General features: G+C 38.5%; 1 protein-coding gene across 2 annotated transcripts; it reads right to left on the bottom strand.

The window, feature by feature from the left end:
- Positions 1-34,092: 34,092 nt before the first annotated feature.
- Positions 34,093-126,752, bottom strand: LOC126297804 (beta-1,3-galactosyltransferase 1-like). 2 transcript variants are annotated; one of them, XM_049989009.1, is made up of 5 exons: positions 126,473-126,752; positions 106,528-106,720; positions 79,553-79,815; positions 66,244-66,515; positions 34,093-46,546 (listed from the first exon to the last, which is right to left on the bottom strand). In XM_049989009.1, the coding sequence occupies exons 1-5, from the start codon at positions 126,473-126,475 to the stop codon at positions 46,135-46,137; spliced, it is 1,143 nt and encodes a 380-aa protein (XP_049844966.1). In that variant the 5' UTR covers positions 126,476-126,752; the 3' UTR covers positions 34,093-46,134. The 2 variants fall into 2 exon arrangements, with proteins under 2 accessions (XP_049844966.1, XP_049844965.1); XM_049989008.1 differs by lacking the exon at positions 126,473-126,752 and adding an exon at positions 126,171-126,374.
- Between the last annotated feature and the right edge of the window lie 17,427 nt (positions 126,753-144,179).

Raw genomic sequence — 144,179 nt, 5'->3', positions numbered from 1 at the left:
TGCTGTTCTAGACTGTGACATGTGGATATTATTTGTGTTTCTTGTGTTGTGACTGTGTATATGCTTACTTTGTTGAAAATGTCCAGTTTGGTTTAAAAGATACTCATTTGCGAACAGGATCCACTCATATATGTAAAGGCTTGGTAGGCTCATTATTTTCATCTGGATGAAACATAGTCTACGTGTTTCCAGTTTTCTTAGGTTGCAGAAAGCCCTGATTGCTCTTTTCTGTATCCTAAAGATCTTTATGCTGGTGGCTGAATTTCCCCATCTTTGTTCTGTTAATTTGTACAGATATTCTATAGAATGCTGTATCACCAGCATGTGTGTCAGCTTACTCTTCTCACCTAACTAGTGTTTGTCATAAATCAGTCTCATTCAGTATTACTTATTTTTCCAATTTAAATTGTTTGGCTGCTGACCTGAAACAGTGAAATATTTGCAAATTATTCATAGTAATCTTCTTATGTAAAATGTAATTTACAATATATTCCCTTGGTAATTATATTGGGAAGTGAATGGCCCAGTTGAAAATGTTATGTTTTCCATTACCCTCACAGTTACTGCTTATGAAACTACGTTAAATCTGAGTACTGTAATCTGTTTATGACATGTTACTTTAATTGTATTGAAATACAGTGCCTGAAGAATGTCAAGGCCAGCAGAAAATCCAGTAATACAGATTGAATGTAAAGAGTTGGGAAATTTTGTTCCAGCCCATTTCTAACAAACATAAAAATTGTAAACATTTGGAAAGCAGATCATATGCCAGTTAAAATAATAAAAATTTTAATTTTTGAAGCTATGTAGTAATCACATTACACTAATTTTGTGCATGATTACTTATAAATATATAAAATATAATGCTATGGGTATGTACCACTATTATGAGTGTATTTGTGGAGTCACAGTGTTAACTTCTGTATTGTATTCACATTGTAAAAGTTAGTGATGAGGTTCATAACATAGTAGGAGTGTCAGCCCTCATTTGCTACATTGCCACTCAAAAAAATCAACAGCCAAGATGGCTTCCATATTTTTTTAGTAGATGGTATAATGTAGATAATATTTCATGACTTGTTATAGAACAGATTTTTCATTAAATTGTGATTACATCCTGTGATTAATGTGCAGTTACCATGGCATTACTATTGCATAATATCCTTTGTACCTAGGGATGTAACACTTATATGCTCCCACTTTGTATGAGGGGCAGACTATTTTCTGGAGCAGTCTGTCCATGGAGAGTTGTGAGAGAGAGACCTTCATTGTTTTTATCAGCATAATGCTTGTAGCTTGGTCTTTTGTAACATGCTATTGAATTTGTTCATCTCTGGTATTTGTGTTTGTATAAGTAATATTGTTGGTTATGGAGTAAGAAATTATACCATTTGCATCTTTCAGTTCTGTACAGAATCATTAATAACAGCAATTTATAAACATGAACTATCTTGCTGCTGTGACATTTATGACCAACCACGCACAAAAAGCCTGTATTATGGGCGGTATTATCTCACACTTTCCTTTCACTTGTGTTTGTGCTAAACTGACTTCAGGATTGATTATTCTGTGGTAAATGTAAGATGTGTGAAATCCAGTTATAGGTACAAACTTGTGATTATAATTTTGAAGTCAAACAAATGAATTTTTGTGAGAAAAGCTATGAATCTCAACCAGTTTAACATCAAAACAATATTTATAAATGGTCTACTCAGAGATATATACACAGGTCAACCTGAATGTTTTGAAGATAATACTAGACAGTTATGTTGCCTGAATAAAGGTCTTTATGTTCTGAAATGGGCATGACGTAGTTGGAACAAATTTTTTGTAGGTGTCATGGTGGAAGCTTGATTTGAAAACAGTGATGCCAGTATGTGTCTCTTCCACAATAAGAGTAACAAGAACTATTAATATGTTGCAGTCTGTGTTGATGATTGTTTAGTTGTGGGCAGCAACAGAGCAGGTATGATGAGTTCATGAAAATGTTGAAGCAGACTTTTGTACAAGTAGAGGGTCGCTCACAAAATCTTTCAGTCATGAAGATACAGCAAAAATAAGATGGATTAACACCAGTGAACCACGAGGACTATACAAAGCAAATTCTGGAAAGTTTTGGAATGACTGATGATGTACCTCCACTCATGAAAGTTGTGATTTGTGAGTGCACATGTTCATACAGTTCACAGGCCTGCTTATAAAGGCCATCTGGATTGGACCACTGGCGTGGTCAAGTGAGCTATCAAAGAAACAATATTATTTAAGTGATCACAAATGAGTGCTCTGGATATTCTGTAACCTGTATTACTGTTGTCCAGTCAATGTGTTCAGTGCTACGTCCAACCATGTTGAAACCTGAACTGTGAGCAGAGGTGTGCAATACTGCTACATACTTTTTGAATCACATTAAGTCATCTATTGAAAAGAAACCTCCTCTTGAACTGCGGAATTTAAGACCATTAGGCACCTTGAATCAACATACAATCTTTGTATTGTAATGTTCATGTGAACATGAATTTTTCTTAAAAATTTGATGACAAGAATGTGCTTGTATGTCTGGTTGGGCATGTGACTGACAGAGACAGTTCTAGGGTCTGGTTGCATTTAGAGCAAGGTTGTAGTAAGATACAGTGTAAAATTCAAGGCTGAAGTTGAACAGAACCTACACACCAGTGTTACTGAATTTTAAGTTGCTTGTCATGAAACCGTTTGACAGTGTTAACTGAATCAGAATGTCAATGAGAAAAGAGAATTGTGAAATGTCAGTCACAACAAGAGGAAAATAGTTTTTGATATGCAAGTAAAGACTAAGAAGATTTTGATATGATGTCAAGTGTTAAGTGAGTAACGTAGCAAAAAGAGTTAATTAAGATGGGACACTACTGGAGATTGTGTGTATATGGGAGGAACTAGCATCATAAGGGACAAGGATTCAAGCTCTTAAACACAAGCATTGCAGTCTAGTGATAAAAATCAGTGACTGGAGGCCATTCATGAAGAACTAAAGTCCCTTAAAGTGGAAAAATACTTGATTACTCTTTGAGCATCCAAGTGGTGCACAGATTTTACAAATTTGATGGGTCTTACACAAGAAAATTTCAGAAAATTGGGAAGTTTACTTTAAGGGTCAGTTTGTGGGCATAGTATGTGTACAGAGGCAGTGGACTGGCTATGATACAACACTCAGCAATGTTACATGTACTGATACTATTTGAAACCTGCTCATAGTTTCTGTTGCGGAAGAAACGATGTGCAACCAGTTTGACATTAAAACAGTATTTCTAATTGGTCTACTCATGGAACATGAGTAGACCAATTACATTGAACAACCTGAAAGTTTTCAAGCCGATTGTGGACATGCATGTTTCTTGAGTAAAAGTCTTTATGCTCTCATGTGTGCATGATATGGTTGGAACAGATGTGTCTTAGGCTTCATGATGAAAGCTGGATTTGAAAACAGTGATGGTGCTCCATGTCTCTTCCATTATTACAGCAACAGTAATTATTTATGTCCTACAATCCGAGTTGATGAAGGTTTAGTTGTCAGCAGCAACATAGCAGATATTGAAGGGTTCATGAAAGTGTTGTAGCTAGCATTTTGTACAAGTAGATTGTCTCTCAACAAATTTTGGGGCATGAAGATAAAGCAAAAAGAAGATGGGTTAACATTGGTGAACCAAGATGACTATACAAAACAAAATTCTGGAAAGATTTGGGAAGACAGAATGTAATGAAGTTTCCACTTAAATTGGGCATGAAGAAAGTACTGTCGAAGAGAAGATCACAGCCAAAGTTCTGACAGCAAGACAGTGAATTTTCTAATGTATTTGACTATAGTCTCATATTTGAACATTGATTTTGCAGTAAACAAAGCAGCTAAAGCCCCAGTACACACTACATCTCAAGGGTTTAATCATATGAAATGAAATTTTAGATATATGAAGAATGCAGTGGATCATGGAATTATTGTCAAGAACAAAGAACATTTAAAGGTCTACAAGGAATATTTGTATCCTACTCTGACTGCCCTAAAGCCGATCAAGTGTGGTTTCCAGTGGGTTATTGTGTCTGCATTTCAAAAGATGTGAAATTCCCTTGACCATGACAGCCCTCAACCCAAGAAAATTTTTGTGAAAACACAAAGCAGTATAAAGGAGACATCAGCCTAAACTTTGAGGGTCTACCAAATGTTAAATCGTAGCAACCTTCAGTAGTCAACCATTCTCAGGCTTGTTAGAACATGATGTCATGCAGCAACCAAAGTAAACACAGTCTTCCAGAAGTAAAAATTCTCTCAAACAGTATATGGAATGCACCAATTTATGTCAACAATTTTTCATATAAGGCTGACAATACTTTGATTTGTACCAGATCAGCAGCCCGTACCAAGTGTTGAACCACAGACTTATGGAGAAGAAAGCAGCGGAGATCAGCTTCAAGAACACCCTAAATTGTTTGGATCACAGAGTGTATTTAAGCCCTACAAAATGAGGTGAAGTGTTAAATAAAACTGATGTCTGGGATGTTACTGACAAGCTAGCAAAAATCAGAGTAAATGACTGTACAGAAATACTGTGAAATAAAGACAAAAGTGATGGTTCCTTACTGCAAGGAAAAGTGTGAATATTAGCACCAATAGTCCAGAACTGACTTCACATAAATATGTGTCCCCATATTACCTATCATTAATGAGTATTTATGACTGTAAGTCAGACCTGACTTGTATGTCTCATGGCTGAATATAAAAATAATATTTATATGGCTCTGAGCACTATGGGACTTAACATCTGAGGTCATCAGTCTCCTAGAACTTAGAACTACTTAAACCTAACTAACCTAAAGACATCACACACATCCATGCCCGAGGCAGGATTCGAACCTGCAACCGTAGTAGTCATGTGGTTCCAGACTGAAGTGCCGGCCGGCCTTATGAATAGTGACATTGTCAACAAAGCATTCATGGAACCACTGGACATAGCAGTCAAAACCTAACAAAGAATGTATCAAGTTGAGAAAGGTGAAAACATAGTAATAAAGAAAAAAAAAGAAATGATTAGTTCTGAATGTTGAAATCTGATGATATGTGTAAACTGAGGAAAGCCATTTAATGACATCATGCCCATGGACAGAGGAATAACTAATTGAATGCAACTCAAAAATCATTCAAATTGCTACCAAAGAGTTCAAATCTAAATTTGTGTGTAAACAGCTGGAGACAATGTACAGTCTAACTTAATCATGACTACATGGGACAAAGAAGATCATGGATCAGGTACCTACTATTTTTATGCTAAAAACACTGAGAGGTGGATGTAATCTGGGCATCAAGGTGAATTAATCAGATGAACGTAGTGTTAGACACTCAACCTTGACATATCTAGTGTAGTCAACAAGTTGAGTGACTACATTAACATAAACAATATATTTTTTCTATAGCAGCCAGTTATATTATGTTTATCTACAGTTGTGTGCCACTGAAGTGTATTTTATTGAGTCTGTTTAATAACACATAAGGGCTGACTGAGTAGTAGGAAAAATACTTCTGTGCATTGCAATAAATGTAGTGGTCTCGTTAAAATGCTCACGTGTAAAGGACCGAGTATTTGTGTGCAGTATCCCATAGTGTGAATTTTGTAAAAACAGGACTTGGAAGGCCCAATGGTACCGATCAACCACTGAGTCAACCTCAGCCAATACATGTCACTGGAAGTGGATATGGAAAGGCATGTCGTCAGCACTCTGCACTCCCAGCCATTGTCAGGTTTCAAGACCAGATCTACCAATTCTCATTCAAGTACCTCCTGAATTGGCCTCGCAAGGGCTGAATGCTGTCACTTGCCAACAGCACTTGGCACACCCGGGTGGTCACCCATCCAAGTGTTAACCAAGCCTGACTGCACTTTACTATGGTGATGTGACAGGAACCAGTGGCATTACTGCAGCAAGTTCACTGACAGTTTTGTAAATAGCTGTTATAATGAAGTGGTCCATGTTTGACAATGTGTTGGCTTTTGAGTAGATGACATGACAACCATGATAAATGTATTGACTTGTATTTTTGTTAAAGAAATGTAAAGTAATGCAAACAACAAAATTTATATATATACAGTAGTCATACAAAAATGACATGAAAATTTGGAAGTATGTAGTAATCTAAGTATCTTTCATATTAAGTACTTTTCTTACAGGCGTATTAAAGGGTGTCCCACTCAGACCTCCCTGATTTCAAGGACCCAGGAGAGAAAAAACACAGTAGATACAACAATGAAAAATGCACCACACTGTAGAGCATCTCAAAGAATTTATATTCCCACGTCAGAAGTGCCAAGTATCATCTCCAAAGTGCAGCATGGTTGCATGAAGTGAAAATGGCAACTCCACAGCAGTGCACACAAGCAGTATTATGGTTTGCAGAAACAAAATCACCTATTACTGTGCAAGGAAATTATTGTCGTGTGTATGTATGTGATCCACCTGATGTGAAAACATTTAAGTAATGGCATAGGAAGTTTCTGGCAACAGGAAGTGTTCTGAAACATTCTGGTGGTGCACATTATGGAGTTTAAGGAGAGACAGTGCAGGACATCAGACTAACATTTCTCAGAAGCCCACATAATTCAATTCGTCAAGCATCTATGCAACTCGGTGTACCTCGATCAATGTTGCATTGTGTAGGGCACTAGTGTCTTCGAATGTGTGCTTAAAAGTGCAAATTATGCAACTTCTGATGCCGAATAACAAACCACATCGACAACAATTTGCTGTGGATATGCTGCAGCATATTGATATGGAAACATGTTTATTCTCATATGTGGCAACTTTTCATCTATCAGGAAGGGTTAACAGGCTTAATGTTTGGGTTTGGGATTTGCAAAATCTGCACATTGTCATTGAATATGTTCGTGATTGCCCCAAACTAAACATCTCGTGCATGCTAATGCACAACAGGATTGTTGGACCATTCTTCTTTGTGGAACAAACAGTGAACGGGTCAGTGTATCTGGACATGTAGGAGCAGTTTGTGTACCCTCAGATACAAGACTTCCAACACAGCATCATTTTTCAACAAGATGGAGCTCCGCCGCATTGGTCAATGGCTGTTCGCAAGTTCCTGGATAGGAAATTCCCAATCGTCGAATCAGATACAAAGGACCCATTGCCTGGCCCCCATGTTCACCTGACATTATGCCGCTTGATTTCTTCGTGTGGGGATTCCTGAAGGACCGCATGTATACAACCAAAGTGGATGATATTCCTACATTGTGACATCATATCACTAATGCGATTGCAACAATAACAGACGAAATGTTACAAAGAACTTGGCAAGAAATTGAATATAGACTCGATATTCTTTGTGCTACAAATGGTTCACATGTAGAGGTGTATTGATGATAAATAAATAAATTCTTTGAGATGCTCTACAATGTGGTGCATTTTTTGTTGTCATATCTATTGTGTTTTTTTTCCCTGGGTCTTTGAATTTGGGGAGATTTGAGTGTGACACCCTGTATCATGATAATTTATTGTGAATATGGAAGTTTTTTAGTTAGTACATAATTTTTTCTAGAATTTTGTGTGTGTGTGTGTGTGTGTGTGTGTGTGTGTGTGTGTGTGTGTGTGTGTGTGTGTGTGCCTTTTTTTCAATAATTTATACAGGTATTCTATTTCTATAGAATGCTGCATAATTAGCATATGTGTTGGCTTACTCTTCTCAGCTAACTAGTGTAAGTCATACATTTGTTTCATTCAGTATTACTTATTTTTCCAGTTTAAATTGTTTGACCACTGCTCTGAAGCAGTAAAACATTTGCAAATTATTCATAGTAGGTGTTAGTTCAAACAAAATACCTTCTTGTTGTTACTAATTCAGACAAAATGCCTTCTTATTATGGAAAACATAATTTACAATATTTCCTCGGTAATTATATTGAGAAGAGAATGGTCCAGTTGAATAGCAAGGCTAGAGTAAAGTCCAGTTATAAGGATTGAATGTAAAGAGTTGGGAAATTTTGTTCCAGCCCATTTCCTAAACCACATTAAAATTGTAAAAATTTTGAAAGATCATACACCAGTTGAAATAATAAAAAATTTAATTTTCTCACTTCTTTTTGTAAAAATAATCACTTTACACTAATTTTTCAAATGATTGCCTATACATCTGTTAAATATTACACTATTGTCATGTATCACTATTATGAGCGTATCTGAGGAGAACTTCTGTATTGGAATTACATTGTAAAAATTACTGGTGAGTTTTGTAACATAGTAGGAGTGTCAGCCCTTATCTGGTACACTGTCACTCAAAAGAATTAGCAGTCAAAATGGATATTTATATTGTTTTTAGTAGATGGTATAATGTAGATAGTTATTTCATGACTAAATTGTTATAGAATAGCTATTTCATTAAACTGTGATTATATTGTATGTTTAATGTGCAATTACCATGGCATTACTGTTACACAATATCCATTCTACCTAAAGGTGTAACACTATATGGTCACACTTCGTATGATGGGCAGACCATTTTCTGGAGTAATCTATCCATGGGGAGCATTCGTGGCAGAAATACCTTCATTTTTTAATCAGCATAATTCTTGTAGCTTGGTCTTTTGTAATATGTCATTGACTCTATTCATCTGCAGTGTTTGTGTTTGTATAAATAATATTGTTGGTTATGGAGCAAAAAATTATACCATTTACATTTCTCAATTCTGTTCAGAGTCATTCTAATAACAGCAATTGATATACATGAACTACCTTGCTGCTGTGACATTTATGACCAACCGCGCACAAGAAGCCTGCATTGTTGTATATAAATATGTGAACCAGAATGTGAGAAGGGGCAGTATTATTTAACACTTTCCTTTCCCTTGTGTACATGCTAAACTGACCTCAGCATTGATTACTCTGTGGTAAATGTGAGATGTGTGCAGTCCAGTTACTGATTTTTCTCTTCTTTTTGTTTTTAATTTTACTTACTCATACACAGTCATAAATATGTGATTTATAATTTTGAAGTCAAATAAATGATTTTTTGTGATGATAGTTATGAAGCTACTTTGACTCATTTATTTAATCCTAAATTTCACAACTCAGTTTTTGTAGTTCCCTGCAACCTGGTAAGCAGCAGTAAAGTAGTTATATTTCCCGTGTTCTCTGAGAGACTTTTATGGATGACTTGAACAATCTTTAAGGTGTGTGTGTGTTTAAATAAAAAGGTGTTATGATTTATGTTGCTGTGGTCTTTATGCTGAAGACTGGTTGCATACTGCTGTCCATGCTATTCCTGGGGAAACTTCTTCATCTCCAAATAAGTGCTGCGTCCTACATCATTTTCAACCTGCTTAATCTTTTCATCTCTTGGTCTCCCTCAACAGTTTTTAGACCCAACACTTCCCTCCAGTACTAAATTTCTCATCCCTTGATGTCTCAGAATGTGTCCTAGAAACCAATATCCATCCAATCTTCAACATTTATCTGTACTACTTTATTTTGGATGCTTTTGTTGTCTCCTTGTCTCGGCTGTCCTTCCATAAAAGGCTTCATTCCAGACAAACACCTTCACAAAGACTTCCTCTGACATTAAGAGATTTCTCTTCTTCAGAAATGATTTTCTTGCCATTGCCAGTCTACATTTTATGAGGGCGTGCTGAAAAGTAATAACTCAGAATTTTGTATGTGAAAAATCTTTAAGCTTTTTAAATAAAACAAACTGTATAAACATTCCATAAATCTTTATGATTCATGTCTACATATTTATTTCTCAACATAGTGAACCCAGGGATAAACACATTTCTCTGAATAAGAGATCAGTTTGTTGATACTGTCACTGTGGGCTGTTTGATGTTGTTGATGTAGCCACAATCTCACCTCTGTACCACTTCATCACTATCAAAATGAAGTCCTCAAAGGTGTCCTTTAAGTTTTGGAAACATATGAATTTTGTATGGGGCCAAGTCAGGACTGTGTGGAGATGACAGTGAACCCAAGATGTTGGATTGTTGCAGTGCTTGTGTGTGGTCTGGCACTGTAATGCTGTAGGAGAGGATGCTCAATATGTGGACAAACTCTTTGTATTCATGAAACTTGATTATAACACATTGCTTCTCATGCACCAACATAGTTACATCACAAATTGCCATGTGACACATTAAAATTCCGAGCCCTCTAATGGCAGAGGATTGCTACTTGGGTGAAAAATGCAGGAAAGTTGACCAAGTAATATGCATTGCATGTAATACCTCAACCAATATTGAGAACTGAGTAAAAAATGGGTAGGCATTAATTTTAAGTACATCCTCATATATCCTCTCCACTTCAATCATCATCAGTTATTTTACAGCCCAAATAGCAAAACTGATCTACTACTTTTAGGGTCTCATTTCTCAATCTGAATCCCTCAGCATCAACTGATTTAATTTAACTACAACTGATTCCCTGGTTTTTCTTTTGTTGATGTTCAACTTATAACCCTGCAATCTTCAGAATTTCGAAGGTTGTATTACAGTCAGCAATGCCAAAAGCTTTCTTTAAGCCTACAACTGCTATGAACATAGGTTGTCTTTCTCTGACATATCTTCTAACAGAAGTCATAGACTCAGTATTGCTTCAAATGTTGCTACATTTCTCTGGAATCTAAACTGATATTTCTAAAGGGCTGCATCTACTGCTCTTTCCATTCTTCTATAAAGAAATCCTGGTAGTGTTTGCAACTATGACTTATTAAACTGATAGTTTGGTATCACTCACAACTATCAGCACCTGATTTCTTTGGAATTCTAATTACTACAGTCTTCTAGAAGTCTGAGGGTATTTCACCCGTCTTACATTTTGCACACCAGGTGGAACAGTTTGGCCATGGCTGGCAGTTCCAAGGATATCAGCAGTTCTGACAGAATGTCGTCTGCTCCAGGGGCCTTGTTTTGACTTAGGCCTTTCAGTGCTCCATCAAATTCTTCTCACAGCATCATATCTCCCATCTCATCTTCATCTATGTCCTCTTCCCTTTGTACAATATTGCCTTCAAGTTCATTACCCATTGCTAGACACTTTACATATTCCTTCCATCTTTCAGCTATCCCTTCTTTGTGTAGGACCGGTTTTTCTCTTGATATTCATACAGCTGCTCCTATTTTCTCCAAAAGCTTCTTTAATTTTCCTATAGGTGGTATTTGTCTTTCCCCTAGTGATATGCACTTCTAAATCCTTAAATTTGTCCTCTAGCCATTCCTGTTTAGTCATTTTGCACTTCCTGTCAATCTCATTTTTAAAACATTTGTATTCCCTTTTGCCAGTTTTACCTTCTGCATTTTTATATTTTCTCCATTCATCAATTAAATTCAGTATCTTCTGTGATATCCAATGATTTCTGGTAGCACTCGACTTTTTAGCAAGGTGATCCTCTATTGCATTCACTCTGTCATCTGTTAAAGCTACCTCTTCATCATCTGTATTTTTCCCCCTCCCTGTTGTAGTCAATCATTGGCTAAAGCTCCCTCTGAAACTGTCATGGTTCTTTCAACTTATGTATGTCCCATCTTCTTAATGCCGTAACATTTTGTAACTTCTTCAATTTTAATCTACAGTTCATAACCAGTAAACTGTGGTCAGATTCCATATCTGTCCCTGGAAATGTCTTACAGTTTAAAATCTCATTCTAGAATCTCTGTCTTACCATTATATAATCAATCTGAAACCTTCCAGTGTCTCCAGGTGTCTTCCACATATACAAACTTATACCATGACACTTAAACCAAGTGTTAGGGATGATTAAATTAGGGCAAAATTGTATGAGTTTCTCTTTCATTTCTTTTCCCAAGTCTGAACTGATCAACAATTATTTTTCTCTTCCTTTTCCTACTATCAAATTACAATAAAATTTTCGTCTCCCTAAACTATCTCAATAATTTCTTTTAAAATATCATATATTTCTTCAATATCTTCATCATCTGTGGAGCTAGCTGGCAAACGAACTTATAGTTCTGTGGTGGGTGTTGGCTTTGTGTTAATCTTGGCTATGATAATGTATTCTCTATGCTATTCATAGTAGCTTCCCCACTTTCCTATTTTCTTACTCACTGTTAGATGTACTCCTGCATTACCCCAAACTGATTTTTTATGTAGAACCCTGTCCTCTGCTGATCAGAAGATCTGTTCGTCCAGCCACCAAAGTTTGCTACTTTCCACTATATGTAACTTTAACATATCCATTTCCCTTTTTAAATTTTCAAACCTACTTGTCCAATTAACAGATCCAGCTTTTGATGCTCCAACCTGCAGAATGTCAGCATTATTTCTCCTGATAACATGCATTCTCCTGAGTAGTGCCCACCCAGAGTTCTGAATGGAGGCCTATTTTACCTCTGGAATACTTTACCTAAGAGGATGTCATCATCATTTAACCATACAGTAGAGCTGCATGCCCTCAGAAAACATTACAGCTGTAGCCCTTGCTTTCAGCTATTTGCGATACCACCATAGCAAAGCCATGTTGGCTGATGTTACAAGGCAAAATAAGTGAATCATCTGACTGTTGCCTCTGCAACTACTGAAAAGACTGTTGCCCTTCTTCAGGAGTGACACATTTGTCTGCCACCTCAACCGATACTTCTCCATTGTGGTTCCACCTATAGTACATCTATCTGTATTTTTAAGGCACACAAGCCACTCCACCACAGCAATGTCCACATATCCTGTGGGGCAGAGTGGGGGTGTTATTACAATATTTAATACAAAACCGGGTAAAGTGTGACTGAGTTTTAAATTATAACTTACAATTTTGAATCTAGATCATATTTTATTTTGTGAACTAATTATTCATTGTACAATGTGGCCCCACGTCACTGAAACAAATGATGAATTATGGTGAAAATCCTGAATGGAGTTACATGTTGGGCCACATGGTGTCTGATATGTATTAATATCATTCAAATGGATAAATGTGATTTTAGGAGAGAAATGGGAATTCCTGAAGAAAGTGTAGACAAACTGTAGTGACAGTATTATGTGAATATACACAATTTTTCTGGAAGTATTGTTAAGAAATTTCAAAGCTTGAGATTTAATTAAACTTTGCATTGATAGTAACTCAAACCAGTTTACAATGCTGTTGTCAAACAGTAATTTTTTGTTGCATTGTATAGGGTTATTGGGATTTAAGCTCACCTTGTTATGGTTATGTCACATGGTAAAGATAGCATGAGCATAAAGGTGTACCACTGATGAATTTGTATTTGTTCAGTGCAAGTATGAACAAACTCATGTGAACTCTTCTTAGGAGAGCCAATTGGTAGTTGTAGGGTTACACATTGGTGAGGATCGCATTGCTTCTGTCAGTAGATGGGATTGTACTAGACATGGCCTCCACACCAATATGAAAGAGAAGAGGTAACTGGCTGATTTAGTAGCAGAAATCCTAATGATGGGGTCATTGTCCCCAGTCACCAGGTACCAGATCAGCATCTTCCATATGGAGGAAGGACTAAAAGAAACCAAGTTTTAAGAGTGGTTAGAAGGCAAACAAACAATCAGTTTAAGAAAGCAATAAAAAGTGTATTTCTAGGATACTGCATCCATAGAAAGAGCAATTACTACGAAATTTTTGAAAATTACCACGAAGTTTATTCTCACCTAGTAATGTTTTGGTCACTGTAAATTGCCACCTGTAATTATTGCATCAGAATTTTCAAGGACTGAGGAGTAAAATTAATGAACTACTACTTTCTATTGATGAAGCAGAGTTGTCAAACCGAGTTGACATAATATGCCACTCTGAACATCATGTGACCACTGGTATAGATATGTTATGTAGCATAGGGTTTAGGTTAGAATCTCACTTCTGTGCCGCAGAAATGGAGAAAGGAAGCATTACCACATTCATTAGGAATTGTCTTGCATTTTAGTACATAGACATAAATAAATTTTGTTTGTAGCAGCAAATGGAGACATTTGGAATAGTAGCAGAATTTCATAAAAAAAAAAAGAGTTTATACTGGTTTATAAATCACCACGAAGCTCTATAGACCTATTTAACAGTAGAAAATGGAAAGAAATAGTGGTGACTGGTGCCATTAATAGAGGATTTTTAAGACATCTTGCAGAAATAATTTATTGTGGTTGGTAACAATATCATTTAACATATGAACTAGGATAGCTTACTGTTCCAAAATAACAACTATAGATAGAACCAATAAACAATGACATGCGCTCCATGATGATAAATATGTACAGGTGCAGAAGGGACTTGGTCAGGATGAGCATGGTGTGGGTGTAGATTATAATGAATGAAGAGGAAGTTTTTTCCTTATTTGGAGTCAAAATTGGCTAACCTAGGTTGGTTTGCGATGCCATGGCTGTCCATTATGAAGTTATTATTATGTCAGAATAAAGTTTGAAAAAAGAGGAGGAAAGAAGTCATGTCATTGCTAGACGGAAGCTAGAGTCAGAGAGAGCATCCACTGGTGCTCCAAGCTACCAATCAGACTGTCTATGTAACCTGCACAGATGTTAATACTAATGAAGATACAAAATATGAGTTTAGGAGTGTAGTCAGTAATGCAGAAATTGATTATTTTAGGAAACTCCTCAAAGACATGAACTGGAGGTATGTATACATAGCTTATGACATGAATGAAAAACAAAGCACATTTATTAATGACATTCCTGGGTAATTAAAAAAAAGTGTTCTCTCAAAAGTAACCCATATTAGACCAAATTATACTAAAACACCATGGATGACACAAGTAACAAAGATAAATTTGCAGGACAAAAATAAAAATGTATCTTAGAAACCACACTGATGTTGATATTATAGTGCATTATGGGATACACTGCAAAATACTGAAGACAGTAACATAGACATCACAGCTAAAGTTTTGAGTTGGCTTCCACCTCTGCCCACTAAATAACTGCTGGAGCTGTTATTGAATGCATGAAGTAATTGTCCTAATTTGGTGTCTGGAGCTGCACAATGAAACGTAAATTGCATATCATGATCTGGTAATCGCTCTATGCTGTGTAATTAGTTAAAACTCTTGCACTTCTTTTCCAAATGACAGCAGGTTCAGATCATGCAATCAGTGAAAGAAAAAGACATTGTGTAATGTGTAATAAAGTTACACCAATGACGAATCTGTGCCACATTGATATGTAGCATCTCTCTCACAAATGGCTGAAAAATGAAATTGATAATACATTGGTAGTTAGCATAAATATGTCAACTGGTATGGCAAGAAAGTATTCAGACACATTTTGATTGATATTTAGCTTCATATATTACATATACAGAGTAGGATGCTTACATGATGGAAGTGAGAAGGCAAAGGCGAACAGCCAGCATCTCCTAGCTGCCTAAAAAAAAATTGAAGGTACTGCTTTCATTTATTTTTACAGATAATGCAAATATTAACACATTGGCTCTTTGGTCACAATCTGTGCAAAGAATTTTACATAAAAAGTGATTTTTTAGAAAGGGGTATTACAAGTGTTATGGGAAAAACTTAGTCATATCAGATAACAAACTGAAGACACTATGAGATATAGTAAAGGTAGAGACTGGTAGCCCCAGAAATGAAGAATAACACGTAGCTTTTTGAGTAAACAATACTTTGGTAACAGATGTACGTAGTGTTACAAAACTTCGAAACATGCATTTCATAGGTGTTACTGAAAATGTGGGGCTATCAGTTTCTGTAGATGCTGCAATAGAACATCTCTGACCACCCTTTACAAATTATTGCAATAATATGTATACAGTCCTCACCACACCAGTACATCCACTACAAAATTTTTCAAATAATAATAAAAAAAAAAAAATGAGTGAGGGAGGTGGGGTAATGTGGCCGCCCTAAGGGAAACTGAATTTCCAACAAATTGTCATTACTGATACAAGCTTTCCATTTACACATTTTGAATTTATATGTTATAAGTTGTCACACAGCATATTTACTAGTAAGAAATATATGAGGATTAAGCCCTATAGCCATTTCCTGAAGCCTTGCATAGTGGCCACTTTTACCAACCTAATGGTGTTAAGTGGCCAGTGTGGACATATGTACTATAAAAGTGAACAGCAACCATCTTTCACCTAAAGTAACTCTTCTATCTTGACGTCTTTCTTTAAGTGCAATATCAAAAAACTTCTTGTTGTTGACCTTGTTAGAAGCTTCTCCTCTTCCCTTTATGTTAGGCTTCCTAAGACTAATTAGGGTGGTGCCTTTGCCAGATAACAAGCAGGTTAGCATACTGGACTCACATTTGGGAGGACGGCGATTCAAATCCATGGCCGGCCACCCTGATTTACCTTTTTTGTGATTTCCCTAAATTGCTTAAGACAAGTGTTGGGATATTTCATTGGAAAGGGCACGGCAGCTTTCCTTCTCCATCGGTCCCCAACCCAAGCTTGTGCCCCATCTTTAATGACCTCGATGTTGATGGGATGTTAAACACTAATCTCCTCCTCCTCTTCATCTGATATATCTGACTATTTGTTATAATAATGTAGCATTTTGTTCCACTCTGCCAATGGAAATGCTAAATTCCATACATTGTCCACTGTAAATCCATAAAATCACTTTTCCATTTCAAAAACATAATCAGTGATTTCTTGTTCTTTGTTGAACACAATCAATAAGCTTCCCATGATCTTGTTAACATCAACTGAATCTCTGTTTTTTACTAGAACTCTTCTTTCAGTGTATTGTGTTGAACATGGAATTACTTTGCTGCTGTAGCAGGGGGCAACTTATCATTCTTTACTGCCTCAGTCACACATTCCACCATAACTGGGTCCAATGTTTGTAGCCCGGATTTCTGGACTTATTGTCTAGACATCTTGATGCCTGAGTATCTGAAAGAATACCATGAAGCTGTAGCAAACCATTTTAAATTAATTTTTGTATACACACAAATATAACAGAACAAAGATGGTTTTAAATAACATTAATTAATTAATTAATTGAAACTAGTGACAAAGGGATAGAATAATGGATGACAGCTTTGTATATTAAAGGGCTTAGAGGTCATTGTGTGGTGTTATATGTGATGTATGAAAGTAAGTAACCTGTATTGGGGTAAACACATTAAAATGAAGTGTTGGGAACAGTGGCCACCTCAGCCACATTTCCTGACAAGTACAATGACAACGTTTCCTGATCAGATACCATCTCGGTATTATTGCTTCACAAATGAAACTATCAAACCAAAAGAAATAACAAGAAACTGAGCCAAAATATGTTGTTTAAACATCAATATTACTCTACGTTTAAGTGAGGTAACTAGACTACAGCAGCTGCCACAAAAATAGGCAACACACAGTCATAGATGTGTGACCTGGAATTAAAATACAACAGCTAAATAAGCATTTTAAAAATATGGGAAACTCAAAACAGAGTACTGCAGCAAATGGACTTAGGCACAACTATAGTGGTGTGCTAGTGCATATTGGGACAAATTCAATAAAAGGTAGAAATGAAGAAGAAAACGTCAATGAGACAATAAACTTGATTCACTCAGCAAGAAGTGTCTATGCAGGTTCCCAGCTCATAATCAGTGAAATAATAAAAAGATGATCTGTAAGTGATAAATATATCTGTAAAATAAACTGTGTTTTAAAAGAATAGCATGATAGGCCTGGAGCAGTGTTCATACGTCCAAATAAATTCATAAATGAAAACTGCGCAAATAGACTGGGGTCTCTAACATTAAGTAGGATGTTTGCAGATTAATAAAGAAACAAGAGAAACTAAAATGGCTAGCAGGAGGTGAAAAACTGATTATCCAAAAAAAAAAAAAAAAAAAAAAAAAGAGGTAGAGCAGAATATAGATCTAAAAATTGTTCTTTTAAACATCAAGGGTTGGATGACAAGGAAGTGGTAATGAATGACTTTTCATCATAGAATAAATTTGACCTTCTGTGTTTAAGTGAACATTGTGGTGTTCCTTTTTCTTACGTACATTAACGACCTCTCATCTGTTACATTGCCAGATGCTAAATTTGTTTTCTTTGCAGATGATACAAACATTATAGTAAGTAGCAAGTCAAGTGCAGATTTAGAAATAGCTGCTAATCAAATTTTTACTAACATTAATAAATGGTTTAAAGCTAATTCAGTATCATTAAACTTTGAAAAGACCCACTATCTGCAGTTCAGAACCTGTAATAGATTTCTTCCAGCAAGTGTATAACATATGAAGACATGCGTATTGAAGAGGTTGACAGTGTTAAATTTCTTTGATTAGAACTCAATAATAAATTTAGTTTGGAAGGACATACCACAGAATTGCTGAAGTGCCTAAACAAGTTTGTATTTGCAGTGAGAATGATATCAGGTGTAGGGGGGAAAAAAAACCTTGCATACCATCCCTACTTTAATTCTGCCACACAGAATTATATTCTGTGGTAACTCATCAAATGACCCAGAATCTTTTAGCATGAAAAAGCTTGTAATAAGAATCATTTGTGGTGTAAATTCAAGAACATCATGTAGAAACCTGTTCAAGGAAATTTGTTTTCTTACCACTGCTTCTCAGTACATTTATTTTTTAATGGAATTTGCTGCAAGTAATATATCTCTGTTTCCAACCAATAGCTCCATAAATAGTACCAATCTATAAATAAGAACAATCTACATAAAGACCTAAAATCACTTACCTTGGACCAAAAAGGGTCGAATATTGAGGAACACACATTTTCAATTGCCAGCAACCATTAAAAACTTGATTTCAGATGCATTACAGTTTAAACAGAATCTGAAAGAGTTTTTGATAGGCAACTCCATCTACTCTATAGATAAATATCTTAACAGGAACTGTTAGACCAGCTTAAGTAAAACTGTCTGTTAGATTTCAGTTTTGACAGCACTTTGACGCAACAGTCAAGATTAGGTATTTTGTGTATGATAAATATGTAAAAAGTGCATAACAATGTTTCATTCTGACAGTGTATTAATTCTGTAAATATTAACTGTTCCAGCTTACTGTAACCATCTATTTTGAGAATCTCCTGTCAAATGATCATGGTAGTAAGTATTGTTTTCAGCTGTTTTATGTTGTTCTTTCTGACATGTTGCACACTTACAAGAATCATCTCATCAAATGAATCTTGTCTAATCTATCTAATTGAGCCACTGAAGATCATCTTTTGGTTTGTAAGTTAGAAAATTATAGTTTATTAAAGAGTTTGCAACAGTGGTGGTTTAGCAATTTATGTTGGCAGATCAATAAATTGGTCAACTTGTATCTAGATATAGATTATTGGTGTAAAGAACTGAATTTTGAAGCTACTGTTATAATTATTAGTAGTATGAAACTAATAGTAGTATCATTGTACATGTCTTACAGTTGTATTATTAGTATAGTCATAGAAAAATTGCATATCCATATCAACTATGAGATTATAATAATTCTGATTTTGACACGTCAACTGATAAGTGTATTGTTAGTGATTTGAAAAACCTATTATGGCAATTCAATCTACATTGTGTTAACTATAAACACACTGGGGAACTAGCATCCTTAGACAATGTATCTGCAAATTTAAAAAGGGGCAAAGATTAATGTGAAGTAATAGTGTTCCCCTTTTCCAACCACAAATCAATGTCCTTAATATTTCTTAATAGGTTCAGGTCAATCAGTCTTAGTGTTGCCTTGACCAACTCAAAAATGGTGATCACTAGGCCAATGAGCAAGGGAAAAATTGACAAGTTCAGGAACTCTCTACTGAGTGAGATGGTGCAGTGGTTAGCACACTGGACTCGCATTCAAGAGGTTGATAGTTCAAACCCATATGTGGTCATCCTGATTGAGGTTCTCTGTGACATCCCTAAATCGTTTCAGGCAAATTCTGGGATGGTTCCTCTGGAAGGACCAGGGAATTTTGGAATCAATTAAACGTCATCATCAACGTTCACTTCTCACCTCCTTGCTGAACGAAAGTGGAAACGACTCTATCGAGACTATGAAGAAGGTGTGGAAAGCAATCAACATACATGATGTTGTTTACCAAGCAGCCGAAGCATGGGATAAAGTGGAGAGCACTACCATAATGAAGAGTTGGAGAAAATTGTGGCCATCCATTGATGCCGAGTTGGATCCAGTAGTGAGTGGCAGCGATGAGCCAGTCAGTTCGGGATTATCTATTACTTCGTACACTGACATGTTCCACAATCTTCAAGGACGATAAGAAATTGATTATGAAGATGTTACTAAGTGGCTGAATGAGGAAAACTGTGATATGTACCAAACATTAACAGGTGAAGAAATAATCAAAACCGTGCAAGGAAGTAATGATGAAAGTGATGAAGAAGAGGACACAGGACGGAGAGCATGAAGATTTCTCACACTGATGGATCTGAAGCTGCCAAGGTCTTCCTTAAGTATATTATGCAACAACAACCAGATACATGCTGTATCAATGTAATGCTTGTAAAGCAGTTGGGTGATAAAGCATGCCACCGTCGTGCATCATTATTGTGACAGTTAAAAATTAGAGAAATGTTTCATAGGGAGTGATACGATTGTATAATTATGTACAGTATCCATTCAAGGTCTAAGTTTTCTTTGAAAATTAATGTATTTTTGGGTTTAATCAAGTATATCCTTTATGTTTTAAAATTGTATCCTTTGGTTTAATAAAGTACAGTACACTATATCCCCTATGTTTTCAAAATAAAAAACAAAATGAATGAATAAAATAAATTTCAGACAGTCAATAATCTGGCACCCATATGTGCCAGGAATGGTCGGATTAATGAGAGTCTAGTGTATATGTATTAAATTGACGATTAATTGTGCCTCATTACTAAGTGCTTAGTGGATTTGTTTCAAAATGTGTTTGCTTTCTATAATTAGTCATTAATCCTTGTAAATTTAATTAGTAATTACATTACTGGTGGTTGGGTGGTCACTGTGTGAGCCCTCATATCAAATTTCATAAATTGAGGCTCAGTTGTGGTCAGTGTAGTTTCAGGCTCAGTATTATATCTCATGCTATGTTGTCTAAGAACATAACATCTGAAAAAAATATAGTGTTCCCTTGCAAAATCTAATCGCCAAGCTTCTTGTACAGTTATTACTCTTCACAATTGAGAGGGGGATCCAATTGGATGATCTGGGTAGGGAGCAAAATATCCAGAGTCAACTTTCCTCCTATTCATCCCACTATGAGCCATGCTGGAGGATACTTATAATTGTTTGTCATACGTCCTGATAATTTTATTGCAATTATTTGGGTGCAATTTGATTCAGTTCATTATGCTGTCACCAAATGTGCTCTCACAAAATATGCAGTACATATTTTACTGCAAATTGTAAGTTAGTGCTTTAGATTCTTCAATGATTTTAATTGATTTGTAACTGATACTAGATAAATCCACACCGTGAATTCACATTCATAAAATTAAATGATGCAAGGACATATTCAGACTGCAGAAAGCTCTGTAGCCAAAAAGCTAATTGTTAAGTTGAAAGTTGTTGATAACTGCAAATAAAAAAGTGTTGTCAAATGTGCAGTGTTTAGTATAGTGTTGTAGCTTGCTCAATTTGTTAGTAACTAGTTCGAAATGAATCCAGTTTGTTTCTTTAAGTTTGCAGTTTGAGTGAGATGAGGGACTGTGTCAAGTGTGCAGGTGGTTGTTTGTGAAAGAACGGCTCCAAAGGAATGATTTACTAAACTGAGTGGAAGAACCAAAGAGAGACTTCTAAAAAATAATTGTTCATCGTTTCCTTCAGGTCAGTCTCATTCCCACCTCAGTCTCATGGAATATTGATACCATGGGTCAATATTAGGCTGTGCCACCAAACAGCAGTATGTACCTGTAGCAACTGTAGCTTGTTGGAGAGCAATAAATAGTCTACATACATGCCACCTGTCTTGCTGCAGCCACTTTCACATCCAAAAGACTCCCACAGCCCTTGCCAATCCATCATACCCACAACCCCAAATGTGAAGAGTTGAACATCAAGCTGACAACTAGCAGAATGGCTCTTCCGCCCTTCCATAACTGCAAACATGACCTGCTACATTCTGGTGTCAGAACATGGATGCAGAATTCTTTGGAGATATTCAGTCCCTAAATTTAGTTTGGTGCTGCACCAATGAACGCTGTCTAAAACAAACACAATTAATAATGAAAATTACCTATACAGATTGTATAGTTCTAGCCACTGGCTGGTTCAGAAAACTATGCGCAAGTCCTGTTACACGGATAAAAGTGTACACTGATCATCTAGAACATTACTTCCACTGACATTCTAGCAATGTAAACCCATGTAGGCTATAGTAGCATCATATGGCGAGGAATGACTGCTAATCAGACACACTCACAGTGCATGTAGTATCAGTGAGTGTGCTGTCAGTGTGTAGAACAGGAAAGACTTGTGATCTATCTGAGTTTGACTGAGGGCAGATTGTGATGGCCTGGAGGTTCAGCATGAGCATTTTGGAAACTGTATAACTTGTTGAGTGTTCGAGGATCACTATGGTGAGTGTTTTCAATGCGTGGTGAAACCTAGTCCAGCCATTATGGGGTTAGGCGGTCACCCCTCATTACAGATATTGGACATTGTAGGCTGGGCAGACTGTTAAAACAGGACAGGTGGCAAACAGTGGTGGAACTAACATCAGACTTTAATGTTGGGCACAGTACAGGTGTGTCTGAACGTACACTCCTAACAATAGATCTCTGCAGCCGACAACCCATGCATGTGCCAATCAGTGTTAACAGCACAACATCAGCAACTATGACTGAAATGAGCAAGTGATTATCAGCAATGGACATTGCCAGAGTGGCAGAGCATTGCACCGTCTGACAATCCTGCCTTCATCATGCCGATGGTAAGGTGCGAATCTGTTGTCCTCCAGGTGAACAGCTCCTTGACAACTGTACTGCAAGAGAGAGACAAGCTAATGGCAGCCCAATTACGCTCTGGGGAACATTCACTTGGGCAACCATGGGTCCATTGGAGCTCATACAGGTCATCATGACAGCCAAGGAGTACCATATACAGGTTGCTGACTACATACACCCCTTCATAATGATCAGGTTTCTTGATAGCAGTGACATTTTTGACCAAGATAATGCACCATATCACAAGGCCATGAGTGTGATGGACTGATTCAAGGAACACAATGGCGAGTTCAAATTGCTGTTCTTGCCCCCAAACTCACCAGATCTGAACCTGATTGAACACATCTGGGGTGCGATTGAATGTAGCATCAGAGCTCATTGCCCCCTTCCCCAGAATTTACGGCAATTAAGTGACTTGTGTGTGCCGATGTGGTGCCAACTCCCTCCAGTGTTCTAAAAATGCCACGATGCACTGCTGCTGATATTTCTGCCGAAGGTGGACATACCGGCTATTGGGCAAGTGGTCATAATGTTCTGGATGATCAGTGTATCTGACTCTGTTATTACACTGGAGTGTAATGGTTACTTTTCTCCACACCATTCACACTTTGATTCAATGTTCACATTTTCTATGCTCTCCCACTAAGTCTCAAGGCAAAGCTAATCCTTAAACCACTTACAGTCCGCAACAGTCACTTGTTCATTTGCTAGAGGTGTTAAACAATCTCTTGCTTAGTTGGTTGGTTGGGGGAGGGGACCAAATAGTGGAGTCATCGGCCCCATAGGATTAGGGAATGATGGGAAGGAAATCGGCCATGATCTTTCTAAGGAATCATGATGGTCAGTCATAGGCTTGAACTGTCGTCCTCACGAATGTGAGTCCTGTGTGCTAAGCACTGCTTCACCTCACTGTGTTAAACCATCTCATAACCATAGGAGTATGAAGATCTGGGAGCCATCCTACAACATTATGAATCTATGTAACCACTCCTTTCCAACTGCTACTTTACTTAATCTTAGAAACATATCACTTACATTCTTTAACCTAGCTATCGCTCCTTGCAAAATTATCAACATATTTCCATTATACACTTTACAACATTAGACATTCCTTGAAAACAGAAATTCCACCTGGAAATTCCTTTAATATATTAACTAATCACATATTTTAACAAAAGAAAAACATCTCCTTTATGCTCCCATGCAAGCTTTTTGCATGGATTAGAATGCAATGATTAGACTCTCAGAATTCCTAAATGCGTTCAAACAAAACACATATGTGTGTGTGTGTGTGTGATCCCACTAGAGAAATTTAACCACAGGCACTTCCCAGCTACAATCTGTGTTCTTTAATAGTACTCAACAATACTCCATAATTCTTCATCACAACCTCCTAATACCTGATACATTCTCCTTTACACTGACTCTGACAGTTACCCTAGAAGGATTTTCTGCTATCTGCTCACTGTACCCAAGGGACATACAGCAGTGTAATGATGTTGTCACGCTAAGAAACACTTCACCTTAGTGGAATCTGAGCAACTTGCTAATCTCCTCTGAGCCAGTGTCACTTTATGAAATGACAAAAATCCTCAATTATATGATACTGTTGCAACACTAATCTATGTTTCACATTGTCAGCGCCGTATCATTGTTTACAACTATCACCTAGAGAACAGACTAGGCAGAGGTCATGCAGTGCAGGTATGGAAAACAAAAAGCTTCGCATACAATACAGGCACTGTTGATGCCAAACCACATATCTACTAAAGAAGACTCTTCGGGAATACTTAATCTCATCTACCATTTACAGAACCATCTATAACTCTGTCCAAGTCATCTTGTATCCTATTACAGTCACTCAATGATGACACCTTCCTGTACACCACAGCATCATCAGCAAACAGCCGCACATTGCTATCCACCCTATCCAAAAGATAATTTATGTAGATAGAAAACAACAGTGGACCTACCACACTTCCCTGGGGCACTCCAGATGATACCCTCACCTCCGATGAACACTCACCATCGAGGACAACGTACTGGGTTCTATTACTTAAGAAGTCTTCGAGCCACTCACATATTTGGCAACCAATCCCATATGCTCGTACCTTAGTTAGGAGTCTGCAGTGGGGCACAGAGTCAAATGCTTTCTGGAAGTCAAGGGATATGGCATCCGTCTGATAACCTTCATCCGTGTTTCGCAAGATATGTGAAAAAAGGGTGAGTTGTGTTTCGCAGGAGCGATATCCTACACAGAAAGAAAAAAAAGGGATTGGACACAAAACCAGGAAAAATGGAAACAAAGACCCAATGATCAGTAACAGTTAACATGTGCTGCTAATTACTTGCAGTGGCAATGTATGTAGCACCTTTGCCAATTCTTCTGACACCAGTTATTATGGTTCAGGATGGTGGACGAGGCAGCAAATATGAAGAACCAGTTCCTCAGCCATCATGGAAAGATAAGTACGGCGGTAACAGCAATGTATCTATTCACCAGAATATGTGCAACTGAAGTACACAGTGTTCCAGTGGTGTGCAATGATCCTGGGCAGTGGTGCTTATCCATCTCAGCGCACAGCAGCAGGAGACGCCAACAGAACAAGGAAGCAGGGCTGAAAATGTAGGCAGAATGAAGGAGAAGCATCAGCACCTCAGCAGATGTGCAGTTATGTCAGGCTTGCAGATTTCAGGCGCAGTGTCAGCAGCCATTTGGGTGGACTGTTCATACCATTAGACATGAATGTAATGCCTAATCAGCAGTCACATTAGGTTAGGGAGGCACCCAAGATCGTGATGTGAGTCAAAGACCCTTTGGAGGCACTCAGGAGTCAGTGAATTGCAGTCTGCAGTAGACCCTAGCTGGAAGGCACCAGCTTAGGCCCCAGCAGCATCAGGACTAGACATGGCAACAATAAATACTGTGTGACCAGTGCAGCCATTATTTATATGGCCAACACCCAAGCATTGTTATGATAAGGTGCAACTTCTCGTTACACATGGAGCCCAGGCAGCAAGCTGGCACACCTGTCTGGATATTGTTAAGTTCACTATGATGGCAATAGCTATGCCCTTGTGTTATTAATTCTCATTCTTTTTCAGGTGGTCTCTCATTTCACTATGCTTTGTTCAGTATTGGCCCTGAGCACTATGGGACTTAACATCTGAGGTCATCAGTCCCCCATAACTTAGAATTACTTAAACCTAACTAATCTAAAAGACATCACACACATCCATGCCTGAGGCAGGATTTGAACCTGCGACCGTAGTGGTCGTGCGGTTCCAGACTGAATTGCCTACACCATGAGCTTGTGACACCCAGAGTGATAGCCCAGAATTCAGTATGGAGTCCTCTGTTTGACCATGAGACAGGGCAGCCTTCCCAGAGTCATGACAGGAGCTGCCACTGGAGCAGAGAGGTGCCCACTCACTGGAGGGAGGTCACAACCACCTCCATAGTAACATCAGCTGCGCTGTCATCACAATCGCAGCTGGAGACATCACTGACAGCTGCATTCGAATGATGCCCTGCTTGGCACCACTCTTTGCACTCTCGGAAATGCTCAGCATCTATTGTTTCACATGGCAACTGGCACCTTCACCAAGATACCTTCACCAAGCTGTTCCTGATGTACTATAGCTAAGGGCTGGAATAAAGAAGTTAATTAAACAAATCTACTGTCGTCCTGTCATCTCATTTCATTTTCCATGGGTGACAACCCATGGGTCATCTAACACTGGTGTCAGATCATTGATGTTACCTTCTTAGTGCAATGTCTGTACCTACAGCCTACAGTATGGTGAGTCCAAACAATTCTGATTGTATTTTAGTCATGGAGGAGAGGTTTGATGGTTGTACATTTTGTAAAGTAGATTTTATTGTGAGTAGAAAACCAATGGATTTGTATAGTTTTAGAGATAATGGAAGTCATGACTGGTTAGTGCCTGTTAGATGCACAAAGTGGAACCTTGAGGGCCACTCATTGCCATGTACGGAATCAGATCTGGTAAAATGTTATACACGTAATCATCAGGCGCATATGGACAATCAGTGCCAGAATTCGAGATGGCTCATGGTTAGATGTGGTAATTAAGTTAAGGAATTTTGTTTTCTTGTGTTGTGAATGTTAATTATCAAAATGACTGTCGCCAAGGATAAAGCTTCGATGGAACTAGGGATGCAAGGTATGTCAGAGCCGGAAGCAGTACATGAATTGTTAGAAAAAGACAGCACAATTAACAGTAGGTAATGCAGAACTGTGTGGGTTGGTTGTGTTGTGATAATCACAATGGATTGTAGGTTTGTCAGTCATAAGTTTAACTGCTCCTCTTTCTGGTATGGCAACTGAGGATGTGCACACCTTTGTGGGAGACCTTAGAAATCTGGTCGAGATGGAAGGTTAGTCTGATAAAGAGTTATTGAGTGTTGCAAAATTGAGACTGACAGGGGAAGCTAAAATATATAATGTATACAAAACCTCTTAAGGAAGCCACAACATTTGAAGAATTTAAAGAAGGGTTGAGTACATGAAATGAAATAGTGTCAAACACTATAGGAAAAAATTGGTGAAAACTAAGAGAAATCCAGTAACCGTGGAACAATTTGTGGATAGGATAAGGAAAATTAATGGATGTACTTCTGAATTAAGACAGGATGCTGCAGTCAATGAAATTATTTTGCAAGAAGCTGAGCAGAGGTTGCTCAATAATTTTTTGTGAGGGTTGCATGCAGAAATGTTAAGACGTGTATGGACAGAAGGTCCAATGGCTTTGTGCACAGGAGTGTGGGTAGCTGTAGAGTGTGAGGAGATGGCTTTGTCAGCTGGAATGCAGGGTAAACAGATAGTGTTTACAACCAATATAAAATGTTTCAGGTGTGGATTAATGGAGCATGTAAGGAGGCAGTGTTTCCAAACTCAGGGGATGTGAATAAAGTAAGAAGAAGTAATAGTTTTAGAAGTAGAGGACTGAAGAAGAATAAGGTGTTAAAATGCCAACAGGAACCACAGTTCCACCTACAGTCATTCTAGTAAGATTGGATGCTACGAAATCGTATGCAGAGGTGGATTGTGCAACATGAGGAACAGTAGGAAAAAGGTGTTGGAGGTATTATTGGATACAGGGATGCATATGTCAGTCACCGGTAGTGATCTGATGAAATGTAAGCAATGGGGCTCACCACAGTACAGACTGCATGGAGTTGGGGATAAAGAAGTCACATCATTAGTATCAGTGGACACAGACTTTTCCTGGATATAGTTCAATTTCAACACTATTTAGAGAATATGCCACTCATGAGTGAGGGCTATAACATGATCCTAGGATAAGATTTCTTATATCAGCATTTGCCATAATCAATCTTCAGTAACACAGGGAGGAACTTGATAAAGCCATTGCCAGTGTAGCGATGTCATAGGGGTGTGTCTGTTGGGGAAGGCAAACCATTTAAACTGTGAATGTTTACACTAAGACTTGATCCGCACGATTGTGTACCTAAGGCTACAGGGAAATCACTTTGGGTCAGTGTTGAGTCTAGCTTGCCAGTAGGAATTTTGTGAGTGGTGGAACTATTAGAAGAGAATGAAGCATTAGATCAGACGGGCTGCTTAGCTAGAAGGGTACTGTATGTGTACAAGAAATAAAGAATAAAAGGAAGGTTCCTGTTTTATAGATAATGTTAGCGCAGAGGACATAGGATTAACAAAGGGGTTGTTAATCAATAATATGGATACACTGAAGGAAGAAGAATGACACACGAGGGGTGACAGCCACGGACAATCACTGAACAACACTGAAACTGCATTACGAGGAAAAGTGAAGCCTGAAGAGAGAATGGATGGAAAAATTATTTTTGGAAAGTAAGGATTTATTTTTTTCCAAATGGGTCATTACAAGCTGTGCATATTACACACCACCACATACCAATGGTAAATGAATCACCAGTCTACTGCAAACCACACAGAATACCTAGGTACTTACGACCTAGTTTGGAGGAATTTATTGATCAACAGCTGAAAGATCGAATAACTGAAGTAAGTAATAGTGCATGCAGGGAGGGGGGAGAGGGCAGGAATAAGAACCAAAAAATCCATGGATGGAACACGAAAATATAGGTTTTGTTGTGATTATATACATTTAAATGTGAAAACCATAACAGATGCCTACCCTTTGCCAAACATCACAGAAACCTTGGACTATTTAGGGTATTGCAAATATTTTTCAACAATGGATTTGATGAGTGGTTGTCAGAGAGAGGTTGAACTGCAGAATTGATATAAAACAGTGTTTTCTGCACCTTGAGGACACTAACAATTCAGAAGAATGTCATATAGATTAAAAAATGCACCTGCAATGTTTCAGAGATTGTTGGACAGAGTATTCAGAGCTTTAAAACCACAGCAGTGCTTACAGTATCTCAATGACATAATCGTCTATGAGAGTGGTAGGGAACAGCATATGCAGCGATTAAGAGAGATATTTCTGAGGTTAAAAGCAGCAAAGTTAACACTGAGTTCAGAAAAGTGTAATTTTGTGATTGAAGAGGTAACATACCAATATCATATCATAAGTAAAGATGCAGTTAAGATAGACCCAAGATTAATTATAACTGTTTGCAAACTTCCTGTAACAGAATCTATATAGGAGTTGCAATTGTTCTAGGAGTTATGAACTATTTCCGTCGGGTCATAAAAGGATTTGCAGATATTGCCAGATTGTTCACACAGTTGCTAAAATAAAGGTACTAAATTTGTGTGGTCATAAGAGTGCAGAATGCTTTTGAGGAGCTAAAAGTAGCTTTAACATTAAGTCTGATATTGGTATTCCTAGATTTTAATAGAGAATTAGTTTTATCATATGAGGCATCAAACCATGAGCTTCGCTGTGTTGTCCCAAGAGATAGAAGGCATAGAACATGCAGTAGCTTATGCACCAAGACAACTAAATTCTGCAGAAAGAAATTATTCCACAACAGATAAAGAGATTTTAAGTCTTATTTATAGAATCACATATTTCAAATGTTATCTGTATGGCAAAAGGTTTAGATTAATAACAGATCATGCAGCATTAAAATGGTTGTTTGGGGTTAAAGGATTCTTCTAGTAGATTGACACAATTGGCAGTAAGACTAAGTGAATTTGATTTTGAAGTCACTTATAAACCTGGAAAGAAGCACAGAAATACGGATGGCTTAAGTAGAAAATTAGCAGTATTACATTTTGGGGGTAATGAGAAAAAAGAATGGAAAACTGCACAGAGAGCGGATGATGACTGCAAGCAGTATTTTAAGCAGTTACAGTTTTGTATGCAGTGTGGGTTGCTATACAGAGAAACCAAGTTGGGATCATGGGTAGTGGTACCAGCGAAGCTAAGGAACAGAGTGCTACAAGATGCTCATGATTCCATATTAGTGGGTCATGAAGACTGCAGATCCACCAACAGAAGAGTAGCAGAAATTTACTGGTGGAGGAATAGTCAGTCAGATGTAAATCAGTATCTGCGGAATTGCATACAGTGCACACAGAGAGTGGATTTGTGTCAAACAAAAGTACCATTGCAGAGGCTACCAGGTACATTCAATAAAATACTTGCTGGGAGTAAGAATGTACTTACAATTATAGTTTATTTTTCAAGACACATAGAAATGGTCACCTTGCCAAACTAGCTGCCAGCAACAGTGGCACAGGCATTTGTGAATAATTGGACAATGGAATTCTGAATGCCTGAAAGAATAGTAACAGACCAGGAAACAAACTTCATGTCTCATCTCCTGTGCACGGTGCATATGATGATCAGGAAGATGCTTGAATACTATGTTGACTTACATCATGCCAACTGGGAAGTCTATTCAAAATACATCATGCCAACTGGGAAGTCTATTCAAAATACATTATCTCCATCTACAACTCCAAACAGCATACAATACGGGATTATCACCATACAAAGTAGTACATGGCTGTAAAATGAAGCAGGCTGTAAGAGGTCAGCTAGGGGTAAACTTGTTGGCTCCAGAGCAGTGTCTAGAGGGTCTAAGGAAAGTACAGAAGGAACTACTGCCAATTGGTTTGAGAGCAGGAGCACACGAACTTACCTTTTTATGTAAAGGTAGCCGAAGTATTGATGAGATAAGATGGAGAGAAAGCTTACATTTCCATTTCTATACCAGTAGCAGGGAAACAAGTATGTTACAAGTGGTACATAGTTCACGTGTATCCTGTCAAGTGCAGGATACTAAAGAAACTTGTACCAGTAAAAACACAGTCATTATTATTAATTGTAAAAGACAAGGGAAGATACGTAGAAATGGAGGAAACAAAGTTACAAAAATTACAGTCTTTCCGAATACGGTAATAAGAGAGTGCTGTGAGATTGCCAATGGCACAAAAGGAAGTAAAAGAACGTAATAAAGAAGTGATTGAACTGGAACTGTAGAGCAGTTGAGGTACAGCCCCAGATCTACGATATTTCTGAACTGGGGCAAAAACTTGATAGTGGCAACACCCCATCCCGCCTCCCCCACTTCCCCCTCTCGCTCGAGCATTTCAGATAGTATGTCAAAAATTCAAAAAAAGAAATCAATTTTTCAAAATATGTTCATTTGGTAGTGCACCTCTTTCTGAAGTGTTTGATATATAAAACAAATGTTCAAGGCATGTAAGGTACGTTGGTCTTAACTGTGCCAAAGTGCAGTGCCACACTTCTTCACACAGCATTCGTCTATCGCATGTCACTGCATTTCACTCTGTGGAACTAAAACTTGTATATTTTGTAATGGAAGCCATCAAACCTATATTCAGGGCAGTGGAAATAAAAATGTCCTGTGTTGCCTCTCCTGCTCCCAGTCAGCCAGTCTGACAGCCTGCCATCCCCCCACCCCCACAAAAAATAATTACAACAATTAATACTGGGTCGGATTATTTGTGATCAGAGGAATAGGAACTCTTCAGGAAATTTGCTGTTAGCTAATAACTTTCTCTTTTCTGTGACATAAATTAAATATAGTAAACATAAAACTAGTACAGACAAGCAAGACAGTGTGCTTTTCGTCAAAACTTAGGTTCCAACATTTTTTATCTCTAATCATGCTACAGCTTTACACGGCATGTTTTCCTTTCTGCGAAACAATCTGTTACCTCATCAAAAGTTTTGCTATATAAGAAATCAAAATGTCATTGTCTAATACTGAAAAGCTGTTAATACGAATAGTACCAAAGACTAGTGTGGTTTCTCAATCTGATTACATCTATTTTGTCACTGTCTCATAGATAGAATAAAACAGGCCATTCTAACATTGCAGCAATTGAAACACATGCCAAATAAGTGAGACTGTTTTGACACAAATGGTCAGTTTTATGTACCTCATTTATATAAATTACACAGCAGAATATAATTCATGAAGTACCAATAACAAATGCCTATTAGGCCTGCTTCAAGCAAAAAGTTTTATGTTAGGAAACAGTTTCACATTTCATTCATACACTCCAGTTTCTCAAGCATGAGATCAAAAAGTAGTAGTACAAAATTTTTATATACATTTAAAATCGTCATAATCTTTCCGTGTAATTTGTCTGATGTCCACATTTCTTCTCCTTCCTCAGTCTAACAATCTTGTCATCATAAATTCTGTAACTGTTCCTGCCATTGTCAAAAATTATTCTCTGGTTCAATACACTAACCCTGCCAGAATCATCAGTTCAGTTATCCTGTATTTATTCACTGGTTAGGCATTATTATGTGTTTGTACAACACATTTTCCAAACTATTCCGAGAACAGAACTTAACTGGCTGTTAACTACAGACTGTACAACTTGCCCTTGGCAGTGTAGCCTTCCGGCAAAAATTTTCTGTTAATTTTCTTTGATACAGTGAGAAGACAATATGTAATCTTCCTTATCTGTCATTGCTGTTACTTATTTATTTTCACTCTGGTAGTCTGGATCTATAGATTTTGCTTGTAATTATAACAACACTGATCATTCACGCCTCCAATCAACCACATAAACAAACAGCAATTGGCATTTACCCATTCGGATTTATTCAGCTCAGCTTGTATAGCCACGTCCTCTTTTGTCTGTGGGAAAGTTTTTTATTTCTAGATACAGCAGGGATTTCCCTGGCAGACACATCACGTACAGTACGCACACATTCAAAAATCAACTTATGATTTGTTCAGAAATCAAGTTATAATGTGTTCAAAAATATATGAAAGCAAATTGGGATGATTTTTAAGATTGTATGAATATTCGATAGACCAATGTGCACTGGATGGTAGGCGCTTTGTGAAACAAGGTTTTTTCTTCAAGAATATGAATTTGCCCCCCCCCCCCCCCCCCCCCCGCCGCCCAAACAAAAAGTTGCTGATGATACCCCAGTTTGTCCCCCCTCCCCCCCCCCCCCCCTCGTCCCCTAGTTATGGGCCTAACTGGTTGCACTCCACCTCTGACAAGATGGAAGTAGTGGCTAGTTGTTTCAAGCAGGGACAGCTTAAGTCAGCAAAGAGGTTTGAATTACATGGGAGTGGTTTGTTACTAAACAGAACAGTGTGCAAGATAATGGGGTCTGATTTCCATCTGCCTACCATGATTAGCCAGAGGATATTCAAGGTACACTTGTGAAATGGTTTAATGGGAAAGTCCCCACTTCATCGCTAGCTTGGAGACGCTGTGTCCCATCTCTCATGCACTGACTGTAACACCATGTTCAAACACACTTAAATCTTGATAACCTGCCATTGTAGCAGTAGTAACCAATCTAACAACTGCACCAGACACTTGTCTTAAATAGGCATTGCTGACCACAGTGCCACAATCTGCCTGTGTACATAGCTCTGTATTTGAATACGCATGCCTTTATCTGTTTCTTTGGCACTTCAGTGTATAATGTTGGCTAACAGCATTGGTGAATTCTCGCATTTGATTATTTATGTTGCTTCCAAATGTTGGTCAGCTGGTCAGTCATTACAGTTATTTTCAACTTACAATATAGCAATCATTTATTCAATTCAAACACAACACAACACATTAAAATGACATCTTGACTTAGCTACTAACAATGAAGTCTCCACTGATAAGACACACTTGTTCCTTAAAATGAAATAACTGCAATGAGACACCAAGTCTCACAAGGTTCCTTTTCATTTATTGCTGGAAGTAGCAAAATAATGTGGTATGTCAGTGAGCAAATATTAAAATGCAGATTTAATTCTTCATAAACAGTCTTTATTTGGAAAGTATTCAAAATATGTATATCACATTATAGATTTTATTTCAGTTTCAAAATATCCATGAAAACAACACATTGTTTACAGTCTATTCTTGTGGAGTTTGAGAATCTTTTAATATGCAAAACATATAAAACTCCCTACAAAAATAAATATTAATACAAAAAATTAGGCAGCTGTACTAAGAACATAGCAACTCTGTGGAAAACATATAGCAGTAATTGCTTGTCACCATGGGCTTGCAATATAAGATTTCCACTTTTCTCAACATTAAGGTTACATGTAATACACAGAAGAAATAATAAAATGAGACTTGGAGTCAGAAGGCAATTAACAATTTATGACAGAGATGAGCTATGTAGAAACACAATGATAAGAACCATTAAAAATTTGACAAACATTTTAATAAAGCAATATTACAGCACAGTAGAGTGAATGAAAGGACAAACTTGTTGCATAGTTGTGCAACATTTTTCTCATCACACTACTCTCCAGAATCCTGATGTTAACAATAAATTATCCTGATGTTAACAATAATTACAATTTTATTGAGGGTAGCCAGTAATATGTTTTGCAATCCTTTCACTTTTACAATATACTCTTAACATAGTCAAAAATACAACTGGATAGACATGTAAAATGTTTGGGAACATTGCCTTAGCTTGGAGAGAATAACTAGACTCTCTTATTAAATACAAAACTGATCCAAATGTCAGTGCAACAAATTTCAAAGAATCCATCTAGCAGAAACTTCTGCAATCTTCTACGAAAGCGCTTAAGCACTGCCTGTGGCACAGAAGCCATTGTCTTTCTATATGATCAATCTCTATGAACTGTGAGTAACAAATACATCAAATGAAGTATAAGTAACACCCAAAAGCCAGTTGAGGTTCTTTCCAGATAGTGACTTTTTTCTTTTTTTCACCATTTATCACAATCGTAATGATAAAAATGTCTGAAATGATATGTATCTTCAATACAATGTTGAAAGGAATCTCCGTGAATGTCTGAAATGTGGCATAATAATACTTGTCTGAGGATTATGTATGTGTGATAACATTGTTTTGTCTTTCTTTTGTAATTTGTGTTATATGCAACAATCCTGAAACAGACTGCTTAAACCAATACTGATACACATTTATGATTACTTGTACACTACAATCTGAATTTTGTCATGTCACCATTTTATACCTCCACACTCTGCAACTACTATTGGCAAAGAAACACATTTTAACATTTGATTCATTAGATGGTATTTGGTAATATTTATCCAAGTGCAAAAGTTCAGGATGTAATATTAAGTGGATGGCTCAGTATCACTAAACACCAATTTTCCTGTCTTCTCAGTACGCACAAGTAACTAAATTCCATTTATTTGAAACTGGATTGTTATAAAATAATGAGAACAATTCACATCTCCATCTATATTTATTATCAGTTTAGCAATCTTAAGTGTAAGAAGTTAATGAATTCTACTGTTTGGGCTACTATTACCAAATACCATGGAGTTACAATATAGGCACTTTGTTTAAAAATGCATAATAAAAAGAGACTTCTCTCTGTCACCACTTACTTGAATGAATTGCCTTTAAAAATTAATTCATTTATATTTGGGTACGAGTTACCGAGGAAAGAGTGTAACTAATCAAAAAGAACAACATAAGTATCACACCCAGAAGTGACAATGTCCTATAAATATGAAGGACAGCTTATAGTGAAAAATAAATGTTTACATGAATTGTGTAACAGTCTTTATGTTGAGGCTTAATTTTTTTCAGTAACACAACAAGCATTAAACAACTAAAATAATTCTTTTTAACAGACAATTTAATTGTGAGTAAGATTGGAGTTTTTAACTATGGAAGAGATTTTTAAATGCATGTACTGCTCAGAATGTTTACAAAGCTCTCTGAAATGCAACTACCTGGTTATTGTAACTCACAAGTCAGAGTTCAAATAGAAATGCTAAAATAGGGCAGTTAAGAAGAACCTACAAACACACTGTTAGAGGTCAAGCTTTAAGATTGCAAATTCTTAACACAGATAGCTCTTGGAACACAGGCTGCTGTATTTTGTTTAAAATAAGTGTAGAAATTGTTACAAGACTGGAAAAAAGTGTGGAAACTGCTGACAACTTGTGGCCGCAAGAGCACTCCTCATAAGCATGAAAGAAACCCAGACCACATTGTCCAATCTAAACTCTTTCCTGCCTTCCCCTCTATCACACTGTATGAAATAACCTGTGCTCCGAATATTGGAAACTCGGCATACTTCCAATTTTCACTCATCTTTCAGTTAGATGACTATCAGAATTATAAACAGGGAAGCATACAGAGAAAGCTTCAAATGGAAATGGAATAATTACAGATTCATATTTAAAAAGAAAATGGAAAAAAGACTGAGCTGTAACCAAAAAGTATAGAATTTAGTATAACCAGAGGTGAAATGTATAGCTACCATATTTTTCCCCATGCAGTATGGGAGACAAGAATGGTATAAAAGAATTATAGAAACATACTCTTATGGTAAAACAGCCCAGTTTCTTTGCAGTTTCCACACATTTGCTTTTAATAAATTTCTCAACAGTTCCCAACATAGATTAGGAATGTCAAGAGGTAGTTATAATATCGAATAACCTAATATGTAAGACTCTCCACACAGTTTTCCTTTACTTCTCTCAGGAATCATTAACAACTTCTGTAATTGTATTTTCTCTCATATTCATAAATGGCGACACAGCAGCTTACAAGCTGTACATATAAGCTCCCATTCCGCAAATGTTTTTATCATAGTGAGATTATAATAAATGACCCAAAAAGATTTATTTATTAAAGTAAAAATAATAGTCACATGACATGAGGAGTTACTATAGTTAATACTGTAAAGCAACAACTGTGTGTTTACCTGTCAAATTGGAAGGAAACAATAGGCTAAATGTATAAAGGTCTCAGTGGATTCCTCAGGTTCCCATTATATGGAAAAGAAGTCACACTACCCAAAAATATGTTGTTCCTAAAATTTGAGAAAACAATGAGAATAAAAACATTAGAAACACCATATGGGATTCATGAAGATTGAAAGTGTGATAAAACCATTTATAATTTGCAAACTATAAGACTCACTACAACTTTTTTTTCTGAAAAACGAAAAACAAATCGTATGCATGAAAAGCTATTATACACATCACAGTGTGTCTGCAGCACACTGGAGACATAGAAATACAAGTGATCAAAATTTATAGAAGTTCTCCACATAGTGTTTTGGAGATAGAATTACTTACTTTGCCAAAGAATATATTAAATCTGACATTTTAACAGAAGTCTACAAACTATTGGCCCTGTTATTTTTGCAATGTGCAATAAATAGATATGACAATAATTAGGTTGTAATTGCAACTCTTAACTATATTATGCTCAGCACTATCTAACAAATACATCTGGCATCTTACATTAGTTAGCAGAAAGTCATTAAATAAAATCACTAAATTTTATGTAAAAATTAGACACATGCACAAAACTAATTTTTTCACATTTTTAATATTCCAAAAATGTCCCAAGCATATCAGAGTGGTGAAATAATCTTACATGTGTAGTACATTCAGGGAAAAATAAATGAGCCATTCAAGCCAATAGTTTTGATGTTCTGCAACAGTGTTTGCCACAAAGTTATCTAGATTCAATGGTTTTACAAACACAATTTGCTGCACCAAAATCACATTAATAAACTTATCAATTATGTACACACATATATTTGTGTGTAGGTGGTTTTACAACACACAGACAAATGTCTCAATTTTTTTGCACATTGTGAAAGAGTACTATTTCAGTTAAATTTCCAGAATTAAAATAGGGAATAATTGTATGAAACGTGCATGCGCACGTACACACACACACACACACACACACACACACACACACACACACACACACAAATAGCACCCTATACGCTGTTGTAGCTGTATCAAAAATACTGTAAGCTTTTCTAAAACCTATGGCAAAGATAGTTTTAAAGGTAACAACAGTTTCCACCCTCACAGTTACATTACAAAACAAGAAATAATTAATTTACACTGTTGTAAAACTACATACAAAAGTATGAAAAGTATGCTGGCACAGAATTATTACAACCTGAAAAATTTTAACTTTACAAGACAATTACAAGAAAGAAGTGCACTGCTATGTATAGTTCTGCACTTTCTGTAGTAAGCACTTCAGGCAATTGATGACATATGTTGAACTACATGTTCGTAAAAATGATACCAATGAAAGCTGTCTGGCTAATGTTAGCATTACTCATAGAAAGACACTAAAATAGAACCTAAATTTTTTTACATAGTATGCTCTATAGACATGTTACAGTACCTTTCTAAATGTAACATTGAAGATAAATACCTGTGACAAATAGTGTATTTTGAAAAACTGAAGACTGTAGTTACTGGAATATGATAATGGTTACATCATGCATGACATACATAAAAAAGATTACAGTGATATTTCATGTGCATCTATACCTAAAATAACTGAAAACATGAGTGACATTACCTATCGAGGTCACACTGTGCTTAAAAAATTACTCCACTGTGAGCTTGCCCCCTCCCATCATCTTCTCTTAATTCCAGTGGTTTCCACTTTCTGCATTATATATCTAAGTTTTTTGTGTAATTTATTGGCACTGGATAGAAGGGAGCAAACAATGGAAATTTGAGTACAGGTGCTGCTAAAGTCACAACAATGGCCATCGAAGGAGGAATGCTCAGCAATTGACTCATATTTGTATTACAACAAACACAATTTGTAAGGACATTGTTTTCTTTTTGTAGTGGCACCAAAGGAATTATTTTACATTTAACATGCATAACAATATTGTTTAATAATTACTTCATTTTCCATTAGCACAGATTATGAAGACAGCACCACAGAGTATAGTTTCCATGCAACATAAATTAAATGGAACTGAACTGAAAACTCAAACATATTTTCATACTTTGCTCATCTTGGTCTTGGAAGCAGATATGCAATTTCTGCATGCCATACCACAAATAAGAGAAGAACAAAATGACATAAAGAGGAAACCAGTGATATCCTGTACGCAAAAAATTCTATCTAAAATCAGACATAAAAGTATCAGAGAGCTGAATAATTAATGTTAAAATAATAATATAAGCACTGAAAACTCACAGAGGGACTGCATGCAACTTGTCAACACAATTAAAAGGTCAAGTAAAATAAAGTTCTTCAGGGAACATGAAATCTCATTCTCCTTCCACACATTAGGGAGACTGCCTTGTAAAAGAACCCATGATGCAAGCAGCATGAATTGATGACACTGAGTATGATAAAATCCCATAAAATGGAAGACCTGACATATTTGAGCTCTTTCTGTACTAAAACCTATATTCTTCTACCTTGACTGAATGTTTCACGAATAAGCAGAGAGAAATACAATGATACAATAATACATATTCCACATTTTTTCACTGAAACTGCAATGTAAGTAGTGAGAAATCATCAATCCATATATTCAAGTTTCTAAAATGTGCCTTTACAGAAACTCTGATAACATGAACAGTACAAAACATCTCTATTAAGTTATTTTTGATGATTCATATAATCACACAACAGTTGCATTATCTTAGACAGAAACTGACTCAATGCTTCTTGCTATTGAGAAAAAAATGACAGGATATTCTTCATAATGTAAAACTGCAAACCACTTTGTATACTAAATAAATCTGAAAGTCATGATCAGTAAAAAATTGTGTGTTAAATCTAGCAGATGTAATCATCAACAGTAAGTTATTAAAAATCTAAACAGAATATAACTCTGTGCCTCTTCACTAGTTTCATTTTTACTGATAATACACAGGAACCAAGTGTCGTTTTTGCTCCTGATGTTTCTTATTTGAATAGATACAACATAACAAAATGTTTGCACATAATATTACATATTTCCACAGAATATGTAATCTCAGAAAACCATCAATTATCCCCTTAACATAATCTTGGTTTCATATGATGTTATGTGCCAACTTCAAGTACGTAACTGAATTTAAGGCAATCCCTCAGGGAGGAGAGTTGGTAACCAATGGCTAAATATTTATTCTTGTCTTGTGAAAAAGACAGTATGGGCTATGAAGTTACAATGCTTGTACTCTGCACACTCAGGCATTGCATCTATAAATGTTTTCAATCACTACTTATGAACTTCAACATTATAGGACCAAAAGTATCCATGGAAGGATACATTTTAAGTTAGACAAGCATCTGGAGGGACCATACAAGAAACAAGTGCACTGTGGTGGTATGGATGAGCAGTGGGGTACATTTTTCTGTTGGCTTTCAGAAACACACATATAAAACCACTAAACTTTTGTCAACAATGCCAAGCAACTGTGTCCAGTAAGTTAGATTAAATGATACATAGGCATCTGTGACTGCCAACATTTACTTAGGTACTGATAGACATTTCACTGTAAATAACTACTAATTTCTGCATTAAAGAGCCTATGGAGCTTTACTAAATGCATGTCCATCAAGAGATTATCCCATAAACTTCCTGCATATTTGGCTTTTTTATTTTGTCAGTGTAAAAACAAATTCAATTCTGAAGTAGACCACTATTCATCCATGAGAATTATAGAGCTTATCAAATATAAACCAGATCCCTTTAAGTCATCTAGTTACAAAGTTTCAGCCTTCGAGTCAAGTTTCAGTTATTAATCATTAAGTACTTTTCCAAATCCCACACAAATATTGGACTAAAATTGGCCATGCTGCAAAAAGACAATATTGTACAGTTATAAACAATGAAATAATAACATGATAACTCATGAGTTGGAATCAATATTGGCATCGGGGCTACAAAGAAAAGATTATAATATTGCAAACCTATACATATGAAATGGCTAGCAGAGACTGTACCACGAATGTTGCTGTGATGAAAAGAAATCTCTAGATAGTTAAATATTTGCATATTAATTATACTATCTCCAGCACACAGTTTTAGATTCATATCAGACAAGCAGCTGTTCTCTTCTTTTTGGAACTGGACAAACTTTGCCAACTGAAAGTTTGATATATTGCATACTGACTGAAGTAGAAACTGATTCTAAAAGTATTTAGCTTGATTCAACATTAAATACATCTACCCTCATTCTTTCTGCACAAAAAACTATTTCATAAAATCTAATTTAATGTATCTATGGCAGCAATAGACTGCCAGTAAGGAAAATTAGTCTAATTTTTTTTTACAGCAATATTATATTTGATATTTCAGGTGAACTGATTCTTTCTTTTTTTTCATAACAATAGTATATCTCTAGTGATATACATCTTCAAGGCTCCCCCCCCCCCCGCCCCCCCCCCCCCCAATCGAGTTTTAAGAGCTTAGTTGTACAGAATATGAAATATGAATACTGTAAATAACAAACTTAACATTGCCGTATAAATATGCTACAAGTAACAGTGGTATTAATAAATTGAACAACATAAATATACAAGAGAGCTGTAGAAGGAAAAAAATCTCTAGTATACTGAATATGATCCTAGCTTGAATAAATCAACCAACAGAACAGGTCTTAAGACATTTTGGTAGTTACCTTTTTAATGACAAAAAGAAGGAAACATTGTCAAGTGAAGGAAAAGTGTTAGGATGAGAACAGTTGCTTTATCACTTACAAACACAATGCATTTTTTAAATGTTTCAAAGGTGAAAACAGAATTCACTGTGCACTACACACTAATGGCAAAGATAGCACAACAGCATAAGCAAAAATGTCCTACCCTGTTCCTATGCAATTAGCAGGAAGTATATGAAAAAGTCTCATGGAATATAGAGCAATCATCCCTTACTGTACCATTTACAGAATATGACTCTTGTACTTCTCCCACTTTTACAACAACTCTAGCATTCTACAGTGATGGCTTGAAAGTTAGTGTTCTTTGATTTTCTTCCTTAGAAAAGGCCCACAAATTTCTGATTTTATGACTTACATTAATCTTTCTGCCACCAAAAGTGAAGATTTCACCTTCAAACAGCTGAAAGAAGTACAATATGTAAACTTATTATCAGAAAACAATGGCATCTTAGGACTCATTTATGGCACAATATGCACACAAAAAAGCAAATTTAATTTTTCACAAAAATATTAAATCTGCAAATGTTACATCAACATTCAACACTATAAACATGCAAATTTTTAGTATGATAAAAATATATTAAGCACATATACTGATTTGCAGATTCACAACCTGTTCGAAAAATGTGCCTCTCTAATTTCATTCTGCCACATTTGTATCAGATGTGCAAGCTACACGAATTTGCACAGCCAAGTGCGGGCACATGCATATGCAAGGTGCTGAAACAATCTCACTCACTCACTCACACACACACACACACACACACACGCACGCACAAAGTGAGGTCTAACCAAAGGAAGAGGTAAATGACCACATACACATAAATCAGTGTCTCTCTAATCTTAATGCTCTTCCATCAGCGACATCATGTAAATTTAATGTGACATGAACTACTATTGTAAATATATTTACCACAATTCTTTTAAATATGGATGGGCAAATGAAGCACCTACAAGAACATTATTTGTAAGAAAAAATGCATTCTCAACGATGAAAAATATAAACAACAATACAAGTCCAATATTTACATTACTCTCAGACAGTTCACTGTTTATCCTCCAACTCAAGGTAGTTGAAATTTGGAAACTTAAAGCAAGCAAATTTTTACTACTGATCCAGCTGAAATATAAGAACAATATAGCACCATGAAGATCTGTCTCTGAACTATGGCCTGAGAAATATTTTGGCATTCCTATTAACCAAAACTAATGGTTTGAAAATATATTATATGCAGATATGATCTGATAAATAAAATAATGGATTAAAATTACTGAAACCTGGGGGCTGCTGGCAATGGCATGATACCCTGTTCTCTCTCTCTCTCTCTCTCTCTCTCTCTCTCTCTCTCTCTCTCTCTCTCACACACACACACACACACACACACACACACACACACACACACACACACACACACACACCTATGGCACATGACCTCTAAAAAAATCTAAATTACTAGCACATGTCAATCACTCTGAAGAGACAGGGACCAAGCTAAAGCTCCTGATAATTTCAGCAATCCACATTTCGCTCACAAACTAGTTACACCATTTGTGGGCACACACAAGTAAATTATACTGTAATAAAACAGTTGAAGAAGTTTTTATTATTGCACATATTCAAAAATATATCTCATTATTTGTGACTGACTACTGAATTGACTATGAAGCTTTCAGTATGAGGTAAAAAGAGAAATGTGAATGGTCATGTACCTACATAGTTACTACTCAGCTTCTGACAATCAAAGGTGTCATCAGAACTAAGTGAAAGCACAGCACCAAGTTTCGTTAATGTCAATGTGCAGTCACAATTGACATGTTGCTGGGGTTGTGCAATTCTACTACAAATTAACTGTTTCTGCACAATATTTTAAAAAAATTATTATATATGAGTATTCTTTAGCACTCCCATCAGTCTGTCACACATGATGAAGCTTCACAATTTTTTTTTTTTTTTTTTGATAATGTCGATGAAAATATATTCGATCAATGCATTTAGAGAAATTGGTATATAAATTTTTCAGTATTAGCAATCAGTATAAACGAATCAGGTTTACAGAAGTAGTAGTTACATTTTGTGAAGGATAAAAAAATAAAATGAATGTATCAAAGAGCAAAATATCTGTTACACCAAAGAGCAGTAAACTATTGAAGGGAAACACAGAAAGCAATACAGAAAAAGCAAGACTTATTTTAAGCTCTAATAAAAAAAAGTAACGGATTTGGATAAGCAATATGATGATGAAATGCCCGCTAAAACATCTTTTCCTTCTTAAACACACATAAACAGACTCAATAAAAACAACAGTACCCTGCCCCATCCCCAATTAAGAGTTGATGTCTTTCACCATATTAAAAAAAAAAAAAAAAAAAACAGAGGGGAAAAAAGGCAATGTGCGCCAGCACACACAAGCACCAGTCCGATACAATAACTTAACGGTAAATTCAATAACATCTTCTTGGTAGTTTACAGTATTAATATACAAAAGCAATTTAGACAGTAGTAAGAATATTGGTAACAAAACTCTAGGTTCACTATGAAGACTATATAAATTACCACTGACGCAACCACTGAACATTTCAGTTAAACAGAAATCAAAGAAACTCAGAACTCTTGAAATACAGTGTTTTACTATGACTGAATTGATAAACAACATAATGGCAAGAGTACAATACATTTACAAAGCTAACTGGACACTCACTCAAGATGGGTATTTACAAAATCTGGTGGTTCATTGTCAGAAATAGTGTACATTTAGCACCTGATCACTGAATGTCAAAAATCAGAATGTAAGGTATTGTAACAGCCGAATATATGATCTTATTCTTGGATTCATTTATATATTAAACTTTTTTAATGTACTAGATCAACACATTTTCCGATATGTTTATTACCAAGTTCTCCACAATTCACTAAATACACACTATAGCAAAAATAATTCCAAGAAAACTGTCGAGCAGTAATATACAGCTGCTGACAATTTTAGCGATGAGCATAACAAAATAATTATGTAAATTTTGAAATATGAAGATTTTCCTAAATGCACAACCACTAAAAGGTCAACACTTTTATTATTATTATTATTATACAAGTTCTGCAAGGCAGCTGATTCACAGAGATATATTCACAAAGGTAAGAGATGAAATTGCAAATATCAGTACATGAAAAAGAAACCAGAAAAATAACAAAGAGAATCATTCAACTTCGCAGTTGCAACACGAAGGAGATTTTTTTAAATTACTTGCATTAAAATCTATACAAGGAACACTCGTAGTTGTGTTCAAACTGCCACAGTTAATTTAAAAATTATTGACTATGATACTTAGGAACAACGGAATAGTAATACTGTTGCATTCGTATATTCACAACTCTATTTTTATGGAACACAATTAGCAAACAATATTGTCAGAGTACAATGAAAGAAAAAAGCAATAGTCCCACAAATTTGCCATACACCCTTTTTCTAAAAATAAAAGTCGTGCTCTACAGTACCACATTCCAAAAATTTTCACATGTTATCTTTCTTAAGACTTCTGAAACTCTCATTTTTTGTCACCTTACTTTTAATATCTGACCTTTTTTTAAATTACTGATATGCAGGGAAAAAGCAACAGAAGCCTAAAATAGCAATAAATAAATAAATAAATAAATAATTGCAAAAATCAAATGTTAGTAAGAGAATAACTTTTTATGTTGTGATTGCCAGTTGCTTGAGCTTAGGTCAAATATAAAAAATTTCTTTATAAAACAACCACAACAATAATATGGTACTGTTAGCTAAATAGTAAATCTGATATGAAATTTAATTTGGTAAATTACTCTCAGAGTGTATGGCAGACTGAAGCATCAATTGATCATTTCTTTCTTTCACAAAATTTTAATTCCAACCAGTCTCACTTCATTTCACTGCAATGCTCAATGTCTTCCTGTAAAAAAATATGAATGCATAAATACTATAAAATGTTTGCTTGGTTACACATCGTCAATGCATCCATTATTTCATACTTTGTACGACTAGTTCAGGCAATGGTGTCCAAAATGCAACAGAAACAGTGGACTAATACTATTTGTCCCTATCATTTTCTGGGACCAAAATATTTGTGCAAACTGAATTACAAATCTGACAAAATCCCTCAGTCAGCTTTCTACAGTACTGGAGAGCTTATGACTGAGTACCTTAGGTTTTCGCATAAAAAATATGTAATCTCATACTTAAAAAAAGTTAGTGTTTTGTAACATATACAGCCAACAATTTTCTGTTTTGTTTAAAATCAAATAAATCACTGAAACGTGAAGAGAAATTTCGCAAATAATCCTAATGGTAGCATGACAAGAAAGATAGCACACACACAAAATAAACACACATGTTCACACCAATACAGCAGTATCACAACCAAGACATTTCCTGACTAATCATGTCCACATATACAGGTAATTAAACACATTTATTTACTGGACGCCTCACTTTTGCTGTTTTCTTGTTGGGTCTGGAACTTGGTTTCTGCGATGCAGTGAAACTTGAGCAATCAAGATTTGGATCCCGGATGCGAGGCCAAATCTTCAGCAGCTGAGCACTATCCATGCGATGGCTGGTGATAACTGAACGATCACGCAACAAGCAAGGATCAATTCGACGACGTGCATATGTGAAAGCTGGATGATCACGTGGACGTATGCCTGCTGCTTTGGAACACAGTCCTGTCACATATACATCCTCCAAATGGAAGAGTGGCGTCTGCAGAGCGGCTTTGTACAGTCGTTTCATAACATCATTTGACATTACATATCCTGTGCCTGACAGGTAATTTGGGTAAACTCTTCCAGGATACATATATCTCGGAGCATACCTGCACAGAAAGAAAGTTTCGAAGTATTAGTGGATACATTATATATACTCTAGCTACCCCAGCAATTAAATAGCAGTGAAACTCATATTATTCAGTATGGTTATAAAACAGCTTATGCCAAGTTACCCATGCTTATTTAACAAACAACACAAACCCTGACATAATGAAACTGTAGGAAGTTTTTAGGCATAAACAGATGAAAAAAATAGCATATTTCACACACATCTTTTTCTGATAACAATCAGACAAAAACAAAGTTAAATGTTACTGTTTCTAAAAAGGAAAGAAGGAAAATTAGAGCCCAATAACAACAAACTAAGATTTTGGTGGATAGAAAAGAAAAATAGACATGCTCTGTTCAATGGAAATATATCAGTGTTAATATAAACTTATTTAAGCGAACAGAAAATGTAAGTCTCAATGGCTGAACAGGGATTTGAACTGCTGTCCTCCTGGGAATGACTACAGTGTCTAACCAATGCCCCATCTCATTCCATAGTGAAACCAGAAATGAGTATCCCAGTTACACAAACACCAATATGTTTAATGAAATTTAAATTATTGGTGAAACCTATGAAACAGGGCTAAAAAGCATAGGAATGAAAGAAATCACACTGCACATACATGTTTCATAATCAAATGAAGAAAAAGAAGTAAAAACTGTTGAAAGATTACTAATGATCTGCATCACTTAATGATAGCACACAAATCAAAACTTTCAAGTTGGAGACAAGTTACTTGCGTTTGAGCTTTTATAATGATGCACACACTTTAAGAATATCCAGCTGGATGGAATATATCACAGCAGGTGAAACCCAGAAATTTGTTTTGGACAAAAACCAATCAACAAAAACTAATATAATATCACGCATGTAACGGAAGTATAACAAGGACTCTGATGTCGGCAGCCATGACAACTACTAAAGCAAATGCAGCGAAACAAAAATGGAAAGATTTTCTTTATTCTCTAAATCACTTAGTGAAAATGCTGAGATGGTTCCTTTGGATAGGTAACAGAAATTTCCTTCCCCAACTTGAGCTTGTCTACTCACATTACTATTCACGGCACAAATGATGAATTTAACAAGCAACAGATAGAGAGAGTCTCTCTCTCTCTCTCTCTCTCTCTCTCTCTCTCTCTCTCTCTCTCTCTCTCTCTGTGTGTGTGTGTGTGTGTGTGTGTGTGTGTGTGTGTGTGTGTGTGTGTGTGTGTGTGTTCTTGCCATACTGATACTTTGTGATGAAACAAATCTAAGTTTATGTGCCAAATCTAAGTTTACGACAAGTGTCTGTCAGTCCTCACACAATTTATATCTATATAACAGTTATGCATTTTATAATTTGACGCAACAGTTTCACAAAGATTCACAGTGAAGTTAACTTGTAAAGCATATTTTTAAAATTATGACAATTCTGGACTCACAGCAAATTCTAGTAACTGACTGGTCTTTATTAGCTGAGTCTATTTATATTTTTTCTAGCTTATAGGGTTGTTTTTCAAGTGGTGGTATTGTTTGGTTGGGATAGACTCTGTTGTTCTGCAGTATGCAATATGCTGCTATTAAGAACTTTCAGCAGAGTTAGTGTATGATCGCGAAGTAAATGATACTTTTCGGCACAACTGATGTGAGATGATTAATTTTCCTGAAAGAGTCTAATTCAACAGAGAAGTGAACTTTTTTTTTATTCAAGAAAGGAAATATATATAAAAAAATAAAGTGAACAACTGAAGAATCCCACCACCCTCATTTGGTCAGGTTCATGTCATTCCGTGTCAAACCTTTAGGCATAGTAATATTATAGTAGTGGTGACCCACAAAAAGCCACAAGTTTTGGGTAATGGGATGGATACAACAATGTAGATGGCAATTTGTTAGGGAATTCTATATTTTGGCAGTGAAGATTACATCTGTCAGCAAAGGCCAGGTTATACAAGCATTTCGACTCTGATAAATACAGGCGAGAGAGAGAAACTAATCATGGAGTAAAAGTTTTAGGAATATGAATTCACAAAGATACATGAAGAAGATGCATGGGAGAATAATCAGTTTCAGCTGCACATATTTGAAAATGTAGTCCGAGGGAATCCCCACAGAATATTAGGTAAATGTTTAGGTGTGTTATGGAGGCTCTAAGGCAACTGAGGAGCAAAAGAGATAGGAGAAGGAAGAAACTAAATAAAGGATGGAGGGGGAAAAAAAACACCACACAAAGTGAGGCGAAGAGCAGAAGCAGGAAGGTGAGTATTAAACACCAGGTATAATTATGCTTACAGAGAGAAAATTGCTGAAATCAGGAAAGAGAAGAAACAATGACAGGATAAGACAATGACAATGGCTGAACAACTAGTTGCAAATTCTTTTAAGAAAGATGGAAGAGCAAACCCAGTATAATAGAGGATACAAAAATAATAGAAGACACTCTCAGAAAAGAGAGCAGGTAAACCAACTTGAGAATAAGGGCATGGAAAGTCAGGGGAAGTGGTTCAACAAGTTGATTTTAGAATCAACGAACTATTTTAAGTGAAGAAGAATTTACGCAACCCAAATATATTTAAACCAGCCACTTATGAAAGAAAAGTTTCTTTTCAGTTCTTACAGTCACCCAGAACTCAACAGCAGAGTCCTATAAAACATACTCTACACTATGTTTATGAAATACACACATCCAGTTTACTGTAAACTGATTTTCCAATATGGTATGTGGTTATTCATGCATATACTCCAATACTGATTCCAGAAATTCAGTTTTGATTGGTGGATTTCATTTTCCATAGGCAGTATTCACATTTAAGTAATGTTTGGGTGGTAAGGTGGCTACTTTCTTTTTGAAATGATGGTTAATGTGGACAAAGCAATTTTATGTGGAAAGAAAGAAAGGATTTGATTAACTTGAAAAATATTAATTTCCTACATTTAACTGAAAAAAGTACATTTCATTTTCACTGTGTAGTAGATGGAGACGTGTAAATGATGATATCTTTGATGAAGTAGAAAAATCAAACTGACTAGCAATTCTATCTAGCTGGCTAATTCCTAAACTGGTAAAAGCTCCCATAAACAGTAAACAGTGAGGGCGAAAAAAACATTAGACAAGTCTGTGTTTAGGAATATGAATGTCTCTTATTCATTTTGAAGTTTTCTAGCTGTTCCTAGTTTCCAAAATGTTGAAGTGCAATAATCTTCCTTATTGATTAATTCACACTAAAACTGGTCTTAAGCAAGTGCCTAACTCAAAATTTGCAAGACGTACACTCTCCTTAGTTCTCACCAATATAACAGTATGAGGTGACAAACCAGTTGGACATTGGCTAGAGCTAACAGACCACGCAGTCATTTAGATGGAGCAAAGCCAACCAGTGGTGCAGAGAGAATGGAATTTCACAGTATGTGGCATTGTATACTTTGCATATATCACAGGATAGGTTTTAGCCTGAGAATACTATTCTGTTAGTAAACATGAAATTTATTATGTTCAGACAGAGGCAAGCAGCATGTTCAGGGGTTACATACCAGGCTTCAAATCTAAAAATCTGGTGTTTGATCTCAAGTCGATTCTTGAATTTTTTTCTGTCACTTATCACTTCCTTCACTTCTGGCAATGATTTTTTAATGTGAAAAATGTGTAGTTACACTGTGGCATAGAGTGCATATTAAAGTGGATAAATCAGGTTGAAGCTCAGAAGAAAAGAAGGATGCATCAGAGACAGCAGGACCACATCTAGTAAAAGCACTGCAGCATTTAGATCAATTTTCAGGCTGTGGATGGCTTTCCTTTTCTGTATCAGAATTAAGATCCTATGCATAGCTGGAGAAAAAACGTGGAGAAGAGGCATAAATTTAATTTTTTTCTTGCATGAAAATAAGTATTATTTAGCAGTCACTGAAAGTTAAAACTAACAATACTCCTGAACTTTAAGTTTAATCACAATCTTCAAGCTTTTCCACACCCTTTTAACAGTTTTATCACCTCAGAAATCAAAATTTACTAATAGCCTGCTACATAAAGCCAATTTTATACATAATTCACAACAATGAATTTAGAACAAAATTTTCTCCATATATGCAAAAATATCAGAGATTCTAAAGTTTTCTTCTTCTCTGCATTTCTAATGCCTGATTAGCATACATAAATATACAACATTAAAAATATCTTATGAAAAAACAAGGCCATAAGCTTGATTCAGATGTCTTAAGTCTTGAAGAGAAACACTTCAGGCAGGCAAAGGAAATATTAAACACACTGTGTTACACCTTCTGACTAGACTGACTCCTCTTTGGGCCCCAGATCTAAGTATGTGTATCTGGGATGACAGACAACAGCTGTGTAGATATTCTGAAGGGATTCAAACCTCTTTAGTGGAAAAGCTACTTTTCATCCAAGTAGCCAACTCAATAATTAATTATTGGCTGTTGTGCCACTGAAATCAGTTTGGGTTTCAGGTTCAAATATATAGTGAATGGTTATTTTCTGACTACAGTGCTGATGGATCAGCAGCACAACCACTCAAAAGATAACATGGAAACACTTTCAGCACTGTTTGGTTGAAAGACTATAAGCATGATTTTGCTAAAGCTTTCTTTGTTACATAGGTTGCACAGGTTTAACTTTTCTCTTATGCATTGTAAATAAACATGATGTGTAATGTCTAATGAAAAATAAGCTTTTAGAAATGTCACCAAAACTTGGAAATGAAACAACAACACTGTAATCTGCAAACAACAATTCACCACCATGCTCCTCAAATCACTGTAGCATGATTCTGGCCTTGCGACATGGACAGTTAACCTGCTAGAAGATGCCATTCATGTTGGAGAAGATGTCAAGCATAAAGGGATACAGGTGATCTGCAATACTGCTCATGTAGTCCATAGCTGTCATGACACTTTTGATTGCTACCACAGATGAACATCCCCCATAGCATAATATGACATTCAACATGCTGCATCTGTGGTAAAGTGCATGTTTTGCACACCCATTCACCTGCATTACAGTGTATCTGGACATTACCATCCACCTGGTGTAAAAAGAAACACAATTCATCCAATCAAAGGGTACACATCCACTGAGTCATGATCCACTCTTTATAATCTCATATCCACTGCAATCACAACTGATGATGATGTTGGGTGCTAAACAGTGTGTTCTGAAACACTTTTGCTTGCACCAGCATTATACCCTGACAACACGACAGATCTGCCACAGATCACCTGCCTATCCTGTCATATGAAGTAGAAAAGCCTCCAAACTCCACGTTCTTTGATGAAATTGCAACAACCAACACCTTGTTGCCCACTAACGATTTCACCGTGCTTTAACTACTTTTCACATATGCTCATGACAGTTGCATGCAAACAGCCAACCTGCTTCACTGTTTCCGATATGCTTGTTCCCGGCGGTTGGTCCATACTAATCTGCCCTTTGTGAAAGTTGCTTATGTCAGTGGATTTCCCCATTTTCAGCCTGTATCATCAGTAGAATGATTCCCCATTCACCTCTGCTCCACTTATATTCTATCCTTATCATGTCACATGTTCGCAACAACAGGCAGCACTGAATCTCAAGGTGTGCAGTGGGCATAGTTTTGGCTCATCAACATTATTACTATAATACTACTTCTTCTACTTTTTTTTCCTTGTCAGTATGTGTAGTGAAACATTTAACTTTACAGAAAATGCTTACAGCACATTTAGTGTGCAGATACAGCTACAATTTTGGGTATCACATGGAAGTTTATGGTCAATAAGGTCACAGTTTAATAAAGGAGTCTTTTGCACCACACATTAACTTTTTTTTCTTGGGAGTACATCATTCCTCTTTTCGGTCTTTTATTCTACATGAAGTGTTTTTCTGATGTCCTTTTACCTAACTAAAAAGTTACATAGGAAACACCGGGGCAATACCTATTTGCGCAGTGACAGATGTAACAGTAATAACTTGTTTCAACGCTTCATATACATGCGTTGGCAAGATGACAAGCTAATCAGAGAGGATGACACATATACCGAAATTATTTTCTACTCATGTTCAACAGACTCTAGCTATTGTGCAACAAACCCTCATGGATTTCATAATGAAGAGGAAATCAATACATGAACAGGCAAATAGCTTGGAGGTGGTTTCTGCACTTAAGTATGGAGATCACTAACAATGTATTTATTTCCCTACATCAATCTTCTCAGAGGATACCTGCACAGTTAGCACCAATGCTCTTCCCAACTGTAGTGTCACTATATAAACTAGCAGGTCAGCTGCAGCAGTTGCAGAAACCATATAAAGCTGGCAGGCAAAAAGGTGTCGGCATGCCATTTGCACCAACAGGGAAGCTTATACATTGTGAGACACTGGTGTCTACCATCAGCACTGATGCTGCACTAAATGGGAAACATGTTGCTGAGTGGGCTTCATTGTGTGAGCATTCCTGGGTGCAGACATCATTGTCTGCATTCCTGGATGCCAATGTACCCATTGACCTACTGGCTCCCAGCTGGCCACCTCAGCATACCATGCACCATCTTCATCACGTGGAGAAGGGGAAGGGGGGGGGGGGGGGCTCGCAGAGGGGACGGTTATAATTAAACTTTCACTAGAAACTTTCACTACTTGAGCCACTGTAGACAATATACTACTTATCATATGGGCACACACCTTTATGGGAATGACATTCAGACTGTGCACTGCCAGATTTGCATTGTTAGTAGTGGCATGACTTGCCATAAGATGCCAGTACTGGTAAGGCGATGTAGGGTTGAAACAAAGTATCAGTGTGAATTACAATTACACACAGTCAAGAGGAGTCTGGACAGGGTAAGCAGGACTTCATTAACAAAGCTGTTTCATCAAACATCAGCAATAGTACTGCTGCTGTTCGTGAGTATTGACATGTTACAAGTATACAGAGTAGTCCTGATTCCACACCGAGGTCAAAGACCATGATTCATCAGATCAAAATTCAATGGTGATTTGGGACCTGCTTCTGGGAGAGGCTGATGGCCAATTGCGCCACAAATTGTTGGAGAATACACTGTTACCATGGCTGTGAATGCTGGACACAACGTGCGATCTTCAAGCAGTGTAAAAACTGTGTCGTTCTAATTGAACATTCCATGGTCTACCATTCACAAAGTGCAGTGAACAATTGTGAAATGGTAACTCTATGGTGGTTCCAGGCTGTCGAAGATGCAGATGATCAACGAACTGAGGAATGTTTGTAACCTGGAATGTAAACATTGTACACAAGTAACAAATGTTACCCTCTCATGTGGAAATTAAGATGTGTTTATTTCAATAGTTTATTCATTGTCTCTCTTCTGCATGCTGTTACAAATGTTACAACAAATTTTCATTGTCAAAAGAACAGATTAGTGTTTAATGTCTCATCGACAACGGGTTCATTAGAGAAAGAGCACAAGCTCAGAGGAGGGAAGAACGGAGAAGGAAAGCAGCTTTTGCCTTAAGTGATTTAAGAGAAACCATGGAAAACCTAAATCAAGATGACCAGACGCAGGTTTGAATCATCATCCCAAGAATGCGAGCCCAGATTGCTAGCCACTGTGCTACACCGCTCGGTGAAGTTTCATTGTCCTACAACAACTCGTTTGTCATGGACATCCTGTAACTGACTTTTGATGCTTCTCTCAGTTGCCACTGGCATGCATCCCCACCACAGTCCACCACCACTACCCAACTCTGCACTGATGTGGCCCTACATTCCAGGTCCATCTCAATTGGTGTCAGAAGTTGACCTCCACACAGCATAATGGCAAAATCATAGCTCACCCTGTCACATCTGTGGGGTGAGTGAATAAGTTGACTGTTTCTACTGCTATGTGCAAAGGAGAGGGGGTCAAAGGCAGAGGTTTAAAAAAACTTATGGGACATGTTAATAAAGCCTTTAGAATCAGATGAGTTTAGGAGCAATAGAAGGAAATAGAATTTGCAACCCATATGGTGTCCTCAGTGTAATTTGTCAGATCACATTGCACTGCGTGTCAAGACAGTGGCCATAGTGTGTGTTACTTATCACCAGTATTGCCATATGGCTAGACAATGCATGGAGTCAAGATGGCTTGTGATGAGACATAGTGTTTAAATTGTTGTGTTGTAATTGTGAATGTTTGAGTTATTGTTGACTGATACTGTATCATACTTACTAATGTATTGGGATAAAGATTCCACAATGAAAGAGTCTGTAATGCAGAGTTCTGTCCAACGGAAAGGCCGAAATACTAAATGTCTTTTCCACAGCTGTTTCACAGAGGAAGACTGCACTGTAGTTCCTTCTCTAGATTGTCGCACATATGAGAAAATGGTAGATATCGAAATAGACGACAGAGGGATAGAGAAAGAATTAAAATCGCTCAAAAGAGGAAAGGCCGCTGGACCTGATGGGATACCAGTTCGATTTTACACCGAGTACGCGAAGGAACTTGCCCCCTTTCTTGCAGCGGTGTACCGTAGGTCTCTAGAAGAGCGTAGCGTTCCAAAGGATTGGAAAAGGGCACAGGTCATCCCCGTTTTCAAGGTGGGACATCGAACAGATGTTCAGAACTATAGGTCTATATCTCTAACGTCGATCAGCTGAGAATTTTGGAACACGTATTATGTTCGAGTATAATGACTTTTCTGGAGACTAGAAATCTACTCTGTAGGAATCAGCATGGGTTTCGAAAAAGACGGTCGTGCGAAACCCACCTCGCGTTATTCGTTCACGAGACTCAGAGGGCCATAGACACGGGTTCACAGGTAGATGCCGTGTTTCTTGACTTCCACAAGGCGTTCGATACAGTTCCCCACAGTCGTTTAATGAACAACGTAAGAGCATATGGACTATCAGACCAATTGTGTGATTGGATTGAAGAGTTCCTAGATAACAGAATGCAGCATGACATTCTCAATGTAGAGAAGTCTTCCGAAGTAAGAGTGATTTCAGGTGTGCCGCAGGGGAGTGTCATAGGACCATTGCTATTCACAATATACATAAATGACCTTGTCGATGAAATCGGAAGTTCACTGAGGCTTTTTGCAGATGATGCTGTGGTGTATCGAGAGGTTGCAACAATGGAAAATTTTACTGAAATGCAGGAGAATCTGCAGCGAATTGACGCATGGTGCGTGGAATGGCAATTGAATCTCAATGTAGACAAGTGTAATGTGCTGCGAATACATAGAAAGATAGATCGCTTATCATTTAGCTACAAAATAGCAGGTCAGCAACTGGAAGCAGTTAATTCCATAAATTATCTGGGAGTACGCATTAGGAGTGATTTAAAATGGAATGATCATATAAAGGTGATCGTCGGTAAAGCAGATGCCAGACTGAGATTCATTGGAAGAATCCGAAGGAAATGCAATCCGAAAACAAAGGAAGTAGGTTACAGTACGCTTGTTCACCCAAAGCTTGAATACTGTTCAGCAGTGTAGGATCCGTACCAGATAGGTTTGATAGAAGAGATAGAGAAGATCCACTGGAGAGCAGCACGCTTCATTACAGGATCACCTGGTAATCGCAAAAGAGTTACGGAGATGATAGATAAACTCCAGTGGAAGACTCTGCAGGAGAGACGCTCAGTAGCTCGGTACGGACTTTTGTTAAAGTTTCGGGAACATACCTTCACCGAAGAGTCAAGCAGTATATTGCTCCCTCCCACGTACATCTCGCGAAGAGACCATGAGGATAAAATCAGAGATATTAGAGCCCACACAGAAGCATACCGACAATCCGTCTTTCCACAAACAATACGAGACTGGAATAGAAGGGAGAACCGATCGAGGTACTCACGGTACCCTCCGCCACACACCGTCAGGTGGCTTGCGGAGTATGGATGTAGATGTAGATAGATGTAGAACAGGACATGACACAGAATTTACTTAATGAGATAGCACAACTGAGAGCAAAGAAGATACAGTTGCTGGGGCAATTTTTAGCTAAAGATGAGGAATTAATGTTAGTCAGTTTGGCTGATCCGCGGATAGATCCAGCCACTGCCGGCTTAACTACTCCTTTTTCTGGTATGTGAACTGAGGGCTTAATGTCTTTCTCAAATGACTGGCATCACCAGGAAAGTTGGAAGGTTAAACAGATAATCAATTGCTGGAAATAATGTGATTGCAGTTGCTTGGGGAGGCAAATATGTTTGACCGGTGTATAGAGAGGTTGAGGGATTCACAGACGTTTAAGCAGTTGAAGGAAGGCCTCCTACAGTGATACAAAAAGCAAAATACTGTGAGATTTTCCAGCAGCCAGTTAAATAGTGTGACAATGGGGCATAATGAAATGGTGGAGGGTTTCAAAGACAGAATACGCAAGATTTATGTGCAAACATACAAACTAGGGGAGCATCATGAGCCAAATAGATTATACTCCAGGAAGCTAAGTATAGTGCACTTGACATCTTCATGAGGGGCTTGCACTTGATATGTTAAGAAGGGCTTGGCCAGATATCCCGAAACACCTGTACCTACTGACAGATTGGCTGCTGAGTTTGAAGAAATTTACATAGCAACAGGACTGTGGGACAAGTGAGTAGTATTTTCCACTAACTTGATATGTTACAGGTGCGGATGATTGGGACATGTCCACAGGCAGTGTAACCGGTCTCAATGGGGTAAGGGTACAGACCAAATCAGATTATGGGAGTAAAGGTGGGAAAAGATATGGGAAAAGTGGGCAAGCAAAAAGTGAACCCCAAGTCTGGTAGATAGTACAGTGGGAGTTCAGTTTTTGTTGGATGCAGGGGGCACATGTGCCGATGGTTAATTGGAACCTTGTAGGTCAAAAACAATTAAATCGGCCATGTTATAGGTTGTGTCGGGTGGGAGAGAATGCTTTGAAAGCATTAGCGTCAGTGTTATCAGATTTTCAGTTTGGGGTGGTTCTGAAACTTCCTACCAGATTAAAACTGTATGCTAGACCGAGACTCGAACTCGGGACCTTTGCTTTTGGTGGGAAAGTGCTCTACCAACTGAGGTACCCAAGCACGACTCATGACCTGTCCTCACAGCTTAAATTCTGCCAATACCTTGTCTCCTACGTTACAAACTTCACAGAAGCTCTTCTGCCGAACTTCCAGAATATGCACTCCTGAAAGAAAGCATATTGTGGAGACATAGCTTAGCCACAGCCTGGAGGAGGTTTCCAGATTGATATTTTCAGTCTGAGTTGGTAGAGCACTTGCCCGCGAAAGGCAAAGGGACCGAGTTCGAGTCTCGGTCTGGCACACAGTTTTACTCTGACAGGAAGTTTCATATCAGTACATACTCCACTGCAGAGAGAAAATATCATTCTGGGGTGGTTCCATTTGAACAACATGTGTTGGTGGTGCCCCACATAGTGAAAACTACTGTATGACACTGGGGTTGGACTTACTTTCATATCATCATTTCAAAATTGACTGTTGGCAGCATTTGGTGGAATTTAACTGGGATGACATTCTATCTAGGGGAAAATATTGCCAGCAAAATACTGTTCATCTCAATTAAGGAGCAAATCGATTAAGCTGGGTACAAAAACAATAAGGATGATTCTTAAGGTACTGTGAGGGATGGGGCAATGGGAAGTTGCTTTAGGTGAGTGTAGAACCCAAATTACATGTTGATGCATTGCTGTGGCGTTGATGTGGGGAGGTGGTCCTACACTTGAAACCCACCCCCCCTTCCTTCCTCCCTTCCTTCCTCCCGTCAGAACCATTAAGTTTTTTAAATGAGGTTTAAGTCACTCAGTTTAAAATATGGGAATTATTATTTGTAATGAATATAAGATTAAATTTTGCTTGTTGAACACTTACAGTGATTGTTAGACTGCCAAGTTAGGCAGCAGGGAAAAGTGGCACGATACCTGTAAGTTGAGATGCTAAGGTGAGATTTGGCTCTCTACTTGTTATTGGCACATGTTGGTACACCTTGTGTATTCTGTCTTATGTTTATGACTGCTGCCAACTCTAGCTGTAGCAGTATAGTAGTGTGGTGGACTTGTGTTTGTGTGTGTCAACAGAAAAACAGATAGCATAACAATTGTGTCTGAACATGAACACCTCTTTGATATTCTTCCGCATAACCTTTTTACTTACACCATAGTTACTGATTATCTGCATGCATGCCTAAAGATGCACCATTTTACAGCAGACAGATAACATTCAACCTTTAATGTCCCTACTCAAAGTGGGGACGAAATTCTCCTTTCTGCTTTCTGAGCACCTCACATTCCTTTGACGTAAAAACTTAGCTTAGCTCCGACAACTTGTATCCACTCCTATGGCATATGACATCACTAAAACTTGAAATAATAAAAACATGGCTTGAATAACGTACCAATTACCAAAAACTTGAACATTTTTAATACTTTTGAGTGTCTCTGGGTTTCAGTGTAGTGATGTAACAACAATATACCCATAGGCATTCACAAGGAAGCACTCCTCCCCCAGGCCCTCCCCTATGTTGGACCACATTACAAGATAAGTCCTTCCCAATATAATATAATCATATGAATTGCTTGCTTCAAAAACAATGTTTCAGGAACTTTGTATTGCATGTCTCAAACTTTTGCGTCGAGTAGTTAATTTGTTGACAAAAGTTTCATTCGTTTTATGTTTCTGCGTACCCGATCTCTCAGACATCAAAAATATTCCCAAGGGCACTTGTGAACAATTTTGCAACAGCTGTCTTTAGTAAGACATAAAAAAGCATACTTCAAAAGAAAGATAGCTAGGGCTAGGACTAATGGTGCACTGTTTTTATTCAGGTGTTTCACTTGCTACAGAAGGCCTGTTTGATGATTTTGAACACAACAGGAAATGTCTCCAACACACTTTAGAGAAGCTCATTTCATTGAATGATGTGATTCAGAATTTTCTCTGCGATGATGAATATGACACACACACATGCTGAGCTGCGAGGAATATAAAGACAAAATTAAACACGCTATCAGATGGCTACAAAAGAAATTGATTATAAACTTTCAACCTTAATGTTGCAGATGAATACTGTCGCCTACAGTGTCCACGCACCCTGCTATATTCCACTCTGTCAAGTTACCACTCATTAAACTTTAGCTATTTTGTGGAGATTTTAAAATGTGGTCCCACTTTTGGGAAGAATTTGAATCTACTATTGATAAATACTCATTCCTTTCTACAGTAAACAAACATGTTTTCCTATGAGGGTATCTGCTAGGTGAACTGGAGTTGTTAGTAGATAGAATACTTATAACAGCAAACATGTACAAGGAAATTTAAAAAAAAATTATCAAATCAGTACAGAGATAGCAACTGCATTACACAGGTAAACCTTGATTATTTGGATGTGCTAAGGCCCTCAGTCAGTGACCCCTCAAATGCTGAACAATACATTCCTTGAATGTAACCATAATATTCATCAAATACGGTGTGCTCCAGGAGAAGACGTAGCAGTACATGGTATCAAGTTCTCACTCCAAAAATTCTGCATGCATTCAGAAATTGGTTATTCATGCTAGGAGAACTAAAGGATCATACAGGGAGGTATTGAAATTAGTGAATTTTTTTGGAAGTAGCAGTTCATGGTGCTCTTACTGCACAAAAAATTTGTGCAGGATATCTGCTCTCCTCTAACTTCACAGCCACTGCAGAGAAACTTCATGCAAATTCAGAGCAAGCTAAAACCTTGCAAAAATCTGAAAGAGTGGTACAACCATATTGTGTTTTTAATGAAGCCTCCACTTTTTAGGACAAAGACTGCAACATAATGATGTATCAATAAATTAAAGCAAGATAATCATGATTTTGTGTGTCCAAACTGACACTGTAATGCTAAAAACTACAATAAGAAGGGCAAGGTTTGGTGTTCTATGTGCAATAAACACCATCACAAAGCTATTAGTACTGACACTGTTACCTCTGTGTCATCTTATCAGCAAGATGTCAGTAGTTATGTAGGGAAAATTAACAAGTTCAGCAGATTTTAAATACCTCCATACAGCTCGAGTTTGCAGCAGTGGACCCAGAGGATTAAGCTGACTTACTTGCTGCATTCCAGATGGTGGTAGCCACACAAGCTTCATTTCCAAGTTCGTCACTGATGTGCTGAGTTTAGTAACTACTGATCATCACAATCTGTCGGCACCTTTGAAATGTCGTCCCCAACTTCTACACACCATAAAGTTGCAGAATTCACAAACATCATGGAACTTGTTACACAATCTCTGTGACTGCATTTGAAATCGCATACTCATTTGCTGTATACCCAACTGTCCCTTCCAGTGTAAGAAACCTAGTGCACACCGGAGACTCCAGTGAGGGGATCCACAGAATGACATAGAAGATCTTGCCACCGAGATCCTTATCGGAGAAGATTACTATTGCAAAACCATTGAAGATTCCCCTCAGATTCGACCACCACCATCCACTGTACTGTGATCTTCCATTCCTGGTTGGATACTAAGTGGGAGCTAATAAAGCACTATGGCAAACCTTGTGATAGCAAACATCAGTTTACGGACAGCAATGGAAACAGATAATATTCTATAGTCTTTCTGGAAATAGAAACAATGGGCATCACATAATACAACTCCAAATCCAAATTAACAGGCCTTATTGCAAGATTTGTCACAATCCTACTGCATTGAAAACAAAAGAAGGGCGGTGACCTTCTCCAGAAAACCCAATGTTATTGTATCTAATAATCTTTACCAAGCAGAGAAGAGACTTAATGCACTGGAGGAAAAAATGTATGAAGGACAGCAACCTGAAACACATTTACTAGGCCCAAAAGGTAGACCATAGCAAAAAGAGAGAAGGGGAATCATTCCTTCTGGATGGACATTGCAGGACATTTTGTGTGCCACATCATGCAGTAAAAAAAGAAGAAATGTTAAGTGTCATCAAATGGAGGTTTGTATTTGACAGTTTGTTGCATGAGGAGATTCCATCAATATATAGTAGCCGTAACCACTGATACTGCACAAGTATTTCAGCAATTAGGTCTTCACAGTAAAGACAATGATTCCACAAGGTTTTATGGTACAAAGTAATCATAGGTCAACAAGGAAACTATATTACAACTGCCAAAAGGATTATAAATCTCTTCACTTGCCTACCTTTCGGACTTACCTGCAGCCCGTTTCTTCTCACAGCCATGCTTAAAGAACTTGCTACACTGCACACAGCAAATTTTTCTCAACCCACTTCACTTGTCGAAGATAACATGATTCTGTAGTAGCTGGTGCTAATTTGCAAGGAAATTTGGTCTAGGGGAATGGAGTGGGATGAGATTTCACCTCTTTATATTGGTACATGCGGTTATCAACTTCCCCATCATGTTCACACACAAAAAATCCCCCAATGGGTTAGAGTTCCTGAAGACAATAAATCAGAAATCCATGAATTTTCTGACATACACAAGGCAACCCTTTATGCACGGTGCACCACTTCCAACATGACATTAGTTCATTTAGTTTGCAGTAAAAACACATTAGCTCCCATCAAGAAGATAATTCTTCCACGGGTGGAACTTCTAGCAGCACTTCTTAGATCAAGACCACTTCATTATTTCTGTAAGGCCAGGGCTATGATATATGTTGTGCAACATTGCGAACTGAGTCAACTGTAGCCTTAAGATGGATATGACATAATGCTAACTGTCAGAAGAGTTTTGGGCCTACCATGTTACAGAAATTCAAGGACTAACCAACCCATCACACTGGAGAGACAATCCCGATGTGGAAAACCCAGCTGATTTATTATCCAGAAGCACCACAGCAAAATCTTCATTGTCCTACTAAATGGTTCCATGGGCCTGCTTGGTTAACAAAGAACCGAACACAGTGGCAACAATTTATACAGATAAAAGATCATTGCTTGCCTGTAGAGAAGAAATAAAGAGACCAACACTTCATGGTAAAAACAACACTCCCTGTTTTAACAGTTACATACTACAGTAACTATAAGGTGTTTCAAATCATAGGATGGATACTTCGCTTCAAACAGCAATTAATGAAAGAAAATAAGATGTCCAGAGAATTGATAACATTAGACTGGCATGAAGCACATATTTATTGGATTCAATTTGTTTAACAGCAACAATTTGTTCTCAAATTGTGTGCTCTGTACAACAATATGTCTCTACCACAAAATTCTAAATTAGCTCATTTCAACCCTTCTTGGTTACAATCTTATTCATCTCACTGGACGTATGCAGTTGCAGAATTATCCACAGAGCAATGACATCCAGTTCTTCTCTATGGGCAGCATCATTTAACACATTTTCTGATCCAGCAGACTAACATTCGTCTACGCCACTTTGGAGTAAACAGTGTTATCTGAACTGAGAACAGAATTCTGGATTCTAAGACCTCGGCAGTCAATGAAACATGTCTTGCACTACTATTGAAAGCTCACTTTGTTCAACAAACCAAGGCTCCATTGCCAACTGAACAAGTCTCACCAGCGAACTCATTTGAAGTCACATGCACTGACCTCACTGGCTCATCACATGTCAGAAAAGGACATGTAATGAAGAAGATATATACAGCTCTATTCATGTGCACAACAACATGAGTCCTATACCGGGAACTTTGCTCAAATATGTCAACTGACAGATTTTTTCTAGTCCTACAAAGCTACATGGGAAGACAAGTGCCCAGCATAATTTACACAGACAATGCTATTAGTTTCCATTTGACGCACATAGATCTGAAAGAGGACTGACAGGCTCTCACGGCAAGCAAGACACACAAGTACTATGCACAGCAAAGCCATCACATGGCTTGTGTTAATTTAATCATGATAATCTTACATGACAATAAATGTAACTTCAGTATAATTCATTCAGTATTAAGGTTAGGGGGTTACTGTTCAAATAAACTATGCTAACCTTACATGACAATAAATGTAACTTCTGCATCATACATTCAATATTAAGGTTAGGGTGTTACTGTTTAAATAAACCATAAGTAGTCTGTTTCTAGTGGCCTTTTAAATGCATTAAATATGAGGGTAATGCTCCAGAAGCCAGAATCGTTGGAGAAAAAAGCATTTTTGATCTTATGGTTCTGAAATGGTTATTAGGGTTGAAGGACCCTTCCAACGGACATGAGGTGGGCATTGATGCTACACATCTTTGATTACAAAGCTGTACATAAACCAGACAAAAAGCACAGAACCACAAACAAGTTGGGCAGGAAGGTATCAGTATTACATACACGCACTGGGTCATGGTCTTGCTAAATGGAAAGCAGTGCAAGTGGACACCAACTGCAAGCCATACAAATAGGCAGTCACAGTTGAGCATGTGTGATGGCTTGTTATGTAAGACAATTAGGTTGTGACCAAATACAGTGGTATCATCTAGGCTCAAGGATTGGGTGTTGAGGGAAACACACGACAACATGCTGTCTGTGCTTGGAGGTTAGAGGGCAATGACATGGAAGGGAAGGAAGGTAGGAAGACATAGACCAACACGTTATGAACTGTGTACAGTGTGCATAGGGAATGGAAATGGATCATAAGCAAACACTATTATAGAGGTTACCAGAGGCAACTACGGTATCTGAGATGATAGGAATGAATATCCTAGGTCCAATTAATTGGACTCTGAGGGATTTTGTCTTAACAATTATTGACCATTTTTCATGGTGTGTTGAAATGATCGCCATTTCAGATTAGCAGACAACTACTGTGGTACAGGCCATGACCAACAACAGGTTGCTCAAGTTAGTGTGCCTAAAACAGTAATCTTTGACAAAGGGAAAAATTTCATTTTGGACTTGATTAAACAACTGTCATTTGCTATGGGTTTAGAAAGTAAGAACTAGTCAACTGCACCCACAAACTAATGGCAGAACACAGCATGTGCATCATACTACTGGTAGAATGTTGAGTTACTATGTAAACTCTCACCATATTTGTTTTGGGAAAAAACTTTTCTTGCTGCAACTATTTATTTGTCTTTTACTTTAAGGGATCATCAGAGGAATACTACTTTGCATTTGTGGTTGGCATCTGCGTTTCCTCTCATCTGGTCACAGATTGGAGATCACACAACAACTTAAACACATTTTCATGTTACAAACTTTTTTCCTTCACAATTTTCATATTTTTGGCCCTGTTAGTCTTTTGTCACTAGTTGTAGATAGTTTACAAAAACTGTGCTTTAAAGTTGGACCACCACCCAACTCTGCAAGGAAGAGGCCATACATCTTGGGTTCACTTCACAACACACGTAAAGCAGAGTATTTTGTTTTTCGGAGAGTTTTTTGTTTCTCTCTCCATGTTAGGATCCCAAGCAAATAGGAGATTAAGTACAGTTTCTGAGTTGTTGTTAATGCAGGTAAACTTGTTTTAAGTTCAAATAACATCTAGCATTAAATTGAACCTGGTAAAGTCAACAAATCTCTATATCAGACACAAAGGTTTGCAATTACTCAATTTACCTGCTGCAAGTTCTTCACATAATTGTTAAAATTTGTTTTGTGTAGGTACTACAGTACCAGTATTGCAGCTCACACCAGGGGGAAGAAAAGTTCTGTTACCATGACAACAGCTCAGATACTCTCAAATCAACTGACTGCAGCAACATATTGCCACACAAAGAAGTATAAAAAGTCTAAAATACATAAAACATAGAACAAATGCCATTTATGCTGTTAATAGATATTAATGCAAGATATTAATTCTCCATTTGTCCAACCTTATACAGGTTACCTATGCTTTCTCTAACTACGTAAATGTTAATGTGTAGTTACGTCCTCCAACAATGCCATGTCAGTTACCTTCCCAATATTTTCAATCTATTTAATGATTTACCTTTAAAGATTTTAATGTCTATTTTACACTGAATGCTGACCTTCTTTCCATTTTTGTGTCAAAGAATAAATTTAATGCTATTTCTAGTGGATATTAAAAAAATAAAGTGTAATTCTGAATGTTGACCTTAACACTCTTATTGACCAAGTCTACATTTACATATACCTTTATACAGTATGTGTCACTTGTGTCCTTATATAATCTCAGTTGAAGTATTTCATGTATCTTACAGATCAGCTACATAATCCTAAATTTTTGACAATTACAAATTATTTAGGAATAAAGGAGGCAACTTACTGAAAAGCAGAAGCACTGCCTCATCGATAGGTACACAAACAAAATGAACAAAGCTCGGCTATCTTTCAGAATACTCACAGATGTATTTTTACAATATTTACTTGGAAGACTATAATGTATTTGTCAGCTCAAGAACACTTCCAGTTGATCAATTGAGGTGGAATTTTTAGCAAAATAGACAAGGCAAAAACTAATGCTCAGAGAATGGCATAATGAGGATGAGAGACATTTTTGATGCCAAATTGTGCCACATGTTTTCTGTATGGACTTAGTCCCAAAAACTGGTATCAATGACTATACTGGAAAGTGATAAAGTGTTCTAACTCAACAACACTGTAACTTTATTACATGTAAAACATGACAAACAAAGTATATACAACAGACAATACACAAGTGGCTACATATTTCTGCAACATACTCCAATCAGTTAAAGTTTCTTGAATGCAGTTTACTGTGTTATATTTTAACATAGCTCCCAGAATTTTATTTCATTTGAAGGTTAGCAACATATATTAGGACTACGATCTTTCTTTCTACTGACTAAGTATTATTTTGTTGAAAGTGGAGCTTAAAGTAAAACCACATTACAAAGTAAATTAATAAAAATGCAAAATATGTACATACCACTTACTATGCGAATCCGATATTGGATGTGCACCACAAATAAGAGCACCAATCAACAAACCAGTTGAACCTTTAGAACGAAGCAAGCGTACAAGGCTTTCAATATTGACGAACATATCATCATCGGTTTTCATAATGTAACGAACAGACGGGCAGTTTGTAACAGTCCATTTGAGTAACATGACACTTTTTAAAGTCAAGTTGTTGTATGTGTCCAAAAAGCCTTCTTGGATTATATCACTGTGTTTAATGCTCTCTTCCTCAACTTGTTCCTGGAATTAAATAATTATGTATCAGACTTCCTAACGACAACAGCTTGTTTTACAATAAATAATTTTTTTACTGTAGCTTATACATCATTACTTTTCCAATAATTTGCACAGAGGAATGGCACAACATTGGTTGGACAGACAAAGATGAAGACGACAACAGGCTGTAACTGTTGAAGGAATCATCCCAGACTTCACCTGAAATAATTTAGGGTAATTGCAGAAAATCTAAATCACAATGACTGGGACAGGTATTGGAACTTCATACTTCCTACAAATCCAAGTCCAACATCTCAACTACTGTGCCACACCACTTGGTCATCATTTGGTGCAATGAATAATTGGTACATGTGGCATCTGCTGAAGGCAGTGAAATCAACTGGTTTAGGGGACACTTCACCACAACGGTCAATTTACACTGGATATCATGCCACAGAACATCAAAACATTCCTTTATGCATTTCAAATGGCAGCATTCACAGACTTACAATGGAATGGAACAGAATGAGATGTCAATGTCAATTATTCTCAGGAAGAGAGTTTTGGCGCATCATCTGGTAACATCAGAATTTAACTATTCTCACTTATAGTGTAGTAGGGGATATTGTACTTTTGTGCCTTCTTAATCTTTATTTTTATTGTCTTCTCTGTTTTTGTGACATTAAGTGAACATTCCACAAGGTCTTACTCATTTTCCCACTGAGTGTTCTTCCACAAAAGAGGCCAAATATTAAAGTTAAAAACAATGTAGATTTTACAATACCTGGTTAAAGAAAACGGTTACACTGTGCATATAGAAGAACACAGATGAAAATGTCAATTAAGAAACCTTCATTTAACACATTTATTTTGTAAGAGAAACACACCCTGTTTTTACATTATTTAGCATCTAAAAGGCAGACAAAACACAACAGGTAAAGTAAAAAGGTGCTATGAATTGCCTTCTAAATACCATTTGACATGTTTTTATGTCTATACATTATTGGATCAAAAGTGTTCAGACAACTATTAGTGGACATTAATATGGGGTGTATCTACCCTTTGCCTTTATGATGGCTTGAACTCCACTGGGGACACTTTCAGGGGGATACCATCACTCATCATCTCCAAATTGTTTATTTGTTAATCATCATCAAACTGCTCCTGTACTGTATACAGTACACAATGCTGTAAAATTTATTCTTGTCCTGAATTTAGCATTTTCTTACATGCAATAAGTGGATCACATCCCAAACACAAAAACATCTCCACCATGAGCATCATCTCCTCCGTGCTTCAGTGTTGGCATTACACATGATGACCGGTAACATTCTCCAGGCATCTGACAAACCCAAACCCTTTCATCAGATTACCACATGTGTGAACAGTAACTAAGAATCACTCATTTACAATCCACTGTAGAGTGACATCACTTTTTACACCACATTAAGTGCTTCTTAACATTGACTACAGAAATGTGCAGCTTATGAGGAGCTGCTCAACCACCATAAACTCTTTTTGACTCCTTACATACATTCATTGTACTAGTGTGCTCCCTGCCGCCGTTGGATAAGCAGCTGCAGCAGCAAGTCGTATAACCCTAGCTTACTTATTTGTTAGATAGTTTAATTAATTTCTTTGCGTGTTTTTGGGTACTTGCATTGTTTAATTCATATATTTCGGGCGTATTATAGTATTTGAGGGTTGTAGCATCGCGCCTTAGTACCTGAATAGCGCAAATTCGCGTAGTCGTCTGTCTTCTGTTTTTGTTGTGAACGGCCAGTGTCGGTTGGCCAGTCAGTTTGCTCCCTGCCGCCGTTGGATAAGCAGCTGCAGCAGCAAGTCGTATAACCCTAGCTTACTTATTTGTTAGATAGTTTAATTAATTTCTTTGCGTGTTTTTGGGTACTTGCATTGTTTAATTCATATATTTCGGGCGTATTATAGTATTTGAGGGTTGTAGCATCGCGCCTTAGTACCTGAATAGCGCAAATTCGCGTAGTCGTCTGTCTTCTGTTTTTGTTGTGAACGGCCAGTGTCGGTTGGCCAGTCAGTGTGCTCCCTGCCGCCGTTGGATAAGCAGCTGCAGCAGCAAGTCGTATAACCCTAGCTTACTTATTTGTTAGATAGTTTAATTAATTTCTTTGCGTGTTTTTGGGTAGTTGCATTGTTTAATTCATATATTTCGGGCGTATTATAGTATTTGACAGTTGTAGCATCGCGCTTTAGTGTTTACTTCGTAGATTCTTATTTAAATTGCGTGAGAGTTTCATATAGGAGGTGCAATTTCGAGTTTTAGTTACTGTAATCGTAAATTCAGCAGATTGTAGCGCAGTCGTTAGGCATTTGTACAGGTTAGTTGATACATTCTTTGTGTGTTCCGCTTGCGTTATCTAGGCACGGACTCGTGTTTCAAGTAACTGTTGTTAAACATCGATTAGAATGGACAGGGACTGCGATTGCTGTGTTCGGATGAGGGCTGACTTGGCATCCCTTCGCTCACAGCTGCAATCGGCGCTGACTTCGGTCACGCAGCTTGAGGCTGTTGCCAATGGGCACCACTGTGGGGAGCCGGACTCGGGTATCACGGGGATGTCAACCTCATCCCGTCTGTCCCCAGATCGGTCTGCCGCTGTGGTTGCCCCGGTTGCTGCCCGCAGTGGGGCTGAGCCCTCGCCTGTGGTTGATTGGGAGGTCATTCCAAGGCGTGGCAGGCAGCGAAAGGCGTCCCCAGAGGCTGATCAGAAAGCCTCCCCGGTGCGTCTGACAAACCGGTTTCAGGCACTGTCTCTGGCTGAGCCAGATGCAGCTGCCTGCCCTGTTTCAGAGGATCATTCTCAGCCTTCAAGGTCCGGGCAATCGCAGAGGTTGGGCTTACTGGTAGTTGGGAGCTCCAATGTTAGGCGCGTAATGGGGCCCCTTAGGGATATGGCGGCTAAGGAGGGGAAGAAATCCAGTGTGCACTCTGTGTGCATTCCGGGAGGAGTCATTCCTGATGTGGAAAGGGTCCTTCCGGATGCCATGAAGAGCACAGGGTGCAGCCAGCTGCAGGTGGTGGCACATGTCAGCACTAATGACGTGTGTCGCTTTGGATCTGAGGAAATTCTCTCTGGATTCCAGCGGCTATCTGATTTGGTGAAGGCTGCCGGTCTTGCTTACGAGATGAAGGCAGAGCTCACCATCTGCAGCATCGCTGACAGAACCGACTGCGGACCTTTGGTGCAGAGCCGGGTGGAGGGTCTGAATCAGAGGCTCAGACGGTTTTGCGACCGTATTGGCTGCAGATTCCTTGACTTGCGCCATAGGGTGGTGGGGTTTCGGGTTCCGCTGAATAGGTCAGGAGTTCACTACACTCAGCTGGCGGCTACACGGGTAGCGGAGGCTGTGTGGCGTGGACTGGGCGGTTTTTTAGGTTAGAAGGCCTCAGGAAAGTGCGGGATGGGCTGCAATGTCAAAGGGTGCTTGGCAATTACAGGACGTGCTTGGATCAAGGAACAGTCGGAATTATAGTTGTAAACTGTTGTAGTTGCGCTGGAAAAATCCCCGAGCTTCAAGCGCTAATAGAAAGCACAGAAGCTGATATCGTTATAGGTACAGAAAGCTGGCTAAAGCCTGAAATAAGTTCTGCAGAAATTTTTACGAAGTCTCAGACGGTGTTCAGGAAAGATAGATTAGGCAGAATTGGTGGTGGAGTGTTGGTGGCTGTCAGTAGTGGTTTATCTTGTAGTGAAGTCGAAGTAGATACTCTGTGCGAATTGGTGTGGGTGGAGGTTATACTTAACAGCCGAATTAAGTTAATAATTGGCTCCTTCTACCGACCCCCAGACTCCGATGATACAGTTGCGGAACAGTTCAGAGAAAGTTTGAGTCTCGTAACAAATAAATACCCCACTCATACGGTTATAGTTGGTGGGGACTTCAACCTACCCTCGGTATGTTGGCAAAAATACTTGTTCAATACCTTCGCTGTGCAGTGCCGATGGTACTGTTATCGACGACTGCGCCGCTAAAGCGGAGTTATTGAACGCAGTTTTCCGAAATTCCTTCACCAGGGAAGACGCATGGAATATTCCAGAATTTGAAACACGAACATCTGCTAGCATGAGTTTCTTAGAAGTAGATACCTTAGGGGTTGCGAAGCAACTCAAATCGCTTGATACGGGCAAGTCTTCAGGTCCAGATTGTATACCGATTAGGTTCCTTTCAGATTATGCTGATACTATAGCTCCCTACTTAGCACTCATATACAACCGCTCGCTCACCGATAGATCTGTACCTACAGATTGGAAAATTGCGCAGGTCGCACCAGTGTTCAAGAAGGGTAGTAGGAGTAATCCATTTAACTACAGACCTATATCATTGACGTTGGTTTGCAGTAGGGTTTTGGAGCATATACTGTATTCAAACATTATGAATCACCTCGAAGGGAACGATCTATTGACACGTAATCAGCATGGCTTCAGAAAACGTCGCTCTTGTGCAACGCAGCTAGCTCTTTATTCGCACGAAGTAATGGCCGCTATCGACAGGGGATCTCAAGTTGATTCCGTATTTCTAGATTTCCGGAAAGCTTTTGACACCGTTCCTCACAAGCGACTTCTAATCAAGCTGCGGAGCTATGGGGTATCGTCTCAGTTGTGCGACTGGATTCGTGATTTCCTGTCAGGAAGGTCGCAGTTCGTAGTAATAGACAGCAAATCATCGAGTAAAACTGAAGTGATATCAGGTGTTCCCCAGGGAAGCGTCCTGGGACCTCTACTGTTCCTGATCTATATAAATGACCTGGGTGACAATCTGAGCAGTTCTCTTAGGTTGTTCGCAGATGATGCTGTAATTTACCATCTAGTAAGGTCATCCGAAGACCAGTATCAGCTGCAAAGCGATTTAGAAAAGATTGCTGTATGGTGTGTCAGGTGGCAGTTGACGCTAAATAACGAAAAGTGTGAGATGATCCACATGAGTTCCAAAAGAAATCCATTGGAATTCGATTACTCGATAAATAGTACAATTCTCAAGGCTGTCAATTCAACTAAGTACCTAGGTGTTAAAATTACGAACAACTTCAGTTGGAAGGACCACATAGATAATATTGTCGGGAAGGCGAGCCAAAGGTTGCGTTTCATTGGCAGGACACTTAGAAGATGCAACAAGTCCACTAAAGAGACAGCTTACACTACACTCGTTCGTCCTCTGTTAGAATATTGCTGCGCGGTGTGGGATCCTTACCAGGTGGGATTGACGGAGGACATCGAGAGGGTGCAAAGAAGGGCAGCTCGTTTTGTATTATCGCGTTATAGGGGAGAGAGTGTGGCAGATATGATACACGAGTTGGGATGGAAGTCATTACAGCATAGACGTTTTTCGTCGCGGCGAGACCTTTTTACGAAATTTCAGTCACCAACTTTCTCTTCCGAATGCGAAAATATTTTGTTGAGCCCAACCTACATAGGTAGGAATGATCATCAAAATAAAATAAGAGAAATCAGAGCTCGAACAGAAAGGTTTAGGTGTTCGTTTTTCCCGCTCGCTGTTCGGGAGTGGAATAGTAGAGAGATAGTATGATTGTGGTTCGATGAACCCTCTGCCAAGCACTTAAATGTGAATTGCAGAGTAGTCATGTAGATGTAGATGTAGAGCTGGCCTGCTGGTAGCACTTTGGAACTAACAAATGAGTCCTTCCAATTATCCCAGGCAATATTTTACAACCATCCTCTGCAATGCTCAAACATATCTGATCATCAGAACATGAGGTCAGTCTCGTCTCAATTTTGCCATGGTTATTCTTTCATGTTTCCTGTTCACAATCACATCAAGAGTTGACTTGGGCACCTTTAGAAGGGATAAATGGTCCTGATGGACTCGTTACCCACGTGACAGCCAATGACTAGTCCATGTTTGAAGTCAATGAGTTCTCCTAACCTACCCATTCTGCTGTTACTCCTTTACTGACAACACAATACTCTCTGCCTGATTTTATACTGGTGAGTCTGCCTCTCGTGACATCTGGTGATAGATTCTGTATTACATAAGGGAGTCCAGATACTTTTGATCAGATAGAGTATTTGGTGAGTAAATAAATGATGTCTTGGAATATTTGGACAAAATGTTTCATATTCTTTCACATCTCTGCCATACAATCCTTGTGAAGAATATCCATAATGAATTTTGCTTCTGTCATTAACAAACTCTACAATCATTGCTAGTTCCTTTTGTAATGTCTGATATAATTAATTCATCCTACTATCTCTGTCTTTTTTAAGACAGGCAGTTTCTTATTACCTCACTCCCATCTTTCAAGCACTGAGCTAAGTGATGTGACATTATGCTGACATCCCACCTATTGCGAATATACTGCCATTTGACAATGATATTCTATTCTTTTAAATGACATTTTGTTGATATCAAGTGTAAATTCACATTAAGACTGTTTCCTGCTTCTCTGTTCTCAGCAACTCTGTTTAGTGGAACAGGGTGACACAGAAGGAGGAGAAAATTTGAAATTACAAAAAATGGAGGAATATTACATAACTTTATTTGAGGTCCAAAATATGTTGTATAGTACTGCAAATTGCATTAGGTAAAATGTTTTAAAAATCACGTCATTCTAATGCTGTCAATCTTGCCACATGTATTCATTAAGTTACTCTGTAGATTTTGTATAGCATAGCACAACAAGACACACAGGATGCTGGCAATTTTTTCTTTCATCCACATCTTGAGCTAAGCTAACCTGCGTTCTTGTCTAGTCTGATTAACTATGTGACAGACTTAAAGATCGGAGACTGGTGAGGACAAGCAAAGTTAACATCCCTTGAAATTATGCAGTCTACAAACACTTTACTGCTGCAATCAACTGCACGGAAGTGAGCAAGATGGCCCTAACCTGTTAAAAATCAGGTGGGTGCTGAATGTCATGATTTGAAAATATATGGAACCTTGGAGCCAGAAATGTGTCTCATAGAGTGAGATAATGTTCAGACATCAACCTTGCTCATTCTAGAGGGAAACAAAGCCTATCACTGCACAACATGATGCTCCATACCATATTGTAACTCTGGTACTGTGTCAAGAGGAATGGTGAAGTATAGCAGGGTTTCCTTTAAGTCACTAATGGAAGTTCTGCTTATTTAGTTAATCAGATAAGTGAAAATGGACTTCACTTGGACACCCAATGATTTTGAACAAATGTGCATCCTCAGTCAGTAGAATTAAGTCTGAAAACTGTATGAATGAAACAAACTGACAATGTTCTTTCAGGCTCCAATTTCTGAGCTGCAATCACATGGGAAGTTTTTTGTACCAAACAGTGAAGCCCAGTTTCAATGGCAGCTTGCACAGCTTTAATATTATCAGTAGTACATACAAACCTCCCAGGGAACACCACCTTGTTGGAGGCACCTTCAGTGCCAGGTGGAAGGGCTTGGTGCTCCGACGAAGTCGAGCTGTACCAGCAGTAGCACAGCTACTGGCAGGGTCACCCAAGCTAGAGTTGTCTTGACAGATGAAGAGTGTCCAACAACATAAAGCACGGAGGACTCTAGAGGCATGTTGAAGCCAGTCTCCCTAAGGGAGCACACCTGACACAAACCCTGGTCCCCCATGTTGGGGTGTTTATCACGGGGCAAACAACCCCATATTGAAAAAAAAAAAAAAAAAAAAAAAACATATTGTTATGAAACTCGAAGACTGGGAAAGCCAGACTGATGATACTGATGAATGACCCACACAAGAAAAAGGAAACAGTAAACAGAAAAGGATAGTTTGCTACTTGGAATGTAAGAACTTTGAACAAACCAGCAACTCTACATGGACTCAAACAAGATATGGAGAAATACTACATAGGTGTAACAGCAAACCAAGAGGTCAGATGGAAAGGAAATGGTATCATAAAAAGTGATAGTTCTACAATTCTGTACAGTGAAGGGGACAGTGGTATAGTAGGCGGCACAAGCTTTCTTGTAGATAGTAAGTGTAAAGAAGTAGGCATAAATTTTAACCCTGTAAATGAAAGGATGTAAACTTTGAGAATGAAGGCTCTCTTATTTAACATCACTCAAGCATGTGTGTACACATCTACAAAAGATGATGAATATGAAGTGAACAATGGGTTTTATGGTTGACTGGAACAGGAATTAGAAGGTATACCAAGGCAAATTATGAAGATAGCAATAGGTGACTTGAATGAAAAAGTTGGAAAAGAAACCTTTAGAGAAACATTAGGAAATGAAAGTCTGCATGAGATGTCAAATAAAAAGCGACAAAGACTTATAGACTTTGCCATGGGCAGTGCTATGGTAATGAAGAGTAAGGTGAGCCATTTGGTGCTCGCCAGATGGCACTACTTTTAATCAAACTGTCCATACAGTAATTGACGGGAGACATGCATCTGACATCCTTGAGTATGAGAGTTGGAAGGGGACTGCCAGACACTTGGGTAATTATATGGTAAGACTGAAATAGAGACAATGCATAGTTGTGTTTAGATACAGAGGGAAGAGAAAAGCTCCACAAAGATACAATGTTTCCAAATTAAAAGAGAAGGGAGTATCCAAAAAGTATTAAACAGAGCTGCAGAAGAAGTTTGAAGCTAAACAAAATTGGGCTGTGGAAAGTATCAAAGGGTGGTGGAATATGATGAAAGATGTTCTACAAGAAACTGCAGTAGTAGTTTCAGGTACAGAAGAAAGGGTGGAAAAGGCAGGTTGGTTTGATGAAGATTGTAAAAAGGTGGAGGCAGATAGAAAGAAAGTAAGAAAGAAAATGATAAACGGTGCAACAAGAGCTAATACTGAAGAATTCATGAACGAAAGGAGAGTGATAGATAGAATTTGTAGAAGAAAGAAACGAGAATTAGAGATGGAATGGATTATGGAGCTAGAAGAATAATATAACGACCACAAAGTAAGGGAAGTCTACAAGAGACTTCAAGAATTGAAGAAAGGCTTTCAACCACACACTGTATTCTGTAGGGGATAAGAAGGAAATTTTACATGAGGAGAACAACATATTTTAGACCAGTGGGCTGAATATTTCAGTGAGCTGCTGAATATCACTAGAGAGAGAGAAGCATTGGAAGAAAATGAAACAGAGCACGACCAACCATGTCGAAACGTTAGTCTGGATGAAATACCTGTACCCGTACCAACAACAGAGGAAGTTAGACAGGCAGTAAAGAGCCTACAGAATAATAAGGCTCCAGATACTGCTAACACTACAGCAAAGATAATCAAGGGTGGAGGTGAACATCCGACAAGATATGTTCATCAACTAATTATTGAAATATGAGAAAAGGAAGTGATGCCAGACCAGCAGAATTCGGCCATTATTTGCCTGATTCTTTCGGAGAAGGAAAAAGTTAACTGTGCAAATTACCACATATTGCTTTAGTCAATGTTGTATACAAAGTATTAGTCTAATTCATTGCTACGAGACTTGCTCCATTGACAGAAGTAGTACCTGGAGAGTACCAGTATGGGGGTTTTGACGGGGCAGATCAACAACTGACCAAATCTTCGCTAAAAGACAAATAATGGAAAAGATTTGTAATTACAATGTGGATGTACATCTGCTCTTTGTAGACTTCAAAAAGGCCTATGACAGTGTCAAAAGGATAAATCTGTGTCAGACCTTAATGGAGATGGGATTCCCTTATAAAATAATTAGATTGGTGCGAATGACTCTCACAGCACAAAATGCTACGTAAAAAGGGAAGGAAAACTCTTAGGGAATTTGATGTCAGCCAAGGGTTATGACAGGGTGATGTATTATCCACACTACTCTTCAACATTGTGTTGGAGAGAGTGATACAAAGGGTGGAGATTGAGAAGCCATGTGGCACACTGTTTAACCATATGAACCAAAATCTAGCATATGCTGATCAGGTGTGTATGCTGTTTAGAAGACTGAAAGAATATAGAGAAGGATTTCGCAGAGTAGAAAAGTAGGCCAAACAGTTTAACTCCATGTAAATAACACCAAAATACACCTCTTTGCTTCCAGGATATATACTGTTGTTAAAGACAAATACATTAGGCTGAGTGGAGACAATTATGAGAGATGTGGGAAATTCCAACATCTGGGACTTCTGGTTACAGAGGATAACAGTATAAGAGAAGAAATAAAAGCAAGGATTGCTGTGGGAAATAGATCTTACTAGGTCCTGATTAAGATCTTTCTGTCATGTGGCATGAGCAGAAAATCGAAGGTTACTGTCTATCAAAAAGTTGCAGGGCAGGTATGGCTCAAACATGGCCAATGATGGTAGTAGAGGATGATTACTTGAGAAGATGAGAGAGGAAAATATTAAGAAAGATTTTTGGAGCTGTGAGTGAGGTGGGGAATAGGAGGATCTTGAGAAATAAGGAATTGGTGGAACTGTATAGTAATGCTGACTTAGTTACAGAAACCAAGTGTAACAGATGGTGATGGCTGGGCCCTGTAGAGTGAATGATTTAGACTAGATCTGTCACAAAGGTCTACAGAGGAAACCAAGGTGGTAGAAGGTGTAAGGGGAGACCCCAGAAATGATGGAAGGAGAATGTGGAAATGATCTGAAAAAGATGGGAGTCAGAAGATGGAGGATACAAGCGGAAGATCAAGGTTGAGCTTTGATCGTCAGAGAGACCAAGACCCTACACAAGGGCTGTAGTGCCAAGGAGTAAGTAAGTAATCACAGGACATACAAACTGTGCAACACCATTACACTACTACTTCATAACTGAACCAGCCTCTCAAAAATTACAGACAGACATAGAGATTGTGTGTAACTATGGAACTTGACCATGGGGCCAAGATTTGATAATGGTGCCAAAAATTTCATCTTGCTGCTCTCAAATTGTTACCACGCATGTTCTGCACTTTTCCAGTGCTCCATGGTAACTAAATGTCTGGTACTGCTACAATTGTCGAAGCCTCTCTTCCCCAATTTTGATACCCATACAAGGCTCTCAACATACATTTAAAAATTTTCCCATTTTCTGTGCCACCCTGCACAACCCCTTATTCCCTTCCCTGTCCTTTTTGCAGATCACATTTAATGAGATCTTCATTTCAATGGCTGAAATGTCAACCTAGTTTCTGCCATCTGTTCATCAGTCACTATTTTATCTCCATGGAGAGCGACAATGTTTTATTACTGCATACTATTCCTGTACCAAAAATCTACAACCCCCACCCCTTACACCCCCATTTTCCCTTCACTACTTTCTTCTTCATCACTCTCCCCCCTTCCACCCCCCCCCAACTTTCCTTTCACTTATTTCTCCTCCTCCTTTTGTCTCCTCTTCATCAGTAATTCATATCCTATTGGCAACGAAAGCATTGGAAGTGGAGATGCTGGTCTAATTCTATAAATGTTAGGGTCAGAATAGTCATGACTTCCAGGAAATCTGTGATGAAGTTAAATCAGTATTATTGGTACTGGGACTCTGGCTTGGCTCTTCCTAATTAATGTTTTTCACTTCTAAATCACCTTTCTGACTAATTTCTCATTACCTGTAACAGGTATAAAAAAATGGAATATTTGTGAATTTATGGAAGTTTGAACTTTTACATTCTTATGGGAAAGGCAGTTATGTATCAAATTACAACAATAAAGGTTTGGGGATCAACTCTCCATGACTCCCAGGATTTTTTCTGGCTTTTATTGCTTCTTTCACCTTTGGCTATCATTTTTCTGTGTGAAAAATGCTAGTGTATCCTTGTTTGGCGTCCACATTAAACTGTAAGTCCCCATACATCTGACTGGTTAAGGCAGTCCAAATGTCAGAAAAAAGCAAGGACACCTTACTTCCAATGGGACAATGTTTATTAAAGCACTTTTCAAAAAAACTTACACACACATTTTTATTTCAAGATTAAGAATATGAGTACAAGCTGTCATAACAGATCTGCAATTCTACCATGTTCATAAATTTTCATTATTAGCGGTGCCGTGTGGATTTTAACTCAAATTCCGCACATTCAGTCTTATTTCACGTGTATGAATGAGGATTCTCCACACTGCAGGACTCCACTAAACAGAATTAGGGTACACTCTAAGAAATAACTGTCCACCATTATCTTAAACACTGTTAAGGAATATTTTAAAAACCTAACAGTCCATACTACATCATAGTCTTCCTGTATTTCTATAAAACCAAATCTTTCCCTTTCTGATGCACAACAACAACACTTCACAACAGACGAAAGCTATAATCTATTTTCCAAGACCACATTTTACGTGAAAAAACACATTGTTATTTATAAAATGAGTGACATTGGTAAACAACAGGGTTTTGGGTGCAAAATTTATAAAGTAAGTATATGATAATCTCAAAGTGATTACTCGTGTGATTCGACAATATTTGCCTCAAAAGTGTATGAATAACAGCACACAAATGAGTATGAATAATGGCACACTTGGAGAATTACACACTAAAATATGAACATACTGTACCTCTTCATCAAAAGAAAGAAAGTTAAAGGTGACAATTTTGGAATGTTACTGACAATTTTTGTATCACCAAAATACAGAGGAGTCAGTGCAATTATGTGGATGAGGAGTCACAGTTCACCTGATTATTATACATAGTGACAATGTGGCACAGATCATCATCAATCGAGGGAGAGATGTGCACCTCTAACACACATTAACTATGAAGACCCCTAAAATTGCCACTCGGGGCAGACACACTTTGTTAGGGTATAAGTTCTTACCAGCCAAAATTACAAAAATTCAAAAACTAAAACAATGAAAAATTCCAGGGTTTTCCTAGATGAAAAAAATTCCCAGGATTTTCCTGGATCTCCCAGTAGTTCCAGGTCTTATGCACCCTGGTACAACATATTTATTAAAGAAGTACGGAGAGCAATCTACAACCCAATTATTTGTGAAATTATTCTCAGTTCCCACCGATGTCACAAGACAGAAATTGTAAACATGTTGTTATATAACATTTTATATTTGTCACTAAATTAATTATTCCACTTGATGAATAAAATCACTTCCAGTACTGATGTAACCTGACTAACAAAATTACTTAATTTTTACTATTATGAATTACAATCATGTGGTACAGTACCTGCAGAGTATTGTTTTCCGATTCACCCAGTAGGAATGCTACTCTTATAGCACTAGCTTTTTCAGTAACAACAGGTGCAGATGCCCATGTCTGCCTGATTGCTGATCGAGCTTCAAAGTTACCAACAGCTGAGCACACAACAATGAGGAGGAATAGCTTTTCACTACATATATCTGGCTGAGGAATAATTGCTGTCAAATTCTCTGGCAGCACATACAGCTTCAAATCTCTGCTTGTATTTAGAGACCAGCCCGGAATGTTTACTGTAATCAAATGGTATTGCATATGAGTTACATAAAACAGAAATGAGTGCAACAAACATTTTCAGGAAATCCATCATATATCAGCTCCTTACAGCACACAAGGAGCACAAAAGCATTCTTTATTACATGGAACAAAATTCTGAACATACTCATGGGACCAATAACAAATTGCATAAAAAGGGGGATATGTCGGATGTCAACAACTACCGCCCAATCTCTCTTCTGACAGCTCTATCAAAAATTTTTGAGAAAGTAATGTATTCAAGAGTAGCCTCCCATATTTGTAAAAATAAAGTACTAACAAAATGTCAGTTTGGTTTTCAGAAAGGCTTTTCAACAGAAAATGCTATATATGCTTTCACTGATCAAATATTAAATGCTCTGAATAACCGGACATCACCCATTGGTATTTTTTGTGATCTCTCAAAGGCCTTTGATTGTGTAAATCATGGAATTCTTTTAGATAAGCTAAATCATTATGGTTTGAGTGGGGCAGTGCACAAATGGTTTAATTCATACTTAACTGGAAGAATGCAGAAAGTTGAAATAAGTGGTTCGTGTAATGTTAAAACAGCTGATTCCTCAAACTGGGGTGCTATCAAGCACGGGGTCCCACAGGGTTCGGTCTTAGGTCCTTTACTGTTCTTGATATACATTAATGACTTACCATTCCACATTGATGAAGATGCAAAGTTAGTTCTTTTTGCTGATGATACAAGTATAGTAATAACATCCAAAAACCAAGAACTAAGTGATGTAATTGTAAATGATGTTTTTCACAAAATTATTAAGTGGTTCTCAGCAAACGGACTCTCTTTAAATTTTGATAAAACACAGTATATACAGTTCCGTACAGTAAATGGCACAACTCCAGTAATAAATATAGAATTTGAACAGAAGTCTGTAGCTAAGGTAGAATTTTCAAAATTTTTAGGTGTGTCCATTGATGAGAGGTTAAACTGGAAGCAACACATTGATGGTCTGCTGAAACGTCTGAGTTCAGCTACGTATGCTATTAGGGTTATTGCAAATTTTGGTGATAAGAATCTCAGTAAATTAGCTTACTATGCCTACTTTCATTCACTGCTTTCGTATGGCATCATATTCTGGGGTAATTCATCGTTGAGCAGAAAAGTATTCATTGCACAAAAACGTGTAATCAGAATAATTGCTGGAGCCCACCCACGGTCATCCTGCAGACATCTATTTAAGGATCTAGGGATCCTCACAGTAACCTCACAGTATATATATTCCCTTATGAAATTTGTTGATAATAATCCAACCCAATTCAAAAGTAATAGCAGTGTGCATACCTATAACACCAGGAGAAAGGATGATCTTCACTATGCAGGGTTAAATCTGACTTTGGCACAGAAAGGGGTAAATTATGCTGCCACAAAAGTCTTTGGGCACCTACCAAACAGCATCAAAAGCCTGACAGATAGCCAACTAACATTTAAAAATAAATTAAAAGAATTTCTAGATGACAACTCCTCCTACTCATTGGCTGAATTTTTAGATATAAAGTAAAAAAAAAAAAAACTTAATCATTAGTGTCATGCAATATTTTGTGTAATGTAATTTCTTGTACAGACATCTTTTATTAACCTGACACGTTCCACATCATTACGAAGTGTCGTATTCATGATCTATGGAACAAGTATTAATCTAATCTAATCTTTAAAAAATCACACACTTATTTACCTTATCTTGGGCTTCCATTACACAGATTCTCCTGGGGTACTAATTAAAAAAAGTGTACAAAATATTCTTAGCCTTACTTCCATATCAAATACAAAAACTCTACCTTTCAACAACTTCTACCAATGCCATTGACACTGTCAGATGCAACTGATTGTCATGGCTGCAAACATCATCTCCTTTCACAACCCAAGTTGACCTATAACTGGTTGTAAAAGTCAAGGTGAGATTATGTTGCTACTTGTGATGCAGGGATGCAAGTAATTTCACCAAATCTATTTTAATGCAAATATTTTCCCTGTTCCCTATTTAGCCTTCCAGCATTTAGTTCTTGTTTCCATGGGTTTATTAGTCACACATACAGTATATTGCCACAGATTTTCAAGTTATTAAATTAATTTTCAAGTATACGGTGTTACAAGAAGATGCATTATATTTCTTAAAACTATATTTGCTTCCCAAATGAAGATAAAAGCTTTGCCTAAATTTGAACTTGTTCATAGTACTACAAAGCTTTTATTTACTAACGAACCATCAGATTCTATGAGGCTATATCTTCTGCATGCAACACATACAATCTTGGGGTACTTTTTAGAAGTACATTTAGAATCATAGATTCCATTTAACTATCACAAATGTTCAATGTGCACTCCATTGGATGCATGACAAACATTCATATGCTAGTCAAACTCATTCCATGCTATTGGAAGTATTCCTGGAGTTACTGCATTCCCTCCTATTGCAATGTAGCATCACAATTAATCCAAAGTTGCTGGAAAGGGAGGCACATACAATGGATGGATAAAAATTTGGAAATTCATACTTGAACACAGCCGACCGGAGTGGCCGAGCGGCTCTAGGTGCTACAGTCTGGAAACGCGAAACCGCTACGGTCGCAGGTTCGAATCCTGCCTCGGTCATGGATGTGTGTGATGTCCTTAGGTTAGTTAGGTTTAAGTAGTTCTAAGTTCTAGGAGACTGATGACTTCAGAAGTCAAGTCCCATAGTGCTCAGAGCCATTTGAACAAACATGCATATGACATGCAAGCCTGCTGGTTGTGCTGTTTTATTTGAGCAGAACTTGTTGGTGCTAAGTGAATTACAACATGGGCAAACAGCTGGTGATTGTATAATGAGCATCTTCCATAACTAATGTAGACAAAGCTTTTGGTGTTTCAAGATGCACCATATCAAAGATTTTAACACATGCAAGGAAAGTGGAAAAGAAGTGGAAAATCATCATTTACTAAGTCACAATACCGATGAAAGTATGTGCTGAGTGATCGTGATGACAAATAAGATGATGACAGCTGCAAAAGTCAGTGTAGAACTGAATGTCACACTCGTGAACCCTGTGAGCAACAAAACAAGACGAAGGGAGGACTAAGAGCAGGGAATTGCAAGGTGAGCTGGAATGCTATAACCGTTCATCAGTGATGCAAATACCCATAACATGACAATGTGGTGTTGAACCCATAAAACCTGTAATATGGAGCAATAGAAGAAAGTCACTTGGCCAGGTGGGTGTTGTTTCACACTGTTTCCAACTACTGGCTGAGTTTACATTCCAAGAGAGAAATATGTCAGGGTTCAGTGATGAATTGGGCAGCCATTCCATGGGTCCCATAGTCACTCTGCAAAGTTACATTACTGCCAAGCATTAAGTTACCTCTTTGGCCAATCAGGTCCATCCAATGGTACAATCTTTGTTCCCTAATGGTGATGATGGGTTCAAAGATAACAGAGCCCCTGTTCACACAATTCACATTGTCCAGAACTGGTTCTGTGAGCATGAGCATGAGCACAAGAATGAGTTTTCTCGTCTCCCCTGGCCACTACAGTCACCAGACCTCAATAATACTGAGCCTTTGTAATCTACTTTGGAGAGAAGAGCATGTGATCGCTATCCACCGCCATCTCCGTTACCTGAACTTGTCACTATTCTGCTGGAAGACTAGTGTAAGATTCCCTTGAAAACTATACGGGGCATGTATTTCGCCATTGGGAGACAACTGAAAGCTGTTTTGAATGCCAGAGGGTTTCCTATACCTTACTAGGTCTGGCAATGCATTGTGTTTTTGGTGTTTCCATATTTTTGCCCATCCTATGTACACAGAGTCTTTAAAAAAAAAAAGCTCTCAAGATCCTTCACTGAGGCACTTACTGTTAAGAAGTGTTGTTACATGCAGGTGTTAGAATGGTGGCGCTTCATCCCACTGTAATATGGAATTTTCAGCATATTCTCACAATTCTGCTAAAAGCTGAATCCCCAACATATTCAGGTAAGTGATTCCTGTAATTGTCTTTTCCACGAAAATGAATGTGGCATAAATTATTTCTCAGGAAATGGTGTAAAACCCTGTTAACGGGTTTCTCTCATGCTCAACTACAGAATGTAGCTCCTGCGTTCACCATATTATTATGATGTGGTCGTTCGCTTTCCCATTTAAACAGAACATAGCTTCATCACTGAGCACTAAACATGAAAGGAAATTTATATCTTCTGTCTACACATGCAGAATGAATTAAAATAAACTCTACATATTGTTTATCATCTTCATAAAGGGCTTGTAGGAACTGAATCCTGCACAGTTTGAAACAAAAACATTGTCGCAAAACACACACATGAGGAATGGCTCATGCTTGGCTGGTAAAATGAGTAGACTTCTGTAGACTAGGTGCAAAACTGTTTTGAACGCACACAGAGGATTTCCCTTACATAAACAACCAGTGTCTTAAAACAGCTGGTATCATCATCACATGTTTTGAGCTGTAGGTGGTGCAAGGCAGTATTCTCAATGAAAATAAGTCCTAACTGCACTGCAACTGTTGAAATGGAAAATGTGAAACACCTTCACTTGCTGTATTATCACCATCTTAAATTAATACATGTTGGTAAATGAGTGAACTAGCTGCACCAGGGAGACACCAAGTGGCAACCACATGAAACAGCAACTTACAAAGAGCACCAACAAAAACTTTTAATTTCAGTGCATAAGTTAAAATTTGCACCAACTTAATGTAGAAGACAGTCTTGTGAAATTGGATGAATCTCCTCTTAAAAACATCCTGTATGTATGGGCACATGATGAACCCATATGAAAACATAACAATACTCAGTTTAATAACACAAGTAGGGATGTATTACTTTTTCATACACAAGTACAAATTTCTACATAACAGAAGAAACCTTTTTGAATCATTTTAAAAATTAGGCATTTTATATCATTGGGTAAGTGATCAAAGATTTTGGTACCAGCATTATTCACCCCCTTTCAGCTAAAGATAGTTTTAATAAAAAGTAATGATGGTCTCTTTTTTTCTGGCACTATAATTATGGATGTCTTAAATCTCATACTTCTTTCTAAACCCCAACGGAATACTTATAACAACTTTTGTGAGATAAAATATGTACTGTGATGCAATGTGTTCCTCAAACAAGTGTCTACAAGGTGATCGTGTGTAAGCACCACGAATTATTCTCTTGGCACCCTTCTGTGCAAAGAAAGTGTTCTCCTTAAAATATAGTTGTGCCAGAAAATAATTCCAGTTTTAAATCTCATTTATATGTATAATTTAAAGTTTTGAAGATTCTGTCTTATTAATTCTTGCCTCCGTGTTAACTGGGTACTCTACCATTTGAAGTGCAGGACTGAATATGCATTTTTTGTTTAATAAAGAAAGAGATAATTTGGAGAAAAACAGTCAATAATAATTCTTTTACATGCATTGCTTTAATCTCTTCTGCTACTCTAGGTTTGTTGGATGCTATTATGATACCTGCGTCATCTGCAAAAGGAAACTAATTCTGCTTCATATGTATTACATTGAGGATCATTTACATACATCAGGATTGAAAGCTGGCCTAATACTGAACTTTGCGTAACTCCTTTAATGGTTTCTGCCTAGTCAGAAAAATCTCTCTTCTCTACATTTGTTAAATTCATAACCAGAACTATCTTCCTTCTCTTTACAAGTAGAGTCACTGGCCACCACATGAAGGTAATAATGCTGGTATTCCTACATGAAAAAAGAATCTTAATACTTGGGATATATTTTGGTCATAAACATAATTTAATTCTTGTGCTAAGAGACCACTGTTTTCCCAAATTTTTGTATTTAACGTGCACTCAGTCTTCTGTGCAGCACTTTGACATGAAATGTTTCATCTCTAGGAAACTATCCATTGTCTCTCCAATATCACTTGTGCTGATGCCCTCACATGGGATATTGTAAATTCCAGGAACTCTTGACATGAGAACATCTTTCAACGAGTACAGTGTCTATTTAGCCTTCTTAAGCAGTGATAAAATAACCTGAACCATTATCTTCCCAGGTTCAGCCAATGTTGTTAAGTACATAGCTTACAAAAGTGAGTACTCCTATAGGTGGATAATTTTTTATTGAATTAATGTCACGTGCTCTCAAAAATTCAGAAACCCAAAGTCTATACTGTATCTACTAAAGCCTTAATTTTGGGATGCTCTTCAAGCGACCACTTATGGAATTCAGGTATTCTCTGTTACAGATTATCTGGATGTATCAAAGTATCTAAAACCACTCTTTTCTGGGCCAGAGGAAAGCTCTGCACTCTTGAGTTAAATGTCTGCAAGCACTGGCTACATACCGGTAGTACTGAGGAGCACATTAAGTTCAGTTCAAATCCCTAAAAATAATGGCTTTCTTCTGTCTCCAAATGTGAACTTGGTGTTAAAGTGCATATTTTAAAACATTACCAACAGTTATTTGGACCCACAGTTGACCATTTTGAATATCTCTCTCAGGTATTAAATGACACGATAAAACTAACAAAGGTATGGTCAGCACAGATGTGGTGGTGGTGGTGGTGGTGGTGGTGGTGGTTTTTCTTTGTGTGTGAGTGCATATTTTACTCTAGCTTGAAAATGATTACTCCAAAAACTAGCAAGTTTCTTTCTTTTTGGGTGTGCCTATTGATTACTAAATGTTTCTGCCCTTCAGTGAGTGGGCTCCTTTGATCCAAAACTTACTGGTACTTTCCTATAACATTTATACTCTAATTTTTTTTTTATTGGAAAAAAATCTCTAGTGCAAAAACTCTCTTTCTTACTCAGTCTAATTCCATGTACTCTCCATCCTCAGTGCTAAAGTGGGAAAAGTTCTTTTAACGTTATCACTCTGCTGGTGACCTGACCAGCCGGGATGTGCTTTTTAGATGGTTTCCCCACATCCAGCTAGGTGAATACAGAGCTGGTTGCCATGTTCCACCTAAATTACACACTACGCAAACATTCTCACACTTGAATATGAGATTTACTCCAGACAGACAAGTGAGGTACACAGATTCTGTCCTGGGGAGTGTGGTGGTGAGGAATAGCATCATGTTGGTCATTAACATTACTTCAACCCATATAACAATGTGGACCTCATAGAGAAATGGCCACAGGCATGGAATAAGAAGAAGAAAAAAGATTCAACACAGTATGATTACTCCAGTCTAATAATGCAATCTTTTTCATGGTCCAGGATCTCATACACATGTAACTTAAAACATACCTTCATTCCTCTGACTGACAGTGTTTACTACCTAAGCTATTGCATTGTTTGTCCTGGAGTAACACCAAACAAATCTCAAAGAATGACTTTTATGACAGTTTCACTGGTTTGTCTGAACGTTCAGTATTTTGCATTCAAGTGGGCAGAGGCTATGTATAATACATGACACATTACGAACACTATCTACAGCTTCTTTATTTTTTATTAATCCAGCCTCACAACTCTCTGGACGAACAGGCTTTGTCCGAACCCTCTTTTTTGTATGCTATTCACCTTTAAACATACGATTAAAATGCTTGTGTTTACACTGGAAATAAAAACGTTACTGTCACAACACACAACAATCAACAGAAAAAACAAGGAACATCATGCTATTGTTGTTGTCGTCTTCAGTCCAAACACTGGTTTGATGCAGCTCTACATGCTACTCTACCCTGTGCAAGTCTCTTCATCTCCGAGTAACTACTGCAACCTACAACCTTCAGAACCTGCTTACCATATTCATATTCATCTCTTGTTCTCCCACTACAATTTTACCCCCCCCCCCCCCCCCCCCCCCTCTTGCACACACTTTCCTCCAGTACCAATTTGGTGACTGCTTGATGTCTCAGAACATGTCCTACAAACCTATTCCCTTTCTTCCAGTCAGGTAGTACCACAGAGTTCTTTTCCTCCTAATTCTATACACTACCTTCTCAGAACTCATGTGATCTACTCATCTAAAATTCAGCATTTTTCTGTAGCACCAATTTCAAACACTTCTACTCTCTTCTTATCTAATATGTTTATCATCCATGTTTCCCTTTCAAATATGACTAAACTACATAAAAATACTTTCAGGAAAAACTTCCTAATACTTAAATCCATAATTGATGACAATAGATTTCTCTTCTTCAGGAATGCTTTTTTGCCATTGGCAGTCTACATTTTATAACCTCTCTACTTCGATCATCATCAGTTATTTTCCTGCCAAAGTAACAAAACTCACCTAATTTAAATGTTTAATTCCCTCAGCATCACCTGATTTCATTTGACTACATTCCAGTACCTGTGTTTTGCATTTTTTATCATCATCTTATATCCTCCTTTCAAGACACTGTCAACTCCATTCAGCTGCTCCTCCAAGTCCTTTGCTGTCTCTGACAGAATTCCAATGTCCTTGGCAAACCTGGAAGTTTTTATTTCTTCTCCTTGAACTGTAATTCCCACTCCAAATTTTTCTTTGCTTTCCTTCACTGCTTGCTCACTGTACAGATTGAATAACATCAGGGACATGCCACATCCCTGTATCACTCCCTCCACAACCACCACTTCCCTGTCATGCTCCTTCACTCTTACAACTGCCATCTGGTTTCTGTACAAGTTGTAAACATCCTTTTGCTCCCTGTACTTTACCCCTGCTGCCTTCAGAATTTCAAAGAGAATATTCCAGTCAATGATGTCAAAAGCTTCCTCTAAGTCTACAAATGCTATAAACGTAGATTTGCCTTTCCTTAACATATCTTCTGTGAGAAGTCGTAGGGTCAATGTTGCCTCACATGTTCCTATATTTCTCCAGAATCCAAACTGATCCTCCTTGAGGTCTGATTCTATCAGTTTTTTCATCCTTCGGTACAGAATTTGTGTTAGTATTTTACAACCATGACTTCTTAAAATGACAGTTCTTCGGAATTGGAATTATTATATTCTCCTAGAAATTTGATGGTATTTCGCCGGTCTCATACATCTTGCACACCAGATGGAAGTGTTTTGTCATGGCTGGTTCTGCCAAGGCAACCAATAGCTCTTAAGGAATGTCATCTCTCCCGGGCCTTGTTTTGACTTAGGTTTTTCAGTGCTCTGTCAAATTCTTCCTGCAACACGAAATCTCACCCCTCATCTTCATTTACATCCTCTTTTAGTTCTATAATAATGCCCTCACAAGTTAATCTCCCTTGTATAGACCTCCTATATACTCCTTTCTCATTTCAGCTTTCCCTTCTTTGCTTAGGCCTGATTTTCCATTTGAACTCTTGATATTCACACAGCTGCTTCTCTTTTCTTCAAAGGCCTCTAAATTTCCTGTAGGTGGTATCTATCTTTTCCTTAGTGATATATGTTTATAAATCTTCACATTTGTCCATTAGGCCATTCCAGCTAGACCATTTTGCACTTCCTAAAAACCTTACTTTTTAGAAGTTTGTATTCCCTTTCATCTGCTTCATTTTCTGCATTTTTATATTTTCTCCTTTCATCAGTTAAATACTTGGGTTATCCAAGGATTTCCACTAGGCCTTGTCTTTTGAGCTATTTGCTACAAGGAACGCACAACCACAAAAGTTTCATATTAAACGAGCATGTGGAATGCTAACCAACAGATGGAAACACCATTCTCAGCTCACAATCTATCATCTATAAAGTTATTTTAATTGCACTGTATCAGTAATTATATACAAGTATCTTCTGTGTTAGTCCAATCACACACCGCAACTTTACTTGTATTTACCCATAGATGAAACAGTAAATGAAAATTTTATTCTGTCATGAAGGAGATGATTGGTTTGAACACTGCAGTGCTTTACTAGACATGAACCTATTTTGAGATGGTGTGCCATTGCTTTCCTTCAACCTTCAAACAGACTGACCCAGCCACTTAACCTACACACAAAAGGAAACTAAGGTGTTATTCTAATAGATGCAGTCTATTGGATGGAGCCAACAGAGATTCCAGAATTTTGGATGACTCTTGGGAAGTGTGGTTGGTAAAGTATAGTTTTCACACTATAGTTTTTAAAGTGTATGTGTTCCCTACTTCTTGCTTTATATCTGCTAGAAGCTTGAAAAATAATGTTTGTATTAAGGTACTTGCTTGTTTTCCGAACTTCAAACAGTAACAGGTTATATGTGGTAACTGCAAGTTGCAGCAAATGAGGTTATAAAGAGGGACAGTGTAAAAATACTGTCACAAGCGGTTGGTTGGTTGGTTTAAAAGATGAGGAAAGGGACCAAACTGCTAGGTCATCAGTCCCTTGTTCCAAATAAAACAATGCCACAAGGGTGAGAATAAAACAAGCGAGACTGACAACACGAAACGAAGAGAAAGGAAAAACCACAAGAATGACGGAAGAGCAACAAACACTTAAATGGAGAAAAGCGGAGAAGAAAACCACAGAAATGCAAAAAACAGGTAGAAGAAATTAAAACAACAAAACAGATTACCATGGCTGGCTGACCATGAGAATAAAAAGGAGAAGCCAACCACTCTGCAACACATTAAAACCTCCACCCTAAAAGCACTAGGATGGAGGACACAGAGGGAGAAAGGACATGTGCTAAAATTTAGATCAAATGATAAAGCATACCCTCACAAATAAAATGTAAAACTAAATCAACCTGACATCCGAAGATTTCATCGCAGCGTAGTCAAAGTGGGACAGTGCACCAGAATATGGGCCACTGTTAAATGGGTGTCGCACCCGACAATGAGGTGGGTCTTCACGGCACAGGAGGTAGCCGTTGGTCGCCCATGCATGACCAATGTAGAACCACAGAGTCTCTGCTAGAGGCCAGCAAGGAGGGCTGCCACACATTCGTAGTCTCCTTAATGGCACGCAGTTTGTTGTTCATACTGAGACCATGCCATCCCCTCTCCCACAGCTGAAAAGTCTGGCAGCATAAAAACAAACACACGTCAGTTATTGGAGTGCTGATCTCCATAAGCAGTTTTCATTCGTGTAGCCTGTTTAGCCAGCCTGTCAGCAAGTTCGTTGCCTGGGATTCTGACATGTCCTAGGGTCCACACAAACACCGCTGAACAACCGACTGTTCCAGGGCATAGATGGACTCCTGGATGGTCACTACCAATGGATGACGAGGGTAGAACTGGTCGATAGCTTGTAGGCTGCTCAAGGAGTCAGTACACAGAAGAAACGACTCCCCAGGGCATGAACAGATGCGCTCAAGAGCACAAGATATAGCCACTAGCTCTGCAGCGAAAATACTGCAATCATTGGGCAAGGAATGCTGTTCAATATGTCCTCCATGGACGCATGTGAAGCCAATGTGACCATCAGCCATTGAGCCGTCAGTGTAAACTATTTCATGGCCTTGGTACATGTCACGAATCGAGAGGAAGTGACAGCGGAGTCCTTTGGGCCATGTGAAAGGTCCAGGTGCAGCTGCAGCCTAGGTGTACACCACAGAGGTGTACCCAAATTGACCTCATGTATAGGTGGTAAAGGCAAAGACTCCAGATCACATGGAAGGGATTGGACGTGAACTGCAATTTTAAGCCCTGATCTGGGCTGTCAATGCGGGAGATGAACTGCTATCGGTGGGAAAAGGGGATGGTAATTTCAATGTGCCGGAGAACTACAAAAGTGTGCAACGTAACTGGCGAGCAGCTGTGCACGCCTGATGTGCAACGGAGGGACTTCAGCTTCCGCCAGGATGTTGGTCACTGGACTCGTCCTAAAAACTCCCTTCGCTAGGCGAATGCCACAGTGGTGCACTGGGTCAAGTAAACACAATGTTGAGGGCACCGCCAAATCATAAACCACACTCCCATAGTTAAGGCGGGATTGAACAAGGGCTCTATAGCGTAGAGCGATCTGCACCGCAGTTGGTGTCGCTCAGGCTGCGGAGGGCATTGAGGTGCTGCCAGCACTTCCACTTAAGCTGACAAAGGTGCAGGAAGCCAAGTAAATTGGGCACCGAAAACCAGTCCTAAAAATTGACATGTTTCCGCTAGAGTGAGAGGATCGTCAGTAAGGTAAAGATCTGGTTACAGATGCATGGTACGATGCCGACAGAACTCCATAATACAAGACTTTGGGGCCAAAAACTGGGAGCCGATGACTGCACCTTGTTAATGGCTCCCTGTAGGTGCCACTCAGCAACACCAGTACTGGTGGAGCAGTACGAAATGCAGAAGTCGTCTGCATACAGAGAGGGTGAGACAGACAGCCCTACAGCTGCTGCTAGATCATAATGGCAACTAAAAATAGAGATACACTCAATGCAGAAACCCGCAGGACCCCATTCTCCTGGATATGGAAGGGAGGGGGGGGGGGGGGCTACAGGGGGCACCAACTTGGAAATGGAAAGTACGAAGCAACAGGAAATTCTGGATAAAAATCGCCTTGGAGACCCCCCCCTTGTATAATGTGGAAAGGATATGATGTCGCCAGGTGGCGTAATACGCTTTTCGTAAATCATAAAAGACGACAACAAGGTTTTGGTGCCTGTAACAGGCTGTTTGGATGGCAGACTCGAGGGACACAAGATTATGAGTGGTAGAGCGACCCAGGCGGAAACCGCCCTGGCACGGAGCCAATAGGCCACGTGACTCCATGACCTGACCCAACCCAAACATGAACACACCATATGTTCTAGCAGCTTACAAAGAATGTTGGTGAGGCTGATAGGCCGATAGATATCCACATCAACCTGGTTTTTGACATGTTTGAGCACTTATATGATGGCGCTCTCCCGCTAGTGCAATGGAAAGACGCCATCACATCAGATCCGGTTGAAGATCACAAGGAGATGTCGCTTCTAGTCAGACAAGGGATGTTTCATCATCTGACTGTGGATCCCATCAGGCCCAGGAGCTGTGTCAGGGCAATGTGCAAGAGCACTGAGGAGTTCCCACTCTGTAAATGGGGCGTTATAGGGTTCACAGTGGCAGGTACTGAACGAGAGGACTTTCCCTTCCATCCACCTTTTGAGAGTGCGAAAGGCTGGGGGGGGGGGGGGGGGGGGGGGGGGGGAGGGGGGGTAATTCTCCAATGCAGGCGTGAGCATAGTGCTCAGCAAAATGCTCGGCAATAATTGCGTTTGCGTCAGTAGATAACACGCCATTTATCTTAACACCAGGAACACCTGCTGAGGTCTGGTACCCAAAAACTTGTTCGATCTTTGCCCAGACTTGGGAAGGTGACGAATGGCACCCAATGGTCGAGAAGTATCTCTCCCAACACTTCTGTTTCCATCGTTTGATAATCTGGCAAACGTGGGCACGGAGCCATTTAAAGGCTATGAGGTGCTCCAGGGAAGTGTGCAGCTTATGCTGCCGTAGATCTCGCCAATGCTCCTTCATTGCCTCAGTGACTTCCGGCAACCACCAAGGGACTGTCTTTCACCGGGAGCACACTAAAGAATGAGGGATTGGATTTTCCACCGCAGTTACCTACTCAACCACCACATTGATGTTACCATGTCGGGGAGATTGAATGTTGACAGCAGAAATGAAGGCTTCCCAGTCTGTCTTGTTTAAAGCCCATCTGTGCAAGTGTCTGTGAGCCTGAAGCTGGGGCAGCCACAAGAAGATGGGGAATGGTCACTTCCACACAGGTCGTCATATCCTCTCCAGTGGATAGTTGGGAGAAGGCCAGGACTGCAAACCGTGAGATCAATGCCGAATATGTGCCATGTGCCAGACTGAAGTGTGTGTGTGTGTGGGGGGGGGGGGGGGGGGGGCACCTGTATTTAAGAGGCAGAGGTTGAGTTGTGACAGTGAATTTTCGACTTCTCTGCCTTGGCCAGTAAGCACGGTGCCACCCACAAGGGGTTACGAGTGTTAAAATCTGCCAAAATAGGAAAGATTTAGAGAGTTGATTAATCAGTGCAGCCAATGCGTTCAGGGGTACTGCACCATCTGGAGGAAGATATACATTGCGGACAGTTATTTTCTGTGTTGTCCTTATCCTGACAGCCACAGCTTCAAGAGTGGTTTGAAGGGGCACAGCTTCACTGCATACTAAATTCAGGACATAGACACAAGCTCCACCTGACACACTATTATAGCCACTATTGTTCTTGTAATATCCCCTATAGCCGTGGAGGGCAGGGATCTGCATTTCTGGGAACCAGGTTTCCTGAAGGGCAATGCAGAAAGCAAGTGTAAAGCTTAAGAGTTGCCATAGCTCAGCCAGATGGTGGAAAAAACCGCCGCAATTCCACTGGGAGATGACATTATCGTGAGGCTGGAAAGGCATGAAGCACGCAAGGAGGCAGGTTACGCCTCAGAGGCACCTGCTGTCACCTATGGAGTAGTTGAAGCCATTTCTATAGTGGATGAGGCATCAATGAGATCCAAGTCCACAGGGGATGCTAAGATCCCCACTGCATCCTTAGATGCAGAATTGATAGGGAGTGGTGATGATGTGGCCACCAGAGGGTCCTGTTGCTTAGCAAACTACTACTTAGTTTGCTTGCTCTCTCGCTTCTGTTTAGGGGCTTGCTGGGAAGATTTCCCCAAAGCAGCTTCAGGCAGGAAAACCGTGAAGCTCTTCATCCAGCAGCTTTTGGCTCCTTGAGCCACTGGCGAGTGTCTGCCATGGCATTAGTGGAGACCTTGGGAGAAAGGGTCCCAAGGAACCCCTTCCGCATGAGAGGAAGGCCTTGCTCCTGAAGTAGGTGCTTTGGGAACAACGGAGGAATATTTGCCCCTTACCACCAAGGGAGCGGATGTATTATGGTGGCTCAGAGGGCCGACTGTTCATGGCACAGAGAGCGGAACCACTGACACTTGGGACAGAGATGACGACGTAGCTGCAGAATATGTCAATGTCAACAGAATGGGGTGTAATCTTTCAAATTTACGTTTAGCCCCCGTGTAAGTCTACCAGTCCAGGGTCTTGTACTCCATGGTTTTCGGCTCCTTTTAGGGTACTGATCAGTCTGGCGAGCAGGGGAGTTTATGCAAGTGGGAGGTGGCGCACATGGAGTATCTGGGTGCAGTGGATGTCCGTAGTCTCAAAATGTGGTGCTGGAAGTGCAGCAGGAAGGCATGTGCCCAAACTTCCAGCCCTTAAAGCACCGCATATGGGGAGGAATGTAAGGTTTGTCACAGAGGTAAACCATCAAATTGACCTTTTCAGGCAATTAATCATCCCCAAAGGCCAAGATGAAGGCACCGGTAGCAACCCTGTTGTCTTTGGGTCCCCTGTAAATGCACCAAATGAAATGATCACCCCACCATTCTAAATTGGCACAGAGCTCATCGTCAAAGTGCAAGAGGAGATTGTCATGGAAAATAATCCCCTGGACCATGTTGAGCCATTTATGGGGAGTGACAGAAACAGGAATATCACCCAGCTTGTCACAGTCGAATAATGCTCGGTATTGGACTGGGGATGCTGTCTAAATCAAGAATGCCACAGTCGAATAATGCTCGGTATTGGACTGGGGATGCTGTCTAAATCAAGAATGCCCCGTTTCACATCTTGGACAGCACTGGCACTTCTCCAAACTTATCCTTAAGGTGTTCCATGAAAAACTGTGGCTTTGTAGGTAGAAAGGAGTTCCCATCAGTTCTGCTATAGACTAAAAACCGAGGTGAATATGGCTCTCTCCGTTCTGTAGCTCTACGCTCCTCCCACAGTGTAGCGAGGGAGGGAAATGATTTAGGGTCGTACCTGTTGGCGTTGTATTTGATCTTGCCCTTCTGAGAGACTGCTGGTGCTGTACAGTCACCAGCAAGATATGAATGAGTCCGCTTCATTGCAAGTCATCCACCCTGATGCCACCCACTTTGATCGAGAGAGAGAGAGAGAGAGAGAGAGAGAGAGAGAGAGAGAGAGAGAGAGAGAGAGAGCATCAAACATCGACCCCCATAATTCAAGAGGTGATAGAATATGTTGAAGAGCTTTACCAATGTTTGGCACCAATCTCCACAACCAGTCGAATGTGCTAGGAAGAGTGGACTCTGCCAATACAGATTTATGCCATCACCCTCAACCGACAACCCAGCATCCAACCAATACAGGTACAATCAACTCCTCTGCCAAATAAAATGTCCCAGAGAAGAAAAGACGTTTGGCAGATGGAGGACAACATAAGGGTCTGTTTGCACTGTCGATGCCCTGGACAGATTGTGCGCTACTGCTTGAGAAAGGTGGTGATTTTTGGATGGCTGTGATAATCTAGCTGTTGAGTGCCCTATATAAACCACCACCACCACCACTATGCCACAAGATATCATCCATCACAACATTGATATTCATGCCAGACAGCTAAAGGTGATTATGGTCAACATGCAGGACGAAGTCCACTGCTGTATACCGCAGAAGATGGCGCTCCCTAACACAAAGGAGCCATTTCCCATCGCTGTACAGAGGTACCATCTGCTGCCTAGTTATGACTTCAGGAAAACTAAAATAAGGTGACCATTTATGGAAGTGAGGCCATCACCAATGCAAAAACGTAATGGATTATAGTCACCAAAATGTCAAGAAATCTCACTGATATCATCAATGATCAGTCTATTTGGGCACTAGTCAATGCAGGGGCTTCCTTTCCTGTGATGTCAGATGCTTATGATTATTATCTAAAGAACACTATGTTCCATCATACAAAAGTGATTGTACTGATAATCAAAAATGCAAGTACATCCACCTGATGGGAACATGTATTGCAAGAATAACTATCAATGACAGAGCACTGCTCTTCACATTTGTCATTTTAACAGAATGTAGTTATGATCTTCTTCTCTTATGAGACTTTTGCAGGCATCACAAGTGATCATAGATTGTGGAAGAGATCCAGAACGTCGAAGCTATTCCAACAGCCACACATAATAAAGATTGCTCTTGGCAGTTGTTTGCCATTTAAGACACTTATCCTGCCATCATAAACTAGATGCATTCCAGTCATCGGTCAAGATGATCAGTTAAATTGTGCAGCTTTTGCCAATTGAAAAATGCTACTCTATTAAGGCTCACATAAGAAATATAGTTGCTTATGATGATCATAAGCATGGTAAGTGTGGTAAATGGTCAAGGAGAACTTTTGATCAATTACTGTCAAAGCAGCCCCAAACTCATCCCTGAAGGTGTGTGCACAGGGACAGCCAAACCAGTCCAGGAAAGGAAGATTAGTGTCATGGGCAAAGAATCTTGCTTTGATATCACTACAGACAATGTAGGGAAGGAATCTACTATTGAACTGCCAATAGGATCTAGCCTGAATCTGAGTAATGTCAGTGAGTGATAGCCATTCTGCATTAATGTATGGATGCTTTCAATTCTGGAGAGGAGAAAAGCCAGATCAAGTGGCCCACGGTAAAACACAATATCAACATTGGGATTATCTACCAATTATCCAGCAATCATATAGTGTCACCACCTGAATGATGGAAAAACCAGAAGGGAATGGGTAAGATGCCGTAAGACGACATCTTTCAACCTTCTCAGAATCCTTGGTCCTCCCTTGTGGTCCTGTGAAGCAGGACGACAGCAATGGCATCTCTGTTTGAACTATGGACAACTGAACAAAATCACTAAGAAAAATATCTATCCATTGCCCCGCATGGATAACACCCTCAACTGCTTAAAGGAGCAAAGTATATAATCTATGGACATTACTGATAAATAGAGGTTGACAACACTGGCAGCCTCTATGGGTTCAAAGTTTTTGTAAACCCTCATTGCTACTGCAGTGGAGGCCGAGTCGCCACTGTTGTTACGATACGGCAAGTTTGTGAGTTCATGAAACAGCTTCTGGTGCAGTACGCTGCTACAACAATTTCTCCCTGATCCTATTACATAGCTATGCCCCAGGGTCAGGTAACAGGATAGGAGAACACAGGTCTACAACACTCCAACACATTAGGAACAAAGTCACACAAATGAGTTAAAAAGATTTACTTATCTTCGTGACTTGTCGAATAACGAAGTCTGCAACATTGCATATTATATAACACAAAAAAGGCTCTCAAAGGCTAAGAGCAAATAATTGTAGGTAAGCTTCACAGTACATACAGGGTGTTTCAAAAATGACCGGTATATTTGAAACGGCAATAAAAATTAAACGAGCAGCGATAGAAATACACCGTTTGTTGCAATATGCTTGGGACAACAGTTCATTCTCAGGCGGACAAACTTTCGAAATTACAGTAGTTACAATTTTCAACTACAGATGGCGCTGCAAGTGATGTGAAAGATATAGAAGACAACGCAGTCTGTGGGTGCGCCATTCTGTACGTAGTCTTTCTGCTGTAAGCGTGTGCTGTTCACAACGTGCAAGTGTGCTGTGGACAACATGGTTTATTCCTTAGAACAGAGGATTTTTCTGGTGTTGGAATTCCACCGCCTAGAACACAGTGTTGTTGCAACAAGATGAAGTTTTCAATGGAGATTTAATGTAACCAAACGACCGAAAAGCGATACAATAAAGGATCTGTTTGAAAAATTTCAATGGACTGGGAAAGTGATGGATGAACGTGCTGGAAAGGTAGGGCGACCGCGTACGGCAACCACAGAGGGCAACGCGCAGCTAGTGCAGCAGGTGATCCAACAGCGGCCTCAGGTTTCCGTTCGCCGTGTTGCAGCTGTGGTCCAAATGACGCCAACATCCACGTATCGTCTCATGCGCCAGAGTTTACACCTCTATCCATACAAAATTCAAACGCGGCAGCGCCACTACCATTGCTGCACGAGAGACATTCGCTAACGATATAGTGCACAGGATTGATGACGGCGATATGCATGTGGGCAGCATTTGGTTTACTGACGAAGCTTATTTTTACCTGGACGGCTTCGTCAATAAACAGAACTGGCACATATGGGGAACCGAAAAGCCCCATGTTGCAGTCCCATCGTCCCTGCATCCTCAAAAAGTACTGATCTGGGCCGCCATTTCTTCCAAAGGAATCTTTGGCCCATTTTTCAGATCCGAAACGATTACTGCATCACGCTATCTGGACATTCTTCGTGAATTTGTGGTGGTACAAACTGCCTTAGGCGACACTGCGAACACCTCGTGGTTTGTGCAAGATGGTGCCCGGCCATATCGCACGGCCGACGTCTTTAATTTCCTGAATGAATATTTCGATGATCGTGTGATTGCTTTGGGCTATCCGAAACATACAGGAGGCGGCGTGGATTGGCCTCCCTATTCGCCAGACATGAACCCCTGTGACTTCTTTCTGTGGGGACACTTGAAAGACCAGGTGTACCGCCAGAATCCAGAAACAACTGAACAGCTGAAGCAGTACATCTCATCTGCATGTGAAGCCATTCCGCCAGACATGTTGTCAAAGGTTTCGGGTAATTTCATTCAGAGACTATGCCATATTATTGCTACGCATGGTGGATATGTGGAAAATATCGTACTATAGAGTTTCCCAGACCGCAGCGCCATCTGTTGTTGACAATTGTAACTACTGTAATTTCGAAAGTTTGTCTGCCTGAAAATGTACTGTTGTCCCAAGCATATTGCAACAAACGGTGTATTTCTATCGCTGCTCGTTTAGTTTTTATTGCCGTTTCAAATATACCGGTCATTTTTGAAACACCCTGTAGCAAATGCAATTTACAACTGTCTGTTCACTTCTAACAGTTCACTAAATGACGTTCCCTGTCTAATTCAGCCCTGGACAATGGTCTGTAGCCCAGTGAGCATGAGCTGCTCTTCTATCTTCTTCCAAGTAGGCTTCTGTATGTTGTCATGTGGTCATTAGCGGATTGCACTCAGTCAGAAATTGGCTGAGGCAAAGTCAATGTCTTCTTCCTTAGCACCACCTGTGGCACTGGTGGAACTTGCGCAAGTGGCACTGGCATCAGCTCACATCTTTGTGCCTGTGGAGCTTTAGCCCTGGCTGTGTTGTGTCTTGTTCAGATGACACAGCAGGAGTTACACAGTCTGGACTGTTTGACTTTCCAGCCACCATCGAATGTATGAAGGACAATCTGATTCGACACCTTAAGTGAACGATATATCTTTGCTATATGAATGATGCCATCTTTTTTCAAAGACATCTGAAGAACACTTTAAATGCCTGACAAAGATGTTAAAGTGTGTTCAGACTGCAGCTCTCCCAAATTGGAAAAAATGCCTCTAAATCACTAACAAAACAAAAATCTTTGAGTGAGTGAACGATGATGGAGTCCATCCCAGTCCAGAAAATATAAGAGCAGTCATAGATTTTCCGACTCCCTGGCACATTCATGATGTGTGAAGTCTACTCAAAATTTGTTTGTACTGCTGGCATTTCATAAAGAACTTTTGTACCAAGGCACTTCCCTTTCAAGAACTACTGCAGGGAGACACCAAATTTTCCTGGAACAAAGTGCAAGAAAGACCTTTCCTTGTCCTTAAGGAAGTGCTACAATCATCTCCAATTATAGCATTATATGATGAGAATGTCAAGACAGAGCTTCACACCAACACTAGCAGTTTTGGGATGGAGGCAGTTCTAGTACAAATTCAGGAAAGATGATAGCTTATGCTTCTGAATACTCTACAAGTCTATGATGAACTACTCTAAAACTGAGGAAGACTGCCTTTAAAATGGTGGGCCACCAACAAATTCTTTCCATATTTATTCAGCAAAGCGTTCATTCACTGTTACGAAGGATTACCACTCTCTCTGCTGGGTGACTAGCCTCAAGGATCCTTCATGTTGGCTGGTTAGCTGGGCACCACTTCTGAAGTACGTCGTCACAATAGTATGCAAAAAAGGATGCAAATGTAAGGACACTGACTGCCTTTCAAAGAATCCTTTGCCAGAAAACAGCAGCACAGACGAAATCTCAGTCATCACTGCATTAAATAACACTGCTGCTGAAAAGACTGAAGATCCAGCATTGCTGAAAATTATAAAAGTGTTGATGAATGAGGAACTGACAAAATTAAATGAAAATTAGTAAACAGAATTTTATAGAAGAGGACCTACAATGTAATGGGGCAGAAATGGTTGCTCATCATCTCAGTTCATCTCTAGCCACCTATCCTTACGTATTTCCATGACACTCCAACATCCGGTCCCTTGGCATTTGTGGATACTCCAGAAAAACTCAGATGCAGATATCACTGGCCTGGCCTGGTCTGTGTGTATGTGTATGTGGATATGTTGGTATGGGTCTTCAGTGTCCACGCGAAAACTGTTTGAGACAAGTGTCGGTAAAATACACTAAACAGGAGTATAAAACAGCATGTAAAATAAAAGTAACAGAAGTCAGAAAACTATATGCGTACCCGCACGGAATGACGTATTCCATCAATATTAGAACACTGACTAAACAGGAGGAAAAGGGTATAAGGGGCTAAAACAATATAGTAGATGAATGAGGTTGGCTGACTGCAAGAATAAAAAAGGAGGAGCCAGCCACTCTGCAACACACTAAAACCTCCAGCTTTAGAGCTTAGGCCAGAGCCCAGACAAATTACAGAAAGTTAAAACATTAGTCACACTCATCTCATAACCTGCTAAAATATAGGGCAGATCCCCACCAATATTTGCTTCTGCTCTTGCATCATGGTATAAAATGCACTCTGTTAAAATATGGTGTACAGAGATGTGCATGCCACAAACTGGGGATCCTGTTGTTGCAAAAAGCCATGTGTAAGAGGGCAGTTCCAATGTGAAGACGTGTGAGGGGTCACTTCATCCCAGCTGAGCAGGAAGAATACCACAACCGGATAGTTGACTTCACCAGCCTCAGCTTACTGTCTGTTTACTGCCAGCCATTCCTCATCCCACGACTACATGAACTTCCACTGTAGTGCAGGAAAGACAGCCTGCAAGGGAATAGGACACTGTGAAACATCCTGCCCTCTGCAGGCCACCTTGGCGGCCCAATCAACCTGTTCATTTCCCCGTATCCCTACATGATATAGCAACCAGCTGAATGACACCTGTTTTCCCTACCACTGGAGCAAGTATAGTTGGTGTTGTATCAGCAGGGCCAACTTCTCAGCTGGGTACACAGCCTGTAACTATTGTAAGAGAATTTGAACAGACGAGAAACCGTTTGCCCTGAATATGTCACTGACCTGGTCTCTACTGATCTGTTATACACTGACCTGGTCTCTACTGATCTGTTGTACACTATATGAATCACTGTAAGGAGTGCTAATGATAGTAGCACATGCCACTATTACCTCCAGGGCATCTGGTACAAATCCCACCTGCAACAGTGCCATTCCTGAAATTGGAATCGATCTCTTGAGAGGGTTCCCTAAGCTGACAAATGTCAATCAATGGGTAACAGTCTGCACTGACTATCTCACCCACTACACTATCACCAACACTGTGCCAACTTCAGAAGCCCAGAAATTGCAAAATACCTTGTAGAAGATATCATTCTGAAACAGAGAGCATCCAGTGTGACAATATCTAATCACAGGAAAGTTTTCTGTGCAGGACTAGTATCACAGGTAATTTCACATTGTGACATCACCCAAAGCATGACGACTCCATACCATCCACAGATGAACGCCCTCACAGAATGCTTTAATAAGACAATGGCAGATATGCTCTCAATACACATTAATGTTGAACAGAGAGACTGGTATACAGTGCTACACAGTGTGACATTAGCATACAACACAGCGAAGCAACACACTACAGGCTTCACACCTTTCTTTCCAGTCCATGGTCATGAAGCTGCTATGACAGTAGATACACTGTCCCCAGTTCTACTGGACAATAGCCAGGTTGACTATGTGGAACATCCCACCACTAAGGATGTTTCAATACTGACAATTGTGTTGTCAAAAATATCAGCACAAACAAATTATTTCACACCTACAGCTTAGCCAAAACTGATTATCCTTCTAGTTACAGAGCCAACAACAATATCTAATGAGGATAACAAGTTAAGTTATCACTATTTTATGAATAATTCAATAATTCAATCATACATGTTCTCAGAGGCAGAATACATTTCACAAACATATGCAAAGAAGTGATTTGAAAGGTTGGTTATAAAATTATACTTTGACAGTCTAGCAGATATGAGTATTGGGATTTGAACAACCAGGATAAAGACCAAGAGCACTATAACAGCCAGCACCAGCCTGTGAGGTACCCCAGGAGACTTGGCATAGATTTTTATGCCTGTGCGACAAGTAGAGCTATCATAAAAGTTACTAAAGTGCTACTTTGGGTTTTTTTTGCATCCTTAGCTGCTTGTTGGGTGTCACATATGAAGTCTAGGATTATGATCCTTCTTCACACCAAAAGCACAGAGACACTGTGCATGTCCTCTATATGAAGCCCTACTACAGCTGAGAGGTGCAGATCTACAGTTGAAGGTTCGAGGAAACAGAACACCCACTCAACGATAAAGCTTTGGCATGAGTGGTGGTCTTCAATACTGATCACAGTGATGAGGATGTAACATCAAAACCAGAACATTATAATGTACCAGCACCATGATACAGAAGGCCATTAACAAAATCTTAATCCAGGATGTAGTGGGAACTTCTGAAACAGTGGGTTCCTGTTTCTCCTGGAGAGGGAGAAATGCTATGCACTGTGGTGCATGCAGTGCAGCTCAGTGGTTATCATTACTGTTTGGCATGTTGCACATCATCAGTTCAAACTCCATCACCAGTAGTTATTTGATATTTAGTAAATATCATTTCTGGAATGTTCTTGAAATATATTATGTTTGTAATGTTTGTATAGTCTTGAATATTCAGTTTTTGTATAAATAGTTGCACTCTGCATTCTGTTCTTGCTGTATGCTGGTGTTGGTCATAAACTTGCTTTCAGTTCTAGTGTGTTGTATTTCATTGATGGCCCTGTTTTTTGATTTGGACTTGAGTGTGGTTACAACCAGACAGTAAGAAGATTTTTATGGTACTACTGCATGATCTTCAGTTATTAAGATTTCACGATTTTTGTTATTTCACTTGTGGCTCTGTTCCTCAAAACTAAAGCCTACTGGTATGTGCATAGTCTTAGAAAATCTTCAACATCAACACTTCAGTGATTATTCTCAGTCTTGAAATATATGCTGTGCACAGAAAAGATCACTAAATTTAAGAGAAATTGGATTTATTTCTATCTGTCTCAGGACTACAGTACACTGAGCATTTTTACTAAAATTACTATAATTTATTTCTGACTCTGGTTTAATACGAGTGAGACAAAAAATGTTAAAAATGGGTGAAATCTGGTTCACTGTTCACTTTAAGGGACAACAAACAACAGCAACATTATATGTAGTATTCTGTACAAACACTGCATGGCTGGACTGCCCCCCCCCCCCCCCCCCCCCCATCATCATCATCATCATCATCATCTCTATCTCTGTTACATTCCACATGACAGTCAACCATAGAGATTAAGTGGGAGCATGACTGTGATGCCTTTGTTATGATTTCAATATTGATTTGATTGTGGGTGCATTCGATGATTTTTCACCTCCCATAGCTACTGTCTTTTGTGGCACTCTGCAAAAAGTGCATTTGTCGTTTTGGAGAATGATCACTGCCCTTACCTACACACATAGAATACTCCTGCGATTCAAGAAGGCAATGCCTCTAAGATCTTGTACTAAAGTCTTCACCTCAGGAATGCAGTTAGTTGATATTACATTGTCCAGTCAAGGAGCAGAACACACACTGCACTGTTTTTTGTTTTTTGTTTTTGCTTAAAGGTCGGAATGGTTACCATTACATTACGAAATAAGGATAGTAATCACAGATTGAACTACTGACAACCTTGGGAGAGCCAGTCCTGACAAAACTCTACCATCTGATGAGAAAAATGTATGAGACAGGCGAAATACCCTCAGACTTCAAGAAGAATATAATAATCCCAATCCCAAAGAATGCAGGTGTTGACAGATGTGAAAATTACTGACCTATTAGTTTAATAAGTCACAGCTGCAAAATACTAACACGAATTCTTTACAGACAAATGGAAAAACTAGTAGAAGCCGACCTTGGGGAAGATCAGTTTGGATTCCGTAGAAATGTTGGAACACGTGAGGCAATACTGACCCTACAAATTATCTTAGAAGAAAGATTAAGGAAAGGCAAACCTACGTTTCTAGCATTTGTAGACTTAGAGAAAGCTTTTGACAATGTTGACTGGAATACTCTCTTTCAAATTCTGAAGGTGGAAGGGGTAAAATACAGAGAGCGAAAGGCTATTTACAATTTGTACAGAAGGCAGATGGCAGTTGTAAGAGTCGAGGGGTATGAAAGGGAAGCAGTGGTTGGGAAGGGAGTGAGACAGGGTTGTAGCCTATCCCCAATGTTATTCAATCTGTATATTGAGCAAGCAATAAAGGAAACAAAAGAAAAGTTCAGAGTAGGTATTAAAATCCATGGAGAACAAATAAAAACTTTGAGGCTCGCCGATGACATTGTAATTCTGTCAGAGACAGCAAAGGACTTGGAAGAGCAGCTGAACGGAATGAACAGTGTCTTGAAAGGAGGGTATAAGATGAACATCAACAAAAACAAAACGAGGATAATGGAATGTAGTCGAATTAAGTCGGGAATTAGATTGGGAAATGAGACACTTAAAGTAATAAAGGAGTTTTGCTATTTGGGGATCAAAATAACTGATGATGGTCGAAGTAGAGAGAATATAAAATGTAGACTGGCAATGGCAAGGAAAGCGTTTCTGAAGAAGAAAAATTTGTTAACATCGAGTATAGATTTAAATGTCAGGAAGTTGTTTCTGAAAGTATCTGTATGGAGTGTAGCCATGTATGGAAGTGAAACGTGGACGATAAATAGCTTAGACAAGAAGAGAATAGAAGCTTTTGAAATGTGGTGCTACAGAAGAATGCTGAAGATTAGATGGGTTGATCACATAACTAATGATGAGGTACTGAATAGAATTGGGGAAAATAGAAGCTTGTGGCACAACTTGACTAGAAGAAGGGATCGGTTGGTAGAACATGTTCTGAGACATCGAGGGATCACCAGTTTAGTATTGGAGGGCAGTGTGGAGGGTAAAAATCGTAGAGGGAGACCAAGAGATGAATACATTAAGCAGATTCAGAAGGATGTAGGTTGCAGTAGGTACTGGGAGATGGAGAAGCTTGCAAAGGATAGAGTAGCATGGAGAGCTGCATCTAACCAGTCTCAGGACTGAAGACCCCAACAACAACAACAACAACAACAACAACAACACAGATTAATAAGCTGCACAACGACTGCCAAACCTTTCAAGACGAATTTAGGAAGTTAATGTGGGCCTGCACAAAATGATGTGTCATGAGAATGTGCTTCACTGGCTAACAAAACATGTAAGCACTTCTTGAGATTTCCTCAACAAAGGCATTTCAGCTATTACCTTACAATATGATTCTTACCCTGTATGGATTCTTATTGCTCCCCCCCATCCCCCCCCAATTAAGAAAAGCACCAGTGTGCACACAACACTATTAAACCACAGAATCAGCTTGTTTCTATGTAGCTCTCCTGAACAACATACATAAGGGGGCATATCATGGAGCTTTCAGTTAATGGTATGAGGAGATGCACTGTGCACATAACTTTATAAAAATTACCTGATTACTTTATCAAAACTTTTAGAGTAGACCGTACAACTTCAAATCATAATTGGGAAAATCTTTTATTTTAGGTATTATGCATTTCTGATCAAACAATGTGGCTCTTTAAATACTCCTTGTGAATTGATTTCAGTTGTCTGTCTGTATAAATCCTCCACATGCAGACAAGATATTCCAAAGATATACCACCCCTAAACCCCAGAAAGACATCATCATGCAAAGAACTTACCAATGTGTATTTGGTCTTCGCGTGTACGAGTCTGATGATATGCTGGGACATACAGCATTAACAGAAAGAATAAGAACACAAAACATGCTACAAAACATCGTAGATATCGACGGCTGTGGCCATGATGGAACTCTGTGTGTGTGATCTGGCTGAGAGATGGGCGCACTTCATGTAGTTTGTGCACCCTCTCCATCTGGAACAGAAACAGTTTGGTTTAATGGCAGACATATATGTATACATGTCAGCACATCAAAAATGAAAATCAGGAGCTGCTTTCCACGAAAACAGAATAAAGGCCAAGTGAGTAGCAACACAAAAAAACACCTAAAAAGAGTGTTACCATGAATTTATTCTCAGACATATATTTAGTCAGAACCACAGAAACTAGATTATTCAGCTGAATATGAGCAAAAGTTACAATGAGGAATCCCCCCCAGATTTTTTTTGTAGTTTACGTATGATGCGTTAAAAATATGCATCAAAATAAACTTGTCTATTGTCTAATATAGGTTTCCTGAATCAACCTTGCAGTATTAAATATTACGAGGTGTTTTACCCATGGTGCAGATGTAAACATTATGCTACGCTACAGGGCTATCTGTTAGAATAACCTTTGTTTGGCATTGATATTTGCTGGTTTCACCAACTCACTAAATTAGGCCTATAACCATCCAGGCTAATTTACACCTTAGGCTACACTACAGATAAGTCTGTCAACATGATTAGTATTTCAGAGAACACACTCTAACCTATGAAAAGGGATGAAGAAGAAAGTAGTGATAACTTACAAAGTACATAAAACAAAGAGGCTGTGAAAGTAAAAATCCAGGTAAACTGCTTTTATTCATTCTTTGATAACCAGAATTTAAGCAATCAGTAATTGGTATAAGCATAAAACAGGTAAAGTTAAATTTTTTGATAGAACTGAAGATACTGTAGATCAACAGGACAATTTGTATCCTCAGTTAGCCAGCTACTGTTAAAAATATGAAGATTCTCTAGAAGTGTCTTCAGATTAGGGATGTTTTCTTTATTCAGCTCCATCTTAAAGTCTGACAAAGACGTTTCCCACATTTTACAAAATGGAGGGCAAGTACAAGAATTTTACATAAAGTCTGATGTAATATCAGTATCAGTTGATCGACTGGTAACTAATGTTACAAAATTTCAGCTTACATGAAATGCAGTGTAGTTAGTTATTTACTCCAGACAACAATTGCGTGTCTGAATTTATACATTTTTTATATAATTGCACAGCATTTAAGAATAACTCTCAATTGGCTGGGAAGAAGTCGCAGTAACAAAACTACTGGTACAAAACAATTGGCAATTAGAGCACCACATTTCAATAAAGTAGTAAGATTATTTGAGTTATTTTACAAAATAAAGGGACTGGTACATGAATGCATGGTTTTACAGCAATATGATAAAATTCTCTCAAGCTTCCAGCAAAATGATGTCATTTAAAATCCATGAGCTGTTGGAAGAGCACCATCTAGCCATTCTCAAGTAGTGATTGCTGTGCGGTTGCTGCCACCATCCTTATACTGGGTCTCTCACCTAAGAGTTGTCAGAGCCATTTACTCTGGTGTTTCAGCAGATATTTGCAATTTAATTCGCGCAATGTGTAGCTGGATTAGCAAAAACAAAATTACTTTTAAAGCAAATCTTTACATGCCTGTTCAATACAGCAGTATACAGTTAGTCCAGTACAATATTCAGTTTAGTGATATGTATCAAGAGAGACAGTGCTACCACCGATTTCTTAGGAAAGCATAGACGGAAACACCAACAATGCGCACAGTCTTTCCAACACAAAACTATCCATACCTACTTGGTATGCTAGCATTCTGAGGCCTGTATCATCTTTCACTGGCCAACTAGGATGACACAAAGCAGCTCGAATTTTTGCCATTATGTGGCTCAGTAACAGGAAAGACTATATGGCTCCAAAGGAGGCAAACAATCGATTTAGTTGTCAGGTCTCCAGCAAAGATAAAACAGATTATTCCAGTGAAATGTGATGTAGGCCTTAGCACGCCAGTAATGTACACAATACTGCGTGGGTGTGGACAGATTTGTAATGGAAAGACTGTGTACACTATTGGAACAGTGGCATGTAGAACATACGACATGTTTCCGCCTACAGGATCCTGAGGAATCAACAGTAACCGAGCATGCTCTAGGAAACAAACACTGAATTGTATTTGGTATAAGATTTATTATTAAATGGGCAACTGGTTTCTGGGATAGCTTAATCAAAGCGACTGAGACTGAAATTTCTGAAAATGCCCTAAATAAATGTGACGGGCTGCAGTTAAGCACAACTTGGGACTCACTCACTGGAAGGTTGAATGAGGCACAGTTGTTTTGCAACCAGAACATTATATTATATGGCACTGGACTGGCCATCAGCGACATCACGGGTATAAAGGATGCCCCACAAGGGATGGCAAATATTTAGGGCTATGAAAGGACCTATCATTCGAAGCAAGTAAGTCCAGTAAAGATGGGCTCTAAAATGCATAACTTAAGAGTTCTGTGCACTCGTTCAGCACAACTATGTTTCACAGTAGCGGAGATGAATGATTGCTTGTTGCTCTCAAGGTACGCAATTTAGAGCCCATGTTTACTGGACTTTTTCTCCCTTATTTTTGTCCATATGACCTCTTCCCAAAATATGAAAAGCAAAGAACTTGCAGAAAAAGAGAACTGTTGGTTGGTTGGTTTGTGGGGATTAAAGGGACCAGACTGCTACGGTCATCGGTCCCTTTTCCAAATACTAAAAACACCCACAGAGAATAAAAACGATAAGACAGACGACACAGAACAAGAGAAACGTAGACAAAGATGAGACAAGACGAACTAAAATCACACAGAGTGTGACGGTGGTTGGCCGACCATACAAACAAAAAGGGAAAAGCCAACCACCGACAAACACATGGGAGGAAAAAAAAACAGACAAATCGTAGGCCATAGGCCAGAATCAACAGAAAAAACTCACACACTTACATTAAGCGATAAAATCCCCCTGCCAAAAATAAAACACAGAACTATGTCCGCTATGGAAGAGTCGTCAGATAAAAGCGCAGAGAGCGTATCAGGCAGCGCAAAAGTCTGCCTGGGCACAGTTAAAAGGGCGCACTCCAACAGAATATGGACCACCGTCAAGGACGCCCCACAACGACAAAGAGGGGGATCCTCACGACACAGTAAATAACTGTGCGTGAGTCAGGTGTGGCCAATGCAGAGCCGACAAAGGACGACTGATTACCTGCGGTTGGCTCGCATGGATGACCACCACACAGTAGTCGTCTCCTTGATAAGGTGGAGTTTGTTTGGCACGGGCAGGTTGCACCAATCAGTGTCCCATAAACCGAAAACTTTGCGGCGTAATAGTGCCCGCAAATCAGTCACCGGGAGGCTAATCTCCAGAGATGGTGCACTAGTGGCCTCTTTCGCCAGGCAGTCAACAGTTTCATTTCCGGGTATCCCAACATGGCCCAGATCTGCCGCAATGGGCAAGAGTATGCAGAGACTCCTGGATAGCCATCACCAGACGAGAACGAGGGAAACACTGGTCGAGAGCTGGTAAACCACTCAGGAAATCGCTACAGATAACGAATGACTCACCTGAGCAGGAGCGGATATACTCTAGGGCACGAAAGATGGCGACCAGCTCAGCAGTGTAAACACTGCAAGCCAGTCGACAACGAACATTGTTCAGAATGGTCCCCTAGAGTTAGTGCATAACTGACACGACCAGCAACCATCGAACTGTCGGTATAGACAACGCCAGAGCCCTGATACGTGGCCAGGATGGAATAAAAGCGGCGTCGGAAGGCCTCCGGAGGGACTGAGTCCCTTGGGCCCTGTACCAAATCGAGCTGAAGGCAAGGGCGAGGCACACACCATGGGTGTGTACGCAGAGGGGCCCGGAAAGGAGGTGGTACAAGAAAACACCCAGCCTGTAGAGAAGCTGTTTGACGTGGACGGCGATCGGACAACCCGACCGGGGCCGACGTTCTGGCAGACGGACGACTGACTGCGGGAACAGGACACGATAATTTGGATGCCCGGGTAAGCTAAACACATGGGCAGCATAAGCAGCCAGTAATTGTTGGCATCGTAACCGCAGTGGAGGGACACCTTCTCAACAAGTATGCTGTCCACAGGGCTGGTCCGGAAGGCACCAGTGGCAAGGCGTATCCCGCTGTGGAGGATTGGGTCCAGCAGCCGCAACGCACATGGGGATGCTGAGCCATAAACCAGACTCCCATAGTCCAGACGGGACTGGATTAATGCCTGGTAAAGCCGTAGGAGAATAGATAGGTCAGCGCCCCACCTGGTGTGGCTCAGGCATCGCAGAGCATTTAGATGCCGCCAACACGCCTGTTTAAGCTGCCGAATATGAGGCAACCAAGTCAACCGGGCATCAAAAACCACCCCCAAAAACCTATGTAACTCCACCACTGTAAGAAGCTCGCCGTCAAGATAAAGCCGCGGCTCCGTGTGAACAGTGCGTCGCCGGCAGAAATGCATAACACAGGTCTTGGCTGCTGAAAACTGAAAACCACACGCTACAGCCCAAGACTGCGCCTTGCGGATTGCGCCCTGTAGCTGACGTTCAGCAGCTGCAATGCCAATAGAGCTGTAGTAAAGGCAGAAGTCGTCAGCATACAGGGAAGCGGAGACGGCCACAGCGAGCCCGTTAATGGCTATTAAAAACAGACAGACACTTAGAACAGAACCCTGCGGCACACCGTTCTCCTGGACTTGGGAGGAACTATATGAGGCCGCGACGTGCACGCGGAAGGTACGATACGACAGAAAATTGCGGATATAGATCGGCAGAGGGCCCCGAAGGCCCCATCCATCAAGCCTAGAAAGGATGTGATGACGCCACATCATATCATACGCCTTCCGCATGTCGAAAAAGACAGCGACCAGATGCTGACGGCGGGCAAAGGCAGTACGGATGGCCGACTCCAGACTCACCAGATTGTCAGCAGCGGAGCGGCCTTTACGGAACCCACCCTGAGACGGAGCCAGAAGGCCCCGAGACTCCAGTACCCAATTCAAGTGCCGGCTCACCATCCGTTCATGCAACTTGCAAAGAACGTTGGTGAGGCTAATGGGACGGTAGCTGTCCACCTCCAAAGGGTTCTTCCCCAGTTTCAGAATGGGGACAACAAGACTTTCCTGACATTGCGATGGAAACTCACCCTCGACCCAAATGCGGTTGTAAAGGTCGAGGAGGCGTCGCTGGCAGTCCACTGAAAGGTGTTTCAGCATCTGAGAGTGGATGCTATCTGGGCCAGGAGCGGTATCAGGACAAGCGGCGAGAGCACTGCGGAATTCCCACTCACTGAATGGAACATTGTACAATTCAGGATGGTGGGTGCGAAAAGAAAGACACCGACGTTCTATCCGCTCTTTAATGGAGCGGAAACCCAAGGGGTAGTTGGCAGAAGCAGAATTCAGAGCAAAGTGCTCTGTCAAGCGGTTTGCAATGACGTCGGAGTCAGTACAAACTGCTCCACTCAGTGAGAGCGCAGGAACGCTGACAGGGGTCTGATAGCCACAGAGACGGCGAACCTTGGCCCAGACCTGCAATGGAGTGACATGGAGGCTAATGGTGGACACATACCGCTCCCAGCACTACTGCTTGCGTTGGCGGATAATGCGGCAGGCTCACGCACGCAGCCGTTTGAAGGTGATAAGGTGTTCGATTGAGAGGTGTTGCTTGTAACGCTGGAGCGCCCGCCGGCGAGCTTTAATCGCTTCAGCGATCTCAGGCGACCACCAAGGCACAGTCCGCCGCCGAGGGGACCCAGAAGAACGGGGAATGGCAGATTCAGCAGCAGTAACGATGCCGGTGGTGACCGACTGAACCACTGCATCAATGTCATCGTTAGAGAGAGGCTCAATAGCACCAGTGGAGGAGAACAAGTCCCAGTCAGCCTTATTCAGAGCCCATCTGCTAGGGCGCCCAGACGACTGACGCTGTGGCAGTGACAGAAAGATCGGAAAGTGGTCACTACCACAAAGGTCGTCATGCACTCTCCAATGGACAGATGGTAAGAGGCTAGGGCTACAGATCGAAAGGTCAGTGGCGGAGTATGTGCCATGCGCCACACTGAAGTGTGTGAAGGCACCATCATTTAGTATCGAGAGATCGAGCTGCGCCAATAAATGCTCAATGATGGCGCCTCGACCTGTTGCCACCGACCCACCCCACAGATGGTTATGGGCGTTAAAGTCGCCCAGTAACAAGAAAGGTGGCGGCAATTGGGCTATCAGAGCAGCCAGGACATGCTGCGAGACATCACCATCCGGTGGAAGGTAAAGACTGCAGACACTAACAGCCTGTGGCGTCCACACCCGAACAGCGACAGCCTCTAAAGGTGTTAGGAGAGGTACAGACTCGCTGTGAAGAGAGTTCAGGACATATATGCAGACCCCACCAGACACCCTTTCGTAAGCTGCCCGGTTGTTATAATAACCCCGGTAGCCACGGAAGGCGGTGGTTCGCATTGCCGGAAACCAAGTTTCCTGCAGAGCAATGCAGAGGAAAGGGTGAAGGCTGATAAGTTGGCGGAGCTCAGCTAGATGGTGCAAGAAACCGCTGCAGTTCCACTGGAGGATGGTGTTGTCCATGGCTGAGAAAGGCGTAACGGGACTAGGAAGGGAGATTACGCCGCTGGGTCACCTGCTGCCTCAGATTTAGCACCTGTGATAGTGCTTTCCATGGCGTCGGTGGGATGGCTGCCACCATGAGTTCCTTGGGCTGAGAGCTCTTCTTGGGTTTCTCACGCCGTTCTTTGGGTCGCACTGGCTGGGAGGGCTTCACCGATTCAGTCTCCGGGACGGAGGAGGATCGCGGAGCCCTACGATCAGCTGATTGCGGGCACTTACGCCACTGTCGGTCGTCAGCCTTCTCGCTGGCGGAAACCTGGGAAGGGAGGGACCCAAGGGACCCCTTGCGAGAAGCTGAAGAAGTTGGACACTTCTCCAGCTTAGAAGTGGGGACGGACGTCCCCGATGGGTGGGATGGTGTTGCTCCTGAGGTAGGTGGCACAGGAGCAACCCGGTGGGTAGGGCCCCCCACTGGCGAGGGGGCAGGAAGCGTTGTACTACTCGTCGATCCGGCCACAATTGGAGAAACAGACGGGGCTAGCACAGATGTTGTAGCAGCAGCGTAGGAAGATGTCATTCTCACAGGATGGAGTCGGTCGTATTTCCTTTTGGCCTCAGTATAGGTTAGTCGGTCCAGGGTCTTGTATTCCATGATTTTACGCTCTTTCTGGAAAATTCGGCAGTCTGGTGAGCAAGGTGAAGGGTACTCCCCGCAGTTGACACAGATGGGAGGCGGGGCACATGGAGTATTGGGATGTGATGGGTGTCCGCAATCTCGACATGTGAGGCTGGAAGTACAGCGAGAAGACATATGGCTGAACTTCCAGCACTTAAAGCACCGCATCGGGGGAGGGATATAGGGCTTAACGTCACATGGGTAGACCATCACCTTGACCTTTTCCGGTAATGTAGCCCCTTCGAAGGCCAAGATGAAGACACCGGTAGCAATCTGATTTTCCTTTGGAACCCAATGAACGCGCCGGACGAAATGTACACCTCGGCGCTCTAAATTGGCACACAGCTCTTCATCAGACTGCAAAAGAAGATCCCTATGGTAAATAACTCCCTGGACCATATTTAAACTCTTATGAGGTGTGATCGTAACGGCAACATCCCTCAACTTGTCACAAGCGAGTAACCGTCGTGACTGGTACAAACTAAGAAGTGGGACGAATAACTGCTACTGCCATCCTGAGACTTACGTTCCTCCCACAGTGTGGCCAGAGAGGGGGACGTTTTCGGATTGTACTTCTGAGCGTTAAACTGAGCCCGAGAATGCTTAGAGACTGCTGGCGGCTGGCCTCCAGCAAGAGACGATGTACCACGCTTCATTGCGGGTCATCTGCCCTGATGCCACCTACTCCGACCAAGGGCCCTCCCCACGGGTGCCACCCAGCCACGGCAAGAGCCACCTGGCAGGATGGCCATTGCCGGGAGTCCCGATACCCCAGGAGGATAGGCATCTACTCCTTGACATACGTGGGGAGTTAACGGCGCAGGCATCAGTAGAGCGATCCCTGAGTCAGGGGGCTACAACCAACAGGGCACATGGCGGCCCCACCACAACGGACTGGCTACCGTGCTGGATGTTAGGTAACATGTGGTCCATGGTCGCCATCGGTGCAGAAAGAGGCACAGCACAGTGCAAGGTGTAAGCTGCACACAGAAACAGAGTCATGCCCAAGAGATGGACAGCGGACAGGACTGCAATTCAACGGTGTATAAGCTGGCGAAAGGTCTGATCGCAAGATGGACACAATGCACCAAGTAAGGCGCCCTTCCCCAATCGGCTTGCTCTTCGGAAAATTTTGAGAGATGGGGACCATCATATAAGGCCGAAAAGTTTGAGACTCCTTTTAGTCGCCTCTTACGACAGGCAGGAATACCGCGGGCCTATTCTAACCCCCGAACCTGCAGGGGGTAAAAGAGATTTGTTCCACAGTATCAAAAACGATCAATGCTCATATCTCTTATGGTATGAATTTGATAGTCCACATTTACTTTACTTTTCTTTGTTGCTTCCATTGATCATAACTGCCATATTCCTGAGTACTGACCATTTCAACTTTGACACCCTGTATAAGGATGGCAGCAGCAACATCATGATGTTACTGCCACCATTTGACAATAGCCAAGCACTACTCAGTTTCAAGCTCATGAATTTTAAACTTCTTGACTTAGTTGAAAGCAAGAGAGAATTTTATCAATAGGGATTGATATTCTGTTGAACTTTGTTTGATTCGCTAACACTACTATAAGCAATGCAATAACTGATAATCTGCGTAATTTGCGCTTGTCAAATAGCATATAGCTCAGTCAACGAAGACAAAAAAAATGGCGATTAGGGGAAAAAATTCATGTTGTCGCACATTTTTGTATAGTGGTGGTGGTGGTGGTGGTGGGGGGGGGGGGGGGGGGGGAGTGTCATGAACAACATACTAAAAATCCTGATCTGTAGGGCATGAGTGTGGGGAGGGGGGCACATTTAAATATCACATCTTTTAAAAGTTTTTCTTGAATAACTCAAATGCATCATGCAAGCTTCAGCTCTTCCACCATCTAAAGAGGTCCAAAAGGTTAAATTGGCTCTCTCTGGCACAGCAGGAGGCAAACTTGGTGTCATGGAACTTCAAACATTTGAACACCCCAGAAGAAATGCATTATGGCACATTACTGCCCCTGACTTTAACATAATCGATCCCATTCCCTCTGACGTATTAACACCCACCACACCAGATATACTGTGGATGTGTGTTAAATGGCTTCATTCTGTGCAGACCACTCCACTAGTGTTAGCAGTTCCCCAGTGGAAGGGATTTATGCAGCCTCTCAGTAACACAATTAGTGTTGAAAGAAGCGCAGTAAATTTCCTAACGTTCATCAATTCACCACCAAATAACTACAATCCAGTGTACACAGATTTACAATACACTGCTAGCAATAGCCAGCTGCAAGGTACCATAATTTGTCTCGTTACTTTCGACCAGCCACTATGCATAAAGGATTGAGAAATCCAGTGTGGGATAATATCTGTGAGATTTGGAGGATTTCATACACTCAAATCGTTTGTGGGGTGCACTGATCACACAATGGCATGGCCTGGGCTGAAAGAAGTGTTAAGCTTAGTTTATGCCACAAATTCTGTTGAAAAGATGTTAACTGGACAACAGAGGTATTGGAGAACACCTGCTTGTTCAAGTGTTTTATCTCTGATCATTCAGGATGATGCCAGTGTCTCAGAGGAAGGAAAGAAGAGTTTTATCAGCATTTTTAGCAACAAAGAAGATCTTACTGTACAAAAAATTGATGGAGATGATTGTATGGCATCACTTTCAAATAAATTTAAGAATTAGCTGGCTCGTCACACAATGGACCTACTGCTACTTTGTGAGTTGAGTATTTCAATATTGTTTCATTAATGAACAAGTTAATAGATTTTGAATGTCATGGTAATGGAAATGGCTACTTGGAATGTGTTCAGAAAATGATACCTTTCTTTCATGCAAGTGGTAATTTTCAGTATGCAAAATGTGCATATCTTTACATGCAAGATATGATAGCATTAAAAACTAGCCGGCCAGATGCGTTCAAGGATTTGCAGCTAAGGATTATTTCACCATAAATCGAACTGCATCTTCTTGGGTAGGGGTTTGGTCAGACATGACCATAGAACAGACTAACATGCTCCATTAAAAGCTCAGGTGGTTTGGCATGAGGAGGAGTCATAACTAACTCTGTTCTTGCAAAGTTAGTTGGAGGATCTCCTGGAGCGGCCACCATCTGCTCAGCATTAGAGGGGTTTACTGGAGTGACTTTATTAAGTGGGGACCAGCATGTTGATCTCAGAGTGTCATGCAAATTAGGGATGGACAAGGCTGGGCAATGGTCTATGACTGGTTCAGTGACCGTCCCCCTTTTTCAAAAATGAATTCACTAATGTCTCTCTTGACAGGGATAACCAGAAACTCAAAAATAAATAGTTACCAAGCGCTAGAAATTGGTTCCAGAACCATGCAGAGTCATGTTGGTTGTAATTTTGGTGACAAAAAACAGTTTAAGAAGAATGTGGTTATGTCTTTGGCAGGTGCCATGGTACACATACAAATAGTGCAACATGGCTCGATCTGGAAGAAGAAGAAGAAGGTGGTTGTGATGACTATACAGTTGTTGACCTTTTGAAATTTACAAATTGAAAATAAGATGACGTTTTATAATAACCAATGTATGTTTTCTGTTATTTTCAAGTTCATTTGGCATTAAACACTAATTTACACCAGTAAAATGCTTTTTTTTTTTGTGTGCGTCTTTTACACCTCTAGTAATGCAGAAACTATTAGTCCTACAGAAAAAATTAATAGGAGTTTTTTTTGTAGGAAATTCAATGTACTTTAATTTTTTACTGGGAAACAGTTTTGTTAGAAGCCATGGTTTTTGAGTTATTCAAGGAAAAAAAATGAACAAGTGCCCTTTAATCCCCACCCCAATGCTCACACCCTACAGGTCCGGATTTTTAGTATGTTGTTCATGACACTTCGCCCTACCATTCTACAAAAACTTGCGACTACACAATTTTTTTTCCCCTAATTTTCCTTCGTTGACTGGGCTAGTTGTAGGAAATGTCAGAATAGCTGAATGTCACTTCAAAGTTTCCTGAATAATTCTAACAATTTTTTTTGTGCATCACAATGTGTACATGCCTCACTACTAACCCTGTAAGAGAGGACAGGCTATCATTGCTACTTAATTTTGTTTGTCAGTAAATGTCATAAGGCTTGCCATTTACAAGATGGAGAAAACTACATACCTATCTTTGGATAGGTGGCATTTATTGTGAAGCTGGTGAGCAAACACACAAAAATAAGCATGTAACAAGTTTCAACAAAAGACTGACATAGTGTCTCCGTATAAATATAGTGGAAGTAACAAATCGTACATAAAGTAATAACGCTATTTTGCTTACCTACTGAGTAATAATGTCCATTACAATCATAAGGATTATTTAATAAATAATAATAATTCACCTTTTATTTTAATTTATGACTGTACTTATGAAGTAGCATCCATATCAATGGGGATTGCTGGCTTGGAGCACATTACTCCAAAAATAACTCAACTTAATATTCTCATTTTACTATTTAAAAAAACAATAATAATAATAAGAGAAGTGAAGTAGCACTATGTGTTTGAAGCTGATAAACACTAAATTCAAAGATAGGAACTATCTTCACAAGAGAAATTAGTAAATTTTGTAAGGGATAGTTCCTTTACAACAAGATGACAGTACACTGCTCAGATTTCAAGTCAGCTACACAAAATTATGCAAGAAAATTCATTATCGTAACAAGGTCTAGTGTTGCATGAACTTTTCAGACCTAATCCGATTGTTTATGTGTTAACTTTCGGCAAATCAGTGCGTCTTTATTTGAAAAAAAAATAGTGTTCCCTGACACTAAAGGAAAATTGTCAAACGTTCAGTAGAGTGGTTCCAGTCTTACCTGGAAAAAAGGGTCTGAAAGATAGGGATATTTCACGTCTGCTGATGAAAAATTCTTGGTAAAACAACTGTCAAAGATGACACGTATAAACATGGGTGTACCAGCATATTGCGTTTGATTCTGGTTTCAAAGGATATTGAAGGTTCAATTCTATTTTTAATGGTTATCAATGACTTTCCAGACAGTCTGAAACATGAAGACGCAATCGTCTTTGCTGAGGACAGCAACATCACAGCGACTGATAAAACACCGGAACTCTTACTAGTGAAAGCAAAGAAAACATTCAAGGATGTTTATGATTGGGCTTTATGCAGCAAACTAATGCTGGACTAAAGAGTATGTACTCATACATAAAGAGAAGAAATAACTCTGCCACATTAAGCATAGATGATAAATCTACATATTGTGTAACAAATACGAAGTGTTCAGGGGTGAATATAGCGAGTCAATTAATGTGGAATGAACACACAAAGTTACTGGCAAAAAGAATCTCATCAGCAGGTTATGATCATTTCAATGATTTCTTTATTAATTTGTGAACAATTTACACTGTAGGGATTTCATAATTCAAAACATTGAAAAATTAACAGCTTAAAATTAATCTGACAAGAAGAAGGGACCGGTTGGTAGGACATGTTCTGAGGCATCAAGGGATCACAAATTTAGCATTGGAGGGCAGTGTGGAGGGTAAAAATCGTTGAGGGAGACCAAGAGATGAATACACTAAGCAGATTCAGAAGGATGAAGGTTGCAGTAAGTACTGGGAGGTGAAGAAGCTTTCACAGGATAGAGTAGCATGAAGAGCTGCATCAAACCAGTCTTAGGACTGAAGACAACAACAACATAGTAGTCATGAATGACTTTTCATTTAATCTAATTACATTTGTTTTTTAACCTGAGTTAACTATTATTACTATAAATAATACAGTACTACTTAAATAAGGTAACCTATTTCAATTCTGGTACTCCATTATGACACAAAAACTTTTATTTCATAAATAATCTTTTAGTTCTGTTTGGAAACAGCAAATAGTTTCTATGTCTTTTATATGTTGTGGTACTTTATTACATAATTTGATGCCAATGCACAATAAACTCTGCTGAGCTTTAACCTTATTTTTTTCTGTTCCAGATGCAAATTATAACTGTTTCTAGTTTTAAAATCAAGTACTAAACAACTTTAACATAGTAGTCAATATATTGTTTTTACATACATAAAACACTAAAATATACTGACAAGGAAAAATTAATATTTGCAGCATTTTAAAAAGTTTGAGGCAATGACCCATGCTTCCACTCATGGTCATTATACATAATGCTCGTTTCTGCTGCCTGAATAGAGCTTTAATATTTTTTCTGTTCACTCCCCAAAATGTTATGGCATAACTAATAACAGAATGAATATAAGCAAAATGTACCGATTCGATGCATGAAACATCACACACAGATGTAAAAATTAGCAGGCAACAGCATCTGTAGAGGGTCCATTGATAAGTATTTTTACATGCTCATCCCACTTTAACTGACAGTCAACACGCATTTCCGAAAATTTTGCGCTTTCCACACACAGTATAAATTCACTATTTATTTTCAGGTAATTCAAATCTGTTTTTTTTTTTATGTATGGGTTGATATTGCTTGTTTTCTTTGTATTAAGTGTGACTTTATTGTTTATTGCCCACTTATAGACACTCTTAAGAGTTTCATCAGCTTTCTCTCTTAGTGCTTCTTGCAACTTGTCGGTAATCAGTATGTTAGAGTCATCTGCAAACAATATTGTTTGCCCACATTTGATACTTTGTGATAAATCATTAATGAACATAAGGTACAGTACTGGACCTAGCACACTATCCTGTGGTAAGCCTATAATTATATATTTAGAGTCAAGAGTATGTTCTTCAATATATTTACAGCTACTTGATAAATGTGTAACCTCAGTTAACTGTATTCTATTTTATAGATATGACAAACTATTTTTTCACCAGCCCCCTTATTCCCAATTCATCTAGTTTAATTAACAGTAATTTGTGGTTGACTGTGTCAAATACTTTAGTTAGACTGAGGACTATACAAGGTATATAGTTCACTGTACCCAATGCTTCTACAACACGTTTTGAGAGATACACAATTGTCAATTCGGTACCTTTTGGAAAGGAGGTTGTATTTATTTAAATAGTTAATAAATCTATCTTTCACAATAGTATTTATTATTTTTGCAAAGCACGAGAGTAGTGAAAGTGGCCTTCAATAGTATATATCTTCCATGTCACTTTTTGAAGAGAGGCAGTAATTTAGCATACTTTAAGTAGTTAGGAAAGCAACACTATTTGAACATATGTTTTATTATGTCAACTAACTGTGATGTTAGGCTCCCTGTACAGTCCTTAAGACAAGCTGGAACAGCATACAAACCTGCTGAAATTTTATTTTTCAGTCTGTTAACTGGTGGTGCTGACAGGTGTGAATATTCTGAACTATCATTTTAATAAGTCAATGTTTCAAAATACTAATACGAATTCTGTACAGAAGAATGAAAGAAATTATAGAACCCGACCTCAAGGAACATCAGTTTGGATTCCGGAGAAAGTAGGTACACGCGAGGCAATATTAACCCTACGACTTCTCATATGAGATACATTAAGGAAACACAAATCTGTGTTTGCACCATTAGTAGACTTAGAAAAAGCTTTTGACAACATTGACTTGAATACTCTCTTTGAAATTCTGAAGGTAACATGGGCACAAAACAGGGAGCAAAGGCTATTTACAACTTGTACAGAAACCAGATGGCAGTTATAAGAGTAAGAGGACATGAAAGGAAAGCAGTGGTTGGGGAGGGAGTGATGTACTACAGAAGGATGTTGAAGATTAGATGGATAGGTCATTTAACTAATGATGAAGTACTGAATGGAATTGGGGAGATAGGAAATTTGTCACACAACTTAACCAAAAGAAGGGATCAGTTGATAGAACACATGTTGATACATCAAGGGATCGCCATATTGGTATTGGAGGGGAGTGAGTGAGTAAGTGAGTGAGAGTGAGTTTTTGTGTGTGTGTGTGTGTGTGTGGGGAGGGGGGGGGGGGGAGGAAATGGGAGCAAAGATTACAGAGCGAGACCAAGAGATGAATAGAGTAAGCAGATTCAGAAGGATGTAGAGTTAACTAATTATTCAGAGATAAAGATGCTTGGACAAGATAGAGTACCATTTAGTGCTGTATCAAACCAGCCTTTGGGCTGAAGACAACAACAACTGCTCTATAGACTTACTATTTTGTTGTGGGCAGTAACAGCTTTGAATGCAGTAAACTTTTTGACATAAGGGGCTGTTTGAAATTTTTCTTGTAATTTTGTTCCTCTGCTGCTAAAGTAGTTATTTATATAGTTTGCAAAGGTTTTGGAGCTATTAGGGTCCGTTGTCTTGGATATGTATGTTTGTTTTATTCATCTTTCTGGTACCTGTGTCCTCCTTTACAATATTCCACATGCTTTGTTTTTGTTTTCAGCCGAGAGTATTTGGAATTGTGAGCCCTCTTTGCTGTAAGCAGAACTTTCATGTTTGTTTCCCTATCCTGTTTGTAAAAGTGTGAGAAATCTGTATTAGATTGGCTGTTTTTTATGGACGTGAGGTACTTCAGTGTTTGGGGTGATTTTTTTATGCCCTTTGTTGTCCATATGTTTTGTTCCACTGATGATAATGGATTTTAGCAAAAGTATCTTTGAATTTTAGTTTGAACAATGTACTGAATTTTTTAAATTTATCATTTGCATCTACCTCTGTGTATACTACTCCCATGTTTGATTTGCTATTTGTTTGAAAAATTCATACCTTTTTGGTTTAGAAAATATTCATTTACAAATATGGATTTTCAATGTTTTTGCTGTGGTCACTTCCATATTTACAGTTTGACTTGAAGTGGTCATATAACCCTAGCTCTCCTACACCCACACTACAGTATTCTTTGTCTAAATTTCTTAAAACATGATCAATAACTGTTACTAATTGGTCTGTTATTCTTGTTGCTAACCACTGACACTAAATTGAAACTGACTGGTGCTTAAGAATAAATTACAGGTAGTATCAGGATTCAGTGTATTTATATTTAGGTCTCCATATGTGAGGATCTTGTCCTTTGGAGTAGGTATCATATCAAGACCCTATTGAGTCTAAACAAAAATATATTTCTCTCCCCACTAGGAGATTTGTACACACATACAATAGTCAATTTTCTACACTTAAATTGGTCCCTTAATTTATTGCTGACAACTCAAAATGCTTCTCTTCACTGACGGCACATAGATCACTCTTGAACTGTCTGCCCCCAGTAGCTGAGTGGTCAGAGCAACAGACTGTCAATCTTAAGGAGCCCGGCTTCGATTCCCGGCTGGATCTGAGATTTTCTTCACTCAGGGACTGGGTGTTGTGTGGTCTTAATCATAATCATTTCATCCCCATCGATGTGCAAGTCACCGAAGTGGCGTCAAATCGAAAGACTTGCACCCAGCATCTGACAGAAGGTCCTAGTCACACAACATTTACATTTACTCTTGAATGAAACGGACACTTCTGTTTTACATAAATACAACTACCTCCATATTTCTTAGATGTTCTGCTGTATGCACATGCTAAATCTTAAGACTTTAAGATTACATGATTAATTTCTGATTCTTTGCACCAATGTTCTGTGATAAGAACAACACAGATGTCTAAATCCTCTAGCTCAAACTCTGACTGTTGCACTTTGTTGGGCACTGAATATTGTGATGAGAATTGTTAATTTATCACTACTACATTTAATATTTTCTCATCTCTGTTTTTTTGTCATTGTGAATGAGTTTAAGTACTTTGTCATTTCAATTTCATTCATGTATTTCCTTTTCACAAGACATTTTTGATTTAACACTCTCTTCAGAACAAACCAGTTTCCATTTTTTAAATTATTTTACATATGTTCATGAGCATTTTGCCAAACATCATTACACCTAGTCGAAGTACATGCCACCCCTTCTCAGACATCTGTCACTTAGAAATTTCTTTGGGTGAAGGAATTGAAGTTCTATCATCAGTTTGTAACAGTCATTGTCTTGTGGCAACATTCCTATATACATTCAATTCTTGGCCATGGGACTTTTTACTATAGATTGAAGGTACAAGATGGACATGACTTTTAAACTTGCAAAAAAGGGACTATAAAAGACCTATGATGCGCAACAGTAATGTCTTATTCTCCTGAGCTCAACATCCTACTTACCATAGGAAGATGCCGACTCAGTTTCTTAGGTAGCCTGTTGGGAGACACGAAGATATGCATTGGACTTAGCTGCATGTTCATGGGCCCAGAGTAAGCTTTCTAAATAGACTGGAGTTAATGGAACGGGCATAGCAGCATGCCCAAGGTCCAGCAGTCATTAGTGGATGTTCTTACTGCACAGTAAAATTATGTTTTGTTTTATGTTATATGGAGCAAATTGTGCATAAATTAAAGGACATTGTACAATTGAAACCAACCAAATTAGGCAATGTACTTGTTAAGACACTGAGCTCATATTACAGTGGATGGAGTTTGCTCTGTCCGGCCATCCCAATTTAGGTTTCCACAAATTATTTCAGGCAAATGCTGGGATGGTTCCTTCAACAGGATCACTGCTAATTAAATATCCTCGCCTCATAGAAGCATACTTACATACTATTTGTGTGTGTTTATTTTGATCTATGTATTTTTATTGTATAACAACAACAAATCCTATATCACTGAGATATGATCCCTGTGCGAATAAATAATCCAAATCACATATAAACTCAATAACCACGACATTTTCAGAAGTTAAGTGATAGTCTGTCAACAACCTTATACAAGTACACGTTATTTCAAGACACAGTTTCACCTTCAGGGAATCAGGTGGCAACCGTTAACTTTCTAAAAGTCCAGAAATCCCAAGTTTCATTATAAGTATTATTTAAATATATGTATTATGTTATGGAACATTTATGAGTAAATCATGCTTGTCTATATAGGAGTGACAAGCTACAAGTGAAGAGAGGAGATTTTGAAATATGCAGCTTTCAGGCAGTTGGACTGAAATCTCATGTACATACATAATTATCAATTAATGAATGAACCCAAGAATTGTGGCAGGAACTGCGAACTGTCATACAGATTTCCATGCAATTTTAAAACTCTACTTATTGTCTGTTAGAAATTTTACGCAGTTGGGGAGGAGTGAACAATTTTTTTTATTTGCAGAATTGAGATCTTTGAATACACTACAATTTACGGATATCACATTTTTTCCATGCCTTTATGAATGTCACTGTTTTTAAACTGAGAGCAGTTGTTAACAACATTAGAGAGGAGTAACTACACTACAACAAAACGAGAAAATCCAATTCAGAAAACTGTTAAACTGTGCCTAACAAGGGTTAAATGACCCCCCCTCCCCCCCCACACACACACACAAAACTTCACCCAACCAACAACTCTTACCTCCTCTAAGAACAAACCAATTGCTCCTAAAACTAGAAGTGTTGCACCTGATTTTTGTTTCTACCAGCAATGCTGGATATGTGCTGCCTCAAAGTAAATATGTGCTCCTTGTAAAAATGTTGTAAGGCTGTTGTCAGTAGGCCTATGCATAAACTGTCTATAAGATACCTCTAGCTGCTGCATATTTTCTGCAATGAACATTCACGTAAGCACTGAGCTGCACAACATAATTATCCCACCAATAAAACAACTAATACACTTGGGCTACATGTACCTATAATGTATAACCCCACTCAAGACCTTACAAACATTTCAGTTTGAAATTATATACTGTTAATAAGGTAACAGTAACAATAATGTCCTTGATGTGCAGTAGACACTACTAAACTTTTAAGTAATAAAGTATGGAACACAAAAAATTGTATAAATTAAAATGAAGTACAAATGTTTCTCTCAGGAAACTGAATGGAAGCTCTAACTGCAATGCACTCATGTCACTTTGATTTCCTGGCACACACCATGCTAAAGGTTTCTACATAATAAATCTTTCAAAGTTATATTTGCTGAAATTTCTGGAAACGCACGCCTTATGTGAATACTCAATATGCTGCCGTTCACAAGTACTATGTAGCTTTTATACAATTAGCATTTAACAATGTAACAGCTATGCTGAATGAGAGATATGATAACGTGTGACACAGTCTTCAGTCACCTGTGGCTAGTTGTTCTTGTAACTCAGAGCTCTGTTTAACTAGTTAACGGCTCAACAATTGCTCGTAGGTATGAAATAAGTGACACCAAATATAGTTTCCGTATTCTACTTGCTCTCCTGCGTAGCAACGGGACGATTCAGATAGCATACTGGCAACAGGAATAGTTATGAAGCTCAGCGGAAGCAGACCCGCATTTCAGTAACCAAACGTCATGCATCTTCCCTTAGTAAAACACGTAAAACGTCTTGCTAATACGGAAATATTAACGTGGTCTGCTATAATCCAAGTTAAGTTCTGATTAGATACGTACAATATCATCATTAAATATGTAGCAGCTGTACATTTAGTTTTTCACTCTACGTTGATGTCACAGAATAAACATATCAAACCGATGATCCAAGGATAAAGGTGTCACTTGGCATAAATTGCTCACTGACGAGATTCCCACATCAGTGTGTCCCTATACCACCTACATTTTTCGACGTTCTGTTATCTGCTAAACTTTTGTAACAAATGACGTAAAATAATCAAGCACATCAAAACTGTGATAAATTACTGTATGCCAGCTTTAGATAATAATGAAAGTAATTATAAGAACTGTCGTGAGCTTACCATATGACAGCTTTCATGACATTATAAGCAGCACGACTTACTACAGCTATTTCATCTTTCGTAGGTGTTGGGTACAAACATGCACGCGCAAAATGTGATCACATGTCTATTTTTTAAATACTTTCTTTATTTTCCTTAAACGTCACAAACAAATCATGCTCCACTAACTCAAAATTTTACACCTAATCTGCATTATTAGCGAGGTCCGTATTCTTGTTAGTCACTGATTATTTGACAGTCAAATCATGTCTTTGCAGCAGCGATGTTACGAGTGTAATGTGAGACACTTCTTGCGTAAATTTTCCGTCGAGGGTGACTGTATGCCAGATATTGCAAAGCAGAGTTTCTTTTTTGCTCAGTAACTTTATTAAGTCCCTCAAAAGTATAGAAGAACAATATTACGGATTCGGATTTTCATACAGAGGGCAGTATTAAACACAAACTCGATACCTGAAATAATTTGGTTTCAATAATTGCCAGAACAGCACTGATAATTGCCATTTGAAGTTACAGAAGAGTAAATTGGCATCATCGAAACTATTTTGTTAAAAAAAGATATTTCCGTTATTAGTAACCGAAATTGGAATACATAGTTCCTTGACTTGCTATATATCTCATCTCAAGTATGAGAATATACATATCACACATAAATGAAATACACTGTATAAAAAAGGACACAGTCAATCATGTTATGATAGTCGCCAATGAAATAAAAAATTATGTTACACATGTTTTAATAACGCCCTGTCACTTTTTTAACTACTAGTGTGACAAGATCAAATATTACGACACCTCCTATAAATGTTCATAAATTACAAACCAATGTTCTTAATGTACATTATCTATTCTGTGTCACTATAACCTCTAGTTACCATTGGGTATTTCTGCTTTTTCCACTGTGAAATTTTCACACATCTCTAACTTTTTCTACTATTATTATTATACTTATTCATCTTCAAGTCGTTGTGAATAGTGGTATTCACCTAACCACTTAATTAAGTAGTTTACAGGTTGGAACTTTCTACAGAAATATTTGTATCTAAGACAAATATAAATATCTTAACCATTTTAATCAAATTACGTACATCTACATACATTCAGAATCATATGATGAAGTCTTTTAGTTACCTCAAAAGATGCACTGAAAATTGTTTTTGCTGAAATTTATGAAATGAAGCCTTTCTATATACTTCTCCAGCTAAATAATTTCATTGCCATGTTTCATAATTATCAAATTCGCTGACAAATGCTAAAAATTCCCTACCCTTCCATAATATCCATAATGCCTCTGAAAAAACTGATTGTTGTCCTTATTTCTGTTTTGTTAAGTTAAATAATTGTTTTGTTACGCCAAATCACATTTATACTTCTGCTATTCTTGAACATTTTTTTTTGTAAATCAGTGTATTCGAGTCCTTTCATGAAAGGAGCTGTTCTTACTTGTAGTAACGCTGTTTGTGATTTTAGCAAGTGGTATGGCAATGATTTTGTAAACATAAAACATACTAGTAGTTTATTCATGTTTAGCTCAAAGGGCCAATCCGCAGTGTTTACTTAGGAGAGGAAGAACTTCTTAGCTGAGATCACTGCAAAAAACTTCATTGTAGATAACCAGTTTCGGTAAAGCTAAGTTACAATCTTTAGATCTGGAAGTGCTACAAATTGTTACATAAATATGGGAACATTAACCCATATATGAACCAAATGACAACATACGATCATAAAGGTTATTACAAGCATCTCATATCAGCTACACACCAAATCATTCCATTGAATTTACACATACAGAAAACGTGAAATGAGAGATGCATTAGCATGTCAGAATTAAAATTACTATGTGCGCCACAATTCGCCAAAACATTGGTACTTGCAGTTTTGTAATGATATAAACCAAGTATCGTAAACATGATGTTTAGGGTTCCTTAGCAGTATTCTGTCATGAAGAAGTCATCAACAATATTTTATAAGATTAGAGATTAGATTAGAATAGTACTTGTTCCATCGATCATCAATACAACACTTCGTAATGATGTGGAACGTGTCAGGTAAATAAAAGGTGCCTGTACATGACATTAAATTTTACAAAATATTACATGACACTTAGTATTTTCAATTATTTGGGGGTGGGGAGTGTGGAAATTACCCACTTACTATATCCAAAAATTTATCTAATGAGTAGAATAAACACTCCAGAATAATTTATATATGTATATTTGGAATCATGGTTATTTTTAAATTGCATATTTGACTTTTACTGATGGAATCTATGTACTGCAGCGACACCTGATGTGCTTGTGGGCAGTTTGTCTCATGCATTGCTTATTGATAGCTAATCTTGTGAAACCCTGTTAGGCATGATGTGTTATATCATGGGAACGATGTTTTCGCAAACTGTGGTGCACACAATAATCTTAATTTTGAAGTACCAGCGCATATCTCGTTTCACGTACATGGAATTTCAATGGAAGAATTTTGTGTGTAGCTGGCAGAAGACGTTTGTAGTAAGTGTATTTTTATTTTTTCATATATGGTGAGAATATCCACCAGTAATATCATTTTAATTGATCCTTTAATTCTCATTAAGCGCATTTCTTGCATAAATGTATTTGCCTTTAATTGTAAAACAGTAATGCCCGCCACTGTGATGTCATATATACACTGATAAGCCAAAATCATCAGCATTGTCCACCAAGAGTTTGAATGTCACCTGGAGGCATTGCAGGCACCTGATGCATTAAGGAAAGGGCATAAGCAGAGCAGAGAGAAATGGGGAATCATTATAGCGACGATATTGGCCATAAATAGGGAAATACACTGACATAAACGAGTTTGTCAAAGGGCAGATTGTTGTGGTGCTGCATCTGGGAACGAGCATCTCAGAATGGATGAAAGAGACTTATGCCTGGGGACTGCAAATCATGTAGCCGATCGGGTGAACTCGGCTAACTTCGGTTTGGCAGACTTCAGGTCTGCAGACGAAGAGCTCCCGCTACAACCTGGCTACCATAGCCGACCAGCTGTTTCTAAAGAATGCCGCCCCTGAATTTATCCATCAACTACGAGGATCAAAAACAAATTCCGCGAATGTAAGAGAATGTGCACCGAAACGTTTGACTATTTCGTCAGTGAAGTGAAGACACGTATTTCTTAGCTGACCACAAACTCTCAATAGCCGACAAATATATAAGACCGCTTAAGTGTTTAAGTAAGAAAAATGTGAAACACTTCTCTCGAGACATAGGTAGCGTAGGGGAAGCGTCTGCCAATTCTGTGCTGCACTTTGAAGTAGCGATCTAGTGTGGAATCGATCATGGTCAAAAAATTTTAATTCTTTACGTTGTAATCCTTATTATATTTTCTATGTCCAAAGTTTTATCCATAGTTTTTAGAGTGCATCTCAAAGTATATTTGTCAGTACTTTTGATACCCCTTATTTGCTGTACATGAAGTCATGCATCATTCATGGCGTCTGAGATGTATCTTTAATCTATTTATTTCTTACTTTTAGATAATAAATCATTTCACAAAACGTTTGAGCGAATTCATTTATTTTTTATTTTCAAGTTTTAATCAGAAAGTATGATCTTATTCACTCCTCAATTGCTGTCCTAGGGTCTGTTTTTCTCGGAATGCCCTAAATTTAAAACTTGATTCGAAGGAAGCCTTTTCGGCATCGCTATTTCATAATCCTGAGGTGAAGTATTTATTAATATGTTGTACTGGACTGAAGAGTCAGAAATAGCTGGCAGGCTTTATGAAATAAGTTAATTAGCGTAATGAGTCTATTATTAGAGTCAGATTTTACATTACCTGTTGGTACTCGAAATATTTTAAAAAGTGGGAGTTCTGTTTCTATAATCTCAGTAGTAGTGACATAAGAAATTTACTCGCTACAGATATTTCGGGTTTATTTATTACTTTTTTTTTTTACGAAATTGCTAGTTAAGTGCAAACTGTGTTTACAGGAATTTACGAGTATTTTAGTATAACAGTGCAAGTTCATAACATTAATTGCCTGGGTGCTCTGATTGCCATTTGTGTTCTTTGATGATAAATAAAAATGTGAAAATCATCACTGCTAATGATAAAGGCTTTAAAAAGCAAAGGAAACCGTCAAAGCACAATTTATATGTGGTTTGAACCATGGTATCTTTTTTTGATAAGATTTGTAATCTTAAATGCCTCAGATATGCAATTTAAATTGCACGTAAGACATTCTGTATCAGATTGTTCAAATATCTATTAAAATTTCATCAGTTACCATTTTGATGAAATTTTGTTTGCATTGCATGACAAGCCTAAAGTTTGGTATGTGGGTATATCATTGTCAACATAATTCTTTAATGTCAACATTTGATACATCCACAATTATATTCAAGGAGAATGATTTTGAAATATAATCAGTAGTGTGGCCTTGTAGATGAAACAAATCTATACTCGGTAGCTTCTCAGCTGAGTTTCATTCTTCCATACTTTGCAAACCAGTGAAGTGTATGACAGAGGTTAAGTCCTCTGTGCTGATTATTAGATTTTTCCCCACTCCATTTGCGTATGGAGTGCCTCTTTAAAAAACCTCCAAGAGTGCTGTAAAAAATTTGCAGATATGTATTGGTATATACAATAGAATGAAGAATTGCCCACCTTTTGATATGTATTTCATCAATCAGAAATGGAGAGGCTAAGGAGGTAATTGATCTTGCTCCTCATCTCCAAAATATGAGAAAAACATCAGTACAGCAGTCAGTAAAAATATGTTTTATGTGTTTTGAATTCAAGCATAATAGGGTTCAAAACATTCACTCAAAAACTGTGTATTGTCTCTATTCCAAGTCTCAACATTAAAGGCTCAAGACCCCTCCTGCAAAGTGTATATCAGTCACTGCTCAATCCCTCATATTAATGTGTTGGTAATATTCCAGTGACAGTATTTCTTCTTTCTGAGGTGTCAGGCTTCATGATTGGCTCATACATTTTTTCCCGTTTCCTTTTGGTGGACACAAACCTTTTCTGAGGCTCAAATTGAGAAACTTTACTTGATGAAAGGGCAGGTAATTTAATTGATGTAGATTGCATAGCTTGAAGAGTGGGCATCAGAGGGGGAAGACATTTGCTGATGACTTCACATGCCTCTTCAGATGTGGCTTCATTCAAACATAGATTAAACTGTTGCAAAAACTTTTCTCGCTTGTGTTCCAGTGTTTTAAAGTGTTTCAATGTGACAGGGTTTTGCAGCGCCTTTATTATTATGTTCTGATTATCGCCACTACCTGGCTCACAGACATTCAAGTCAGTGTCCGAGCACTCAGGTTCACTGCCAACTTTTGAGCTGTAAATGTGCAAACTAAATGAATATGTTTGCACATGAATTTGATAGCTGAATCAACAAAACTACAGATACATTCAGGAATGCAAGCTTTGCAATCAGAGCAACGTAGCTCACATTTGCATAGACTGTCTTGCATTTTTTTTTTACAATGTATGTCTCCTCATTGTTTGCTGATACTACTTCCCACTCTCTATCTCCACAAATAACATTTCCAGGTTTCAACTGCTCTGATGATATATGCTGTTGCCAATGGTTGATAATTTGGTCGTCAGTTTTCTTTTGTCCATATGAATCATCCTATCACCCAACTTGTCTTGCGAGTAGTGCATAAGTGTGTGGATGGCCACATCCAGTAGCTTTGGCTTCTTTCCCTAACAAATATACGTGTTTGATCAAACTGTGCATTCTTTCTAAATGCATGTTGATGTTCGGAGTGTTGTGCTGTCGCTAACAATATGCCCAATTAGTAGATGTAGCCTTGTAGGTTTTTTCAAAATACATCCCACATTCCGTAAGGGCCAGTTCTGTTTTCATGTAGTGTATAGCCTCTTCTAAATTCCCTGAAAACTTTCTCAGTTGTTGTACTCTATTAATGTTCTAATTAGCTTATACACTTGCTCTTGATTTTCGTGTCCCTTTACCCCACACAGATTTTTTTCTCCACACTCTGTCAACATGCCATGAACAGAAAAATCTGTGCTTGGGTCGAGTCATTATTTTGCACCAGGCATTCAAAAATACATCTGCCATGTCAGACATCAACACATTTGTATGTACTGGGACTTGCAGTGTGTTTCTTGTGACAGTTAAAAAGCTTCCGTAACTGGAAGATCTCCTCTATTGCAAAATATGAATGAACATGAAAATCCCTGCCATAACTCGTCTAACACCAATAAAGTTGTCAATTCGAACCCATAGTCATTTAAACCATGGGTGCTGTCCATACAAGCACAGATACCTCCAAATTTTAGCAACATATCTGTTTCAGCTTCGTTCATTATTATTAAAATGAAATCTTTATTTCGCAGATTGTATTCTTGTGGTGCAATACCTTGTGGTTCGTAGTACTGGACAACAGATCCTGTTTCCTGCATCTCCCTCACCCACGATTCCACACCAGTACAATCGTTTTTATGTCTTATAGGCTCTGACTTCAGGTTGTAACTTTGTGCTACATTGTGGATATCTTTTCTTGACAGCAAGTTATGACGCTGCGAACCACTATCTTGAATCGGTTATCGAAGGGAGTTGAGAATGCGATCAAATAGAATTTTCATAGCAATTTTCTTTGCTATTTCCTCTCTTTCAAATTTCGAAAGCCTCAACCGGCCCATCTCCTGCTGATGACCCACATGTGTGCTACAAAAGATAACTTTCACTAGGCCTGATTGATAAAGTGTCACATCCAGTCTAGATGAGCAGTGACCACCAATTTTATTACTGCCCATTAGTTTTAAGTTTCGCTCATTGCTTCCATGGGGTTTGTAATTTCCGTCACCGTGGCACTTATGATATAACTTACTGCTTCCATCAGCACTTTTAGTACATTGTCCTCGTGCATGTACAAATTCGTTCACAGTATCTTTTTCTAATTAACGTTTCCATTTATAAAATTTACTTTGATCACAAAATTCATGATTTTCTTCGCAGATAACTAGATCATGGAGCAATGAATAACGTTGAAGCATTTCGTTTCTATTTGAGTTGCCAAACTCACATAAAGCACACAGTACTATATTTTTGCATTCTGTTTTATGTTCAGCATTATCATGACACTTTAGAGAATCTGCTCTAGGAGTGGAATACCCGCACAGAACACACGTAAATTTTTCACTAACAGCAGCCAGGTGCTTGCAGCAGATGTGGCGATATAAGTTTCTATTGTTGCAATTGTATTCCTCGATATTTCTAATGAGAACCGGACCAAACAATAACAATAACAATAAGAACAACACAGTAACAACAACAAAAACAATCGAGGTAACGAACAGTACACACAAGACTCAGACGAAAGTAACAGGGACTGTGAAGTGTATACTGTCAAACTTTTACCGTCTGCCACTAGAAGCACTACGAATGCAGCAGACCCGAAGTCAACCGAACGGAAGTTAGCGCAGTTCACCCGAAGGGCTCCACAATTTGCAGTCCCCAGACGTAAGTGCAAAAGAGGTCGGCTGTTCACATGCAACTGTCGAGCACCTATGGAAAAGCGGACAAAGGACAGTAAAACAACGAGGAGGTGACAAGGTGTTGGACGTCTATGTCGTATCACAGAACGGGAGTGCTAGGAGGCTTTCCCACTCTCTAAAGCAGGATAGGCTGTGATCTGTAGTATATCTGATGACAGAGTACAGTGTTTGTTGCAGGCACAAATGTTTCATAATACGCCATTCAGCACACATTGTTGATCATGGGACTCTGCAGTAGACAACCTTTTGGATTGCCATGCTGGCCCAACAACATTGTCAGTTATCACTGCAATGGACGTGGGATTATCGAGATTGGACACTTGATCAACAGAAACGTGTTGCCAGGTCAGATGAATCACAAATGTTGTCATGCACTGCAACACTGGCACAGGCTGGTAGGGGCAGTATTATTGTTTGGGGGATATTCACCAGGGCTTCCATGGGAACGGTGCTAGTAACAGAAGGTACCATGACAGCTGTGGACCATGTGAGCACCATTGTGGACCACCTGTATCAGTATGTGACTGATGTCTTCATGGGGGGGGCGATGGTATCTTCTAGTAGGATAACTGTCCATGCCACAAGCCAGAATCGTGTGCCATTAATTTGAGGAGCATGGTAGTGAACTCATTATGATGTCTAGGCGCCAAGTAGGTCCGATCTGAACCTGGTGGAACGCATCTAGGATACCACTGGGCACCAGCTTCACACCTGCAAACCACCAGCCTGTAATTAATGGTTACTCTGTGGCCCATGCATAGTCATCTCATGACACACACCTCTGTAAACCTACCTAATACTTGTCTAATCCAGACCACACAGAACTGCTGCTGTATTGAGTTCCAAATGCAGACCAATGCACTATTAAGTAATGTTTTGACTATATGAGAGTATATCGATTCGTGAATAAATACATGATAAATTTTTGTTTTAGTTAGAAGATGTTCAGAAGAGTATAGCAGTATAAAGTGACTAGGAATATATAAAATGAAGAAGGTTATTGTTACATAAATCTGAATTAATGAATAGCCATCAAACAAAGTGGAAATGTGAAAGTATATGCCACCTTTGTTCTTTGACAACAAAACGTGTAATATTATCATTTTTATGAGATCAAATAGTACAGTATAATTAGTTTCAGGTAAGGAGTTTCATACACTCCATAGGTTTTAAATGCTACTGTAGTGAGTGCAATCTGGCAGACTGCACAGCTGAGTGGAATAGTGCATAAATGTTAAGGGTGATGACTATAATTTTTTTAATCCATAAGAAGCCACAAACATACTGGCAAGAAGGGAAGAATCTTTCTCTGATTCTTCGGAGTGAGGGTTTGATTTCATGTCCTCTTTAGCAGAATACTTTAACAGGTAACATTAATTGTAGCAAAATGCAGAGGCTGCAGCACATGTGTCTTGTTATTTATAATAATTGCCTACAGTTTCAATATGCCTACGTATGTTGCTAAAGTGTTATAGTTTTTTGTTAATTCTATTTCAGTTACCAATTGTGATAACTCAAATAAACGTCATGAGCAATCATATATGGTTACAGTAAGCAGACCTTACTGAGAGTCACAGATATACTTTATCGATAAATAATCAGTTAACTCCACAAAACTGAAGAGAAACATAGGCACCATCAATTAAAACTTCTGATTCATTTCAATACATAAACCTAACAACAATGTATATTCATATGAGATATATTAGCACATTTCTGATTAGCTAAAAAATTTATTGACAGGTAGAACACTGCCTGCTACTATGTATGGAATGAACTCTGCTCTCTGGAATCAAAAGGACTCCAAAACACATACAAAAATGAAGTAGCCTACTGCAACGAGTACACTAAAATATCTCTTTTTTTAGATGTCAGTTTGTGTAGTTACATCTCTTTATGCTGTTAAAAGAAGACTGAGTATTTTCCAGAAGCATACTATCCACTTTAGTGCTATAAACAAAGCTAAAATCCTATTGGAGTAGAAAGAAGTGTTCAGCATCAGATAAACTGCCTATGCACCTGGTTGTGGTACATTGATGTGGTACATCCAAGGTCATGAAGTAATCCGATACTGATCACGTAGTCATTGGGCTATTGTATGTGGTGCAATGAAGATCAGAACTTAATAAGATTCTCCCCCCCCCTCCCACCCTATGCATTTTGGACAATTGTGTGACATCGAATTGGTGGGAAAGTGAAGGTCACTCCCTCCCCTCTGGACCAACAAGATTCAAGCTCCCCCTCCCAGTTTTGTTAGTAGAGAAATTGCATGTACTTTGTTATTTGAGGTCCAGCTAAAAATTTATTGACAGGTAGAACACTGCCTGCTACTATGTATGGAATGAACTCTGCTCTCTGGAATCAAAAGGACTCCAAAACACATACAAAAATGAAGTAGCCTACTGCAACGAGTACACCAAAATATCTCTTTTTTTAGATGTCAGTTTGTGTAGTTACATCTCTTTATGCTGTTAAAAGAAGACTGTGTATTTTCCAGAAGCATACTATACACTTTAGTGCTATAAACAAAGCTAAAATCCTATTGGAGTAGAAAGAAGTGTTCAGCAGCAGATAAACTGCCCATGCACCTGGTTGTGGTACATTGATGTGGTACATCCAAGGTCATGAAGTAATCCGATACTGATCACGTAGTCATTGGGCTATTGTATGTGGTGCAATGAAGATCAGAACTTAATAAGATTCTCCCCCCCTCCCACCCTATGCATTTTGGACAATTGTGTGACATCGAATTGGTGGGAAAGTGAAGGTCACTCCCTCCCCTCTGGACCAACAAGATTCAAGCTCCCCCTCCCAGTTTTGTTAGTACAGCAATTGCATGTACTTTGTTATTTGAAATCCAAGTGCTTTAGTGAGAGGATCAGGTTTGTTATATAAAAATTAGGTTCTGAATTTTTTAGAATAATTTTTTCTCTCTATAGTTCAGTTGTACTCTGTAGCAAAAGTGCCAGGTTCTTTTGTAAATAATATCAATGATATAAAAAATTAAGTTATGGTTTATTGTCAACGATTTTTAGCAGTACAATTTGTTAACTACAATTTTGGTTGTTTATTATCAATTTCTTATAATCATTTAATAATTTGCAAAATCTGCTTTAGAATAAATAATTTATTCTGGTGATACACATATAAAGCGTGGTCAGAAATAGTGTGAAAAGCTTGTAAAGGCTTTGCAGGATAGGTTGTACTGAAAAATAACTTTTAAGAACGAAATTCGAAATGTTGCGCCATTTCCGAGTTAATTAGCATCAAAGTTAGCTATTGCCCAAGCAAATTCAAGTGGCCTACCAGAGACAATGTGTTCTTCTTTTGGTTCCCTAAGAAATCAATAAAAAAAATTGGACATTGGACTGTAGTAAGGATCGATACCAAGCCAAAGGCTGAACAGTCTCATACACTTTAATCTACGCTATGACAACTGGCACCGATTGTATCCGGTGGGCCACCTGAATTTGCACTCAACAGACTGATTGACGAACTTCAATGCTAATTAACTCGGGAATGGTGCAACATAACGATTGTTTCTCAGCACAGACTACCCTGTGCACCCTTACAAGCTTATCAGACTGTTTCTCACCAACCTGTATACAGTTTTTGAAACTAATACTATCAGGCGCATTTACACCATTTATTTAGACTGAAAACTAGCAGAGACAAGAAAAAGAACTTAATCACCACGTTTCCCACTGGAGCAGTACTTTGTGATTGGTTTCTTTTATTATATAATGTGTCTCCAAAGAAAAGGAAACTGCAGTTATAGGCAAAGAAATTTTAATATCGATATTGTAATTACTATTAATGTGGAACAGTACAACTGTACATAATTGTCATTGATATTCAGATACTGGTCACAGCGTGCAGGAAGGGCGTGGATAGCTTATGTGTGGAAACTCCTGAGTTGTTGACAGATACAGTTTTCTGTGGTGTCCTGCACTTCTTTGTAACAGGTGAACCTCTGACCTTTCAGATTGTTTTAAGGGGCCATAGTTATGTGAGTTGCATGGGAAGATATCGGAGATGTAAGGAGGAAGTTCTAGGGTTGAAATTTTTTAGGAAGCTCAAGGGTCTTCCTGGTCACAGACTCCACCTCATAGCAGGGAGACTACCAGAATGTTGTGCATCAAACCTCTCTGCAAATCTCTTTCATCTAGTGATAAATTGGTGATGCATGCTTCCCTTCTCAAAGAATAAATTAGATAACTGCACTTTGTGCCGATGGGGACGAATCCATCAGGCAATGAACTGTGGAAATAACTCTCCAGAAAGGAAAAAAATAGCTGCAAAGGCAGTAGCTCCATTTGTGGAACTGTGAATACCACTACGCCATCTCTTGGCAAAAACAGTCACTTTCTGGAATTATACACAACACCAATAAAGCAAAGGTCTCCTTTTCAGTTGGGCATGCCTTATCTATGCAGTCATCACTTTTTTAAACGTTATTTACATTTTAATTGTTATTTTCTGATTGGTTTGATCATTTCCATATGCAATATTTCAGAAATGGGATCTAGCAGCAGCAGGTGAAAGAAGGCCCACACACACACACACACACACACACACACACACACATATATATATATATATATATATATATATATATATATATATATATATATATATATATATATAGTATCAAAAAGCATGGCGCAAACTTACACAGCTGAAAGTACACAATAATAGAAGCACAAATGTCATGTTAACATCTGCTCTAAGATGCATACTTCAAAAATTATGAGCACAATTTATGATTGTGCTCTAGAATATTATCATAAAAAGGAAACTAATATCTACTCATCACTTAATTATGCCTTAAATGAATTTAATAGATGAAAAAATAAGGTCTAAGCAAATTAGTGGACTTTTGTTTAAAACCGAAATGAACAAAAAACACATAAATTTGAGTATTATTTACCCTTAAAAAAGTTGTTGCTATAGGTAAAAATTTAAAAAAAGATTTATCATTTAATAATTTGGACATTTCATTATGTGTGTTCGATGACCTTTACGAAATAACTACTGATGACTAAATAAATAAAAATATAGCACAAATAAAAATTTCTGCTGTAAAATTAGAACTTGAAAACTGCTCCAGTAGATGCAAAAATAATTTTATTCTCGAAATTTAATCTGATGTAAATGAATCACCTTACTCAGCTTTCAGACAATCATATATGGAGTCTCAAATGGAAAGAAACTACTGGAACCCATCATCCAAATAGAACACTAAAAGAAATGGGTGAAAATGAATGGATCTAATTTTTTCAATTTGTGAAACTAATAAAGTAAATTTCTATAAAAACTTTGTAGGTAATGGATTACACATAATAATTAAGGAGAAATTATTAATGAAGTACATGTCTAATTAGAAAAAATGAAAGAAATTATGTTGTTACATTCGGTATAGATGATTTATGGGAATGGGATTTAATAGAATTGGATTATGGTCAATGAAAACGGATTTCGAATACAAATAAATGATGAAATATTTATTCACTGTAATTTTTTAATTTGGCTGTTACAGTTAAAGATAAAAGAATTATAAGTATTTCAGAAATATTTGAAGAAATTTTAAAGTAAAGATCTCCAAGAAATTTACAAACCAATAAAGGTAAAGAATAAAGATTTTCAAAAACGTATGAAAAATGTAGTATTTGTCATTATTCACCTTTTACTGAATTAAATATATCTGATGTTAAAATATTTATTGGGGAATTTAAAGAAAAATGTGGAAAAAATTGAGTTACAAGGAAATTATAAATAAATTCATTTAGTTTCTAAATTAATTGATGAATATAATCACACAATACATTAAACGATGAAAAAGAATCCAAAAGATGTAAGGAAAGAAAATGAAAAAAATATTGCAAAATTTTTATGCAACAAATTTTGAAGATACTAAATCTAAATATAAAGTAGGCAATAAAGTAAGAATAAGTAAATTAAAAGAAATTTTTCAAATGGCCATATAGGTAATTGATCAACAGAAATTTACGAACTGAAAGAGTTATTTACTCTAGTCTAGTCATATACAGATTAAGAGGTTGTAACAGAGAAGTTGTTAATGGAAATTTTTATAAATAAGAGCTACAAAAAACAAAATATCCTGATATATGTTGTTGAAAAAGTTATAAAAAATAATGAAGTTTTTTGTAAATGGCTTGGTTTTAAAAATTGTCATAATAAATCTGTATCTAAAAATAATGTCATAATCTAATTATTTTAACAAATTGTAATCTTTATAAATGAACAAAATTGAAACCTATTACTTTTAATGTTTCCCCTTAAATGAGAAAAGAAAAAATAATTTAAATAATTCTGATAAGGATGTAGAAATTAATGTAAATTTGGTAATGACTGGGTTAATCCTAATCATGCACAATTATATATGAATTTCAAATTTGTACAAACTGATGATTCTGATTACCCTACAGATGATGAAAAATTTAATAAAATTTAATTAACAATTATTTTGCAAAATTATTTGTTTTTGTGACTATAAGAAAGGAAATTATATTTAATTGGAAACAGAAGAACTATTTATATCTTCATCGGTTTTATTAAATTTAACTTCATCTCTTTTTGATAAAATTTAAATGGAGGACATGCTCTTAACAATGGTAAAAAAATAAATAAAAAGAATTTTTTATGCATTAGAAATAATTGGTGGTTTTTTAAAAAGATTATAAAGAAGTAATGTGAGATGGAGATTTAACTGTTATTTTTACTTTTAGTCCAGGTTCTGATGATTCTGTTCCTAGCTGGTCTGAGAAAAATTATGCTGGAGTCAAAATAAAAGATATATTATCAAAGGAAAATTTGTTACTGAAAATATGGAAATTAATGAACCTTTTGTTAAATACAGGTATGATCCCGATTGTAGCCATAGAATTAGAACAAGTAAGACTAAGAAATTGTAAAATGCCTAAATCTTTCTTTGAATGACAAACTAAGGCAATTGCTGGTCTGAGTCATGAAAATAACTTTGAAATAGATATAATGTATGAGTGTAATTCAGTATAGTTTGATAAGCCTTATTTAATTTTTGTTGTTCTTCAAACAAAAAAAAATATTAAACTTGTTGAGTCTTCTTTATTTGAAATGTTAAATTATGTACTACCTATTTAAAAATGAGAGCAATGACAAGAAAGGTGAAATTTAGATCCACCAAATTATTTTTTAAAAGCTTACTATTCATTTTTTTTGAAATGTGTAACACAATTGTAAGGATATATTGAAATAATTCTTATAATTTCATGACATACTATCCTATTTATGTTATGAATATAACTTGAAAGATGACTTCATGATAAAATTTTTAACGATGTTTTAGCTTACATTATGTATAATGGTTAAAAGGAATTTAATGTATAATTTTCAATACAGAACTATAAATGAAAATTTGTATAAAAGTAATTAGAAAAATAAAAATTAAAAGCAAAAATTAAAGAAGGGAACATAAACAAAAATAAAAAATGAAAATTAAACAATTAAACAATTAAAACATAAAAGGTAAGAAATAATAAAATTTATTGGAAAAATAAAAATAAAAAGCATATTAAAATTAATTCTGAAAAAATTTAACTTTTTTTCATGTGTAGGGTTTTTGATTCAGATATAAATTTATGATTAACTGATTTTTATTTATTTTCATATTCAATTAAAAGTTATGATTTTTCGGATTTTTTATTTATTTGTATATTCGGTTAAAATTAATATTTTTATGACAGTTTTAGTTGTTTTTGTTTATGAAATTTTGGTTTTATTATTTCATTGTTGTCAAAATCAATATGGTCTACTTAAAGGTTAATTGGAATTTTGTTGATTGTAGATATAAAATTGGGCCACATATGAAATGTATGCCAGTAGTCCCATTTTATATGTACTCACAACACACAAAAAAAGAGTATGATATCAATACTCTAATTCTCGAGTCATAAAAGAAGTAGCAGGCAAAAACTTTTTTTACATTTTCTACTGGACTGTTTATTTTGTTGAATGTGTTCTAATTGACTGCATGAATGACCCTAAATAGGAAACTATCTCAAGCAGAAATACTTAGATACACACAATAATTTGAAAACTTGTGTAAATCACAGGAAACTAATTACACTGTCATGTACAATTTTTATCTGCATATGAACACAGCACCAATATATATTCACTGACTGGCAGTTTACTCAGACACACTTGCAAATTTATCTAGCACTAGTCTCTTAAACACATGAAATAAAATCACAGAAATTATCCACAATACAAGACTTTATAATAGATTGTCTCATTCTTTTCAACATATAAATTGTCTCAAATAAATATGACATTTACAGTTATATAGTTGTTGCACATATGTATGAAAAGCAACTGGTCTTCCATTCACACACTTCTTTTTGCATCTGCAGTAACGGCAATACTGCACCATAACCGTTATTAAAACTCAAATATGGAGAAACATATATAAAACAAGGAGAATATGTGTAATATTGAAGTTATACTGTTGTCACGAATTGGAGACAAGCAGAAAGGTTCCAAAATCATGTGACTAGCTGGGTTTGATGTTGAGAACATGCACAGCAGGCTATGCTCACTCTATAGACATATGGGGTGTGAGTAAATTCCTGTAACAAAACTTCTAGGACTTGTGGAGGGGAGTGAGTACATAATATTTTGAGTCAGAACACATGTCCAGAAGTGTATTGTTTCTGTTATATGACGGTTTCAGTTCAGATGTGTAATGTGTCCATGTCTGCTGAGGGAAAGGCAAAAGTCTTACTGCTGCATGTCCTGGTATGCAGTAAGGTAGACAGGATGCTGTGTACTATGTCAGCTGATCATGTGATGTTACTTAATGTATCAAAAGTGTAATTTACAGGAAGCCTGTAGAGACAGAGGAAGATCTGCTTACACAAGTTCTGGCTCCTGCATTAGAAATTTAAGACACACCAGGTGGGATTGTACATACACACCAGAACATGCTTCACACATACAATGTCTGTAACAACATTGGTAGTTTGCTCATCAAGACGCTATTGTAATACATCAGTACTGTTCTGATCGTACAGTATGCTGGGTTATTTTTTTGTTTTGGAATAATGTAAACATGTAATGTTTAAGTGTTAATACAAACAAATGTGTGTAGGTGATAAATGAATGTTCTGTTATGCTTCCTTTGAATTATTATCTAATAACTCTCACGCTTAATGCAATTCCTTCAGAAGTAGTGGGTGAGTTAAACATCTGCACTGAAACCATTGTCGAATGGCAACATTACATTTCCAGACATGGGTTCTTATTCAAAATATTATGTGCTCACTACTCTCTACAGGTCCTAGAAGTTTCTGACAGGAATTTCCTAACACCCTGTATATACCCTTAGGTTGTGACATGGGTGACAATTACTATATTTATCAACTGTCAGTTATTCATTTATGGTTCTACACTACTCTTATTGTGACTTACTGAATGTTTATAGCATCATAACCATAATTAAATATGTCTACCACTGTTTTTTATTCAAATCATTAATCTTGTCATGAAAGGATCATGAGTAGGCGTGAAGAGAATTAATAATTAATGCACGAGGCATTTGTTGTCTATGAAAGACCAGTTATCATTATAAACACTGTATAAATATATTTTTATTAAAAATAAGGGGTACAAAGATCCTCATGTGTGATGTATTATATATAGACGATACAATGGCCTGAATTGGACATTGGTATATTGTCTCACAATTTGATTGTCTCTCAGTTGATTCCATTGCAATCTAGATTGCTGATCCAAATAAATTTCACACATTATCGTGTATGTCAGTGTTTGAAATAAATAACATGAAAAAGGTAACTACATCCCTGTTACTTGCTTTGACTGACCTTTCCATTTTATTAAAGAGAAGGGTTTATAAGAGGAAAAGAAAGGTGAAATATTTAAATAGGGAATCTTTTCATTTGGTGTAGGAATTAATTTCAGTCGCCAAGTTTGTCAATATTTTTTACGTTTGTTAATTAAAATAGAATGTACAATCACTTTCGTTTATTTTGAAATCCAATCACCTTTTCGAATTTTAAGATTCACAAGTTAAAGTCAATATTACACTTTCAGAGAATTAAACCAAACTAATGGTTTCCAAGTAAACTGCAGGTTGTTGCTATTTTAAAAATAATAGTAAATAAAATGTTTG

The sequence above is a fragment of the Schistocerca gregaria genome, chromosome X, assembly GCF_023897955.1.
Source record: "Schistocerca gregaria isolate iqSchGreg1 chromosome X, iqSchGreg1.2, whole genome shotgun sequence".
Lineage (NCBI taxonomy): Eukaryota > Metazoa > Arthropoda > Insecta > Orthoptera > Acrididae > Schistocerca > Schistocerca gregaria.
The sequence above is the reverse complement of the archived record's forward strand: the minus strand, read 5'-3'. Positions and strand labels throughout refer to the sequence as shown.

Bases quoted from the DNA above. Each gene is read 5' to 3' on its own strand.
- LOC126297804 (XM_049989008.1), bottom strand. From the start codon at position 126,203: ATGTACAGCTGCTACATATTTAATGATGATATT. The intron at 79,816-106,527 runs GTAAGTTCTTTG...ATTTGATTACAG, and splicing joins CGAAGACCAAATACACATTG to TAAACATTCCGGGCTGGTCT. The intron at 46,547-66,243 runs GTATGTACATAT...CTTTCTGTGCAG, and splicing joins TCGGATTCGCATAGTAAGTG to GTATGCTCCGAGATATATGT.